This window comes from Saccostrea cucullata, unplaced genomic scaffold (genome assembly GCF_032062105.1).
Source record: "Saccostrea cucullata isolate Sc308-1 unplaced genomic scaffold, CSIRO_AGI_Scuc_v1 ctg1737, whole genome shotgun sequence".
Classification (NCBI taxonomy): domain Eukaryota; kingdom Metazoa; phylum Mollusca; class Bivalvia; order Ostreida; family Ostreidae; genus Saccostrea; species Saccostrea cuccullata.
In genome coordinates, this window is record NW_026923265.1 from 60,773 (window position 1) to 204,951 (window position 144,179).

At 32.1% G+C, this 144,179-nt stretch overlaps 8 protein-coding genes and 2 long non-coding RNA genes across 12 annotated transcripts in view; 8 read left to right on the forward strand and 2 right to left on the reverse strand.

Annotated features, from left to right (window-relative positions):
• The first annotated feature begins 18,484 nt into the window (after positions 1–18,484).
• LOC134263589 (uncharacterized) lies at positions 18,485–22,301 on the forward strand. The gene is made up of 3 exons (XR_009991317.1): positions 18,485–18,579; positions 18,669–18,735; positions 22,225–22,301. It is a non-coding gene; the product is annotated as an uncharacterized LOC134263589 (long non-coding RNA).
• A 35,576-nt stretch (positions 22,302–57,877) lies between these two features.
• On the forward strand, positions 57,878–59,597 carry LOC134263594 (uncharacterized). The gene is made up of 3 exons (XM_062745978.1): positions 57,878–58,127; positions 58,347–58,595; positions 59,254–59,597. The coding sequence occupies exons 1-3, from the start codon at positions 57,878–57,880 to the stop codon at positions 59,595–59,597; spliced, it is 843 nt and encodes a 280-aa protein (XP_062601962.1).
• Positions 59,598–59,855: 258 nt separating this feature from the next.
• LOC134263591 (uncharacterized) lies at positions 59,856–70,259 on the forward strand. Its single transcript, XM_062745976.1, has 2 exons — positions 59,856–59,897; positions 68,583–70,259. The coding sequence occupies exon 2, from the start codon at positions 68,598–68,600 to the stop codon at positions 69,819–69,821; it is 1,224 nt and encodes a 407-aa protein (XP_062601960.1). The 5' UTR covers positions 59,856–59,897; positions 68,583–68,597; the 3' UTR covers positions 69,822–70,259.
• On the forward strand, positions 60,918–63,337 carry LOC134263590 (uncharacterized). 2 transcript variants are annotated; one of them, XR_009991319.1, is made up of 3 exons: positions 60,920–61,388; positions 61,791–61,930; positions 63,031–63,337. It is a non-coding gene; the product is annotated as an uncharacterized LOC134263590 (long non-coding RNA). The 2 variants fall into 2 exon arrangements; XR_009991318.1 differs by having other exon boundaries at positions 60,918–61,930.
• A 7,104-nt stretch (positions 70,260–77,363) lies between the features above and the next one.
• LOC134263595 (uncharacterized) lies at positions 77,364–78,150 on the forward strand. The gene is made up of 2 exons (XM_062745979.1): positions 77,364–77,725; positions 77,880–78,150. The coding sequence occupies exons 1-2, from the start codon at positions 77,460–77,462 to the stop codon at positions 78,148–78,150; spliced, it is 537 nt and encodes a 178-aa protein (XP_062601963.1). The 5' UTR covers positions 77,364–77,459.
• Positions 78,151–83,505: 5,355 nt separating this feature from the next.
• On the forward strand, positions 83,506–88,628 carry LOC134263592 (cerebellin-2-like). 2 transcript variants are annotated; one of them, XM_062745977.1, is made up of 4 exons: positions 83,506–84,279; positions 84,834–84,962; positions 86,409–86,525; positions 88,191–88,628. In XM_062745977.1, exons 2-4 carry the CDS (start codon positions 84,956–84,958, stop codon positions 88,595–88,597), a joined length of 531 nt encoding a protein of 176 aa, XP_062601961.1. In that variant the 5' UTR covers positions 83,506–84,279; positions 84,834–84,955; the 3' UTR covers positions 88,598–88,628. Both variants share the same exon structure in this region; 1 of them encodes a protein (XP_062601961.1).
• Positions 88,629–91,046: 2,418 nt separating this feature from the next.
• On the reverse strand, positions 91,047–95,010 carry LOC134263600 (probable serine/threonine-protein kinase pats1). Its single transcript, XM_062745987.1, has 5 exons — positions 94,789–95,010; positions 93,738–93,986; positions 92,767–93,009; positions 92,572–92,684; positions 91,047–92,469 (listed from the first exon to the last, which is right to left on the reverse strand). The coding sequence occupies exons 1-5, from the start codon at positions 94,880–94,882 to the stop codon at positions 91,255–91,257; spliced, it is 1,914 nt and encodes a 637-aa protein (XP_062601971.1). The 5' UTR covers positions 94,883–95,010; the 3' UTR covers positions 91,047–91,254.
• Positions 94,998–107,141, reverse strand: LOC134263601 (uncharacterized). Its single transcript, XM_062745988.1, has 8 exons — positions 107,085–107,141; positions 106,289–106,324; positions 104,473–104,535; positions 103,205–103,261; positions 102,886–102,942; positions 99,516–100,007; positions 96,918–97,136; positions 94,998–95,283 (listed from the first exon to the last, which is right to left on the reverse strand). Exons 2-8 carry the CDS (start codon positions 106,293–106,295, stop codon positions 95,018–95,020), a joined length of 1,161 nt encoding a protein of 386 aa, XP_062601972.1. The 5' UTR covers positions 106,296–106,324; positions 107,085–107,141; the 3' UTR covers positions 94,998–95,017.
• A 33,750-nt stretch (positions 107,142–140,891) lies between these two features.
• On the forward strand, positions 140,892–143,454 carry LOC134263596 (uncharacterized). Its single transcript, XM_062745980.1, has 2 exons — positions 140,892–141,084; positions 143,198–143,454. Exons 1-2 carry the CDS (start codon positions 140,892–140,894, stop codon positions 143,452–143,454), a joined length of 450 nt encoding a protein of 149 aa, XP_062601964.1.
• A 376-nt stretch (positions 143,455–143,830) lies between these two features.
• The window catches only part of LOC134263597 (baculoviral IAP repeat-containing protein 3-like), a 6,973-nt gene continuing 6,624 nt past the window's right edge, over positions 143,831–144,179 (forward strand). The window contains exon 1 of the mRNA XM_062745982.1: positions 143,831–143,900. Within this exon, the coding sequence (XP_062601966.1) occupies positions 143,831–143,900 (70 nt within the window). The remainder of the gene's footprint in view (positions 143,901–144,179) is intronic.

The window sequence follows — 144,179 nt, forward strand, 5'->3', positions numbered from 1 at the left end:
GTGCTGTTACTTACTTAATTTGACGTTACATGGAAGTCTTCCCAGGATATTACAACTATCCATTTTAAGAAAGCTCGTCTTAACTTATTGGTAAATAAAACGTGGTGTTTTCCAGTATTGTTGCACAATATTGTTCGAAAAGTTCGTAGACGTTGTCAATCTCCGTTATATTACTCACTAGAAATTTAAAATAAGCACAAAATAATTTGTAAAAATATTTGTTTTGTTGATGTGTTAAGTTTCATTCTATTCGATTTAACAGATATCAAATTAATTCATTGTAGAATCAACATGTTTTGCATCTGCAGAGTACACCTAACAGCAATGTAACGCCAAAACATAGCGTCAAGAATTTAAAAAATGCCATCCCTATACATTTCACACAGTATAATTCAATACCCACTCATTAAATCCTTTTCCTAATACTTTACATTTATTTTTGGAAGATTGCTCTCCTTGGATAATGAACTTAAGGTTTAATTTTTTTTATTACTATCTCTATTTGCACAGGATAGGCAACTCTAAAGCGCTTTTGTCTTTCCTTGACGTTCCACCTTTTTAGAATTTTTGGTCAATTTTTTACAGTTAAACCGTTTCTTCACAGATTGTTCTCATCCGATACAGAGTCTCTGTCACTCAAATACTGCCTGTACCATTTGTACACACATGTACAACTCGCTTGTGACATATTTTCTTAATTCCTCCAACCTTGTTTTAGAGTTTGTTTAGGTTTCTTCTGAGTAAAACACAAAATTGCATCTTTATCTGCTGATCCACGACGCTCTAAAACGTCATCATTTTTGTCGTTTTCAATGAGGGTTACCTATCTTCTCGAGTTGATTTCTTTTCAACAAACCAAAATATAAAACCATAATTTGGTATACGAATCGATGTAACAATTCTTCATTTGAATTTTTAGGTTGTTTTTCGTTTTTGCTCCATTTTACAGAGAATATGACTACATACATTATTCAGTGTATTATCTGTAACTTACTAAATTTTGACCTGCTCCACTACCCGATTTTTGAATTTTTTAAATCCGGATACGTTTTGAATTAATCTTAATATTTTGAAAAAAAAAATGAAAACAAATCATTTGTTTTTATTGTTAGAATATTTCTACCAAATTTGGATAACATATGACGTCAAATAAAATAGATATGATAGTTGTCCATGAACTTTTCGAACAACCCTCGTATATTTATTTATAAATATGCATATTGCTAATTTTGATCAAATCACTATAACGTTTTATAAAGGAACTCCACGAACTTTTTGATCAACACTCGTAAGTCGTGATTTTTTTTTTCATGTGCGTTAAGTTTATTCAAAATTTAACATACTTTTTTTTCTAAACATTTTCGAGCGCATTGCAATATTGCCGTTTAATTTGAAATAAATCAAATCTTTTTAAGCTAACGCATTTTGATGAAAGAGATTTTAGAAATTAAAAACCCAATTCACGTTTATCAAAAATATAGATGTCTCTGAATTAACTAATTTCGGGCATTAATAGTAAAATCACACAGAATTTTATATATATTTTAAGAATTTTAAATAGGAAGGCTGTTCAATAAATAATGATCTGAGCTCTATGACATACAACATGGAAATCATGTGACATTAAGGTAGAACCTATGTCGGAAGAGTCTTTGTCACAATATTTTCAAACTTTTCAAATTGATAAATTAGTTCTTGCTTATCAATCAGTTAAAAGCTCATGATATGTTTTTTTTTTTTTGTTTTTAAATTTAGTACAGCCTGTGAAACTTGGTATGGTAATTACATACTGCGACTACACATTTTCAGTTACTTTTAGAGGTACTTGTCAAGAAGAGAATATGAAAAATCACAAAAATATATCTTCAAACATCATCGTTTATAGACTTTATAAACTGAACTATATTAAGCAAAATTTCTCAAGAAGAATTTCTTTTTTATTCAATTGACAAAAAAGATAAGTCCACATTTTAAAAAGAATATAGGCAAATGATCTCTATTTCTTTAGTCTATTTTCCACTCTACGTTTGTAAATATCTTTTAGAAATTTTTGTCACAATATTTTTAATCTTTAATATGTTGAAGAACATAACCAAATGATTACAAAAAGTGATCAAAATATATACCTTTCGCCCCGTACTAATGAGAGGTAGGCTATTTACTGATTCAACTATTTTTGACCTTTTTGCACTTACACGATTTTTTTTTATTAAATGACTGTTTTTGGGTTACTTTCAGATAAAAAATAATTATCAAAAATTTTGCTTTTAATTTGAAAAGATAATATTTGATAGAAAAACTGTAATCAAACACTAAAAATATGAATAAGTGACAAATAATTATGAAAAGGAATGCACATCATTTCATTATAGATATAACAAAAATGTACCCACGATCACACGATCTACAACACATACATCTTTGACTTAGACACATTTCGTTAAGATATTACACTATTTAGTAGGCAACTGAAGATTTATTAGGATTTTTGCATTCCTTCCAAATGGTTACATACCATTCAAATTATTTCAATAAGTTGTATACATTGTAATTTCATTACACAAGATATTCTTGGGTTTGTCAACTTAATTAAGGTCAAGATCAAGTAAATGAAAGGTGCCTTCAGGTTTCTCTTATTTCAGAAATATATTGTCATGAAGCGTTATAAACCAAAAAAATATATAAATTGAATTAAGATTACTTCGACATGATTTTAAATTGAATTATGTGAAGTTCAAAATGCAGTATTCTCTACCATTTCTATTGAAGATGTAAAGTACGGGAAAAAGTGACATTGAATTGATAATGACGTCATAATGGATCTAACACAGACTAAACACATTCACTAGTTATGATGTCATACGACGTAGGTTCTACGTTAAGCTTGACTTTCTTTCATGATTGAATCTTTGATGAATTGGTTAAAATTATGTTACCGTCATTCATCACATTTAGTTTCATTGTGAAACGCTTGTAAACAAGGGCTTTTCGAGGCACTGCATGAAAATGAATGGTAAAGAATCAATACACTAGAGTGATATTAAACGCCCCTTCATTAAAGCCACTGTAAAACTCATTAAAAATCCAATAGAAATATCTATTTACAAATGTGACATTTACAGGAATTCATGTCTGGTTAATAGACACATGAGAAGATGGATTTTAGTGAACAAAAGTGATAAAATTGGATTCAAAAATTAGTACCGTTGGCGACCAGGGCTTACAACAACCAATGTTCGGTTTGTCAAAATTAAACATATCATCACTGGTGATGTTTGATTGACTTTAAGACCCTTGGCAAAATTTATCGGCTTCATTCCGAGGGCTAATTGACATTGTTTAAAATACATTTCACGGTAAAACGGCTGAGCACTCCGTGGTCAACCTTTATTTTGAAATATACGTGAGAAAAGACCGTGTGAAGGAATATCCAAACAATCATTTTTAAAAAATCAGAAATTGTAGTTATTAACATTTGTCTCAAGAGTAACGAAATGCAAAAATATCAAAACAGTTTAATATGGAATTTTATTGATTATTATAGATGTATTATTGTTCAAATTCTTATTCGGGGAGAAAGTTCACGCAGCTGAGTTAAGGGCTCCCAAAGGTAAATCAGTGTATGCAGAGCTTCGGAAAGTCGATTATGATGTCACGGTGAAATTGTTCAAATGTATCTCGGCGAATAAATAATAATTTTCTTTTTCATATACTTTTACATACTGTTATATCTCATTATTATTGTATACATGAACTAGTGTGTAACTTATCTTTTCATCATAACACTTTTTGAATGTAAAATCAAACCCAAATTGGTCTCGCTGTACTGACAGAGATTATAGACTAGACAAGTTTGAAAAGCAATTTCTCTGTATACTTGAGACGCATATCAAGCTATTACTGCAACTGAAAAATATGAAAATTAAAACTAAATAAGCGTTATCTGACTAAGATTGATTCATGTTTTTGAATGCATTAATCAATATTTCACAGTCGTATTTAATCGATAACGAATAGATCTGTTATAAAGTCGCAGTCATGCACTTTTATACAGAAACGTACTACAATCACAGGCACAACCCCTAAAAAATCTCAAAAGTTTAACGACATCAACTTACTTATAAATTATTATATTTTATACACATGTAGCTACCCTCCCTGCTATTTTGTAAAGTGCTGGGAGCAAGTTTTGCACTGTTGATTTTTTCCGTAATTATACATTTTTTCAATGCTTATAATGTAAATGCACAAAGTTAATCAAAAGACAGCTAAATTTTATATATTTCCCGGGCATGAAGAAGTTGCTCCCAGCACTTTTCGGGTTAAGAAATTTATCTTAAAAAAAAACAAAATCAATTTCATAGTGGAAAATTATCCGTATATCGTTGAACTTTTACGATCTTGTATCTGTATATATTTTTTCTAACTTGAACCATGTCACGTGACAAACAGCTGATGTACGTGAAGTCGCTTTGGTCGAACTTTGTTGTGACCACATACATACATATATATTAGTACAATTCCCATGAAATAAAAATTCATGCTTATAAAAAAGATCTGAACATTATATTGATTTTCTTGGAGTATGTGAAGCATATATTTCCTATTGGAGGCCTTAACCTAGCTGCGCAATATCTGGAAAGTTTAGAAACCAAATTTTAGGGTACAAGTCAAAAGATTTATGACAGGATGGAACCTGAATCAGTAATCAACAACATCAACTTTCTCCATGACAGCGTTCAAACCCACAGCAAGGAAGTGTAAAGGAGTGTTGGGGAAAACAGATAGTTAATGTTTTGTCACACCATCAATATTTGCCAGATCGTTCACCCTTTGAATTCTTTCTTTTCCAAACTTGAAAAAAAACCTTTCAGAAAGAAGAAAGCAGTCAAGAAAACCATAGGATCTGCAATAATTTGGTATACGAAGGGTCAAAATCAAAAATGTTTTCTAAAACAATTGGATAAAATTGTAATGGACATATATTTTAATTAAAAGAGATCATTTAAGTTAACAAGATGTTTTTTGAATTGAACAACCCTCAGTATGTCTACAGAATTCAATTTTGTCTTTATAAAATAAAAACTGTAACCTTAAAGATAGTTGTAATCCTTCATAAAAGACGCCATCTGCTTTCATCATGGTTCCTTTTGGTTTCTGGTGGAACATAGGACCTCGATTACAGTTCTCCACCGCACTCTATTCTGGGCAGCCCTTTTCACTCGTTCCCAGGTGTCCACATTGCATGCCTGATCTCCCTTCACATGACCTTCGCGAAGTTTTCCTGGGACGCCCAACTCGCCGTTTGCCTTGTGGGTTCCTTGTGGGTTCCACTTAAGTGAGTGACGTGTAATGTCTCCTGGTGGTTTTCGGAGGGTATGTCTAATCCATCGCCACTTTCTGCATAAATAGTGATTGGGTCTTGGTTTGTTTTTTTCCCCACAGGTTCTTGTTGCTTATAGTTTCTGGCCATCTGATGTACAATATATGGCACAAACATCTGTTAGCGAAGGTTTGTAGTTTGTTGGAGGTGGTTTTGGTGACTCTCCATGTTTCAGACCCATAGAGGAGCACAGACTTAACATTGGTGTTGTAGATGCGGAGTTTTATGTATGTGGATAGTGCTCCACACAGGCTTGAGGGTGGTGAAGATGTATCTGGCTTTATCAATTCTAGCTTTATGTCTTCATCTGTTCCACCAGTGGCTGTGACGATACTGCCTTAGTATGTAAAGGAGTCTACATCTTTAAGGTTGTGCTCTCCAAATGTCAATGGCATTTGCTGTTTGTTGTGGAGACGCATCACCTGTCTTTTCGATGTTCACCTTTAGACCTGTCTTTGCTGCTTCTTTTGCAAGCCTATTTGTCTTGAGCTGCATATGCTCATACTTTTGGGACATTGGGCATAGATCATCTGCAAAGTCAAGGTCTTCCAAACACTGATTGAAAGTCCACTGGACTCCTGTCTTACTATCTTTCGTTGTCCAGTCCACTACCACTAGAAAAATTATTGGTGACAGCAGACAGCCTTGTCTAACACACGTCTGTACCTCAAACGCTTCAGTAAGCTTTCCATTGTGGATGACTTGGCATGTTGCCTCGTCATACAATTGTTGTATCAGGTTGATAAAGGTTGGAGACGTTCCATAATGCTGTAGTAGTTTCCAGATTACTTTTCTATCAACACTATCAAAGGTCTTTTTAAAGTCTATGAAGTAAAGATAAAGTGTTGACAGCCACTCCAGTGACTGTTTGATTATTATACCTAGAGTGGCGATCTGGTCTGTACAGGACTAGTCCTTTCTAAAGCCTGCCTGTTTTGGACGACGTCGTTCTTCTAAAGCATCTCTGAGCCTTTCCAGTATTATTTTTGTTAGGATCTTTGCAGCTAGGATAAGGCTGCCAGTAAAATATCAAACTGTTCAAACTGTACTAACTTCTCTGAACTATCTAGATATGACGTTATAATAGAATATGACATCAAGTCACTGCACACTTGAGCTGTCAGGACGGAAAAAGTGTCATAATTTTTACATGGCTTGTATATTTATTTTGGGGACTTGTTTAATTCAAGTGTTAGGATTGTTTTTTCAAGCTCGAGTGTGCTATTAGTATTATGACGCTTAACATTTGAAATTTGAATATTCCTATTCTTTTCGCTTGTCCGATATGCACATATTCAAACAATAGCGAAAAATTATTTGTGAAACGCCCCCCTGACATGTCACTAGACAGGGTTAGAATTCATGAATCGTGTTTATATTGGACTGGCACAAGTGATAAACAAGGAAAAATTGAAGATATTCTGAGTGAATCTACAAGAGAAGTATGTCCCCTAACTGACTTTTGCTGGAGGATTGTGTGTGTGTAGTTTACCCATTTTTGTATAAATCGCGATAAAGAGGAGAAAATACCTCTTCTTATGTTGGCAAGTTGAATTTTTCGTAAAATATTTCTTAACGAGAAAAATTAAACCTGCCCCCAGCACTTTCTATGTACGAAAGATCATGTTGAATTAATAATGTTACAAACTTTGCATAATATTTTTGTTTTGCACTTGTGCCGAAGCGAGTTTTGTGCAACAATTAGGAATATCATAAATGTCCATCACGTGATTAACACAGTCATGCGACATCACAAAAATGCTTCAAAATAAATCCTGATTAAACTATTATCTCAAGTTGACTGCAATTTCAAACAAGGATTACATATTAAAATTAAAATCTAGGATAAAAAATAAATGTATATTTTGAAGGCATGTTAAGCCTTCGGACCGCCTTATCATAACTGCGTTGCTTGGGACAGAGAGGAACATGATGTCACGCCAGTTCTTGCATTGTCCCAGGTCTCCCTTCTTTGGTAGCTTCACTAGATGTCTTTTTTTCCAATCAGCTGGTACCTTTCCCTCTGACCATATCTTCTGCAGGAGGGGTAGTAACATGTCTGCTGAAGTCTTTGTGTCTGCTTTAAGGGCTTCTGGAGGGATTCCATCAGGCCCAGCTGCTTTCCCACTCTTTAGTTTCTTCAGAGCCTTGATGGTCTCAGCCCTTGTTGGAGGGGCGGTGATCACTTAGTTCAGAGTCTCCTGGTGGTATGTTTGGTGTTGTTTCTGCAGCTGGTGCAGGGTGATTTAGGAGTTCTCTGAAATGTTCTGCCCAGCGCTTTCTCTGGTCTTCTTCCTTTGTTAGAGCATTGCCTTCCTTGTCTTTCACTGGCTTGGTCTGTGGTGGTCTTTTCCGAGCCAGGGTTCTTGTGATTTTGTACATGGTACAGGTCTCTTTTCTCTGCCGCTTCCTCAGCTTCTGTAGCTAGTACATTATAAAAGTGCCTTTTATCTCTCCTTGCACTTTTCTTTGCTTCATTGTTTAGAATAGTCTGTCTTTCTTTTAATTCTTGTTTCTTTTGTTCCTCCTCGCAACGGTTAATTTGCTGTTTCAGAAGTTTCCTTTCATCGACCAGTTTCCATGTATCTCCTAAAAGCCATCTGCTTTGCCGGACTCATATTATGAATATTTCTCAATTTTTCAATCCTGATATGTCCTGTGAAACTAAAAACAAAATTTATGTTAGAACATACCTTGGGTGAAGGGAATTAATCATCGGTAAAACTAGCACCACACCGAGAGCTCGGATAAGAGGCGGCCACAGACAGCACATAAATATAACACGGAATATTCAAATTAAACTTAGTGAACATTTAGTTATAAATGTATGCGGAAAAAGACAATCTACCGTTTTTCCCATTAATAATATCATGTTAGGAGAGCAAATCCAAATTAAGGAAAAAGAAAAAAAAACACTTCATCACTACATGTACACTGTACTTTTAAATCAAAGCTTAACCTCAGCATCAATTGATTTTCTCGTAATTACACCTTTGAGAATAACAACATAGTAAAATTATTAATTGAAAAAAAATCTCTGACTGCTTTCATAAATTATTTTAATACGTGATTACGCAGTAATGATTTATAGATTTTTGTTGTAGTGAAGAATTGCTCCGCTTTTCAGTGAATTTGTTATAATTTTGTGCAGATTCATCTTGTTAAAAATACATTCATGCATGTATTAGATTATATGTTAAACTGATAAAAATTCAAAGTATTGAATCTATTTTTTTTTTCTTCAAAATTGCTTTTATGATATTTACCGTAGCTAAACGAGACAAAGACAATTTTTTTTTTGTATGTTTTATTTTATTTTTTTATATAATAAACATGCAGAAAGTAATTGTTTTTTTTCTAAATCTACATTCTTTGGATGCTATGAGCAGAATAGGAGAAAATTATTCATATAGGTGTACTAGACATTGTATTTATCAATGGTCTACACTGCTTACAAACACAACCTTTGGGTATGTTAACACCATTCCCCGCAGTCACACATTTTAATGCATATACCATTTCCTATTTCTAACGCAAAATCACGCATTTACCGTTTCCCCGCAATCACGCATTTTCACGCACTTTAAAAATTTTATTTAATCTTCAATTCATTGCCAAATTCCAGCTATTTTATACTTGCTTGAATCTCATCAAATAAGAAACGTTATTTTTTAATTTAAATCTTATTTCAGAATATTAATTACGCTAAACTTTATAGAAATTTGTACCACGCTTTAAAGTGCTTGTGGGGAAATGGTAAAGTAATATTGCTATGACGCGAGGATTCAATGTATGTTGCATAGCAATTCTGTAAGTCGTAAAGAGTTAATAGAACAAAAAAAAAATAATTTTAACATTAATATTCTAGAAATGCCTTATCGAGACTTTGGCAACGTTGTGGATTCCTGCCCTGTTAACAAGGCAGAGTTTGTTACAGCAGCTACAAGACTGAACTGTGGACAGGACGAGTATGGACGTAATCAATATACCTGTGTCCCTAATGAAGACACATCAGCGCTTGTAGAATTCTGCTACATGAAAACCGTCGGGTTATATCAAAAGGGTAAAGCAAAATATAATCAATGTAAAATAACAGAATGATCAACTATTGCACAAAGTCTTGTGCTTTTATGTTGGGAACACGTCTTTTTTCTGTAATTTTCAAAAACACGAGTTGAAACAACATGAAATTCCTTTTTTTTCTATATTAGAAACTTATCGGTATATGAGATGTTTTTAAAATCCGGCAATGTACATCCGAAGCAAAATTGTAGTATTTACATTTTCAATCACTGTAAATATTGTCTACTGTAAATATTATCGTCGGCAACAGTTCTTACTCTCACTGCAAATGTCCTCTTTCATCGTTTTATAATGGTCACCGCGTGGCGCAGTGGTTATATAGTAGCGTCTACTCTAGAGTCGAATCCCATTGTGGGTTGTGGAGACCGGTCCTTCGGATGAGACCGTATAAACTGAGGTCTATTGTCGCAGAAGATACTGTCATAAAAATATCCCTCCTTGCTCAATGGCCGAGTATAAAACAAAATTTGCAGCTCTACGCCGGCAGGTGATGGCGTCCCCATAAGAGTGGAACATTCTCTAGAGGGCATTAAACAATAAACAATTAATCATTTCATACTGTCGCCACGGACAATATGTGCTGAGACGAACCATTTTAACCTCCTACTTAAGCTACGACAAATTGGATTTTGATATAGGCACAATCTGTCGTCTGTGACTATATGTATTGTGGACATTTGCACATTTTGTAGCCTATATATTGTTTTGAACAGAGAAAAAGACCGTGAGACAGATAGTAAGACAAACAAAAAATAGAAAAGTTTATGACAGAACAATAAGTAAACATGTTGTATTTATTAAACATCACTCGCAATATTGTTAGGAGAAAATGTTTTGGTCAAAAAATTGTGTCCAGGATTAATGTCTACCGCTGTACACTACAATACTACAGTATACCGAGAAAGATATGGAGATAACGGAAAGTATTCAATATCAAAGTCCATAAAACAATACAAAACAAGAGCAGAGCAATCACGGACCTCCAAAGCATCAGAAGTGGAATCAGGTGCCATGGAGGAGTGAGCATCCCCTGCCAACCGGTCACACACTCTTTGTGCTCCTTGTCATGTTCGGGAAACAACGGATTTATCCGTCTTCAATTCAGTGTATAAATAATGGACTTACAATAAGTATGAACTAGATGCTGTCATGAGACAGTAATACCCACACTAAGGTGTTTGCCTCTAAATACACACTCGTACATATTAGGCTTAAAGCCTTCCAAGGAAAAGTCAAAATAATTCTGTAATTTACACAGTACATGTATTCGTCACATTGAGTATAACATTCTGTAACTTGTGACCTATGACTAAGTGCCTCTTACATGTATTTTATATGCTTCATAGGCGTCGGAAGGAAATTGAAAGTGGGGACGAGGGGGTGGGGGTGGGGGGGTCTAAACCAACAAAATAGGTAAACCCCAATTTTCAATACATAGAAAATGTCCATCTTTGCAAAAAAGGGGGGGGTTAAGCCCCCCGGTTCAGACGCCTATGTGTAAATTAGATTTTAAAAAAATGTTTTGTTCATAATTGGTACCTCTTTAAATTTAATAATGCCACTCCCCCCCCCCTAAAAAAAAACACACACACACCCTCACGAACCGGATTTTTTATTTTGATAGGATACACATGAAGATGGAAAAGTTGTGTTAAAACACAGTTTATTATGAATTAATTTTAAAATTTGTTCTTGAACTACGGTAAATCTGGAAATTTTTGCTGTAGATAAATTTTTAGCAAATTTGCAAATTCATTGCATAAAATTCGCAAAAATATTTGTCTTAAACAAAATTCAACAATACGAAAATGTAAACAAAGTAGTGGTCATTCGCAAAATTTTGAAACGTAAAAAATATAATAAGCATTTTGACCCAGATTCGCAAAATAAAATCAACTTAAAAATTCCCAGATTTACGGTATGCATGTTTACATGTAAACACCTTTTGGAAAATTTCTACATTACATGGGTTGCGTCACCCATTATTATATTTTTAGATTAAGCCACTCGGCACACTTCGGCCGATTCGTGCTTCATCTGCATTAAGCCAAGGTTTGTCAAATAGAATAGCATGCACATGCTGCAGTGTGATGTGTATTGAAAAAATCATTTAATGTTATAATTGGATTATATTTCATGAAGTTCACAGGACCTATGACAGTCGGTAAGTACAAGTTTAAGTATAAATTGCGGTAAAATGAACCGAAATGCAAAATTTAGATTAGGTTAAAGTTCAAAGATCATTGCATGCCACAGTATAGTCGGATTTCACATTGTGAAGTTATCTCCCGTTGTCGATGTGACATTCAGTTACAGGTGCAGGTCCAGATTTTTTTCAGGAGGGGGGAGGGGGGTTCACACCTCAGTCATAAAAATGTCAGCCCAGAATTTTCTCACAAGCAAAGACAAAAAACTGAAAACAAAATAAAAATAATGATAGTGGGGTCGTGGGGTCAATGATTTCTAAGGGGGATGATGTCCAAAGTAATTTTTTATTTGCTTCAGTATGTAGTTTTATTTAAATAAGAAAGCAAACTCGGGGGGGGGGGGGGGGGGTTTCAATCTCCCTAGCCACTCCCTGTTCGGGAAATTGCAATGGATCTTGTGACTGCAAAATAGAATTTTTTTTCCATTTGACTATATATACTCAACAAAAAAAAGAAATGCATAAAAGAAATAAAAAGAAATAATATGAAAATCTAAGTTTTCAGTTTAATCCTTATTTTATTTAAGTGAATTTAGAGTGTGTTGTGATAAAAATCAACCATGTCTTATGTTGCAAATTGAAAAGTCAAGTTGATGTCATTTTCATCGCCCCCAAATTCAAGGGGCATAACAATATGTACTGTGCGACGTCTCAATTATAGTGGGTTTCCAATGTACAGATATCGTGGAGGAATACCATCTCTTTTCAGTCTCTTGCGAACAATTTATGCACTTTTATGCTGATTTTTTCATCCAGCAATTGTAGCAGCAGTTTTTCCAGCAAGTTCTGAATAGCATGAGGTGTTGATGGAGGGGGGGGGGTGTCTGACGGTCCCGCCTGGTTGTGGTTACCTGCAGAAGGCCAGAAAATGGTCTTCAGACGTTAGTTTAACGGTTGCAAAGCCCATTGATTTATTCTAAATACAGATGCAACTTCCTGTTGCAAAGCTCCGTTTAGTATCATCATTAGCCTGGTTGTGTTCATCTTTGTTTCGGCGTGGCATTGCACATCAACACTGCAATCAAATCTTTAATATGGGTTTAATAGTAGTGTTAATAGTTTCTCTAAATCCAAAATATCAGCGAGAATAGACATCCCATTTAGAAGAAATCATGAAAAACATTACTTTCATAAACATGTTTAATCAAGGGAGATAATTCAACATTTGGGTTTTAAAATCCCATGTTGTCCTTTAAATAGGTCACAGGTATCCAATGATATAAAAAATAGTTGTTCCATGTACATTTTAAAAATTTATTTGACGAGTAAAACAATATGCGTTTCTTTTTTGTTGAGTATATATACATATTTTGTTTCTTGTGTTCATAAATAATGTCTGACTGTTTGTCTGCAGAAATTTGATCAGTAATTTGGCTTAAGGTCTTCAATCCCTAATAGGAAGAAATTCAATGAAATTGAAGACATAACAGATATGTAGGCATTGAATACTCAGTTTATTTAGACATACTTCCCGTTTATTACTATAAGTATGTTTAGTGGGATGTGTCCTAATTAATGACCTTGAATTTTGGTTAGAGTTATCTCCCCTTTTTTAATTAAATTTAAAAAAGTCAATTAAAAAAAATTAGCTGGTAAAAAAATTGTTTTCAATTATCTTTCTATTTATAATATTTCAATGCATCTTTCCACCACAGGATTTATTGATATTTAAATTATTTGAATTTTTATTTTGAAAAAACGCTTTTCCCCACAGACTTCAATGCAATCTTTGTTAATTAACTACTGCTTAATTAATGAACTTTTTGAAAATTTCTCCTGGGCAATCCCTTTCCACTATAAAATGCTTTGATATAATATCAGAGTATTGTGTACTTGACGGACATTTAAGGGTAGAGAATTTGGTACAATTAGGGATTGAAATCCTTAAATTTTTTATCAGTACATGTAGGTGCTAGGTTTTCATGCTTAATATGTGTATATATTCATTGTAAACTTTCTACAGGTATAAATATGTTTGACCTTAGCCCTGGAGTTAGACCCACTTAAAAAAAGAAATTAACCTTGGCAATTAACTTTTGAACAGGAAGTACTAGGGATTTCTTTATATTTCACGTGTGTATTCCTTGTGACAATACTTTCTTTTGATACCAACAATTTTTACCCTTTGACCTTGACCTTTGAGTTTGACATACATTTCAGAAATTTCAACCTTCGCCATAAGCTGCCATACATGGGCATCAGTGTTTAACAAACACATCTTATCTTCATTACATTTAAGTGGCTGTGTCTCCATATGAGGGAAAAATTCCGGAGAGAGATGTTTTCACAACAAACAATCAAATTACTAAAAATAACATAAAACATGAGCATGTTGGTTGTATCTCTTGTTCTCCCTTGAATCAGAAATGATAAAATAAATATTTTCAAAAATAATTAAATGTATTGCAAGATTTGAAAAGGTTGAGCATCTTAAAATCGACTAAGTTCTGTGATTGAATTAGCTATAAAAGTTTACTAGCTTAATTTTGCTACTCGAAACACCTTGATTAACCCTTTTCAATGATACTGTTTTCTGAAATGTTCAGTTTTTTCAACAATGGATACATATGTCATACATTTTCAGTTTCTCAAAAAAATTGCATGAAAAAAAAGCTTTTCAAATACTGTAACCATGGAAACCTTTACAAAATGCATGTGAATCCTAAGTTTTTAGCTCATTTGAGCTTTTCAGGTTTTTTTAATCACATTACATCTGTCGTCCATTTGTTTACATTTTTAACTCCTCTACAACCAGTGGGCCAATTTTAACCAATTCACATTGAAATCAGTATATGTACATCTGTATGTCAGTCTGTCAATTTAACCTTGGTCATCACAGTCATAACTATTGAATGGGAAGAGGCAAGGCATTTTAATTAAACATACGTATAATTAGTGTTTACCTGTCACAATGCCATGATTTTTTTACCCATGACCTTGAAGTTTGACCTACTTGCAAAAAAATTACATTGTTTAAATTCATCATTTTGAAAGAATTCATATTATACATGCATGTATATTATTACGTATTATAAGACCTTTCTAAATAAATCATGAATCTGTGACCTTGACCTTGAAGCTTAACGTACTTTTCAAAATGTTGCATTTGCTTATAACTTTGGATTGAGAAAAAATATGACTTTCACATTTGACATGTACCAGTACAATTCTCGTAAAAATTCAAGATGCTATGATTTTTTACCCTATGATGTTGATGTTTGCCTAATTTTCAAAATATTTAACTCTCCTAAAAGAATATCAGGCTACTGATTTGACCCCCCCTCCCCCGGGGCAAAATCAAAATTCTGAAACCTTATTGCACATCTAGATGACACCACCAACCATCTCCCAAAAGATGATTAAGCTGCTGAGTAAAATGTAGAAGGAGTTCAGGGAAGAAGGGGCTTTTAGCATAAAAAACGTCATTTTTCGACCCCCATTTGACCCCCCGGGGCAAAATCAAAATTCTGAAACCTTACCGCATATTTCCATGACACCACTAACCCTCTCCCAAAAGATGATTAGGCTGCTGATTAAAGTTTAGAAGGAGTTCAGGGAAGACGGGGCTTTTAGCATAAAAACGTCATTTTTCGATTCCCATTTGATCCCCCGGAACAAAATCAAAATTCCAAAACTTTACTGCATATCTACATGACACCACCAACCATCTCCAAAAAGATGATTAAGCTACTGTGTAAAATGTAGGACGAGTTCAGAGAAGAAAAGTGTGACAGACGGACGGACGTACGGACATGAGTAACAACAATATACCAGAACTTTCTTTAGAAAGTGCGGGTATAAAAACGTCAGTCAGCATTTGTATTAACGAGGCTGGGGGGTGGCAGCCATTTTCAGACTATTTCTATCTCCTTTAAAAGAAGAGCTCCCTATAAAGATAAAGAAAATAGTCAAATTTTAAAAATATTTTTTTTTTAAATATTTCTTTGCCAAATGATAGTTGACAGCTTAAGATATCATATTTAAAAAAATAAGTTAAATCTGGTGGTTAATTTGTGATTAATTTGTTGACCCCCCAGCCTCCTTAATAATAAATTGTATTTGCTGAAAACGTCATTGTATCGACCATAAAATTTACGAAATGATGACTTTAAACGAGATTCTTGATATTCTTGTTTCATCAACTTGCTTGTCAATAATTTACCTCGTGTCCTTGTGTATCGAGTCAACTCAGAAATATACACACCGTATGCAGGTGATAAAGGTATATTGTATATAGCTGAATAAGTAAGGGAAGTTGACGATTGAAAAGTTAAAGTCATCACGTTTATCATATAGCTTAGCTGTTAGATTACCATGAAATTCCTCTTCAAGTAAAATATCCAGGTATGTAACAAATGTGTCAGACTCTATGGTATCTCTTATTTCAAGCTCACCAGGATATATCGTATCGACGTAGGAATGGAAATTACCATTGTTAATTGACAATACGTCGTCGATGTATCTAAACGTCGAGTTGAAGGCCACAGCAATTGTTTTCTTCTTTTCATGCATAAGATTTTGCACAAATTCTGCTTCATATGAATATAAAATAGGTCGACTAATAACGGAGCGCAATTTGTATCCATGGGAATTCCAATATATTGTTCGGATACCTAGTCTCCAAAAACCACAGTAAATAAATAAACAAGAGGCCCAGGGGCCACATCGCTCACCTGAGCACACCGGCTAGGTAAAAGCACAGGTCAGGTCAGAACTGAAAAGTTTACTAAGGGGGGGGGGGGGATGGTGTCCTACCCTCCAAATCCCATAAGGACATAATTTGAACAAATTTAAATCTTCAATACATGAGGATGCTTACATGTCAATGTGACTAGACATAGCTTTTCTGTTTTTGTGTTCTTTGGATCTTTCCTTTATTTTTCTATGTAAAACATTGAACAAACTAAACTCTACACTAAGGAGGATGATTCCATATAGATATCACTAATCATGGCTTTGAAGTACTTGAGAAGAAGATTTAAAAAGATTTCCCTATATATTCCTATGTAAAACTTTCATCGGCCATTGTGGCCCCGCCCTACCCCCGGATGTCATGATTCGAACAAAATTGCATCTACACTACCTTAGGATGATTACACATGAGTTTCATCTATCCTGGCACAGTGGTGTTTGAGAAGATTTTTAAAGATTTTTCCTATGTACTCCTATGTAAAACTTTGATCGGCCATTGTGGCCCTGCTCTACCCCCGGGGATCATGATTTGAACAAATTTGAATCAACACTACCTGAGAATGTTTCCACATGAGTTTCATCTATCCAGGCCTAGTGGTTTTTTAATTCCATTAATTTTTCTCTAATTCGAAATTATCTCCCCTTGGATGAGAGCTTGGCCCTTCGTTTGAACAAACTTGAATCCCCTTACTCCAAGGATGTTTTAAATATCATAAGTTACATACGTCACAATGATTTACGTCAAAAAGGCATTACCCTACTTGACGCTAATTTTGAATTATGCTCAGTATTACGCTAAATTAGTTAAAATTTACATTATATACCCCCACATTTGATGTTCTTTTTAAAATATTTAGGATATCTTCGAACTATCTGCTTAAATTCAGCAACAGTTTAAGAATTTTAAATAATTTTCTTGATTATTAAATTTTCAATGGCAGTAAAATATCAAACATTATGTGAGTGCAGTAATGTCAATTAATTAAATATGCGAAGCAATTTTAAACTTTTTCTATGTCACGATTTTAAAATGACTAATTTAAAAAAAAAAGAACAAAAAAAACTTATACCCCGGGAGTTTATCTGGTTCCTGCTTTTTTGATAAAAATATTGGAGAGGAAATGTCAAAGATGTAATTTGTTATTAAGACATAAATTTCAGTGCAAAATGGTCATATCAAATATACTGTAGCGCCAAAAGAAGCATATTGTCCCAATTTTTGTTAAGCTATGTGTGTAGAAACTAAAACTATACTTGATAAAAGACTTGAAATATTAGAAGCAAACCTCATTAAGCAAATTTTAATACTGTCGTTAGACACATTAAGGTTTTCTTTTTATACTTACTGTTGCATGTTCTTATGTTTTCAGGGATAATGCGATTAGGATTTCGTAATAAAATTACTTTTTAAAATAGTTGGCAAAATATAATCAGGTTTTTAATTCTCCATCCACTATGAGCCAACTTTTGTTCGTGCGCTAAAAATATCTGAGAGTTTCGCGACCTACGTTTACTTAACTCGCGTACTTAATAATTTTGGCTTCTATCTGTAAAGAATTTTTCTTCAGTCGCGAAAATTAATTGATTGTCGCGGAGTTATTTCAATCTTGTTAATAAATTATGAGACGAAAGGAATAAATTAATCAATTGAATTCTCGTCAGTTGTGACAGGTCTACAGGGTATGTTTGCACATCTTTGGCATCTGATCCCACATCTGGAATAACCAGTGTTGAGTTATTTTTGCTCCGTTCACATATTTGTATGGTTTGAAATTTTAGGAAACCAATTATTTTTCGTTATCAGTGTTCTTTTCTTAATTTTTGATATTGATCAAGAGTGGGGTAAAAAGTAGGTAGAATTTCCCAAACCAGTGTTGATTATTTAATTAACAATCTGTCAACAAATTTCATATTTTAACATTAATGTTATTTAAAGAACGTCTTAATCGAGTGTGTGTTAAATATAACCATGACAGTAGATAATCTTTACGCAGAAGTATATTTAAAGAAAAATATTTTTAAATCAATGAAATCAGTTAAAAAGTCTTGATTTATTGCAATATACAAAGGTTAGTTTCTCCTTATTTTCTTCTCTCTTTTTAATAAGGACATTGCTTGAAGGCAATTGGGAATGGATATCTGGATCAAACTAGGTGTTCTCACTTTCAATATGGTTGTCCAACAGAAAATTTCAGAGGAACTGATATCTTCAAATGTTTGTATTTCATATTTTTGAACCAACTTGAAGTTTGAAATAATATAACCTACATCTTAAGAATATCATTCAATTATTATTTTGCTTAGTTTCAGCGTGCACAGAAATAAACACAGAGCAACGGTGTTTCTACGCAGAAACCTCTTGTCGAAGATCGTAAGTTTTTAATTTTTTTATTTCAAAGAATGGCTGGACTTAAGGGCAGATGAGACAAACAAAAAATGGATCCTGGACTTGTAAACATCTTTTTGCCTAATTTCCTTGCAAATGATGCACATACTAAATTTCTAGAATATAAAGAAATTGTTAACCTTCTGTGATGTTCATCAGTCTGCCCTTCTGAAACCATCCTTATAAATCTATGCAAGAAGGATATGGAGATAACGAACAGTATTCAATCTCAAAGTCCATTAAACAATACAAAACAAGAGCAGAGCAAATGCGGACTTCCGAAACATCAGAGGTGGAATCAGGTGCCATGGAATAGTGAGCATTCCCTGCTGACCGGTTACCCCCGCCGTGTGCTCATTGTCATGATTGTAAAATAACGGAAAAATCCGTCGTTAATTCGGTGTATAACTAATGGACTAACAATTAGTATGAAAAACGTCAGTCAGCATTTGACACAATGATAAATTGTATGTGCTGACAAGGTCATTGCATCGACCATAGAATATTTTTCACTTCAAATTTCATTTCTGTGAAAATTTGAATAAAAAATTAAAAACTAGAAAGTGAAAGATTTTCATTTTACTCATTTAAACATGACCCAAGTTGTCTTTTTTTTCAATTTTTTTGACAAAAGTTTGTTTGTATCATCTGTCCTTAAGTATCCAGAAAAAGCTGCTTTATATGGAAATTTTATTAAAAATGTCACTTTTTTTCCATGATATAAATTAACAACTAGTATACGGGAATCTTGACCTTGTATTTTTGCTACAGATATAAATTTAAAGTGCTCCATTTTCACAAAAAACGAATAAAAATCGAAGAAATGGATCCCAGAGATTTCTTGAATATCATGAGATAATCCGGATATTTTTTTTTTATCCCCTTCGTACGAAGTTAGCGCATATTTTTCGGCTGTTTTTATTTTAATTTTTTTAAGCATGCAGAACAAAATAATGTCCTATTATAAGGAAAGGAAGAAGAAATTGTTTGCTTATATTTAATTTTACACAAATGTGCATGTGTTCAATGCAGACTTTTCGCTTTCATTGTTAGGACTGAGTTAAAGATAGTATTAAATTCTTAAAAAAAACGTGACATTTTCATCCTTGTACGACTTGTTTCATACAATTTTTTATAACCGTATTCCGCAACATTTCTTTCGGAGACATTTTATAGATACATATTTACCCAGTAAATTGACTCAGTACATTTGAATGATTTGTTTGCATGATTGTCGAATTGTGTACATATCTGATCGTAAAGCATTTGCAAACAAATGAGTTGATCAAGACATTTCAAATCCACTACAGATAAACAGTCATAATAATATCTATGAATGATCATTGTTTTAAATCACAAATATGATAAAAAAGTGAAAGAAATGCAAGTTTGGAAGAAAAGTTTAGTTTTGCGAGTAGGTATTTTTAAAGTACGTCATTATATGCAGAATAAACTTTAAATTAAAAAAGGCTCAAACTCGTGAACATACTTTGAAATTATTTATCATTGAAATGGAACAAATATTCAACATCTTTTTTCTATGCATATTCAGAAAACCTGTCGAAGGCTGTAAACCTATCCATACCTGGTAATAAGATCACTGCTCCGGTTTGAAGACTTTCAAGTGATATATACACCCTAAATTCCGTGAATTGAAATGTACATGACAAAACAGTGATAATTTTTGAAAAAAATCAATTGTTAATACAATGTAACTACTCCGGAAAGTCTAACACGTCGATACACTAAGCCATTACTAATCAAATTTCGTTCAGTGAAATATCACAATTTAAAATGGAATTTATCTAGATTTTGCGCTGGCCAAAAGGGGGTGGAGGTAGCTAAAGTTACTGTGTTACTGGAATTGAAAAGTGTATAGTTCGTATTAAAATGTTATATATTCTGCGAAAAATCCGAAAATAATACGATGTTAAAATGTTTCAATAAAAGTTTGGATAAAAGATACAAGTTAACATCTGCACGCGCTATCGGTTGTTACTGAAATAAATCAAAATCTCCTATATCGGTCGTAGAAATGGACAAAATATTACTTTTTTCGAAAATGTTGACATCTTTGTATAATGAGTTTATTTGTCAAAAGCCTTCGCACCTTTGAAACAATTAATTGTACTTACATGTAAAATGTTTTGTTTTGTTTTCAATCTCATTGGGGTCAGGAAGCAAATATTTTTGGTAAAACTGGAATATAATATTGTTACAAAAATAAGTGAACATAATGATAGAAAATGTTATATTCAGTATATACAATGTGTAAAGAGAACAAAATACGAGGGTTGTCCCGTAAAATCGTGGACAAAGCGTTTTTCTCGAAAAGTAATGGGCGCACTAAGCTGAAATTTTCAGTAAATGTTTATTCATCATATTTAAGTGTATCATAATGTTTTTGATAATATATATACAAAAATAAAGATTTTATTCTGCTTGAAGGTGCACAGGGTACGGTCCTACGGCGCACGGTAAAAATAACAAGGTTGTATTAGAGAATATACAAGTATTAATTCGTAATAAAAGTTTTCAATACAGAAGATTAGGATGAAAATTATCCTAATTCGATTCCTTAATCAATTCTATTGTCGTTTTGAAAATTTCAAGGCATTTGGTTAAATTTTGGTTGTTTCCCGAGCATTCGAAATGGAAAAGTTGTATACACAATACACGAAAAATGGCGACGTTTCATGACGTTACGGCGCATCGGAGAGCAGTTCAGGTAGATTAGGATGTTTTAATGACACTTTAAAAGACTTTAAATGAATACGGAAGAACGAAAATATGAAAAATATCACCAGATTTTTAGTATACAAATAAAATGGACGTTTTCTTAGCGAAGTCTTCTTGATTGAGTCCCAAGATAGTACAAAACATGCGGACAGACTGCCATTGTAATAGTAAAAGACGCTGTCACTGTCGACCGTCGATATGAGATTCTCATTTACTTGACTGATGGTGAGAATACTGTCCGTAACTTGCTCACAAATCTTCAGAAGATCGCATGAGGGTGCCACATTGGTTCCTTAACTGGTAATAAACTCTCACGTGTGTAAATCAATCAAATTTCTAAATTTAAGTGGGGCATATCCAACTTTATTTTAGCAAACATGAAGCGTGACGCTGTTTTAGACACGTCGACGTTATCATCCGTGCGCTGTAGGGCGCTACAGTACATAACATAAAATATCACAATTTGTTTATTTATGCACATATATATTTGAAATTTGCTATGTATATTTATAATATATGTACTAAAAAGTAGTGAAACTTTCAGAACGCAGTGATGATTATTTTTCAAACTAGACAACTTGTCCACGATTTAACGGGACAACCCTCGTAGATGATATTTTGCTAAAAGTCATTCATACAAACCTTTCAAGAATTTTTCATTTATTGATGAAAAAATAAGATGACAAGAAAAAATTCAAGGACAATGTAATAGATAAAAGTAACAACTTTGAGCAGATTGACAACAGAGACCAGCCATGAAATTGAAGAATCTGGTAAAGTAGAATTGGTAATTGGAGGTACCCTCAGCCAACTATTTATAATGGTTCTAGTTATTGCCTGTTTAATTTGGAAAAGAAGAAAATGGAGGAGAAGATCCAGATCAAATGAGCTAAGAATTGGTAATGTTCAAAACATGAAGTGTTTACAAAATCAATAGTTTCATTATTTTTTGTAAATTTATTCGTTTTTTCTCTGATTTGTTTTCTTGATTGTTGGTGTGTTTTTGTTGCACTATATCAACATGATGTGATTTAACAAAATATTACAAAGCAAAGTTTACATGTATATGTTACCCAAATGAAACTACCAAGAATTGTTTCTTATTTTCAGTTGAGAAGGAGAGATTGAACTGTAAAAAGAGCGACAATGTATTTTATCAGAGCTGCACTGAAAGAGGTACACACACATACACACACAAACAACATACGTATCCTCGCTCTTACATATACAATTCCTAACATTCCCTCACTAAAACTTTCTCTCTGACACACACACACTCTCTCTCTCTCTCTCTCTCACTTACAAAAACCCTCTCCCTCACATACTCACACTAATTCTCACAATATTTAAATTATAAAGACAGTCCTCCTCGGGATAGGCAATTGAAAATGCGTCGTTGAATTTCAAGGGACAATACTAGAAAAACACTTGTTTATTCGGTTTATTTACTAGGTATTTACAGCACAAGTATTGGGTATACTCTAGATTTGACGCCGTTTACTAGTATATGTTGATCTCTTTAAATAATTGATTTTTAAAGCATGTTATGCATCATATAATTATCAATAACCATAATGAGAACAAAAAATATGAATGTCCATATTGATATGTAAACAGAATAGAAATGTTAATAGTGTTGTTTTTTTTTCATAGGTAAACTTGAGAAGAAAAGATTGAAGCCTGAAAGTGGTATTTAGATTTTTAAAGGTGTTTCGAAAATATATTAAGACACGGGGAGAGAAAAAGAGAGAGGTTTCTTATTAAGATATATTTTTTGATATGTTTGCATTCAGCACATCTGTTTCATATTTGTATTTTTTCTAGAAAAAGAAATTGATTGGTAATCTAAAAAACAAAGCCTTATGATAAACAAGATGATTTACTTTTCAATCGTAAACTTCCCTCACTGGAATGAAGCAATATACTTTATCACCTGCTCAAAAGGCTCAAATATATCACTTGATTCGATACGCTAGAGCATTCTCTGATAAACATCTGAAATAAGGCAATTAATTGGCTAAAAGCTTGATGAAAAAGTATACCAATAGTTTCGTTTCAAGTCATCAGTTAACACGTTATATGGTCGGAACAGTTTCTTTTCAGAAAATACAATTATCATGAAGTCTAAACTGACTGCTTTCCTGATCATGACAAGTTTGGTATGACCATTTTGCAGGAGATGTTCACTATTGCATGGCACCTTATCCCATCTTTACTTTTTTAGAGGACCGTGTTGCTATGCCCCAGATTTGCATCGGTTGAATGATCGTTTGAGCTTAAACAATGTTCGTTATCTCCATATCGTAAGGAACAATACCCCAATCTCTCTACTTTGCCTAACTAGTTCTGTTTTCTAAATTTTTAACTTCTTTCCATTGCACATATATGGAATTTATAAGAAGAAAATGTTTTAATAGAAGGGGTAAGGGTTGAAAATAAAAATGACCTTCGACAAAGGGCTACAAACGTTTCCTATGATTAATAATTAAGAAGCCTTGCAATATTTAACTTTTGCGAGAATGTGTTTTCTTTAAGTGGGTTTAAAAACCTCTGCTTTGCTTGCTAGACCCAGTCTCATTAATCAAAATTCTTTCTGAAGATGCAACCATTTTTAGATTTCTTTTATTTGCATTTATTTATGATGAGGTACATCGATTAACTCCATGATTGATAATTATAAGAATAGGAGCAGGAGATAGAAGTTGTTTGCATTGTTCTTGAAAGTTCACCTCAATTCAAAAATTTTATAATCCTGTTTATAATCATGTTTAGTGTCCAGTTCAGGAATTGTCTGTTTATAGTTAAAGAACAATGCTCACAGCTGAGAATAAACTATTTACTATTTAATTCTTTCTTAATATATATGAATTCATTAGCGGTGATATATACTGTTTTATTTAACATAACTCAAAAGGCTATTCAAATACATCATATTCACATCAAAAGATTATTAAAATAATCCCCTGATTAAAATATATCCACATTTTTTTAATCATTTCATCTTTTCATCTTTATTAACTTAAAAAGATTTAAAAAAAAAAAAAACAAGTTGAACTATGACAGAAATATGAAGGCAAAATATCATCTCGCTATTTGATTTGGTCCCACTTTAACCTATTCTCCTTTTCCATTTATGGCGTTGTTTTATTAGAACATATGTATGAGAAATCGTTATTTAAATATGGACATTTCAGTTATTTCTTGATTATGAATGAAATATATTTGATCTGCATAACAAAGAAAGACTCGTTACGTCTTTGAATGCCATGTGACACACACAAATGCTTTGATCATGATCAAAACTTATTGTACATGGTTGAACAACAAATTTATACCAGAAAAAATCAGACTTGATCTATATTTGTCACTATAAATGTAACCAGCAAGTCTCAGTTCACAATAATCTCGTTTAGAACTTATATTCAGATAGTGCATCACGACATAGACATCATAAAACCTATTGTGAACCCAATTATAAAATAAAAAAATAAAAATACCATAATTCTTCCAAACATCAATAAAGCAGAAGAAATGCAAACTTAATCTATAACTTATCGAGAAAAAACATATCCAGCAAATTTCAAATCATGACAATCACGTTTAGAACATGAATTTAGTGCATCACGAACACTATAATGAACCCAATAATAAAAGTAAAAAAAAACAAAAATACCGTATTTCTCAAAAATCAATTAAGCAGAACGAAATGTGAACTTGATCTATAACTAATGATGGTGAAGTATCATACTAAAAATCAGCTAAATATCTGCCAGCATTCAGAAAAAAGTGCAGAAACCAAGTAGGACAGACTGACAGACAGACGGGGACAAACTGACAGACGGACGGATGGACAACTGGACGGACGAACAGACAGACGCAGAGGAAATCTATTGTCCCCTACGCTTTCACCGGTAAGGGGCTAATAACAGGATAAATATGACGAAATATTAGAGAAAAAGTCTTAAAAATTATACAAATGACAAATTATATTTCTTATTAGTTCGCATTGGTTGGAATTTAATATAAACGAAATTAAGATATTTCTCTCTCTTTCTTTCTATGTATCTCACTTTCAGATGGCGAGGGTTTTTACTGTAGATGTATTCATGTGTTTTTTCATTCTTTGTTTGATCTTTAAGGTTACATTTCAAATTTCGTATATGGTTATATATAATAAAAAACACAATATGTGATTCGCATTTAATTTGTTAATTATTTGTTATTCTCTTTTAAATTATAAATTCATCAATATCAGTAAAATTAGAGACATTTAAGCATATCTTTATTCAGGTTAGTGAATCCTAAGTGGATTTTTTTTTAATTTTAACAGATAGTCACGTTTTTGTTGAGAGGAACATACATTGTACTGTTACATGGATATTCAAAAATTAATTATTAATTTTTTTTCTCGCATTTTAGCTCATCTGAGCCAAATTCGAAGTAGCAAGTACATGTAAGCTTTTCTGATAGAAATTTGTCTGTTATCTCTTCTCGTTGTCGATGGCGATGTCGTCACTGTAGTCGTATTCTTTTCACATTTGTATCTTCCACTCAAGAACTACTAGAACAGTCAAATTATCAAATTTTTCATCAAAATAAGAACTTATTGCAACAGTTAAAAATTTAGTTTTAATCAATCTAGACATGATCTGAATATATAACAAAAAGTTCAGAAAATTTCATACATGGGAAAATTGAGAATTTGAGGTCATGATTGGGACGTATTGTGTTCACTCTGATTAAGTGTCAAACGAACAATGTAAAGCAGAAACCTATACTGGTTTTTAAAAAATGTAAGTAGGGAAATAAACTTTACTGAATAAACTGAAGGGGAAAAATATAAAATTTTGGTTGCTATATGTGTTAGTTGCCATGGAAACAGTATAACTTGAGAATTTCACCTACCTTTGAACAAGGAACCTTAACAAACACAAATACAGTCACTACGTAAGTTTACACACATACTCAAAATGCATTTTCTTGCCATAAATTCTTCAAAAAAAATTATTTAGAAGATTTATGTAAATAGGTTGTAACCATGGATACATTATATATTAGTTTAACATGAAGAAAAATCTCCGTATTCAGCAATCGAATGTACTCAATCACCAACAGTTAAGAAACAATAAAAAAAATTACTCAATATGAAAGGTAATTTCCGAAAATAATTAGGAGCTTATTTTGAAGGTCAGGGGACATCCCCCAATAAGATTTTTTTTATGAAAAAGTAGCGCCCCCCCCCAAAAAAAAACACCTGAATCCCTCCTGTAACTAAAAGGATTTCCCCGTATATGGAGAAATTTGTGGGAAGATCTAACAAAGCTCCATCCTCCCCGAAATAGATTTATATGTCTTTATTCTTGATTAGATAGGATGTTAATTTTTTTTGGTGAAAAAAAATTCTTTTCACAAAAAACTTTTGACACCAGTTTTGAGTCCCTGCAATATGATTGGTTGGTAACTTGTATAAAATGCTCAGAAATAAAAAAAAAAATACTCTGTATACATCAGTATCATAAAACGAGTGTACAGTGCAATGAGTTTAATGGTTCTTGCTTGATCAGACTTGAACCGACCCCACATCTTGGACTCTCCAGGGTATTTCTTGTCATTAGTTTAATAAAAGTGCTATCTTACTCATATCAAGTACATGTATATCAATGTATTTTTTTACCTTTTAAATAATGAAACCGCGCCCTCTGGTGTAATTAGAACATAGCAACAGTCAATGTTGCTTCATGGATGGTGATATTCCAAAAAAATATTTCAAGACTTTTTCAGTGTAACCCTCAAGTACATGCAATAATATGAAGATAAGACACGTTTTAGGATAAAATCTGAAATTGTTATCCTTTGAAAATGATCATTGTTGACCCAGATGTACCCGAGTCAACAGTAATAAAATTGCATTGAGAACAAAAAAAATTCTGAAATGTGCGCGGAAAGGTTATGTGAAATTAATAATTATTATTTTGTTACCCTTCTGAAATCTTAATGTATTTCAAACCGTTGCTATGTAATGTTACTTGAAGAGGGTGGGGGCAATTGAAAGCACACAGTAGATTATTTTATTCTTATTGATAAAAAAAAATTAAGTCAAAAGCACTTACACAAAGCATTTGTTTCAAGGAAGAATTAAATGTTCAACTTTCTGTGTAGATACTGGTAGTCAATCTTTACTCGTTCAAATTCATATGTGAAAGTATAATGTTTGTTATATTTTCCCATAATATTTTAATCATAACAGTTGTAGAAATTATAAGATTTTGGCTTTAATCTAGGAATTCAACCGCACGATGCAGTGGTATCTAGCATCTCCTTTGGAGTCGCGAAGTAAGGAGTCGATCAATCCTTACGTCGCGAGTTTGAATCCAACTGTTGGACGTGGATACCGGTCCTTCGGATGAGACCGTATAAACTGAGGTCCCGTGTTGCAGTAGGCACTGGCTCAAGAAAGATCCCTCACTGCGCAATGGCCCTAAGTGCTGAGTATAGAACAAAATTTGCAGCTTTCCACCGGCAAGTGGTGGCATCTCCATGTGCATAAAAAATTCTCGAGAGGGGATGCTATACAAAATACTATAAAAGTAGAAAGATTCACGCCCATCTACTTTTCTTTTTTCAATGTTACTCTTTATATTAAGAAGTGACTTTGAAAGCGTACCAGATTGGTCACATTCTAAAACATGCTCATGGGAACACCTTTATCACCAGTCCCCATAAAATGGAGCTTTAATGAGTGCCGCATCAGGCATTTTACTGTTGCTAAAATGACCACATGATCTACAAGGAGAAGTTATTAAAAATGGGTTTATTATATTTTGTTGTAAGGTATATTAAGAATTTTGTTTTGAAAAAGAGCATTTAAGATTTAATTCCCATTACTATAAGCATCTGCAGCTCTTGTACATGTATGCATAATAGATGGTACAGTCATCATGATGATTGTAAAGAAAAAACTTAATATCAGTTGGCATTTTATATAAGGTTACTATTTACAAAAGCAATCAGCAGGAATCTGGAAGGCAAAAAATTGTTGAAATCACACAGACCTAATTCAAGTTCCGGATATGCCTGAATGGAATTAAATATCTAATTTTTTTTTAACTTAGAGACCTTCGAATCAAATCCTGTTCATGTGATTCCGTCAATTCTGTACTATTTATTTTAAAATGATGGATTTTTATATATTTTCTAGATATTTAATGAAGATATATTCTGTGATGATGCAATTGTTACAACTCTGATTTACATTGTACTTGTCTGATAAGTTTCCTTGCAGATTTCTTTAGATAAGGCTGGTCTTATTTATTTTGTATACAAACTGTGTTCCATACATTTTTTGTTTATATTTATTTATTATGTATGAACCCAAAAATGCTGGTGTATACATGTCCATCAGGTGTTGGCATATAAAATAAAAACATTCACATTTAGGAATTTCACATATATGTATATTATGAATACAAACAGCGTTCCATACTTTTTTGTTAACATGAATTATGAGATTTTGCACAAGTACACGATCCATCCCAAAATACAAAATAATTATTCTTTTTGAAAAAAAAAAAGAATTAAAAAAATTGTACTTTATATTGTTTTATAATTTACAACTTGTGTGCTTAAATAAATGCCCAAATTTACGCCAATAGGCAAGTATATATGGCATGTGTAGATGATATTTGGCCTGTGTGGAAGTCAAAACTTCACATCTTTGAAAATCAGAATATATAATATTTTTGATTTTGTTTTGATTGCATAGCAAACTACAGGTTTAAACAACAACTTTTTAGGATGACGTTTACTAAGGTTTCAGAAGTCAGAGAGGACATTTTATAAAGTATAATATATCAATCAAAAATTGTTATAAATGGATAAAATGATTAAGTTTTATCTCAATATCAATTTAAAAATTTAAAATGTAAGTACTTGCAGAGGAAATTCGGACTAAATTTTTTATTCTTTTTTTTGTTTTTGTCAAAATTTTTATTTCTTGCAATATTTGTCACAAAGAAAAGGTTATATGTATTTTAAGACATCATATTGCAAATTTTGTATGTGTTTAATCTCATAGATTATTCAAATAAATGAATGCTCTGAAATAAAGAAATTGAAAAACATGTTAAAAAAAAACTTCAGTCAACATATCTCAATAATTTGATCATTGACTCCATATAAAATTAATACCATGAGAATGAGTGTAATAAAAGTAACCTGAGGCTATATATAATTAAAAGTTCTTATCAGTCGGATTTTTACAATATTTGATTTAAAAAGGGAAAAAATAGAAATATGACAGAAGAAATTCGGACCGTAGTAATTATCACGTTTATGGCCCAAACTCTACTCATTTCTTTATATGTAGATATTGTTCGACTTTAGTATTTTAGAAAAATTGTCACCCAAAAAATGAAAATATAACAAAATCTTTTTGGGTCGGAGGGTAAATTGTAGGGTAGGTCGGGTGACAGGAAACAAGCGTATTTTTTTTATTTTGGCCTTAGGCTACTGTGTAAAATGTAGGAGTGAGTTCAGGGAAGAAAAGTGTGACAGACAGACGGACGGACGGACGGACGGAAGGACATGAGTAACAACAACATACCCGAACTTTCTTTAGAAAGTGTAGGTATAAATATTTGCAAGGACAGAAAAGCTATGTTAAATTGGGACGTAACCATCCCTATGTAGTGAAGTTGTCAATAATTCATGACAGCAAATTAAAGTTGTATGCTATATTGGTATGGAGCCACCCTTAAGTAGTATAAATTTTAAGCGTCACCACCCGATCGGATAAACTCTTCAAAACTGAAAATGATTGCGCTTTCTCCTAGTTGGTCTTCTCAAGTTAGCGATGTGGTCCATAAACCTTTTTTGTTGATGATTCATAGCGGAATCAACAAAAAGCTCATTTGCCTAAATGAAAATATTAATGACGCATTTATTCTTTTTCTATAGCTGAGATAAGGAAGGAATGGGAAAACCATGAAGAAGGTAACTATGAACTGCCTTGTGTGCGTGAGTGAGTAGTACTAAAATTATAAGTGGCTTCGAACAGTTCATAAAATGTGTGTGATATTTTTACATTGTGTGGAACGAACTTGTCCTATAAATCTTTCTTTTCTTCAGATTCCTAAGTTTTTATTTATTTTTATTTACAAGTTTGAATGTGCCTTTGAATGGTATACACTGTACATATGTATAACTTTAATTACTTCAGGTTTGAGAAAAATTTAAGTAAAACAGTATGAAATGATTCAATATACCGTCACCATTGTCAAAATGCTAGAAAAAGCTTAAAAATCTAAGAAAAATAGTTCAAGCTTAATGACAATATTCTTATGTTAAATACATGTATATAGTTTTTTTTTAAAGAAAAGAGGAAAGTAAGAATGATTAAATACTAGTCGCTGTTGGACACCTTTAATTCCATTTTCAATCTGAAGAAACCCTGTGACAATTTTTTCTGTGACAATATAATCCTTCACTCGCTATACATAGTGAGGTCCATCATTGCATATTTTAGCCGCTCATGAATTTTACAGAAACGTGTTTCACAATGAATGTCCAATATTGATATCATATGTTTTAACATTCGATTGACGAAGTAGTTTCCCACACTTCTTCATTAGTTAACAAGGGTTTAATCGACGGGATAAAATCCGACAGTTTCTTGTATTTTGGAGTTCATTTAAAAATTTTTAAAAGGGCATAGACACAGCTTCATCCAAAATTTTCAATTCCTTTCCACATTTGTCCAAATATTTAATTAAATTCTTTTTAATGATCATCAAAAATTAGAATTTCAGTTGTCGAGATAAAATTGAAAAAGGCATGGCATTTATTGTCCTTTGACCTGAAAGAGGGTTCCTTTATTTGCGACTCAACTTCCATTTGTATACAAATGGCGTGTGTTTCATGATTTTTTTTTAATTTACCGAAATTCAATCTTGTTTCAGTCTAATGTTTATAGAATAAAGTATATGAATGAAAATATTTAGATTGAGATATCTGATTATCTTCACTAAATATAAAATGGGCGAGGGCTCTTCAGAAATATGTTCGACATTTGTCATGATTTTATTTTTTCAACATACAAAATATTCAAAAGAAAACAAGATTTGTTTGCGAAACAATATGCGTCAGGCGGTAACAAAATAATAAAAAAAATCTTTTGTAAGCATATAGATTACAGTCAAGGTCATACGGGCATTGACCTTGGTGTCATTAGTGTCATTTGAAAGTACTTATTTAGTAGGGTATGATATCAAATATAAAGCCTCAATCGTCTATGGTTCAACATTTAGGGTAAATGTTCGAAAAGCGTATTTGAAGCATATGGGTGACAGTCAAGGTCACAAGTCATTAACTCCATGTCATTTAAAAGAGCTTTATTAGTGGAGTAAGCATACCAGAGATGAATAATATTCAAAAGAACACTATGCGCACGGCGGAAACAAAATTAAAAAAAATCTTTTTTTAGAATATAGATTACAGTCAAGGTCAAAGCTATTGACCTTGGTGTCATTGGTGTCATTTGAAAGAACTTATTAAGTTGGGTATACATATCAAATATAAAGTCTCAATCGCCTATTGTTAAAAAAAACTATGGTAAAAGTTCGCACAACCTATTTTAAGCATATGGGTTACAGTCAAGATAATAAGGTCATTAACTTCGTGTCATTTTAAAGAGCTTTATCAATGGAGTAAGGAAACAGGCAATCAAAAAGAGAGGACATATACAATTTACTCCCAGATTTATTGATCCTGGCGCATAAAAAAAATTGTTCAAACCTACATGTACCTACCTTACCATTTTTCTTTCCTTCATTTTGTAAATTTATTTCATCTGTGTACACGTTATCATACTTATTTAATTAAATCTTTAATATGTGAGTTTTTTATATAAAAAGAGAACTTGGTTGCTTTCATGTTATAAATATAAATATTGTCAATTTTATCTCCGTTTTTGTTTATTGATGAATTTTAGAAAAGATATATTTCACGTTAATGATATGCATGAAAAAATGAATGGACTAATTTTTTTTTTTTTTTTTACATTTTCTTTAGCTGACTTTGAGAAGGAAAGATCAAGTCGTAAGAGGGGTAAATATATCAGTGATGTTTTTTTTTTAAAACAACCTAAAAGAGATGTTTTCACGCACAACCCTTACAATTACGCACAAAGAAAGAAAGGTCAGGAAAAGTAAAATTATGGTTGTTCGAAAAAATTTAGATATTTACTTTCATTTGATAAAGGAAACAAATATTATCTAAATATTCGTATATGTTTTTTTCATACATGTCCAAGAACAAATTTGATGTCGATATCGACGATATCGACAATATTATGTCGATATCGTGTCGATATCGATCGTAATCAGCACTATTAATTGGAAATACCTGGTGCCGTATTTGAGACTCTATATTATGTCGATGTCGTCAATATCGACAATATCATGACGATATCGTATTGATATCGATCCTATTTGCACAATTTATTTTCACATTGAGGTACAACAAAATTTTATAAAGTCATAAGTGAAGTCAAAATTGATTCCTTATTGGCATAAATATGTAAATGAAAAATTAATATGATTAAGAAAATTTTAGGGTTGTTATTGTTTTAGATTAGATTTAAAGTAAGATGTTGGATTAGGGTAAAAATTCTTCAAAATGTTTTTAACAATCATGATTTGATATCGATACGATATCGTTGATATCGACGATATCGACAGTAAGGTTAACTTATTAAACACAGAAGTGGTGTAAAAAAAAAGTTTTTGTATTAGGGTGGAGATCGGTAAAGTAATATGCTCTTAACAATCATGATTCGATATCGATACGATATCGTCGATATCGACGATATCGATGGCAAGTGAAATCTTCGTAAAAGTAAAGTATTTAAACATAAACACATTCAAAGAAACAGGCAAGGTATTTACCAAGAACTGAGCAAACAAGATTCGATATCGAAGCGATATCGTCGATATCGACAAAATCAACATATCAGGGAAAGATTTATAAAGAAATTTTTAAAGTAACACTTGTTAAAAACACCATATTCAAACAGTCAAAAAATTATACAAGTACTGTGGTTTCAATCTGGTTTTGTACATATTTTATCAGAGATTATGACGTGATTAAACTGAGTCACGTGACCATACATCCTTCATCCCCTTAATCTAATTGGAATAAAACTTGACACACAAGTAACGAAAGCCCTGAAAGCTCATTCGAGATTCGAGTTTCGAAATACGAGATTCCAATATCGAGTTTTAAGATCCAGACTAATCAATCAAAAGCATGTTCAACTTATAATTACACCCTTTTTTTATGTTTTACTATCTTATAAAACAAATGGGTCATTTCATTCCTAAGGACAGATGATACAAACAAACTTTTGTCAAAGAATTTGAAAATAACAATTTGGGTCATGATTAAATGAGCAAATTGAATACCGTATATACTCGCCTATAAGTCGGATTTTTGGGAGTTAATTTCTGGTCCAAAACTCTATGTCCGACTTATAGGCGAGCTATAAAATGAATGGTTTTATATGGGGTCAGTTCCTATGGTATATAAGCTTTTAAAATACAACCGACTTATAGGCGGACCGACTTATAGGCGAGAAAATACGGTAAGTTTCAACGCGTAGTTTTTCATTTTTTATTCAAAGCTGCACAAAAATGGAATTTGAATTGAAAATATTTTTATATATTAATAGGGATTGTTTCAAAAGGACAGACTTTTGAACATCACAGAAGGTTTATAATTTCTTTATATTCTACCCTGTACAGTTAAGGTGCGCAATGGAAATATCGACTAAATTTTGTATTTAAAAGTGCATTCGTAATCGGGATGGCGATTATTTTAAGCACATTATTTATATCGGATAATTGTAATTATGATTAATAACTACATATCGGGAGCGATTATATTTTATATTTAGACTAGTCACGTGATGCGGCAGTCACGCGATTTTAGCACATTGACTTGAAGTATTGGTGTTACATTTAAATATCACAAGTGCAAAGGCATAACCAAGTTAAATTTCCAAGTTTAGTATATAAATATTTTCAACACGCATTGTAGTTTTTAGAAAGTGCTGCGATCCTGTTTAAATTCTGCAATTTCATTGTTAAAATTATACTTGTATGACCGAATGCTATATTTTTTGTTGGTCAGCGGCATATAATATTGATATAAATAAATTGTTTTTAAAATTTCATCAGGATCGCAGCAATTTTCAGATACATTAAGAGTTCTATAGTTGAAATATAAAAGCTTACATTGATCCATAGAGTGTATGCCCTTGCACTAGATCGATTTATTAAGACCCCCACATAACCCTCCGATGTACTTGCAAACAAATATACGACAGTGTCCATTAAATACGTAATGTACAGAAAATATATCAATAAAACAGTAAAGAAGACATTAAATTCAAGTTATTGGCCCATAGAATATCTGTAAATAATATTTTATTTAATATGAGAATACATATTTTGTTGAGAAAATATTACTTGATCTGTTTCTCACTGCATACATTCTACGTCACGTTGTAAGAAATGACGTCATTTTGATAAGTGTATAGCGATCAGTGACTTGTTTATAACTCATCATGTGGGATTTAACTAACAACAAAACAACACGCTGTAGTACGTTTTTTATGTAGTTTGATGATTTCTAACTAGTTAAATTAGCAAATAAACTCATTTTGTGTTATTTTAAAGAAATGTTGTATGACGTATATTGTGTATGATGTCAAAGTCAAGTTTTCCCGTACAAATTAGGCTCTGCCTCCTTTTTTGTAACCTTAACTGTGCTGCGTAGATATTTATTAGTTGCATCATTTGCAATGAAATTAGGCCCAAAAAAGTATACCAATCTAGGCATCCATTTTTTGTTTGTATCATCTGTCCTTAAATATTAAATAGATTGCTTATAGCAGGAAAATATTTTTTGTGTATCTTCTATTTTGTAAACAGGGTTGATGACATAATTATAAACTTTAAAAAATAGGTAACAAGTGTCAAAAGATTAATAATAACCACATCCTACCTACTCCATTTGCCCAATTTTCAAAACACAATAAAATCGTTATTTGATTAAATTAAAATTAATTAAATTAATTTATGAGCAAAAATTGCTTTCGTTTTCCTATTAGAGGAAACACATTTAATTTAAGTTTTCAATTACTTATCTTGGTCTAGCATTTTGATTTCTTGAATTAATTTAAAAATATATATGTGTTACAGTAAGTATGTGAAATCAGAAATTTCATGTATTTGCTAAACCTTTGAGAAAATACATGTATTTACTTGCAATTTTAGGAAATACATGTAATTACTGAATAACCTGGAAATTCATGTATTTACTGAAAAATTTAGCCAATTTTAAACGTTTTTATTGAACTAAGCTGGGTGACTATGCATATCCTTAAAATTTCAGTAGGTAAACAAAATTGATACCACATGCCATATGATTGTTTCTAAGAATTGTCTCTACAAAGCTGATGTTATGCATTACATTTGAATTTTCTAAAATTCCATTTAAGGACGTTGCTATCCTCTTGTGATGTTATAGGTATTTTACAGAAACTTACATACATTTTAATTCATACCTCATACAAATATATTTTGGAAGAATGTTTTTTTTTTTTCAGGTGTGTGGCTTATAACATCAGACTGATGCATTTAAACTAGTTGTTAACATAATTTTCGTCATAAATTTATCAAGAATGTACGATTTTGAATTGTTACTGTACAATACAGATTGGCAATATGAAATAATATAATGTGGCAGTTTTTTTTATCTGATATCAAATAGTAGATGAGTCTTAATCAGCTAGAGAGCGATAGCGTTATGGTATTATGTTTAAATCTATGTCCATAGCGTTATGGTCTAAATCATGCTAGTCAAACTAGTAACGCTACAGTTCGATTCAGCAGTCAAGTCTAACTGCACAAATTTACCCTTTATAAATGAGATGAAATATATACCGTTGAATTACTAGTACTGTACAGTGTAGAGACGATTCTTAATATTTTATATCTAATCAATATTAAGTTTCTCCATCAACAATGATCAAATTAAAAATCAGTCGACCTACTTATTCCTCAAGTCAAAGATAAGACCATTTAATATTCTATATTATACGTATTCGTATGGTTTGTTTTATTAGAAAAAGATTTGATTTAATTCTTTTTCAAAAATGTAATCCAAATTTTATTTTTATTTCGTTTTGATACATAAAACATTTTTTTCTTGCATTATCATTTTAGCAAATGACCCATTTGTTAAAAATATAGTCAACGATTTCTTGACAGTAAAAACGTAATAAAGGGGAGTAAGCAAATGTTGAACCCGCTTTTGATTGGTTACTTTGGATCTTGAATTTAGAAACTCAAATTTCAAATCTAGAATTTCAAATTTCGAATCTTGAATGAGCCTTCTGGGTTGTCGTACACAAGTAGACTACAGTAAAAATCAAAATTCTACATAAGAGTATAAGGGTATAATTATGTTGTCATCGGCACTAAAAATATAACACGAAATTTCTGTAAAATATGATTAGAATGCAACTCAAAATACAATTAATAGTTTGGTTATAGAATACATTAGTAGCATGTAAATAGTTTAAATTTTCTTCTTCTTTTAAATTTTAATAAAAACTAATCCTTCAATTGTAGACTTATTGCAGTATTGCGACAAAAAGAGACTAAATCAAAGATCATTATTTCATTTATTGCTGTTGTAAAGTCCCAAGTCTTAACTGCTACTTTTCTCTTCTTTTATTTTGAGTACAAATCAGTAGAGCTACAGTATCCACAAAGACTTCACTTTCATTATTGGTCATTCGGAGGTTCAATGCTGAAATATTTTTGAAATCTGCAGATTTTGTGACTACGCCGCTTCTCCCTCCCATTAATACACTATTATACAATTAAAAAGAATAAATAAAATGTTATATTTATTTTTATAAAATATTGATTGTGTTATTTCCTAAGGTTTGACATACGTGTTTGGCAATTTACAATTCAAAAGACGATGATTTAAAAGAAAAAGAAATGTCACAATAATTTATAAAAAAAAAAAAAAAAAAAAAAAAAAAATTCGCATACGTCATGATAAGAACAATTTGAGATATGTGGGATATATATATGTTTTGCACTTTTTTATCTCAATGGATTTTGGATCTGTTTCTGTCTCGAATAGGTTATACCTCTCTCTATAATCTTACTATTTCCCAAACATAGCAGCAATGCAGGATTGAGAGCCAATGCAATTCTTAAACAATCTTTAGATCTTCGACAAAAATAGCGTACAACTTTTTTTTGACGTCAAAGTTTTCTCCATTTCATCAAAAGTTTCAAATTAAGAAATATTAATTCGATTAAATCAAAGGGAATGAAAAAAATCATTTAAATACTGTAGAAGTACTTTTTTCCGCGTGGTATTAATTTACGCTATGTACGCGGTTACAAATTTTCCGCGGAAATTTGTCCAAGCGTACTTAATATAAGTGACAATCTAAGAAATCCGCGTAATTTTCTATCCGCGGATTAAACAGAAATTGCAATTCCGCGGATATATGACCCCGTGGAAAAAAGTACGTTTACAGTATTTGAAAATATGATATTCTGATATTAAAATTGCAATAAAAGACAAAAATTGTGAACAAGATAAAGACGGACTTTTTTAAATCTCTTATTAAATATATTTTAGAAATATAAATCAAAATTAAGTGACAACTAAGTCAACGAAGAAAAAAAATTCTGAACATAATTATAATATAGCAGAACAGGAATCATCAACAAGAAATTGATGTATTGAAAAGTTACAATGTATGACGATGTTCTAGAAATGTTCAATAAATTTTACTTTCTTAGATTTATTATTTTTATAAGAAAGCAGCATGCCAAAAATGTTTGTAAAGCGAATTGATGCACGCATGTAAAGGAAAGGTTTTTCTTATTTTATAGCTAAACTTGAAAAGAAAAGGTTACGTCGTGAGAAGGGTAATTATGTTTTTTTTCTTACTATTTTAATGAGAGAGAGAGAGAGAGAGAGACTTTGATGATGTTTTAGTCGTATTAAATGTGTATTATACATTTGTCCTAAACATATTCCTTTTAAGTCCTTAACTACTAGTTTCAATGAATTTTGCTCGATAGGATATCAGGTTAGAATAAAAATTAGCCAAAGTCGATACCTTTATAGTACACTTGTATAAGAAAAATGTAGAACAATAAATAAATATCAAGGATTTTTTTCATCTTAAATGGACAATGGAAACCACAAAGGACTTAAAGGAAAAGAAATTGACAATGTAAGTCAATTTTAAATCCTTTAAATTTATGAGTAAATATAATTCCAAAACATTATAAGACGACATTTCAAAACGACTTCATTTTTTCAAAACAACTTTTATATTTAATAAACGATATATTATACATTCTATTGAAAACTAAATTAAAAACAACTTTACCAATAAAATCTATTTAGTTTAGATATACATTGCATCTTGTAATATGTTAATGTGGTATTGAAATAGAAAACCGTGTCAACAAAGATGAGATTACTGAGCAAATTCAATTTAAAAAATCAATAAACAATGTACTTCATAATACCTGCATTTAAATTTGTCATAGAGGCTATATAGCTACAGTGTACTTCCTTCATCTCAAATGTTTATCGCACGTGTACATGTACCCAAAAGGTATACATCTTCATATAAAATATCATAAACACACCAAAACGGATGTACGTTTGTTTCATGCAGATCACCTATTTTTTTAAGTCGTCAATTTGGTATAGTTTAAGAGGATTCTATTTTTTTTTTATTTCACAAGTTCATGCACAATAAAGTGCAATAACAAATCAGCAATTATTTTATAACAGCATATACAGTACAATAAGGATAAATCTTATTATTGCTGATTGAGGGGAAAGACGAGAAAAGAGAGAAAGGGAAGAGAAAGGGAAGAGAAGCTACTTATATTTCCATTTCTAATTTTGTTCTCTGTGATAACTCTTTGAAAGTAAGCAGAGTTGATTTCTTGATAATTCTACCGGAATGTAAATTAGGAGGTCGATAGGTCAGGAGCTAAGGAGGCCTAATATGCATGAAAATCTCGTGCGCATCTGTCGCTGTCTCTGACGCCAAGGAGGCCAAATATGCATGTAAATTTCGTGCGACTGCCTTTGTGTTTGAGCGAGGACTGTTGAAATTGGCATGGGATTCCTTCTATAATTTAAATCTATGCCTACATTTTTTCAAAGTCTAAAATCTACAATTTTATTTCACAATGAAATGGAAATATAAGGAATCACTGTCTAGTTAGTATAGTATGCCAGGGACATCAACACTAGTGGGAAACATGGGATAATTTACGCATAACGGGCTTCGCCAGTTATGCAAATTATCCCATGTTTCCCACTAATGTTGATGCCCTGGCATACTATACTAACTAGACAGTGATTCCTTAAATTAACAAATTTGAGGAAAAAAAACCTTGTCTGTATAAACATTCATTTAATCACTGTTGGTGATTCTAAAAATCAAGCAAAATAGTCAGAGCCTTCTAAGTATGAAAAGCCAAATTTCCCAATCTTTATGAAAATCTTCAATATTACAGTTTTTGGTAGATATGTACTTTAAAGTTGAAAGATGAGTTTTGATATCTATAAGTAGTCCATGGATTGATAATTTTTCATTAAGACACCGCTTTTTGTATACGTAGGATTTGTGAATTAGGAATATCTGGTACAAATTCTTACAACTTGATTCAAGATTTAATCCCAAGAAAAAAGAACAAGGATCTCTTGGAATTACAATATCCCTTGTTTGACAAAATAAAAAAAAAAATAGATTGATTGATGAGATCTTGAACAAGGGGACATTCGCACAGTATATGATAAATTGTTTCTTCAGCTGATTACATAATATACACATTTTACTATCTTTCATCATAAATATATATTAGTGGTTAAGATCTGAGGGTTAATTCTATATTGTAACCATTGAGGTTTTGTACTTTTAGTACTGATAAAAGGTAACTGAAAAATTGCTTTCCATTGCAACTTAGATAAAGTGAAATATTTTCCCCATTTTGATTTGTAAAAAGATGTGGCATTTTCTTCTGTATTTAGTGTGTCATACATAGTTTTGATATTTTTTTTGGATGAACAAAATAATGTAAAGTGGTATAATTGGTCTAAGGTTTTGTTTTCTTTGACAATAATCCCACTTTTTAGACTGGTTGTAATAGAATTTTGTATACCATAATATGTAAGAAAATAATTTTAATGTTGAACTTATTCTGGAGATCTCGTAAACTCAAAAATGCTCCATTCTCATCAAGTAAATCGTTAATTTATATAATAATCTTATTATACCATTCAGTAAAAAAATGGTCTTTTTTCCAATTAATTTTTTTTTTAACCTGATTGGTTGAGTTATAAATTCTTGCCACGGTTTTATTCTTATTTAATCTTGAATATCTCGAAAAGCAATTAATGTATCTTTCCAAAAATGATTTCTTAAAAGGTGCAATATATCATTAACAGGTTGGGGGGAAACGTAAGTTCCGCTATAATAGTTGTATCTCACTATTATAGTGAAACTACGCTATATTTCCTGCCGTGGATACCCACAATTTCATCCGATACCATGCAAGGCGTTTGAACCGCAAGTCATGGTGGGTATTAAGAGCCATTCTCTATAAGCACCAAAATTGATGGAAAGCCATAGTCACCGATTTTAATAAAACTTTGGTAAATTAATACATACTACTAGTCAAGTATACTGGTATATGCAAAATGACAGAATACTGCTGTTTCCATGGAAACCAACAAGTCATACTTTTGTCACATTTGCTATTATTTCCTTTATAATGTATGTGGCTGAAACTCATAAACGCAGCAACACAATTCAACAAAACTAATCCTGTAAAAAGATTATAGATATATAAGTTAACCTTCAAAAAATTGGAGTTGTGTTATTTAAAATAAAGAAAATAAAGCCTTGTAAATTTGCTGTTTTTCAAGAGAAAAGTGCTTAATTTTATCAAGAGTTATTTCCCTTCGTGTAACTCTTTTGTGTTTCCTGTGAAAAAAGGAATGCTTTTTTTTGCCAGCAGAAGACTTTCAGATTGGATTCCTGCTTCGTTTTTACTACAAATTCCACTTGTCAGAAGATGTATTTAATTTGAATTCATTTGATATGAATAATAAGGACAAAATACTAACAGAATGTGGTATTTTGCCGTCCAGTTCTGAAAATAGGCAAATTTGTTCCACACATTTTTTTCTGCCGTTGAAACAAAACAGTAACTTAGTGATGTACGAAGAAGAAATTAGGTGTCAAGTGCCATTCCTTATTTTAAAAAATCTGGTGAATCATCATGCATTCAATGAAAAGCAGAAATCCAACAGACCGATCCCAGTTAATGGTCACAGGTGTACTCAAAATACACAGAGGCTAGAGGACTTGTTCTTCCTGGAACCTGTGAGTATTGTACAGACAGTGTATACTAGTATGTGTAATGGAATATTTCTTATTTTAAAATGCACATTTCTGTCTTTGAATAAATAATAGCATAATTAATGTTTAAACAAATGTTGATTGAAATTTTCATTAAAAGATGGGGTAGGGGATGCTTAAATTAAGCATATAATACTTTAATTATAAAAAACTGTATTAAAACAAGATTTATATAAATTATATATCTTTTTGATTATCTGCTCAAATATACTTATTTAAATTTGAACTTTTAGCTCTATGCACCAGCTGCATGTCTGTCTTGTGAAGTTGAATGCTCAAACAATATGAAGAGGAAGAAAATCTAGCTTACAATCAAAATACAGAAAATATTATCAGGTTTGTAGTTTATTATTCATTATGCAAGCTATCATTCATAGTTTAAGTTGTCATTTAGAATTTTCATAATAATTTTCATGCAACTAAGATGAACAATTTTAGTAGTCAGTCATATTTTAAAAAAAAAATAAAATTAATTAGCAAAATAATTATAAATTTTTTTTGTTGTTGATATTTTGACTAATTTTAATCAAATTTAAATAATCACATGGACGATTATCAAATTTAAAAACATAGACATCATTTTCTTGCTTTGTTTAAGTATATTAGCTACTACTAAGAATTTCATTTGGTTGTCAAGGTCATTAACATTTTTACCCACATTACATACTATTTTATTTCAACATTTTTTTGTCTTAAAGATCTATGAAACAAAATTATGATGAGGCATATTTTCTCAATTTAATTTGCACTACACTGTATTAACCAGCACTGGTGAAGTTTAAACAGGAATAACATATTTTATTTTATAAGATATGTGAGCCAATACACAATAGTAATACCCTCGCTCTGATGTGAATATACACTATCATGTTAATATTATTATTACACAAGTTCAGTAACGGGCAGATGCAGGGAAATAGTAATATTACAGAACTGAATTTAATCTTGCCATATTGCATGCCTCAGCAAAGAAAGTGCTCAAGTTTCAATCATCTGCAATGAGTAGTTGCTGAGAAAGTTGTTATAACAATTTCTTTTGCAAGATATGGACAGATGCACAAACAGGAAGTTGACATCAGATGGCATGCCTCAGTAAAGAATGTGCAAAAATTTCAAGCAACCGAGATGAGTAGTAGTTGCTGAAAAACTGCCACCAAATATTTGCTACTGACAGACGCATGGACAGACAGACACACAAGGATAAAACAATATACCACCCTCTCCTTAGAAGCGCATGGGGGGATAATAACTCCATTCATTTATATTATAATACTTTCAGCTTCATGGAATATATTACATGTATTTTTAAATAATTTATTACTTAAGATTTAATTTTTGCATATTTTATTTTTTTGCAGGTTATTGAACAGTCTCTGAAAACTGTCGAGTAAAGAGTCAGAGTGGTTGTAGATGCATGCACAGAAAATGGAGAAAGAACTCTACTGAATTGAAACCATGGCTTAGATATCAACTTAAATTAACTTCTCTTCTCAATTATATCACTTTCCCAATTATTCCAAAATAGGATCTTTTTCAAATTCAAAGTCAAGTATCACAGGGAGCATATGAGATTGTGAAACAGTCTGCCTACAAAAATTAAAGGGAGGAAAACATCTACACATGTACATTATTGTACCAAAGATGGTTGCACACTATTGTTCTCCATATATTTTCCTATGGTTTTTAGCTCACCTGAGCCGAAGGCTCAAGTGAGCTTTTCTGATCACAATTTGTCCGGCGTCCGTCCGTCTGTCTGTCTGACCTTAAACTTTTCACATTTTCGACTTCTTATCAAGAACCACTGGTCCGATTTCAACCAAACTTGCCACAAAGTATACTTGGGTGAAGGGGATTCAAGTTTGTTCAAATGAAGGGCCACGCCCTCATTCAAGGGAAGATAATTGGGAATTAATGAAAATTTAGTGGCATATTTTAAAAATCTTCTTCTCAAGAACCACTGTGCCAGGAAAGATGAAACTTATAGGGAAACATCCGCAGGTAGTGTAGATTCAAGTTTGTTCAAATCATGAGCCCCGGGGGTAGAGCGGGGCCAAAATGGCCGACCAAATTTTTACATAGAAATATATAGGAAAGTTCTTTATAAATCTTCTCAAGAATGAAAAAGCCATAATTCATCATATTTATATGGAAGCATGTTCAGGTAGTGTAGATTCAAGTTTGTTCAAATCATGACCCCCCGGGGTAGGGCGGGGCCAAAATGGCCGAGCAAACTTTTACATAGAAATATATAGGAAAATTCTTTAAAAATCTTCTTCCCAATAATGACAAAGCCATAATTCATCATATTTATCTAGAAGCATGCTCAGGTATTTTAGATTCAAGTTTGTTCAAATCATGACCCCCTGGGGCGGGGCCAAAATGGCCGAACAAAGTTTTTAAAGATATATATAGGAAATTTCTTTAAAAATCATTTTCTTAAAAATAACAAATCCATGACTGGTCATGGGACTACTTTTGGATTTAAACAATAAAAAGACATTTTCTACTTTTTCCTACCCTTAGTGCTCAGGTGAGCGATGTGGCCCATGGGCCTCTTGTCATGTACAGTCTTCTGTGTGGTTGTTAAGTTTGGTGTAGTAGTAGACTTCTCCTAACATTGTGTAGAATTTTACAATTTAATTCTGATGTGAAATACTGTTTTTAGTTTTCATTCAGGTATAGTAATGAGCCACTCTCCTTGTACACAGATTGATGTCAAAATATCCCTCTACATTGAATACTAATCAAATTGTTTTAACAGAATAAAAACATATGTATCATATTTTCAAAACCAAATTTGTTCTTTTATCTTTTCAAAACAACCACTTTTGTTTGAAATGTGTTGCTACTCAAAGAAATGAACTGTCTCAATGAATGTACCTGTGAAATATGAAGCACTGGTACAGTCGTGTCGTGGCTAAGGTTAAATGTGGATCAGACTCCAAGGTCAAGGTGGAAAGGTGAAATAGAAGGTACAAAAGGAAAAGGCCTCACAAGAAACACAGAAGTAAAATATTTAAGTCTTGGCACCAATTGTTATGAATATATCCATGGTTAACGCTTCTCAAAAGTACATAAACATCCAAGATCAAAATACATGTATTTATATTGTTTGTATGTTTGGGGAGGCCATGTTGAATTGAATACACTTATGAAACATGAAGGTTCTTATAGTAACTGCATGCTAATAAGTTATTCCCAAGGTTAAAGTGGGTCAAATTCCAAGATGAAGGTCAAAAGGTAAAATATACATTTATAAATTCATATGTCCATGCAAAGGACTTGTCACAGTAACGTATGAAAGCCCTAGCACAAAATTTCACACGTTGTAGGCAAGGTAAAAATTGGTCAAATTCCTCCGAAACTGGGTCACACTCCAAAGTCAAAATATCAAATATTTTGGTACACAATGAAAAATCTTGAGGGAATACATAAATTATGTTTAATATAAAAGCCATAACCCCATCAATATAAAAGTTATAGACAATGTTAATATTTTTGTGGACAAACAAACAGAATGGTTGAGAGGGCAAAAACTACATGTATATACCCATATTCTTTGATTACTGGGGCATAAAACATATAAAACACGTAATAAACATACCCCATAAAAACATCTTTACCAAAAAAAAAAAAAATATTGAAAACATTTCAATCTAATTTTGTCTTTCCACTGTCAAATGAAAATACAGATGTATCATGCTTTTGTCCATTGTCGAAACAGCTGTTGAAAGACTTGTTGCTAAGGGAAATTCATCAGGGCTATTTCCATGGCAACTACTCAAATATTTTAGTGTAAACTACGATACGAATACCTTTTCTCGATATTGTCTCATATGATATATAGATGGGGTCTTGTTTGACTTACAATGTTTATTTTTACGATGTATCACCCTCTTTCTTATCTTAAAAAGACCAGTATTATTACTATAACTCACACGCATAGAACATTATATACCATATTATATTGAATGAAAGTTTGAAAGGTTTCCATGACAACTGTGCATGTGACAATGATAACATTAACTCATTAAGATTTTTAATGAAAGTATCAAATGAATTGATGTTGAGCTTAAATTGAAATTTTTTATATGAAAATCGAATATGAAGATCATATATAATTAGGTCTCTTTTTACAACAAAAGCATGATATATGGACAACTAGCAAAACTTATTTAAAAAATAAAATTCTGGATTAATATGTGATACGTGAAGATTGATCCAAATTTTAGTTTTTCCAACATTTTTTAATCCATTAAATACAAGTTAATCTATCTTGAAATATTTCTGGTGTTGCCATGGCAACGATTTTAAAAGTCAATTATTTTGGATTTAAGTAAAATGTCATTGCTATAATGTTTCAATTTCATTGTCATTTCTCAGCAAGATATTTGATAATTTTTGAATATATAGAAAGATTTTACAAAAGGTACTATATATATATAAAGGGAAATTATGATTTTCCGATCGAATCATAATGACGTGGTACAAAGAGTGCATGGTTAATTAAAAATCAAAAACTGTTGAACTCGTAAAAATTGTTTTGAATATACTACAGCTGCGAATGATCGCGGATAATTTCGTTTCCACATTTTGCACAGCGCCTTGCAGCATAGCCTATTCTGCAGAAACCATAGGAATTATCACGTGATCAAGATCCAGGATACACGTGGTTCGGTCATTTTTATTTCAGACTGTCTTCAAAGCATTATAAATATTTTTTTAATCAGTATGTACATAGATATTTTAGTGCATTTGCCCATTAGATGAATTCATCGATGTAATAAAGTCCATAGGAGTCTGAAGCAAATTGAAAGTGGGGGGGGGGGGGTAAAACAGAACCAACAGAAAAGGTAAACCCCAATTTTCAATACATAGAAAATGTCTGTCTTTGCTAAAAAGTAGGGGGCTAAGCCCCCCTCCCCCCTCTACCCCCCCCCCCGGTTTTGACGCCTATGAAGTCAATGATAAAAGAATTTATTGAAAATGAAAATACTGTAAATGTATTACATTTGTACATGTGTACATATTTGGCGGAAATTCAATTTTCAACAAGTTAGCGTCCATTTGATTTAGAGCTGTCTGAAGTTGCTAGTTATAAATGTTATTATATAAGACAGTGAGCGATGTACTTGAATTAGAGGACTCAGTTTTCTACCAAAATTGCTCAATAGAAAAAAACAGCTAAGATTCTCAAGACTCAATTGAGTCAAAGATGTTTTAGACACTTTTATGCTGAATATTAAGCAGTGATGATTGTTTATTTGAAGTTTCCTTGTGGGTTAAACAATAATACAATGGCATAAATCTAAAAGTCTGAAAAATTAATACTTTTAGTGTGATTTTTGCTATATACTTTCATTCATACTAATATAATTAGATATAAATATTTTTTTCAAATAACAAGAAAAAAACTATAGCTATTTTCTCTCTGATTTTAAAGTTAAATCTTTCTTGCTTAAGTGCATAACCATAAAATGTTACAGAAGATACATTTGTGTGGAGTTAAAAAGATTATTAAATCATAATTATTTGAACATTTGTTAAAATAAGGTTACAGGCACTCTTGTCAAATATTCCCGACACCAAAATAAATTGAGTCTTTCTTCTGAAATAAACAATTAGCCAACCGAAATTAAAAATTAGATATATTTTCTCGGATCTTTTATATAAGTAATTTTTTTGATTATCTATTATAAATTGATTTTGTTAAACGGATAGAAATCGAGTTTATCTATATACTCTTTTTTATGTTTGCCATAATGTGTCTTTCCATTAACCATAACGGGCCCCCTATACCCGTTACCATGCAGACAAAAATAATCTTTTTCTTGTTTAATTCCATAACCTCTTTTCAGTGCAAGTTGACAATTGTAACAAGCATCAATTTGTGCACATTAATGAGCAATAAGTGAGATTCAAACAAGCTTTAATACCCCCGCAATCATCGGTTGCTATGTTAAAAATGCAACTTCCGTTAAAAAAAGATGCTCGCATTATTAAACGCAACGGTAGAAAATTTATTAAAATTCAAAACATGCAAGCATGATAGTTTTTGTTCATTTTAATACCCACCCTGACTTGCGGTTCAAACGCCTTGCATGGTATCGGATGAAATTGAGGGTATCCACGGCATTAAATGCGTAATTTTACTATAATAGTGAGATACCACTGTTATAGCGGAATTTACATTTTCCCCCAACCTGATTAATGTAATCTGATCCAGTTTTAAACAGTTTGTCAAAATTGACAGTTTCACTTCCTAAAGTTTTCCATTTTGAATTTTGACTGATCAGTAATCTTTTAAACCATGATGATTTCAGACCTTTGATATAGTTATTGATTTCAATCATTTTTAGGCTTCCATTTGGATAATCTTGAGTAATTTGTTTTCTTTTAATATTATCCACCTTAGATTTCCACAGGAAATTAAACAAAATATTGTTCAAATCTTTTACGACTTTGCTTGACGGTGTAGGTAGAGAGATTAAAAGATGGTTCATTTGTGAGATAAGTAGAGATTTTATCAGCATAACCCTGCCAATAGGAGTGGTATGCCTTTTGTTCCACTGAGTATTAATACTTTTGATTTTTACCAGCTTTTTGTCATAATTAAGTTTGGGAATATTCGTCAGGTCAACATCAAAATGAATGCCTAATATTTTAAAGCTAGTTGTTCAATGAAAATTCATTTCACTACATAATTTTTCATATGAGTATTTCTTGCTAGTTGCTACCTATCCAAACTAATTGTGTTTTTAATAGATTGATTTTTAGCCCAGAGAATGTGTTGAAATGATTCAAATTCTTCAATAGTGGCTCTCAGAGATTTTTCAGACCCATCTAGTATTACTGCAGTATCATCAGCATACTGAGACATTAAATATTCTGTTTCGTTAATTTTAATACCTTTTATATCTTTGTTATTTTTTTTGAGATCAATAAACTCTGCAAATATTAAATTATACGTTATAGAGGATTTTCTTCAGGGATTTGATACATGTACTACTACAGGAGGAAGATACCTGTCTTTTCTATGAGATTGTATATTGTACATGATATTGTGTATAAACCGAGGTCCTGTATCGCAGTTGAAGAAGATATGTACCTCTAGAGCAGACATCTTAACCACTGCACGACAAAGCGACACAATTTGTTGAACTTATTATAAGAACTCATGACAAATGAGATTGACCTCAGATACAATGAGTGTAAACTTTGCAAGCATTTTCTCTATCCCTTTCTGTGTTTTCGATCAAAATCAATTAGGGTCTTAAACCACCTATTGACATATAAACTTATGTTCATAATTGAATAATATTGTACACCCTAAGCTTATTTTTTTTCTTCATATATTTCATAGTAATAGCATTACTACTTTTATAACTAATAAGTTTAAGACTCGAGGGCTGATACAGGATGTGATGTGTGGAAAATGGTATTTATTATGTTTATTACAACGTTGGTAATAATAAACAGCACACATCAATTAAAAAAAAAGTAATAATGCATTTTCTGAGCTGTACGTAACTATCAGTTGTAACAAAAGACAACATCTAGAATTCAGGGAATGTGAATCAAAATAGTATTATCAGAAGTGCTTTTTGTAATGTTTAATTTACTACGGGCGTGATATTAGCCCTACCGATCCATATCATCCCTGAATGACTGATATATTATTGTGATGTTGGGCATTTAGCATACGCAAAAATCAATTATTTATTTTGAAACTAATTTTCATATTTAATTTGCTTTTATCACGAATCATGAAATTTATTTTAATTTGTTGCCTTTACAATGGCACACAAAGAATGCTGATTCAGCAAAGGAAAACAATTGTGCTCTCTTTCTGCAACTTTTTTGAAAAACTACACACAATTTATTTTTTCTTCAATGTATTTTTGTGTATTTCAGATAGGTTAAACAAGCTGAAATTAACTGTTGACCAGTTGTCCGTGTTACTTTGTTTTCTTTGTACTGATTCCGGTCCTCCTGACTTCACTGACGAAAATTGGATGGACATTCTAAATAAGATACGGCTGAGAGTTTTTGAAATAAATCATGCTATGACATTTGAAGAAACAGACCGAATCCTGGATAGACTGATGGAACTTGACTTTCTGTGGTCAAATCAAAGAAAGGATAGCCTCAACAAGGATGCAAAGAAAAAAATTATGTGTTGTTATTCAATTCAAAATGTGTATCAAATTGATATATTTTGTTTAAGCAGTTTTGTCATAGCAAAAGAATTTCTGAGATCACACAAGTACACAAAAAAACCTAGAGAGATATGCATCATTGACGAAAGTGAATTCGGTGATCTTTCTGATACACTACTCATACGCCGTCTACAGATGAATGTAATGAATCATGTTACGTTGGAGGACACAGGGATCTTTGATAAAGTGTCTAATATATGTAAGTTTAATACATGAATGATGCTTATGATATCTAATCTACCAAACCTGGTACAGTGGCTGCAACTTTAATTTATTGTTGACAAACAATCGTGTACAATCGTGCGTGATCGTTAGTGTAACGTGCGAGATCGTGGATGTATTAGACTCAATCGTTTGCGGTTTTAATTGTGCGAGATCGTGCGTTTAGAATCGTGTAAATTTCGTTTTGTAAGTTTTTATCGGAATGTTATTTGTAAAATAAGCATTGCCCTTGTTTTTTTATCATTATTTTATTTAAATCCAAATAAAATGAATGAAGCGCAATTTACATAATTGAATGAAGAACGAACTAAATATCGCTCGTAAACACGCAATATAGTAAGTCGATCAATATCAAGTACTCGTCAAAAAGTGCGAACAATATTGTGATTAACCGTACTTAGATCTTTAACGCTTTTTAAAACCAGATTTTCATAATACTATTTACTGCTTATTGTGGTCATGATAATTTTGAAACCAATCCATCAAAGATAAATATTTTTACAAATAAATAAACATTTTTCAATGCTTACATAAATATTTAGTCGACGAATATACATGCACAGGACATAATTTTCGGAGGTTTTGATTACCTGTGTTTATCACTGGAGCTTATTATTTTTTAAATTAATCTTTAAATTTTTGCAAATAAAAAAGTTAAATAATTCATTTTCAGAGGCTCATAAACATTGAATCAATGGAGACTTACAGATATAATTTGTAATTTCAGTCATTCCATACTGCCATTTTTTTTTTCAATCGTCTCTCCCTTTCTGCATATCATGTAATCCAATTCAATCAAATTATACGACCATACATGTACATCTTTTGATAGAACGAAAAAAAAATCCATTAGTTTTCTTAGGTCGGAGATTTGCCTAAATAATGATTTATAGTCTAAAATATTAAGTCTTACAAGTATTTAGATACAGAAATATCCATTTCTGGTTTTTTTTCAAAGTCTATGCAATAATATCGATAATTCTTTGAAATCTGAAATGAGTATTAGGCCGTATTTCTTTTTGAAAATATCGATTCCTAAATATTTTGAACTCTTTTGAGCGAAGAATCGTGCCTTTGTGTTAGCAATCGTGTAAGATCTTGTAACCTGTGAGTGAACTATCGTTCGTGTAACAGGTTTAATCGTGCGTTAATCGTGCGAAATCGTTCGTGTAACGTGATCGTTCGTGTAAGTTGTGAAGAATAACGTTGCAGCCACTGAATCATTAAAAACACATTTCAACTTTTACATCGCCTTACTTTTGTAAAATAAAAATCAAAATACAGAAGATCCCTAACAAAAATACTATAAATAACTGTAGTTTACTATAGTTAAGTACAGTGATACCTTTAACACTATTTAACCTTTGATTTACCTTAGTGATTACTTTAACACTTTGATTTACTATAGAATAGACTTTGATTCACTATAATGATAACATTGAAAACTTTGATTTACTTAATTGATATATATATATATATATATATATATATATATATATATATATATATATATATATATATATATATATATATATATATATATATATATATATATATATATATATATTGACACATAATTTAATACTATGGTGATCATTTTGACACGTTGATTTACTGAAGAGATTATTATAAAAACTTTTATTTACTTTAGTGATAACTTTGAAACTTTGATAAGCTTTAGTAAATAGTTAATTTTATTTTTTGAGGAAATAAGATCATAGAAGTTCTTATTCAATTAGATTGATTGATTGATTGTATATTGTTAAACGTCCCTCTCGAGAATTTTTCACTCATATGGAGACGCCACGATTTGCCACGAGAGGTGCAAATTTTGTCCTATACTCGGCACTTAGGGCCATTGAGCACGAAGGGATCTTTTTCGTGCCAGCACCTACTGCGACACGGGGCCTCGGTTTATAGGGTCTCATCCGAAGGACCGGTCTCCACGTCCCGCAGTGGGATTCGAACCCGCGACGTAAGGATTGACTCCTTACTTCTCGACTCTAGAGCAGACGCTCTAACCACTGCGCCACGCGGGCGACTTATTCAATTAGAAAAAAATGCGTAAAATAATATACATTGTAATCTTAATATTTCTTTTTGATTTTAGTGAATATACCTGTGAATTCTTTAAGAGAAGATATGTATGAAAGGGAAACGTTTTTGAACAATTTGAAACACACAGGAAAGAGGGTAGTATATACAGATAAAACACAGGAGAGTGAGCAAGAAGTAAAATGGCTCTGGAAATGCGGTAAATACGCGAGACCTGTCATCGTGAGATCCTGTATAGGTCTACATCCACACTGGGATATCTACATAATAGATAACATTGCTTACAGAAAGTTCAGTAAGTGAGAATAAAACAGCATTGTTTTAGTTTGAGATGCTTCTTCCCAATTTGTGAATTTCATGACCCCTGGGTCAGGAGTTCAGTATTCGTTTACATAAAAATTCTAAGAATTTTCTGAAGTATATGCTTAAGGACATACGCAACGTACCTTACTTACTGATAATTTTTCTAGATATTCTAAATTTAAACTTATAATTCCATTATATGTTCTTGGACAAAAACTCTGCATGCCTTACCAGGGGTTTTGAAAAGATATCAGAATTTTAAAAACATTTACATTAATAAAAAAAATTATAAAACATGAATTCCAGATTTTTTTTCGTCAAAATTGTTTTAGAAGAGGAATACAAATCCATATATATATATATATATATATATATATATATATATATATATATATATATATACTTTAAAAATATTGCACATATGTCCTTCATTTAGTGAAACTCTTCAACTCCATTGAACAGGTCGAGACCACTAGATTTTCTGACGTCAGAATAAATTTGCATGTAAATTAGCTAAAATGTTTACTTTACCTACTGCTGAATGAGCCGCAATGCATTGTGGGCTACTACAAGTACCTAGCCGTGTTGAAAATTAAAGGCAACTTGAATTGTCCCTTGGAAACTTATTTTCAATTCTTTTTTGAAATTTGTGAAAGAAATATTTAAAATAATGCATAATCTTTCATTTTTATGCTCACATTTACAAAATTTGCTGTATGAAGCCTTATATCAATTTATAATACATCGGTCAGTATACCTTTGTTCAAAGAGACGTATTTACTAGTATAAGTGTTATCGTGTCGATAAAACATTGAGGTTTTTTTTCACGTGATATACGTGTACATAGCTTTCGCAGGTAATATATAGGTCCTTGTTTTAGACAGCAGGAGAAAGTGTGCAATTATTATTTAACCCCTCAATATTATCAGAAAGTGTTTTATGTATATGCAAAAGTCAAAGCGTTTGTACGATATTCGAAGCAACTGTTAATCATCTAAAACAACTCCAATATTAAATGTGAGCATGGAGCAGTGTCTTTAGAATATAATCTTTCAATTTCGGTCTAAAAAAGTTATAAAGATGCTCTAAAGTTTTTCCGGTGACGAGTTAAATTTTGTGCAGTAAACCGATGAAAACCACGTGTAGCCATTGAATCGTAAACACGTGGTAGACTGTTATGCTTTGGGACTCTTTCACTTGATTGGAGATCGGGCGTGACGGAGACATCGTCACGTGTTGAAAATTGCCTTCCATAAAAGGTAGTGGTCTCGACCTGTTGAAGAACCCAATAAAGTAAAAACTACGTTGCGTATGACCTTAAATTCCTTGAGCATATTCTTAGCTGAGTAACAGGCTTAACTGGAGTAACGCCTCATCATAGTTAGAATAATTTTAAATTATTTAAAAGAAAATTTTGAGAATTATTCATTACTTTAGATAACATAAATGATTTTATTTTTAATTTAAAGTAAATATGTCACATCGCGAAACCTCCATTTTCTTTGCGACATAAATAGTTAGATATTATAGTATCAACACCGTGCGCAACGTGTAAGTATGTTACTTAGAATTTTTATGCAATGGAAATTAAGCCTGTTACTCAGCTAAGAATATGCTCAAGGAATTTAAGGTCATATTTAGCATGATCACTAAGATTATTAGCACTACAGATTATATATACATCTACTCGATCGGTTGCACGTGCATATATAGGACTAATTAAAGCTGGATACTATTGACAGCAGTGTGTGAAAGTGAAACTAAACCAAAACATGATAAATAAATGATTTCATTTATGTACGGGAAAATGAAATGATTCTATCGATTCCCCGTTTTCTTTTGTTTCAATATTTGCATTTCCAGTCAATGTGAATGCAAGTAATCGGAAATAAGATTTCAACAATGTATTTCATGTATAAACCTTATGAAATAAAAAGTTTTTGGAGAAAACTTATGATCGAAAAAAATAAAGGCCCATTTTAGCAACATTCTCCTATGCATTGAGAATAGTAAAAACATTTGATTTGACAAAATCTATAAAGGAAGGCTGGATTGAACATGTTTATTACCATAAAACCTTAAAAAATTAAAAGATAACATTCTATGTAGGTCAAGGTTTGCGTTTAAGAAAAAGATCAAACTCAAGGTCAAAAGGTCAAAGTTAATGTTATCCAATGAAGAGTCATCTCACAAGAATTTCATATGTGAATATTTAGAACATGTACATACATCCAGATAAAGGTTAAGCATTGGTAAATCTGTGTTTGATTTGCACTAAGTAAAGTTAAGCATAAGTTTCCTGCAAAGGTAGTCCAAATTTTAATGACCACAGTATATTTCCCGTGCCTGTCGTTGCAATTGAAATCAACGGAAAATACACGTGCGAAAAGGGATTTTTTAAGGAGGAATGTCACACCAACTTTTTATTTTATAGATCTCTGAGTCAACCTTTTTAAACAATGGTTTCAGCATTAAAAGGCCGACATTAGCTATCAATTATTATTTTATATGAATTCTTTTGTATTTTTTCAAAGAAAATGAAGAAAATTATTTACATGCAAATTAGTTGCTTTGTTGTAAAAATTTTTCTGTAAATGAATGCATCACATGAATACCTAATAAAATATGTAAAGAAAAGCCGTAAAGATATTTAAAAATTTTAAATAAAAACATACTTATGAAAATATAACACAAAATTTGTGAATATTTTTCAAACTATTGGTTAAAATCGTCTTAAAAACCAGTCACAACTGGGGAGAACATGTTCATTAATCATAAATATATTTCTTCATTATGAATACATGAAGAGGCAATAAATTAGTATATTTTTCCTTTTGTGTTAATTCTGATCGGGATCAGTCTAATTTTGATCGGGTTAGGTCCAAATGTCAAAAAATTTATTTCTCTAAAATTTCTCAATTTCGTTTCAATTTCTTTTATAAATATGATTGACAAACATGTTGTCCTCAGTTGTGACTAGTTTTATGGTGTTTTTAACCATAGGTTTAAAAAATATTCACAAATAATGTGTTTCATTTTCATAAATTATTTTTTATTAAAAAATTTAAAAAGTCTTACCAGACTTTTATTACATATTTATTAGATATTTATATGGTGCATTCATTTACAGCAAACTTTTAACTCGAAAACAACTTATATGGTTATAAATACTTTTTTTTCATTTTCTTTGAAAAAATAAAAAAAAATCATATAAAATAATTAAGAGCTTATATGGGCCTTTCAATGTTGAAACCATTGTTTAAGAAGGATGACTCAAAGATCTATAAAATAAAAAGTTGGTGTGGCATTCCACCTTAAAACTAAATCTATTTTAATTAAGCTGTGTCATTATCACAGAAGAGAAAAATTTATAGAAAAAGCATAGCATAACCCACTCTGTACTGTGTGAAATTTGGTCCCATCGATGGACAGTCACGTGATAAATTCATAATTCGTGTACTGAATGTAGGTCATGAACAAATTTCAATATCGCAAGGGCATACCCTAGTTGAAATTAAAAATTCAAGTTATTAAATGATTCTGCATAATTTTGTAGTTTCTGAAAAGTGCTGCTGCTTTGAATAAGATTCAAGTTTTGATAGTTAGATTTTAAAGTAAAGAAGCCAATGTCGAAATATGTTTGACTTTTACCAAAACTTTTGTGTACTTATAAAATTACACCACCGATTTAAAGAAAGCAGCAGCACTTTTCAAGATAAGAAAAATATCCATTATTTATATTTAAAAAATGGTTAAGATCTATTAAGTGCATGCCCTTACGATTTCATGAGGCATCTCATTGCAAAATATACGTAACCTGCACATAAAAACACGACATACTTGGTTAAATACATTCTCTTGATAATTAATAAATAATCGCTCTAAACAAAGGAAATACATGTACATAGGTATTAATCGACAATTTAAAACATGTAAATAATGTTCCGTTAAAGAAAAGCATATTTCGTTGGTAAAAATATTCCTCAATCTGCCTCTCACAGCACATGAAATACGTCATTTCTACCTAAATGACGTCATGTTTACAAGTTCATCGCAATCAGTGCTTTGTTTATAACAAGCTACATGCATTGGATTTATCCAGCAAGTTTTTTTAATGCATTGAAAGGTTTTATTGTTGTTTATTTTGCAAATATAGTTAAAAGTTGCAAACTATTTCATTTTACTATGAGAAATACATAAAAGTCATATTTTTGTGTGACGTCACAGTACACTTTTCCCGTATAAATGAGGTCCACCCCTTATTCAAGCCTTAACAAAGCTGCGGACCTTAGCGATTGAATAATATTTGAAGAGAAGAAAGTAAACAGAACTTTTCAACCGCTCATATTAGCTAGATCTAAGCTATTATGTGTTCTTTTTCTTGCCCTAAACACATGACATAATTAAAGGATTGTACAATATCAGAAATGTCGAGGGATTTCATATTCGTTAGTGTCTTAATGGCATCCCTGAACATGAGTATGCTGAGATTTTCTGTTCATAGGTACAAAAAACATTCTCGGAATAAACTCTATCGGAGATATGTACACATCAGTTGAAATGCGTCTTATGTTCCCTATATTTTGATATGTATCAAAAATAAAAATAAATTTCATAACTCAAACAAAAACACAATTACTTCATCATATACTTAGACGGCACAGCAGTTTGTCAGTTCAGTATCATTTGCTGTTATTTCATTTGCAATTCTTTTCTAAAACTTTTGTATCATATCCGTAAAATAAATTGTGAAATATATTTAAGTTTGAAAAGAGTAAATAAAAGAAAATTAATTTCAGGCCAATACCACTCATATCAACCTGAAGTTAGATGTCTTCTCTACTGCCTTCTGTTGCTGGCTGATTACAGACTAGATATCCATGAACAATCCCATATGATTGTTTTGAACACGTTAAGAGACAGATATTTCAAAGAGCTATCATTATTTAACGATATTAATGGGATTGCCTTTCCAGAGGACATCATTAAAAGAGACGGCCATACTCTTACATTTCAGACAGCAAATGCTAAGCATGACATTATGTATGCGTTTGTGACAGAGTGCCTGGTAGAAGAGAGAGATCTGAAATTTTTCCTTACTATAGCCTCTCTTCACGTTATAGCCGAATATTGTTGGCCATGGGAGAAAGAAAAATGTGAGGGAGAAAGATGTCTTTATGTTCCATTGGACTTATACGATTTTGTGATAAATAAGCAACAGACTGCTGTGATCAAATTGCATAGACGAATGCTGTCCGATTCTACATTTAGAGGGAAAATCATAGATATTTGTAAGTTTGTTTCCCATTAATATATATCTGTCTGGGTTCAATCTATCATTTTCAACGGGCAAATTTGGATAAGACAAGCACATTTTAGCCTTTAGATCATGTATGGTATATATGCAACATTAATTAACTCTTTCTTCCTGATTAATCTTTCGAAAAAAATATTTTAGTTGCATGAATTTCTAAACAATCTGAAATATGCAAAATTTATACTTTTAACAGTAAAGGTACCCCAAGAAGTATTAGAATGGGGTCAAAAGGCACGAGAGCGATACACAGAGTACGCCAATAAAGGAACACAAACGATACATCATGCCAGGGGGATGATTGTAGGATGTGCTGCAGCCGGCAAGACCACGCTTCTAAAACGTTTACTCGGACGAAGTGAAGAAGAGATACTGAACGTCACATCAACGGAGGGACTTGAAGTACATGAAGAAACATTTGAAGTTTGTGATAAAACACTGAGAGGTAGATAGTTATTGCCTTTTAGATTTTATTTGGGTGTACCTAATGTTAAATGGTCTAGATAACGATCAATGGTGGATTTCAGAAAACTTAAAACAGTATAAAATTGCACACGGTGGCATTGAAAACAAACACAGTCCTTAAATTCAAATATTGAAATGATCTGTAAGACTTGATATACTGTATGTGTACGGGTTTCATTTTGAAGCCATTTTGTCGCAGACAAGAGTGCGTTAATTCATGTATACCTCAATTACAATCATAATATAAATACAATATACATCGCAGACACGTGTTGTGTTACCTCAGGAATGCATGCACGCAGTTATTCAACATCAAGTAATCGCACTCAATTTTTGAATACGCCAGTTTATATACAAATGTAGTATAAACTCGACGGAAAAAGATGTTGGCCTCGCTTTTCTTGCTCGGTTCGGTCCATGTGCTTCCTGTAATCAGTCAAGTCGACCTCATTATGAAATGCTATGTGTACTCTATATTATTATTATTAATATCTTCATTTTTATTTCAAATGCGTAATGGATTTTTCAACATTATTGAATTATATCATGTTTCCAATATTTATATTGATTATATTTTTATCTCTAACAAGAAAGTGTATGCTACATGTATTTATGGTAAAATCTAATTTATTATTCAGTTAATCCTTTAAGGGAAGTGTGTTACTTGCTACAAAAGAAGAAAAATAAATATGACCATAATGTAAACCAAGATTCTAACAGAAGCAATTTGAGTTTCTTTGACTTCGGGGGACAGTGTGCGTACTACGCCTGTCACCAGATATACCTGACCAGGAGAGCCTTCTATGTTGTGGTGGTGGACGCTTCTAAACCTCTCGACCAGATTGTTGACAAGGAAGTATGTGATCAGGCAGACACAGTTTTTGCTGACTGGACATATAATGGTACACGTTATGGTCCTTCTTTAGAAAAGATTACCGTCATTTGTTTACATATGTCATTTAATATCAATTTCATGCTTTAAAACACTTCTTGTAAATATGAATTAAGACATATACTCCTTAACACATTTGAATTGCGAAGGAAAATAAGAATGTATAGAATGTATATTTTGCTAATAGTTTCATTAGATTTCTAATTAGGACATAAAAAGACTAGATATTGATTTCCACTGAGTTATCGTGTTTCATATTTGTTTTTCTTTTTAGATTATTTCCTCTTCTGGTTAAAATCCATTCATACGTATTGTTTCCATGACAAAGGCAAAGCAAAAATTGTGGATGTTATAATTATTGCATCACATTGGGATAAAAGTATCCATAAGGTAGAGCATGCATACTCTTAGCATTGAATGATTAAGTTGAATAAATGTTTTGTGAGAAAGATATTCCGAATAAAAGGTGTACATCGGAATAATTCAATTGCCAGAAGAAGTACACGAACGTATTACATATTGACTGAATACATTCAGCATAATCCTCATTTGTTGATCAAGTCGACATTATATTCAGTACTGAAAATCTATATTATATATAACAATTGGTATGAGGAAGGTTAGACCAAAATCAGTAAGTGATCGTAATATATTATTTTTCGTTAACAAGAACGCTATAACGATCAAATAATTGATTTCTTGATAAGTCATTAAACGAATTTATTGAATTCCCTGTTACATATTACATGTTTCAGTTAGTCAAAGGCCTTGCTTTCAAAATATGTAATTCTAATATTTATGTAATGACATATAAACAGTAAGGTGAATTTAAGTTCAATCTAACTACAAATATATAGAATGTTGACTTCTTCTTCTTGTCTGTCAAAATAGTTGTTAGATGAGAGTTGTCATATTTGGTCAATAAAACATTTAAATATGAAACAAATATTAAACAGATTCAGAAGATTTTGTGTTGTCACTTATTCTAATTTCAGAGGCATATTAGAGTCCACATACGATAAAGAATTAAAAGGCTAAAAAGGGTTTTTAAAAAACTAAAAGGAAGGTTCAAAAAGAAACAAACGTAGTACCTATTAGAATGTAAATATAGGAGTTCCTGAGGCAAAAAAGTGCAAAACCACCATATCATCACGTGACAACTATATATTGCAAAACGTTTCTTAAAAAAGATAAGATAACAACTGCCTCCCCTCATGAGTTTAATGATGGATGACTGCACTTAAAGATATGAAAAATTCAATTTCTTCCTACTTTTAATTGTGGTGTCATTGATTTCCTTCAAATACTCCAATGACGTTATGACATCATTGATAAGGGCAAACTCCATACAGTGTCGATTCTCCGGACTACTTTCGTGCCCTACGAATAACGCCACTGCCACAGGCTTTCCAAACTTTTTCCAAAATTTGGAAAATTGGCTTGCGCGAGTAATTCGGTTTTCAAAAAATTTAAACTGAATGTTGTGTATAAGTTTAATGATGAAAATAAAGGGAAACAACAATCGATCTATTTATTTTTGATAACGGCAAGTAATGGTTTAATTTTTTCAATCCGATTAAATCCGGATTATTTTTTCAAGCGTAGTTTACACCAAGTTGCAATGGCGGCTTCCATGCGTTATTGGAAACGAGGAGAAATTTCGTGTCTCATGGTTGTAATACAACACATTCTGAATGAATTTGGAAGAAATACGAGACTGTCGATGCAAACGACATGGTATATTTCATAGTTGTGCGAATGACTTCAATAATGATGAGAATATTCGAGAAAACGAAGAGCTTTGTAATTCGAGACTGTGCTCAATTAAAGCTGTGGAATTTCTGTGATGGCAGTGCTGACTGCTGAGGAAACATTGATGTGGTAAATGGTAAAGTTTAAATACTGTATAAGATGACAATTTCTGTAAATGAATAACATGTTTCCATTGTTATGATAACCATTTAGACCATGAGTTCTCCCATTTAATTAGCATAGGCCAGAAGAGTTAGAACACATCATAATAATGAATTCTACAAAAAAATAGGCCTAATGATCTCATTCTAGCATATAAACTCTTAAAATTATAGAAAGTCATTGTTATTATTCAACTAGGTTATACAAGTAGACCATATGTTACATGTACAACACTGTGTACATGCAGATCCCATGTACATGTATCTATACAAGCTACAAATTTTGAAAATCCAAATATTTCATACTGAGGAAGTGAAAATGAAGAATACTATTGTAATAGAGAAGTAAATAAAAGTTTGATTTTAACAGGAAAGGGAGAAAACAATAAGGACAACACTAGGATATGACTTAAATGTCATACTAGGCTTAATTCCTGAAATATAGGACTGTGGTGCTCTATCGATACACTTTTCTGACCACTGTGACAGATCCTGCCTGATTATCACAAGGTAAAAAATTCAAATATCAAATATCATTATCTCTTTCAACACACAAAGCAGTATCAAATTTGGGACAGATCAGGAAGTGCATGATATTTATTTATAAACAGTGTTCTTCTGTTTAGAGAGGAAGGACAAACATTTATTTTGTCGAAGTATGAAGTTTCATTCCATTTGATTAAACAGAACTCACGTAAGCCAAAATTAAAAGCAACATGTTTTGTTACCACAGAGCACGGTTAACCAATATTGTAATGTCAAAAATATCAAAATGTCAAAAGTTCACATTTTTTTATTTAAAACATTTTTCGGTTTGTTCATACTTCTCCATGAAATTCTCAATCTCAAAGATGAAAAAAATATAAAATGTGGTTTATTTCATCAGTTAACAAATAATGATGTAAAGTTCATGATTTCTTAATACAATAAAAACAGCAAAAGTAAATAAAGTGAAAACTCTTTAATTAGGTTAATAGACTAAAAAAGAAATTGCATACTATGCAATATATCCATACACTAGCCACAGTTTTGTTTTTTAGTATATTAAAAGTAAGCTTAAGTAAATCAGGACAATATTACATCATAATCGTATTTGACTTGTTTAATATGCCCACACGTACATGTATTTGTAGATTTGGGAGCATATAGTTTTTGCCCTGTTTGTCCATTTGTCAGTCTATCTGTCTGTATGTCCACAAAATCTTGAACGCTGCTCACATTTGGATGTGTGACTCTATTGCTTTCATATTTCACGTATGTATTCATTCTATAGAGACCTTTCGGCGGGTATAACCAAATTTGACCTTGACCTTTGGATCTTGACTTGCATTTGAAAAACTTCAATATTTGCCATAAGCTGCCATGCAGGGAATCAATGTTTCGCAAACGTCTTGTTTTCTGATACATGTATCATGATGCAGTTATTAACCATGCAACTACATGTGCATGACATTGTGTTTATTGTCTAATTTGTTGGAATGACTTACATTTATCTGTTATTCATAAATTTAGATGCATATTAAAATGACTAAAATTTTTTTTATCTGTGTGTATAAGTAAATAGGCAGTGTGAGAAGTATGCATTTATTACAATTCATTTTATTTTTCAGACTGATTTTTGAAGGACCTTTCTACCTAAACACAAATGGATGAAAGTCAGCATCACTGTTTCAAACACTCAACACCCTACCATCAAAGTGGATATGATATTCAAAGACAAAAACAGTGGATATGATCTTCAGAGACAAAATGAGCCCCCAAAAGAAGTCACTCCTGTTGAACTGGGAAAATTTGTTCACATATATCATTGTTTTACACATGAATATTTTTAAGTACAAGTAAATATTCAACATATTTTTTCTTTTAATTTGAAAAAAAAAATGTAGAGGCAAATGATAAAATGATCACATCAGTGTTTCATTGTGTTGTTATATTTATGTATCATTCATAACAAGTTTGATACCAGAAATCCAGAAAAAGCACCCTAAGTGTGTATTTATTTTGCAAAGTTTTTCATTATTAAACAATTCCATCATGCCTTTGCTGCCATACAGAGATTGTGTATTTTAATGTAAATACTTGAGATACATTTCTGCTCTTTACTGAATCAAATTGAATGTGGAAAAAAATACAAAGATACAGAAAAAAACCCTCACCTTCTTTTAGTTGTGGACAATTTGACATGAGCAAATTTGTGCTGCCCCCTTTTATATTGAGTTTAATTGATTGTACTGTACGTATTGCTTTTAATTACAATAAGCCCTAACTATTTTTAGCTCTCCAGAGCCAAAGGCTCTAGTGAGCTTTTCTGATCACAATTTGCCCATCGTACGTCTGTCTGTCTAGCTAGCTGTACGTCTGTAAATTTTTCACATTTTTGACTTCTTCTCAAGAACTACTGGGCCAATTTTAACCAAACTTGGTACAAAGCATCCTTGGGTGAAGGGAAATTTAAATTCTCAAAATGAGGGCCAGATACTCTTCAATGGGGAGATAATTAAGGAAAGACAAAAATAGGGTGGGGTCATTAAAAATCCTTCTTCTCGAGAACCACTGAGCCAGAAAAGCTGAAACTTATGTGGAACCATCCTGGGGTAGTGTAGATTCTGAGTTATTATAATCATGACCCCCAGGGATTAGATGGGGCCACAATAGGGAATCAAAGTTTTACATAGATACATGTATATATAGGAAAAATTTCTAAAAATCTTCTCGGGAACCACTGGGCCTGAAAAGCTGAAACTTATTTGAAAGCATCCTGGGGTAGTGTAGATTCTAAATTGTTCAAAACATGACCCCTAGGAGCTAGGTAGGGCCACAGTAGGGAATCCAAGTTTTACATAGAAATATATAGGGAAAATCTTTGAAAAACTTCTTTTCAAGAATCAATAGGCCAGAAAAGCTGAAACTTTTTTGGAAACATACTGGGGTAGCGTAGATTCTAATTTGTTCAAATGATGACCCCCAGGGATTGTGTGGGGCCACAGTGGGGAATTAAAGTGTTACATAGAAATATATAGGAAATAAATTTAAAAATCTTTTTCTCAAGAATTTTACTTGGCCAGAAAAGCTGAAACTTACATGGAAGTATCCTTTGGTAATATAGATTTAAAATTGTTCATATCATGACCCCTGGGGGTTGAGTGGTGTCACAATAGGTATTACAAGGGGGAAATCTGGTTTAGAATAGCACATGACGTTCAAAGCTTCTCAGGTGAGCGATGTTACCCATGGGCCTCTTGTTTAAAAATTGCTGGAAATTCTGAGGTTTTTAGAGCAATAATCAGACACAAAGCAGTTTCAAAAGTATCTATGAAAAGGGGGGAGGGCATAGCAAGTAAAAATAAAAAATACCAAAAACTATGACAAGCATAAGACGGATTGGAGAGAGACATTGTGCATGTATTTTCAACAGAATATTCACAAATGAATATAATATCATGGAGTGGTTCGAAGTTACTGCAACGAAAAGTGGATGGGGTGGTGACTGCATTTTAAAACTAATAAGTAAAGAATTATGAATATCATCACTCCCTTCCTTTTTTCTAAAGGTGCACGATAGCATTGTCATTGAAAAAAAAAACAACGAAAAATCATTTTATCCAATCAGGGTCAGAGAAAGATTTTCTACAAATGATACAGACACTAAAAATTGTCCGTACGTTGTATATTTTATTTTCTATCAACACAATGCATGCTACATGGAAACTGCTCTGAGACCGACTTTTTTTAAAAGTTTTGATGAATCAAGATTTATGTAAAATGACGACCGATATAAATGCTGATAGAGAATTTTAATCAAGTGCGTTATAGAGGAAGGGAGGGGGGTTCCGAACATACATGTAACCATTTACTGCTGAAAATGTTCATTGAAAGGGCACCACTTATACATGTATCTTGAAGTATACAGGTATTCATTCAAATTGGCATAGTTACGAAATTTGTTAGTGGGAAAAATTAGAACAACGAAAATGGTATGATTATTTATAATTTATGTTTGTTCTCATGTTTTTAGACGGCTCGCGGAGCGAGCTACTCTCTCTCTCTCTCTCTCTCTCTCTCTCTCTCTCTCTCTCTCTCTCTCTCTCTCTCTCTCTCTCTGTTGAGGGGGTGGGGGATTGTATCGTAAAAAAAAAAATCAGTCTGCCCGCTTATATTTTATAACGATATTACGTTCTTGTTTATCAATGCGGAAAAAATGCAAATTGAATTTTGATTTAATATTTGTTTACTTCCTCAATTATTTCGTTGATATTTCCCCCAATCTAAAATGGGTGTATGAAAAATAATCGTCTTTATTCATATAAGTATCTATTTTTTAAAAAAAAGGATGGAGAGGAGAATAGAAAGATAAAACGGTAAAAAAAAGAAAAATATTCTGAAGCAGTTTAATCATTGTGTATAATGATTCTTGACCAATTTCTATCTTTTACAATATAATCGGCGTCAATATGTAAATTTGAATTTCATACACCGATTCAAACAAATCAGAAAATAAGCAGGCTGTTAGCATAAAGCTTATTAATGTCAGATGGACTTAATGATTTTTTTTTCTGAGATAAAATTATTATATGCTAATTGAATTTTGTACTTAGCACATAGATATCAATTTTTTATAGACATTAGTATCTCGCGTGTACATGGTATAAACCATGATAAACATGACAACTTGAACATTTAAATAAAAAAAGATATTAAAACAGGGTTTCGCTAATGTTTGTATGAATTTTCATGTATCAACAGAATTTTTCTCGCATAATCATATACAATTTTTAGATCTAACTCAGCTGCTGTAAGCACAGAACTTCACCTAGCAGTCTCTAAATTTTACCGCGCCTTATGTAACTGTGACGTCACGCAGTCAACCTCGGTTGAACGAGGTCATATCAAAAGGCCTGGGGCAGCGATGATATGGAGTTGTAGCGTAACGTAATACTGAGCTGTCTGGAGCTTGTGATAAGGGTACGAAGTAAAAACTCGGTTCAAAGCTTATACACCTGAAGACGGATTATAAAAATCTAAATGTATGTTACATGAATTGAGATATCTGGTGTAGGAAGGCGGCACAATACCCAAAAGTTGCAGTTAAAAATTGGTTTATCATATTTAAAATCCTTAGGAAAAGTAATTATTACCCTGTATTTTTCGAATGGTAACCAAATTCTTAAAACTGTTTTATGAACCATATTTTCTCAAATTTTGGTATTGATGCTTTAATAGATATAAATATCATAACGTATTTATATATATACATGTACATAGGGTTGAAATTCGACATTTTGAAAAAAAATGGCGGTTGTTTTGGCACAGGCTGCGCACTGGACTGTGATCAAGTGTTTTGATCCTAAATTCACTCTTACAGAAATGTACCAGTCATAAATGTTTGGTAGACTAGACAACACTTTTCTCGTCCTTAGTATTTATAATGACTAAAACAGTTTCTCTATGTATGTGTGAATATCAGTAACTTAAATAAAAGATAGTGCTAAGAAATGTGCAAGAATTCAAACGTGCAACTCTATTAGAGAAAAAAGACGAAAAGCTCGTAGAAATAGTGTTTTCAAATTTTTATTATTTTATACCTATACATGCGAATACTTTGTTTACATATTTTAATGTTTGATAATAGCATAATAATTAAGATATTTCACAATTATAACCATAACCGTTTCGTTTAATTTATGAATTTGACTCTGGTAATTGATATATTTTCTACAAAAAAATTGAACCGTGGACATTTGTATTTTTTGACATTGCAGATTGCTCCGGGTGTTAGAGAACAATATCTCTGTAAATGATATTACTCGAAAAGTTTTCAAGTAAAGATGATAAAACTTCGTAATTTTTCTGCCAAGAGCACATTTTATCCAACCTTAAAATTGTATTAAAATACATTAATTGTCCCCCGCTTGAAAAGTGGGGATATTAATTTGGGTCTGTCCGTCCGTCCGTCCGTCCTTCTGTCTGTCTTTAACGCTTTCGTTTCCACAAGATATCTCGAGAACCATTTGAGCTTTCGCAATGAAATTTTGCATAGCAACTCCCAAATATGGGCTAAGGAAGACCCTTATTGATTTTGAGGTCCAAAGGTCAAAGGTCAAGGTCATAAATTCGAAAATTCTCTGTGTTATAACACTTTCGTTTCCGCGCGATATCTCGAACACTCTTTGATCTTTTACAATGAAATTTTACATAACAACTCCCTGTGGCCTATGAAAGACCTCTATTGATTCTGAGGTCAAAAGGTCAAAGTTCAAGGTCGTAAATTTATACATTCTGACAGTATGAAACACTATCTTTTCCAGGCGATATTTTAAGAAGATTTTTAGCTTTTGCAAAGAAATTTTATACCAAAACTCCTTAGGACCTCTCTTACCCCTCTCAAAGTGTCCCACCCCCTTGTTTTATTAGTATTTATTGTATTACATGTCGCTATTTTTTAGCATAGGGGCATGAGGCGAGTTATTACGTATAAAACAGGTTCTCGGTGGACTTTATATTCTTATTACATCTAATAACTATTTAATGAAGGTTAAATTAGACACCATGCAGTTTGTAAGCTTTTGACAATATCAAACGTGAATATATATATATATGTATGTGACGTTATCTTTGCATATAATTTAGTTTAGTTTTAAGTGGCGCCGTGGTCTAGTGGTTATGTCTCTCGCTTCACAGGTGAGAGGGCCCAGGTTCGTTTCCCCGTCGAGGCATTATTTTTTTTTTCCAAAATTTTTTTTTACTACATGATAGTATTCAGCATGTGAAATGAAAAGTTTATGAGATCTGGCTTGTGCAAACTCATAAAATCATCATTACAGTGTGATAAATATTCCATATAAAAGACTTCAATACACATAATAGAGAATTAGCAATCAAGCCTTTATATCCATATTGGCATATTTTATTTACTTCAGTATACATGTATACATTTAATAATTCTACAAATTCAGTCAAGAAAAATCCGACCCCCACTGGTTTACTTTTTTCCCTTAGCGGGGGACAAAAATTCTCTGAATTAGTTTGTTTCTTTAAAATTAAAGATATGAGCTCAGTCTACGTAATTTTGGGACAAACCTCGTATATTAACACCAAAACAACTAAAACATCTTGAGCCGTGGATCACAGATTATTTTGAATTAATTCATAGTTTCTTTTTTAGACAAAGCGGATTTTTATGGACCAACTTCATGAAGCTTTACCATCGGAATGTAATCTTGGGCAATACATTAGAGAGGACAGATGTTTCTGCACACAGTTTCCTTTGGAAGCTCTAACTGACCTTGAAGATATTCTAGTAAGAATAGCAAAAGACAAAAAGTGGAAGGAGAACATTCCTCATGAATGGGTATTTTTAAATGATGAGATATCAAACACAAAAAGAGAACAACGTATCATGTCTGTAAATGATATATTGGAGGGAATGCCTGTAAATAATTCTTCTCGCGTTCATGCAGCTAATGATATGTTGCGGTATTACCACGATGCTGGAAAAGTCCTTTTCTTCAATGAGGCAGAGCTGAATAAGTATGCAATTATTGATGTGCAATGGTTTGTTGATGCATTCAAAACCATAATTACAGACGAAAAACACGTCCAGGGAGTCATTGCAAGTGGAAAGGATTGGCAGGAATACTATAGTACAGGTCATATTCAAGATTCTCTTCTCACTGAAATATGGAGAAAAGAAGACGAAAATTTACTCACCTCTTTGAAAGAGGAAAACATCTCAGTAAATGATGAATTAGATAAGGATGCCCGTTTTCTGTTGTATCACAAACAAACATTATTGATGTACATGCAAAGATTAGGTTTGATGTCCATTGGAGAAACGTCTCACTACATTCCTTGTATGAACAAAAAGAATTTTGGTGAAGAACAAAAGCATGTCATTATAACCTCATCATCCAAGTCATCTATCCTTGTCTTCTCCTTCGACTTTCTACCATACTTTCTTTTCTATCGTTTGGTTGTCAAAATTATGGAGATCAAACATTGGAGAGCTCTGAAAAGTAACAATATCAGTTGTTTGTACAAAGATGCTGCCATGTTTACATACAAAAATCATAATATTGCAGTAGCAGTTACAGATACAACGATTCAATTACAAATCTTTCATCCTGAACAGGGAATCGAAATGTCAAAAAATGTAACATTATCTGTGAGAAGTTGCATTGAAAATATAATGAAGGACATATCTAGTACCTTTCATAAGAATCTAGCATATCGAATAGGGTATACCTGTGACAATGAGAGAGAACAAATATTAGGTATGAAAGTAACAGAAAGTTTCATTGAAGAGAAAGATCTCCCCGTTGGAGACAGGATCACATGTCCTCAACATCAGGTTGAAAATCTACATCATATTAATCCAGATTATATAAGTTCCTTTTGGAGATAAACTCATTAAGCTCTATTTATCTACTCTAAATTTCACTTTTCAAAAATCTTCAACCATTGGACTTAATTGTCTTCACAATAGCGACTTTATATACTCTGCGAGATATTGTGTAAGTTGTTAAATTTGTGAAGCAATACTGAGTTGTCAATATATTTTAACACTCTTTACTATCGATGATAAAGATGTTGTGACGAGACAGATATTCACTCCTCAATGGTACTTGCCCCACCTCTGATGTTTTGGAGGTCCATGTTTGATCTGCTTCTATTTTGTAAAGTTTAATGAACTTTCGAGCTCAAATATGTTTCGTTAACTCCACATATTTTATGAACCAAAATTTGGCTTTTAACTCTTTTAAACAGATATATCTGTCTTCACTTAAACTAAAATATCTTATTTTTCTAAGTATTCAAATGTTGACCATTGGTAACTCTTATTTTGCACTCATGAGGACCACTAAATATTTGAATTCGTTCACATTTTTTTACCCAACATTATAAAAAAAAGGCATTACTACTCTTCCTTTCAATCCTTGTTATCCGCTTAAATGTTGTTTAAACATGTAATTTATACATAGTCTGCAATTTAAATCTGATCTTTTCAATAAAGCTCGCGAATCATAATCTCTATAAAATTTTACTGCAATCAAAAATATAAATAGTTTATAATTTAAAATAAAAAGGAAAATTTGATTGATATTCCCGTTGTCTTTATTACTCAAAGCTAACAAAAGATAATTCCTTACATGTACTAACAGGTGATTTATACAATCAAATATTTTTGTAATGTTGCATTACACAAATATCATCGTCTGTTTTTCATTCAATTGTAACTCGGCAAGTTATCCAAAATTCTTGCAGAATTTTGTTGTAATTGTCATGTTGCTCTAATTAAATTAATTTATTATTAATCATTATCTATTCGTATGTATCATGTTATTCAGTAAATAAGCGTTTTTATTATATGTTAACCTTTTGTCATTTTGAATTAAACCTTACACTTGGAAAACTTTTTGAAATATCTTTCATATAATCTTCCAGAGAAATGTACTATATCTATGCACGAATGACTGATAAACAGTAAAAGTGACAAGTGTCATGATTAGTCGGCGTTGAAATGAATTTTTGCATGAATATGTGTTTATTATCGTTCAGTCTGAAATTTTAAAAAGCCTGAGTACCTTGCATATCCTGTTTCTCTGTAATTCGCAAACAATGTATATCGCTGTAATAAAAAAGTAAAGAAAATCACTGTATTTATTTACTATTTAAAAGCTATTTCCTTTATATCACAGATTCAATATTTGTTAAACTAAGAATTTTGCATTCTGAGCATCTTTTAATTAATTTATTGGTGTAAATATTGTGTCCTCCGCTTTCGCGAAAGTGAGGGTGCATTAAATCTCAGTCTGTCAGTCGGTCCGTCCGTCACAAAATCTTGAACCTTGATCATATCCTTTGAAAAAAAAAATAGAACTTTCATATAACACTTGTTTATTTCCTGTCACAAACCTTTCTAAATACACTATGATTTTTTACCCTTGACTTTGACCGAGAAGTTTATCCTGCTTTTGGAAAATTTAAATACGTACATACTTATTTGAATTAGCCATAATTTTTGAATAAGAAATAGGGCTTTCATATGAATAACGTGTATACATGTGACAGGATCTGTCTTAATATAAAACGATTTTTGACCTCGTGATCTTCACCTTGAAGTTTGACATACATTTCAATAACTTTATTTTTGGTCATTTCTTTTGAATTAAAAGAGAAAAGTTTTCATATTATGTATGTATATTACATGTGAAAAGACCTTTCTAATTATTTTATGATTTTTTGACCCTTGACGGTGAGCTTGAAGTTTTTTTATTTTAAAGATAAATTACCTTGAATTGGCCATAACTATTTAGTGAAAAGAGATAGGGCTTTCACATGAAAAATAATTATTATCCAGGAAAAGTCCTTCTTAAATAGACGATAATATTTTGATCTCGTGATCTTGAAGTTTGACTTTCTTTTCCAGATAAATACCTTTCAATTGCTCATTTCTTTTGAATGAGAAAAAAGATTGGGATTTCATATTATAAATGTATATTACCTGAGACGGAACATTTCTTAATACACTATGATTTTTGACGCAACCTTTACCTTGAAGTTTGACCTACTTAAAAAATAAAAATATTAATTTAGATTGACCATTTCTTTCCAATCAGGGTAGACAGTGTTTTCATTTTCTACATGTGTATTACCTCTGACGGGACCTTTTATAATATATACTCATATATATACAATTCAGTTTTTTACCTCATGACATTAGCCTTTGAGGTTAGTCTACTCTTCTATAACTTCAACCTTTGTCATGACTCTTAAATAAGGAAAGATAGAGCTTTCATATTAAACCTGTATTTAACCTGAATATTGCCTTTCACAATTTTTTTTCTTAATACACTATGGTTTTTTATCTTGAGACCTTGAATTAAAGTTTCATATACCCTTCAAACATTTTAATTTTATTTTAGATTGAGATAAGATTTTACTTTCATATTTGAATTGTACTTTATCTGTGACAAGATATTTCCTTTCTTTATTTGATTTTTGAACCCTTACCTTCAGGACTGACCTAATAAAAAAAAAATAAACTTAAAAAAAAATATGTCATAAAATATGACATCTCAATTAAAATGACACCAAAAACTGGAGCCCACAATACTTTGAATTTGCTTGTTTAAATGCTATATTCAAAAACTATTTCCTGATAAGTAGGCCCTGCTCTCGAGAATGAAATCTTTGTCTGTCCGTCTCTCAGTCAGTCTGTCCCTCTTTTAAACTTTTGAAATAACAAGAGATCCATGGGCCCTATAGGTCACCTGAGCATTATGCAACAACTTTCCAGTGATTGAATTTGATTCATGTTTTAAGCCAGATGCTATGGCATTCACAATTTTGAAAGAGGCACCATTGATCATCATAACAATACACTTAGCAGTTGCTGTGTTTGTTTACTTAATACCCATACGCAGGGTAAGGGAACACAAAATGCATTTCAACTAATGAGTAATATTCAGCAATAATCAGTAGTGCCCCTACCATACATGAACCCCTGATCCTAAGGCCTTGATATTTGATTAATACCAAGGAGCAGATTTCAAAACATTAATTCATTTTCAGTATATAAGTACAACCACCCCCCCCCCTCTCTATGGTACCCCTGACCCTGGGGCCTTGAAATTCACGATTGTGGAAGATATGGGCCCATGTCCATCATAACTATATTGGTAGTTCATCTGCTTAATACCCTGGAGCAGAGAAGAAAATTTTCAAAGATTTAATGTATTTTCACTATATAATCAATAGAGCCCCGCCCTAACAGCAGAACCCCTGACCCTGGGGCTATAAAATTCACAATTATGGAAGAGGCATTCTTGCTCATCATAACTATATACTTTGTTAGTTTATTTATTTCCTAGGAGCAGAGGAGAAAATTTTCAAAGAATTCATGTATTTTCACTATATAATCAATACAGTCCCGCCCTAACACCAGAACCCCTGACCCTGCGGCCAAAAAATTCATTATTTTGGTAGAAGCACTCTTGCTCATCATAACTATGCACTTAGTTAGTTTATTTATTTCCTAGGAGCAGAGGAGAAGATTTTCAAAGAATTCATGTATTTTCACTATATAATCAATAGAGCCCCGCCCTAACAGCAGAACCCCTGACCCTGGGGCTATAAAATTCACAATTATGGAAGAGGCATTCTTGCTAATCATAACTATATACTTAGTTAGTTTATTTATTTCCTAGGAGCAGAGGAGAGGATTTTCAAAGAATTCATGTATTTTCACTATATGATCAATAGAGTCCCAACCGAACACCAGAACCCCAGAGAAGATTTTCACAGAATTGAGGTATTTTCACTATATAATCTATAGAGCTCCGTCCTAACACCAGAACCCCTGTCCCTGGGGCCATAAAATTCATAATTTTGGTAGAGGCACTCTTGCTCATCATAACTATGCACTTAGTTACTTTATTTAATACCTAGGAGCAGAAAAGATGATTTTCAAAGAATTCATGTATTTTCACTATATAATCAATAGAGCCCCGCCCTAACACCAGAACCCCTGACCCTGAGGCCATAAAATTCACAATTTTGGTAGAGGCACTCTTGCTCATCATAACTATATACTTAGTTACTTAATTTAATACCCAGGAGCAGAGAAAAAGATTTTCAAAGAAATAATGCATTTTCACTACCTACTTATTTAGCCCCGCCCTAGCACTGGCATGTGACCCTTGGCCATGAATTTCACAATCTTGGTACAGGACTCATTGCTGATTACAATGTTATCATGCAAACAGTTTGACTGCTTGATGTCCAGGAGTAAAGAAGAAAATTTTTAAAGATTGTACTAATTTAAGTGGTTTTGGCCCAACCCAACAGGCCCCCCCGGGGGGGGGGGCAGGGATCATGAAATTCATAATTTTTGTTTCCCTTCAACCATAGATGCTTTATGCCAAATGTGGTTGAAATTTGTTCAGTAGTTGCAGAGAAGAAGCCGGAAATGTTCAAATGTTAACGCACAACGCACGACGCACGACGACGGACGAAAACAGATAGTAATAGGTCACCTGAGTTTACTCAGGTGACCTAAAAATAGATTAACAGCCTTTCACATTTTACAGGTATATTACGTGTGAAAATTTATCTAGTTTTTGACTACTTGACCATAACCTCGAGTGTAGACATACTTGACCTACTAAAAGCACGGGACAACGATTTGTTTAAGATTCAAGGGTATACATGTGTCAATGTTACCCTCTCCCGATGTTAAATTAAAGATACTTAGTGTTTTGAGCTCTCAAAATGTAATCCTAAATTACACACGAGTATCTAGTACAGTAGTTTTCTGTGTATAAAATGGGTTTTGAGATTCTTTGAACTACTTGTTTAATACTATACTAGTCAAAATTTCTAAGTCCCCTGGCAAGTTTGTTCGCTCTTATAATAAATTATTTTAACAGCATAATTTAATAACTAACAGGATAAAAAAAGTTGCAAAACAATTTTTCGCACTTACTTTATTTCATTGAAGCACTTAAACACAAAATGCAGAAAGGTTAAGGCACCCTTCAATTAAAAATCCACATTGTTAAATACTGCACTATACTCAGTTCAAACAGATACACATTAAGACAACCGTTCCTCAAAGAGTTCACACAATTTAAGAAATGTTCTTTTAGGGTTAGAATAGAATCCCGTGGGAATCCGGGTTGGAATAGGTCCTCAGTATCCCCTTGCTTGTCGTAAAAGGCGACTAAATGGGGCGGTCCTTCGGATGAGACCGTATAAACCGAGGCCCTGTGTCACAGCAGGTGTGGCACGATTTAGGTCCCTCCCTGCTCAATGGCCCTGAGTGCCGAGCATAGACCCAAATTTGCAGCCCTTCACCGGCAATGGTGACGACTCCATATCAGTGAAATATTCTGGAGAGGGACGTTAAACAGTATACAATCAATCCATGTGTAGACTAGGTTGTCCTCTAGATTCGCTAGATTCTGCTGCTGCAAAAGCTGTCTCACACTACAGTCTATCTTCTTCCATACATGCAAGTAAGGGATGAAATTAAGATGACAAGGGGACTTACCGAAAGTGTCTGTGCCTTGAATTAAATGTACTCCCAACTCCTCCAGTTTGACATTAAGGGGAGGGAACTTCCGGTTCCATTAATTTTTCCGAATAAACTCTGGGATGAATTTGTCGTGTTTGTTAAAAATCTAGCGATTTCTAGTAATTGAAAGAGATTCAGCTATGCTTTGTAGGTTTTTAGGGCGGTAATTGTAAAGGTTTTAGGTAAAAATAAATTCATACAGTGGAAGGAAACAGAACTCTCGTTAACTTTGACCAGCTCGGGCCATTTCAACTTCAATTTCACACTGCTATGTGGACATACACATCACATTAATCATTTTTTTTCTGTTTTTCGTTATCAATTAAAGAAGGAGAAGAAATGGAAGTAAAAAATATGAAGAATAAACCCGAAAAACACATGAAACTTGAACTTAATGCTTTTTAACCAAAACGGTCACGGTCGAGTAATTACACATTCAATTACAATTTTTTGGCCTGGACAGGTAAGTATTGTAAATTAAAGGCAAAATTATAAGCAACTAGTACATTTATATTAAGGTTTTGAACTTTTAGAAAAAATAAAAGTGCGGACTTAGGAATTTTGACAAGTATATTTGCTCACCTAAAACATCACAGATGGATGTTTGGCGGTGTAACGAACTGATATTTAGACACATACCCTAATCACTTTTTACATAAGGTCTACACAATATCTTTTTTAAGCTGCAGGTATAGAAGTAAATCTATGATTTAGAGTACGAAAGAACTATTTTTGTATTGGCCTACTACATGTATCTCATGGTCCAATACCTTTATCTGTGTAGTTCACCTGAGTTAAAGACCTGCTAAAGTATTTAAAGTCAAGGGTTTAAGAAATCTATTATTCTACTTTTTGGACACGTTTTCTATGATTTCTGTGCTCACATTAACAAAGAATTGAAAGAGGGGGTCTATGTTATAATATCATGAGTAAATATTTTTGTAAGAAATTTGTTTTCAAGTACTTCTATGTCCTGTAATAAGAAAGAGTGATGTGTTAACTTCACTAATAGAATATTACAATATATGATTGATTAATTGTATATTGTTTAACGTCCCTCTCCAGAATATTTCACTGATATGGAGACTCACCATTGCTGGCGAAGGGCTTCAAAGTTAGATCTATGCTCGGCACTCAGGGCCTTTGAGCAGGGAGGGATTTTTATCGTGCCACCCCTGCTGTGACACGGGGTCTCGGTTTATACGATCTCATCCGAAGGACCGCCCCATTTAGTCGCCTTTTACGACAAGCAAGGGGTACTGAGGACCTATTCTAACCCGGATCCCCACGGGGCTATTACAATATAATATTGCAATATAATATAATAATAAAACAAGGTTGCAGATGTTTTATTATCAGGTAAACAATAATCGTGTAAATGTTGTAAGGTGATTAAAGATTTTAGAGCATGTGTCATTTCCGAGTAAACGTGTACAATTCGGCATTGGACTGCTTTGGATGATAGACCAGATCTATTTTTTGGGATGGATAACCATGTTTGATAGAGTTTAGGGAGCAGGTTATTTCTGAAGTAAATATAGTCCTTTGTTGATCAGAGTTTCAGAAAGGATATACCCAATGTACAATGCTTGACTTGCTTAGGATTCTTAATTTGCCTATAATTTCTGGTTGTGTTACCAGGTTAAAATATTTGGAAGAGGTTCATTCTAAGGTGTCTGTAAGACTGACAAGGTTATCTACAATAGCATCCGAACTCAACCTAAGAGAAAAGAGGACTCCAGATTCGCTCTCTGGGTCCGCTTCGGGTTCGCTCAGGATCCATTAGGGCTGACCCCAAGAGAATTTTTTTTTACAAAATATTTTAAACAAGGCCCTACTAAAAATGTTGACTTAATTATAGGCAACGTAGTACTATGATAAACACTTGAAATACAAATGCAAAGTGTTTGTTCATGAAATGTGTCTGAACTATTGTGAGCATAGATTTAGCGTGATTTTAATAAAATGACGATTCTTTTCAGTTTCTTGATTTTAATCAACGCTGATTTTGTCTTTGGACTTTCAAGCCCCGGTTCAACATCTACCACAAAATATGCATCTAATTCCCCCGAGAAAAATTTTCACAGTGATGCAGCATTCTTACATCAGATCCTTCCTCAAGAAACCACACTTAGAATGGAGCTAGAAAGGAATGCTCGAGATCTAATAAAGCAATTTGAACGAATGAAAAAGGACCAAGCTGCAGCTGAAACGGAAATTAGTATTCTGTAGCAAGCCAAAATTTACCAGAACGCATTGAATCAACTACTTTGGTGAGTTTGGTAAACTACTTAGGAACATTACCAAACTCACCAAAGAAAATGACAGCCTAAAGGATAATGCGATATTGTATCACCAACAACATATGAACGTTTCTTCAAATAGTATTCCAATCCCAGGCCAGACTATATGGCAGTGTGATTTTGCAAACATAACAAAAGATTTTCAGAATTTTAAGAGGGAAATTAGGTACATTTCTCTCTCATTTATAGACCTGGAGAGAGAAACAGAAGCTATGAATTCGAATATTTTACAAACTGTTAACAACAGTGCAAATCTGATTAATCATGCAGATTTGAAAGATCAACAACGAAATGTTTCAAATACAATAAAAGGTAATCATTTTCTCCTTATTTTATATCCTCCAAGACCCTGAAACTCTATGATCAGATGAAAACATTGAAACATTAGTTGAACATCTTGAATTTTTCTTTATTCTTCAAAAGCCTTTTTACGTATTTTATTTCATTAATAGAGATATAAAATATTTATCTAAAAGAAATTGTAAATAAATTCAAGGATAGCTTTGAAATGGCAAGATAATTCTATTTCAGCATCCTACAATGTAGCAACCCAGAAAATGTTATTTGCATTGATAAACAACACCTTTATTTTTTGTAAACTTTAATTCTAAGAAATGCATTTTTGAAATGAGATTGTTATTTACGAAAAAAGTTTATTTTAAATATTCCTTTCATTGAAATGCTCAATGTTTTTCCAGCAAAGTTTTTTTAATGTCTAAACATTTAATTACCTTTTTTACAATAAAAATGTATAATGTGTAGGTTTAATATAGAAATGAAAAATTACAATTTGCATATCAATATGAAAAGCATTTTACGAGTGTCATTCAAAAAGTTCATAGACTTTCGCCTAACTTTTTTTATTTAACGTCATATGATATCCAAATTTGGTACAAATATTTTAACAACAGATTCAAATAATTTGTGAAAATAATTGGAATGTATCATTATATTTATTAAAATTACCAAGGATTTAGAAAATCAAAAATGGGGTCACGGAGCACCGTCAAAATTGAGTATTTTTTTTAATTTTCACTTTATAGTATTTACAGCTATACCTCTAATAAATGGAGCTGAAACGAAATAAAATTTACATGTTAAAATAAAGTATTGCTGAATTAATTAAAATAAAATCAGGTTATATAATATCTCGTTCCATTTAAAAGATATCAGCTTCTAAATACATATGGACTTGATTAAAAAAAGGAAAAAAACCATAACGTTGGAGGACGTCACGGAGCAGCAGGTAGCAATAAAATTAGACTTTACATTCGGGAAACTTTTTCTACAAGCTTAAAAAATCCTTATAAATCAGGATCTGAATGGAAAAAAAAATCTGTGTATTTGTATTAAGTTGAAAATACAATTTTTGAGTGGTAGTGATTTTGAATCGGACGATGGATTGTATGCAAAGAAAAAGGTTAAAGTTTAAAATATTGTCAAAAGAGTTAGGAACGTCATTGAACGTGATGTGTGCTTCAATGTTGCAGAAATAATAAAGTTGCATGGTAAATCAAAGAATTTGAAAACAATAACATTCTAATTCAAGCTATATTTGTACAATTGTTAGCAAACCAGGGATCATGAAATTCATAATTTTTGTTTCCCTTCAACCATAGATGCTTTATGCCAAATGTGGTTGAAATTTGTTCAGTGGTTGCAGAGAAGAAGCCGAAAATGTTCAAATGTTAACGCACAACGGACGAAAACAGATAGTAATAGGTCACCTGAGTTTACTCAGGTGACCTAAAAATAGATTAACAGCCTTTCACATTTTACAGGTATATTACGTGTGAAAATTTATCTAGTTTTTGACTACTTGACCATAACCTCGAGTGTAGACATACTTGACCTACTAAAAGCACGGGACAACGATTTGTTTAAGATTCAAGGGTATACATGTGTCAATGTTACCCTCTCCCGATGTTAAATTAAAGATACTTAGTGTTTTGAGCTCTCAAAATGTAATCCCTAAATTACACACGAGTATCTAGTACAGTAGTTTTCTGTGTATAAAATGGGTTTTGAGATTCTTTGAACTACTTGTTTAATACTATACTAGTCAAAATTTTTAAGTCCCCATGCAAGTTTTTTTCTTTACACCGCTCTTATAATGAATTATTTTAACAGTATAATTAAATAAGTATACAGGATAAAAAAAGTAGCAAAACAATTTTTCGCACTTACCGGTAATTTATTTCATTGAAGCACTTAAACACAATATGCAGAGACGTTAAGGCAACCTAGAATTAAAAATTCACAACGTTAAATACTGCACTATACATGTACTCCATTCAAACAAATTCACATTAAGACAACCATTCCTCAAAGAGTTCACACTATTTAAGAAAAGTTCTTTTATTCTATGTTTTTCCATGTGGAGATTAAGTTGTCCTCTAGATCCTCTAGATTCTGCTGCTGGAAAAGCTGTCTCAAACTCCGGTCTATCTTCTTCCATACATGCAAGTACGGGATAAGATTAGGATGACAAGGAGACTTACCAAAAGTGCCTGTGACTTGCTGACAATAGTTACATGTACATGTCTCATTACAATCATGTATTTCCCAACTCCTCCAGTTTGACATTGAGGGGAGGGCACTTCCAGTTCCAGTTCCATTGATTTTTCCGAACAAACTCTGGGATGATTTTGTCGTGTTTGTTTACAAATCTAGAGATTTCTAGTAATTAAAAGAGATTTAGCTGTGCTTTGTAGGTTTCACGGGCGGTAATTTTAAAGGTTTTAAGTAAAAATAAAGTCATACAGTGAAAGGAAACAGAACTTTTGTTAACTTCCACCAGCTCGGGCCATTTCAACTTCAATTTTACACTGTTATGTGGACAAACACCTCATTTTAATCAATTTTTTTTCTGTTTTTCGTTATCAATTTAAGATGGAGAACAAATGGTAGAAAAAAAATTGAAAAATAACCCCGAAAAACACATGGAACTCGAACTTAATGCTTTTTAACAATTACGGTCATGGTCGAGTAATTACACATTCAGTTACAATTTTTTTTGGCCTTGACAGGTAAGTATTGCAAATTATTGGCAAAATTATAAGCAACTAGTACAATGATATTAAGGTTTTGACATTTTAGAAAAAATAAAAGTGTGGACTTAGGAATTTTGACAAGTACATTTGCTCACCTCAAACATCACAGAAGAATGTTTGGCGGTGTAACGAACTGATATTCAGACATATACCCTAATCAATTTTCATATACAGGTCTACATAATCTCTATTTTTAAGCTGCAGGTATAGAAGTAAATCTATGATTTCGAGTACGAAAGAACTATTTATGTATTGGCTTAATACATGTATCTAATTGTCCAATACCTGTTACCTGTGTAGTTCACCTGAACTAAAGACTTGATAAAGAATTTAATGTCAAGGGTTTACGAAATCTATTATTCTACTTTTTGGGGGCATGTTTAATATGAATTTTGTGCTCACATAACAAAGTTTGGAAGAAGGGGGTTTATGTAATAATGTCATGGGTAAATATTTTGTAAGAGATTTGTTTTTAAGTACTTCTTTGGCCTCTGAATAAGAAAGAATGATGCGTTTACTACATTAATAGAATTTTACAATATAATATTAAAATAATAGAAGGTTTCAGATGCTTTATTATCAGGTAAACAATGATCGTGTAAGTTTTTTAAGTTGATTAAAGATTTTAGATAATGTGTCATTTCCGAGTACACGTGTACAGTTCGGCATTGGACTGCTTTGGATAAGAAATCAGATCTTTTTTTTTTTGGATGGATAACCATGTTTGTTCGAGTTTCGGAGCAGGTTAATTCTAAAGTAACTATAGTCCTATGTTGATCAGACTTTCAGAAAGGATATATCCAATGTACAATGCTTGACTTACTTTGGATGCTTAACTTGCCTATAATTTCTAGTTGTGCTACCAGGTTATAATATTTGGAGCAGGTTTATTCTAAGGTGTCTGTAAGACTGACAAGGTTATCTTCAGAAAGCGAACCTGGAGCTAGGGCTGACCCCGAACGAACCCGTAGGGGACCTCGTCTGAACCGGAAGTGGACCCAGAGAGCAAACCCAAATTCAGTAGCGGTTCCAGCTTGCAGGTAGGGGTCGTGCTTTCAGTTTTTCTTTACTGAGCTGTCAATCAGGATTAGCGATTAGCCAATCAGCGTGTCGACCAATCAAAATAACATATTGATCTGTCGATTGGGATAAAAGATAGAATATTAATGTGTGATGTTATTCGATATAAATCCAAACATTGTAAATACACACAAAGAGTGTGAATGTACAGTGTTAATCTACAATGATAAATAAAATGCTATTTTACATTTATTTACCGGTATTTTAATTTTCCGGGCTGTATGTTATATTTATTAGGGCCAAATGCAAGGGGTAGTTGATGGATAAAATTAAAAATACATAGTTTATATGTCAAAAAAAAAAGAATTAATATTTTTCCATTGACTTTATTTGTTATCACATTACAAAGAAAATGAAATAAATAAATATATACAAAAGTTTTAAAATTCCTTTAAAAACATAGTATACCTTATCAAAATCGCAAGCACTAAGCTAATGTGTTGCTTTTAATGCACCCTTCCTAAGCTAACTTCTTGAACAATAAAAATTGAACACTTCATATAAAAAGGCACTTTCAGACGGGATATAAGCTCTTCAATTTCCTTACACCCGATTTCACACTTAAAACTCGTGGTCAACATGAAATACTCCTCTCGTGATCTCAGTTCCTTTTTTTGCGTTAATTCCTTGTGTTTTGAAGTGCTTTGTTTTGTTTGTAAATGGTGTATTCACTTGTATTTTCATTAAAGTTTTCTCCTGTTTTGGACAAAAATGCGTTGAATATAATAATTTCATTGCCTACGAGTAGCACAGCAGTGCGAGATGTACGTCATCACTCGTCGGACATTTATAGCGAAATACAATTATTTTTTTTGAAAATCTGCTCCTTATATAGGGGTTGTAGGGAAAGTGTTGTTGAACGGAAAATATGGCGGAATACCGTATATTCTCGCCTATAAGTCGGTCCGCTTATAAGTCGGTTGAATTTTTTTTAGGATATTTTGAATGAATTTGTCATTGACCCGCTTATAAGTCAGAACCAGATGACAATTTTAAATGAATGATCTGATATTTTAACCAGGTTTCAAATAATATTTTTAACTTTAAATTATTTTTCAAAATAGATAATGTCCTCTCAAGATTAACAAATAAAATTATTAAATACATGTACTATATAAATACATGTATTTAATGTTTAATCTTAGAATGCAAACATGATATGATAAATCCAGACTTTGTTCACCAATAACTGTTAAAAATATTAATAGGATATTACGTTTCGCTGTCCAGAAAAATACCAGTCTTTTATGACTCGCCTAGACTTTTGGACTAAACTTTAACTCCCAAGAAGCCGACTTAATGGCGGGTATATACGGTATGCCTTTTAACGAGTAGTGTTCAGCTTTAATATAAATCAATTAAGAAAGGAACACGCTTCATTTAAATATTTCTTTGTTTAAACTTAGTTACACTGACTTTAATGTACCAGGGTATTTTGAATCACATGACTGACATTATCTTACCAACCTCTTATCAATATTTTTACAAAATACTTTAAACAAGGCCCTACTAAAAATGTTGACTTTATGATAGGCGGCAACACCGTACTATGATAAACAATTGAAACACAATTGCAAAGTGTTTGTTCATGCAAATGTGTCTGAACTATTGTGAACATAGAATTAGCGTGATTTAATAAAATGACGATTCTTTTCATTTTCTTGATTTTAATCAACGCTGATTTTGCCTTTGGACTTTCAAGCCCCGGTTCAACATCCACCACACAATATGTTTCTAATTCCCCCGAGAAAAATTTTCCTAGTGATGCAGCATTGTTACATCAGATCCTTACTCAAGAAACCACACTTAGAATGGAGCTAGAAAGGAATGTTCGAGATCTAATAAAGCAATTTGAACGAATGAAAACGGACCAAGCTGCAGCTGAAACGGAAATTAGTATTTTGAAGCAAGCCAAAATTGACCAGAACGCATTGAATCGACAACTACTTAGAAACATTACCAAACTCACCAAAGAAAATGACAACCTAAAGGATGCGATATCGTATCACCAACAACATGTGAACGTTTCTTCAAATAGTATTCCAAACCCAGGCCAGACTGTATGTCAGTGTGATTTTGCAAACATAACAAAAGAGATTCAGAATTTTAAGAGGGAAATTAGGTACATTTCTCTCTCAATTATGGGCCTTGAGAGAGAAACAGAAGCTATGAATTCAAATATTTTACAAACTGTTAACACCAGTGCAAATCTGATCAATCAAGAATTATTGCAAATAACCGTAAGCTTTCAAAATTTCTCAACAGGATATGAAGAGGATAAGTATCACCAAGCGTACATTTTAGCAGATTTGAAAGATCAGCAGACAAATGTTTCGAATACAATAAAAGGTAATCATTTTCTCCTTATTTAATATCATCCAAGACCCTAAAACTCTATGATCAGATGAAAACATTGAAACATTAGTTAAACATCTTGAATTTTTCTTTATTCTTCAAACGACTTTTTACCTATTTTATGAATAGAGATATAAAATACTAATCTAAACGAAATTGTAAATAAATTCAAGGACAGCTTTAAAATGATAAGATAATTCCATTTCAGCATCCTACATTGTAGCAACCCAGAAAATGTTATTTGCATTGATAAACAAGACCTATATTTTTTGTTTACTTTAATTCTAAGAAATGTATTTTAAAATGGGATTGTTATTTAATTAAAAGTTTATTTTAAATATTCCTTTTATTGAAATGCTCAATGTTTTTCCAGCAATGTGTTTTCATGTCTATTCATTTACTTACCTTTTTACAACAAAAATGTATAATGTGTAGGCTTATTATAGAAGTGAAAAATTACAATTTGCATATCAATATGAAAAGCATTTTATTTTACAAAAATACGTTATCTACTTATAAAAATATTTAATCTTTATTTTTTTTTTCAGATCATATTGACAACGAAGTTCTAAATTTGATGACAAAATATTTTGAGTTAGAAAACAAAAATAACGAATTAACATAATCTATTAAAGGCATTGAATATTTTCTATCAAAAGTGGACGTCTTTATGAATGGTAAGAATAATTGGTATTATTCCTGAATATCCAGCTCAAATATACATGAAGGCATCAGAAAAAAATAATATAGCGACTAAATTACATTTTCTTGATAGAGAAGGTAAAGATAGGGATGTATGGTACCGGGCACATGGGCTCTAACCTAATTTAACTAATTTTGAAATTAAGTTACCGGTCAGACGAGGCGTTCCTCAAAATCTGTTTTGTATATCTTCGTAATGTATGAAAAATATTCAAGTTTTGGTGAGATTTCAGTATAACTTGGTACACATGTAACCTACACTTAGATATATAAATCTGTGTGATTTTTTTTGTAATTTTGATGAATGATGTTGCCATGGCAACTACAATTAAACTTTCTTTAAAATTTTATTAATAGCTACTCCTAGAGTTGTAGTCTTATTGTAATATTGCCACAGAAATTGATTTCAAAAAAGATCATTATTCTATTTATTGCTGTTACATGTGGCAATATATGTAATGTATAAGCCAATAAAGATACTACAAAATAATGTGTATAAATTTTCAAATCCAAACTGCTACTTTTCTCTTCCTTTGTTATAAGTATAAGCCTGTAGAGCTACAGTCTCCTTTTATCTGAGTGTAATTAAGGAAATTTCTTTTGATATGAGCATTTTCGCAAAACCCCCGTTACATGTTATGCAGGCACGTGAGATTACACATTTATTCAGTAAATTTTGCAGTTGCATTGTTAATTTGTAAACTCTATGAATGTTTTTCATAAATTTTATATGAATTTCCTAAAAATTATGAGCTTGAAAAAGGGAAAGGAGTTTTACTTTCAAACATTTTATAAATTTCACTGTTAGCAAACTGGAATAGACCTAGGGAAAAGATAATACGAGCAACAGAGAAATAAAAAGTATCTTTGATATTTTTCTTGAAATGCCGAAAAAAGACTTAGAAATGAGAGGTACATGCATTGATAATGTCGATTTGAAGTCAGGTTGTCAATAGTTAATCACGTAGGAAATTTATGCTGATCATGGGTGGTAACTAACTACTGAACTTCGACTAGCAAATATTACTTTATTAAGTGATCATCTTTCCCCATACTTCCTCTTAAATATTAGAGTTACTTAAACTTGTTCATGCTTAAAGTACTTAATACTAAATTCTTGGAAATCTCCTCAAGATAGGGATATTAAGGCAGAGGGAACTGACCTTGAGAAACAAACTTATGACGTTGTTGGACGCAATAAAACTTAACGTAAACAGCGCCGGGTTATCATATGTAGGTTTTTTTTAAATATTAGAATCGTTTGGCAAACTATCAAAGTATAAAGCTAAACATTTCAATGTTTATTTGGTTTTTTTTATATTTTATAAGCACAAACTACATACTAAGTATTCATTTTATCACATAAGTCCACGACCTTGCTAATAGCACCTTAAATCAAGACAACTGTTTTTGATTTACAGATACAAAAGGACTACAAAGATCATTACTTTGGATGCAGCATGAAGAGATTCAGACTTCAAAAGAGATATCTGAAATCATAAGAAATGTCACAGCTATACAAGACTTACATGTAGTAGGTTTGTAAAACTTTACAACAATTTCATGAACTAAAAGATAGTTATAAAACTTCTTTTTTTTTCAATTTGTCATTTTCCGAATTTTGTAATTGAAGAACTCTATATATACTAGCAAAAAGAGTGCAAAAATTTATTAATATGAGTTTATAAATCTTTTATTACATATTTGAAACATCTGCCATGATTAATGTCATCAAAGTTCAGTTAAATTACTTAAATTTGATTTTCTATTACATTTCTGGTATTGAAATTAAAAGCTGTTCTTTGAGTGTTGATAATTATGTCATTCCAATGGCCTTACCAAGCCTTATGATTTGTTTATTGAGGTATAATTGAGGATAACATCTACTTAAAAAATTATCATATAATTGTTGAATTTTTGCTTCAAAAACAAATCTTGTTTATTTGCCGCTAACTATCATAAATATGCCTTTGTCCTATGATTATCACAAGTTGATAAAACAAGAAAATCAAAATTCTCGTCATAATTTCTTACGTCTTATGGTCGAAACAATGACCATGTTATCGAACACAGCATATCATGTCGAGCACATGGCGGATGTGAACCGTCGGCCTGATTAACTTTTTCAATCATGGCACCTGATCCCACCTCTGATGTTTTTGAGGTCCGTGTTTGCTAAGATCCCGATTGTTATAATTGTTTAATTGGACTTTGAGCTTAAACGCTGTTTATCTCTTTACTTCATCAATATGAAATATCATGCAACGTTTTTTTCATTGATATATTTGTTTTAAAAAGCGTAGCAGTTTAATAAATCAAAACTATAATTGGTTTACTTACGCTCCTTATTTATCTTTTTTTTTTTGGTATCAGATAAGTTTGAGAACCGATCAAAAATTTGCGGACCAGTCTCACAGAAAACAAAATTGACGGCATAATCAAGATCGAAAGAAGGAAATATTGCTCGAAATATAAAAAAAGATATTTTACTTAATATTTTATTAAAAATTTATATCAAAGGGTTGTAAATTGAGGTAATTTTGGGTAATTTAGCAGGCTTTATCATGAAGTCACGGTGAGATAAATCTTCAACGTAATGGACATTTCTTAAAGTTGCAAGCTTTCATTTTCTCAACATTTAGGTCAGAATTGGATAATGTACAGTAACTGTTTGGGCAATAAAACTTAAGTATAATCCAAATAAAGACGAAGATTCAACTAATTTTCTCAACGTTTCTTCCTCGCTTCAAATGTACTTTATATTTACTTTCGGAACTCTTCGTTTGTTCATAGTGAATGCACTGAGTAGGAGTTATCGTCCGTGTTTAGTTTGCTACATTGTGAAAACACCGAAGGAATTCTACTGTTAAACCGGGTCCGTAGGACATTTGTTATTTTAACGATAACACATTCTATCTATGATTTCGTGGCCACAAATTTTATTTCATGGCCACGAATTTTTATTTCGTTCCCACGAATTTTATTTCGTGGCCACGAATTGATAAAAAAAAATCTTTTACCATGTCCTATACAAGCCACCGTACTTTTTTGATGAACTAATTAAAAAAAATTATTCCGGCATATTAACTTTTATTTCACCTTCAATTAAACGCAAATAATTGCAAAAATAGCAAATCAAGTAAAATTTTTAAACATGCAATAACATGTACTGCAGATGGATAATTTATTTTCATTGGTTTCAGGTCCATCTGATGCTGTAGCGTTTAGTGCTACTATAACGTCAGAAATCACCTCTTCTAGTGGTCAAACTCTGGTATTTCCTCACGTTCTTTGTAATGTCGGTGGTGGATATAACAACAAAAACGGCATCTTTACAGCGCCTGTTGATGGAACCTATGTGTTCTTTGTTCGAATCACACCATCGTCAAACCCTACCGATATGTACTTTAGCATTGTTTTGAATGGTATTGAAGAGGCTAAACACCTGGTATATGGAAGAGATAGTATTCCCTTTAGAATTTCGACAAACACAATAGCATTGCAACTGAACCACAGCGACAGAGTATGGGTAAAAATCAATACAGGAGGAAGAATGTGGTCCAGTGGCACACATAGCGGGGACCAAACATTTACAGGATATAAAGTTTAATCGCTGAATTGCAGAATTAAAAAAATCAATTTGATATAAAGTGTTATTTATCATGTTCTGATTATATATTAAAAAAGATTAAATAATATTATCTTCTTATATTTTACACTGTAAGGCCTTCAGCTTTTCCAGTTAAAGCAATTTTAAAGTTGGTGTTTTGTGACCCTGAAATAGGTCGGTGAACACAATTATTATCTCTTCTGACTATGTACTATGTACTCGAATTTTTTTTTTGCCTAAAGGTAGGAAGAGAACAAAAATTTGCTTTGAAAATTTATGACGTCTTTTATGTGCTGTGAGAGACAGGTTGAGGCATTTTTTAGCTATGAGTATCATGTAGAAGTTTTACATGTAAATATGCTATTTATACCAATGCTCATCCTTTGTTAAGTGCGATTATTCATAAACTATCAAGAGAAAGTACTCAAAGAATTTTGTCGTGTTTTTATGTACAGGTTAGGTATAATTAAAATCGAGGTGACTCATTAAATCGTTCTTTCGCAATAACATACACTAAATTAATTTTTTTTAAATATAAATAAATCATATATTCTTTTACTTGAAAAGTGCTGCTGCTTTCTTTAAAAAAGAAGCGTGACTTTATAAGTACACAAAATATTTGGTAAAAGTCAAACATATTTCGACATGGGCTTTTTTATATGAAATTTTAACTATTAAAACGCGAATTCTATTCAAAGCAGCAGCACTTTCCAGAAAGTACAAAGTATACAGAAACAATTAATAGCCTGATTTTTTTAAAATTCAAATAGGGTATGCCCTTGCGATATTGAAATTTGTTTAAAAAACATACATTCAGTACACTTACTATGCAATCATCACGTAAATGTCCATCGATGGGACCAAACTTCATACAGTACAGAGTAGGTTTAATATGCTTATTCCATAAGTATTTACGTTCTGTGGTTCTAATACAGCTGAATAAAAATAAATTCATTTTAAAAACAATTCCCGTTTTTGCACTTCTATTTCCCGTTGATTTCTCATATTTAGCCTTAACAGTGCTGCAAAGGCCCCAACAAGTGTTTTCTTCTTTTCATGCGTCAGATTTTGCACAAAGTCTGCTTCATGTGGATACAAAAATAAGTCTGCTATTAATGGGGCGTTATTGTTTCCAATATGAATTCAAAAAAAAAAATTAGAAGACCTGGTCTCTACAAACAACATATATAGATATATTCAAGCAGAAACTCAAGTATTATTTTTATTTCAATTTAGAGTACTTGTGTGTATTAGAATGTTTTTAACAAAATTTTGCAAATGACCAATGACAAGGAAAGTGAATTTACGAGTTACATTTTTTATTGAAAAAGCAGCTGCCGATGATATCAAAAAGCCTGTACTTTAGTTTATCATGGGGAATGGTTGTGTATAAAATTGAATAGCCATAAGTTTTTAAGCTTTTGATTTTGGTAAAATCTTGTGATTTCAAATTGTCAAAATATTCCTTTGAAATTTTATGTATCCACATCTGATTTACAACAGTTCTTGAATATATTTGTTGCACAGTACTCTTTAAGTTTCTCCTTCACTACTGAAATGGCTAGGGTTTTCATCAAGCATCTAATAGATTATATTTTTCTACTATATCGATTGAAAGTTGTGTTTCCCGCAAATCATTATCACAAAACTAAAATTGATATGTTGTTGAATGTGCTAGTGAAAAAAAATAAACATGCAAACAAATATGCTTTAAAATAATTTCATTGATAAAAAAGGAGATTGTTTAGAAGAACAAATGCATTCAGTATCAAAAGGATAAACAGTTTATGATAAAAGTGGATGAAAATACTTATTGTATAATTATTAAACTATTTTCCCTCCACCTCTGAAAATCACTCGTGATTCCATGCAAGGCTATACACTTCGTTACAAACACAATAAAAATGTTAATTTTAAATAACTCCTTTGGCCTAGTTTACACTACAAATAGTGAAAATATCTAATTCCTATATAAATCTACCGGTTCATCGACAAGCATGGCTAAAAAATATCCTGTTTTTGACGGCACAATTAAAGACAAAAGCTGGGGCTGTAGCACGTATAGGTATATTTGGGGAATCAAGAGTATTTCTAATACATGCATTTATGCATGTGAAAAAAAAAACTGTCACATTTTTTAAAAATAACTTTATGCAAAAACACAATCAGCATTTATGCATTTTACCTACCCCGCAAGCCAATTGATTGATCACATCAGGAAAGTAAAAAAATAGGCAATCAAATTATATTTCTTAAATAAAGCACTTACATATAAATCTTCATCAACAAAATTACCCTTTTATTGAATAACATTCTTATTGTATAATTATCAAAAAATATACACACAACATTTAATCTAACACTATTCCACTCAACTGATTTATTAATGGGAATGATATATAAAAGAAATCTAAATGTGCACTGTTTCTTTAAGAAATTTCATCACCTTGAACAAATCAACATAAGTTATGCTAAATATCGTTACAGAGTGCTTTCTTGAATCAACAGTTAGATCTAGATAAGTCCCAGTATTTTGTTAAATTGTTGGTATCAAGGAAATGACGATCCTTGCCTTGGTGTAATGGGCACATAATTTTATCCCCTATTTTTAAGGTATCCGCTTGAATAAAGTGGCCTTCAATCGCCATTGCTATCGATTACTTATTTCCAGATTTACAGCTAAATCCTTTAGTAAACTTATTTTCTCTATGGAATGTACTTGTTACTTCCATCAAGCTTTTTTCCACATCGGTTTGAATAAGCTTGGTTTCACGAACGTCCAAAGACTCCCAATGTACTGGCTGGTAAACTTGAAGTTGGATTGACGTTGTATTGACAGCAATTGCAACATGATGATCTCTGGATAAAAATAAAGCTACATTTCTGTACAGACATAACCTATCATGACTTTTAAGCACTTTCCAATTTTGTTTCTGCATACAAGCAACGACAAGACGAAAGAAGTAAAAGTAAGGCAACAGTTCAAATTTAAAAATTAGAATGGACGATTTTACATGTGCTTCACGAACTTCGTTTTGCATCTCCTCATCAAAATCCTTTCGATTCATGCATGGTATGTAAAACATGTCCCCACAACTGGCTACTAAACCAAGTCTTTGCATGAATTTCAAAATTTTCGTTTTATGACATGAGAAGTCCTGATGCTTGTGTTTTTTGTTTATCTCTACATGCTCAAAGGCCCCGGGCTTGTAAAAAGCATGATCGGGAAAATCCAAGTTAGTGTCACTTAATGCATCATCTTCATTGTCCAAATTTATAATTGTATCGTGTGTTCTTTCTTCATGCAGTTTTTTATCAACATATTTCCAGATTTCCATTAGATCTCTGTCTTTCAGATGTCCAGTTTCATAGTATTCTTTCCAATCCTCCAGTGCAACTTTAATGCCTGCTGAGATAAGATTGTCTGTAATAATGTGTTTGAAAGCATCAACAAACCACTGCACATCAATAATGACGGATCTGTTTAAAACTTCGTCGTTAAAGTACAAAATTTTCCCAGCGTCGTGAAAATATCGTAACATTTCTTGTTTTCTAATATGTTGCCTTTGAGTATGATGGTGTGAAAAAGCTTTTTCATACTCATGGACATGCATAACTATTTCTGCTGTATTCATAATTTTAATTTCATTTTTCCTCTGATGTATGTCTATTTCAAAGCAAACCCACTCCTTTGGAATACGTTCCGTCCATTTTCTGTGGGTTCCAATTTCAACGATCCGCTTTTCTAAATCTTGAATGGGTTCTACAGGCAGTCGTAAGAAAAAACAAAAATCCTCTCTAATGTATTGCGATAAAATGCGAGAATGACGTGGAATCGTCTTTTGAAGATTCATTATGAATTCCTTCTTGCTCTAAAAAAGTATATGTAAATGTTAAACTTACAGTTTATAATAAACATACATTCATAAAATTCTAATACGAGACAGAGCGAGGGCGAGAGAGAGAGATGGAACCTTATACTGTTTGGCATTCTCCCAATGTGTGGCTACTATCAGAATAGTTGGTGCTTCCCCACTCTCTGTGTCACAAAATGTATGAATGGAATTTATCCAGAACAGAAAATATTCTGAAAAATTAAAGGCATATTTTTAGAGAAATTGATATGAAACAAATATAAGGAGAGATGTGCAGTTTTCCCAGAGTTATACCTCCATATGTCCATCCAGAGAAAACGCTCCCATCTTGATCACATACTTTTTTATCCACCTTCTGGTCAAGACGTTTAGAGGCGTCCACCACCACAACATAGAAAGCTCTTCTGGTTAGGTAAATCTGGTGACAGGCGTAGTAGACACATTGACCCGCAAAGTCAAAGAAAGTCAGAGTCTTTTTAGAAGATCCTTTCCGATGCTTAATTTCTGTTGTGTTCAATGTAGTAGCTTTGGGAAAATCTAAAATATTGTTTTTCAGATTGGATTGTTTATGATAAAAGAACACTTAAATTTTCCCAAAATGAAGGCTTTTTTAAACTTTATTTTATCTTATATATTTGCTAGATTCTCAAAAAACTCAAAGTTTTTAAAAAAATAATTGACACTCAAATGATAAAGTAATCGTTCTGAGTTTATCTTTTTATATAAGAATATAATTACAATGTACAAGTATATATTTTTTCAAACTGTAGGATTATCCTGAAAGAAATATTAACAATAGCAAAAGTTTCTTCATTTTTATATGAGATCAAGAGAAATATAAAATAATAGCATGTTGATGCATATAACTCTAAAGAATTTATACGTTCATTTATAACTAGGCCTATTTTGATATGTCACTAGGTATTTTCAATATGAGAAATATAAGAACTAGAATTTCTTATAATATGTCAGTACGTCAGTTATTTAAGATAAAAATCAAATGAAATGTTCTCAGGTTTGTAAGGTATATCAATTATAAAAGCAAATTGTCTTTGTATTCTCCATTTTTTGATTTAATTTGTATTGTTTGAATAGATTATGATCTTAAATATTATTCGTTATCTCCATATATTTCAGGACAAATCTCGCAACATTCTAATTTTAAAATTTGTTTTTAAAATACGCTTCTGTTTCATTTCTTCTGAAAGATCTAAATCAATCAAAAATCTAATAAAATTCAAAATGTTATAAATTATAAAAATAACCTTGTAATGACTGTGTTTTATCATTTATCTCAAACATTTCTTCATGAACCTCAAGACCTCTTGTTTGCTCAACGTCTTTGATATCCTTTTTCTGCAGACGTTTGAGTAGCGTAGTCTTGCCTGCTTCAGCACATCCAACTATCATGCCTCTAGCGTGGTGTACAAATTGAGTTTCGCCTTTCTTGTCTAACTCCAAGAATTGCATTCTGGCCTCAAGATCCCATCTTAGAATTTCTAAAGGGACATGAACTGCAAAGGTACAATAAAATATCATCTAATGGCAGTCAGAACGTAATGACACTATATCCAAGTTAATAAAAAAAAATAATCAGTCAATTTCATATTAATACAACTTGGACAAAATTTTATAAATCAGAAATCTAGAATAAGGTTTTATTTTTTTTTTTTTGATTTTGCAAGATGAAGTCATTGGCGATTTTAAAATGCAAGTCATAGATTTTCCTTTTTTTGTCTACGAGAAGTAAATTATTGACATAAGCTATTGGCGTATTATACATCAAAAGCACCCGCATTCAAGCCAAAAAAAATGTGGACAAATGCCAAACTGGCAATCCTGAGCAATTACATTTTAAAGAGACCATAAATTTACAAGCATTCCGAGAAGTACATTAGCAATACTAGTGCCTCAACGGCAGGTGTAATCTTGTCCGCAATTAAAGAAATTATAATGTCTAAATTCCGTAAAAAAAATTGAAGCGTAATGTAAACTTGCTATGTATGATTTGTGTGTGTTGGTGGGTTTCATTAGGGGGTTAAATAAATATTTTACAAGTAAAAAATCCCATTTTTAATATACACATACACTTCTTTAAGTTCGTCACCGTCAATTTTTTTATTGAAATAACTCTATCTTTAAATTTAATACCACTTGTTTTCAAAACAAATGTTTCAGACCCCCCCTCCCCAATTTATTCAGTAAATTACACTATACTTTGGGAATTCAATCGCTAAAAGATCGCCACTATTTAATTCGCGTGCAATTTGCGCCACAATTGATTTTAAAATGAAAGGGTACTTCACATGTACTTACAGTGTTCATTTATTGTAGGATGAAAGTCTCTGTCTGATATCGTACAGTGTGTAATGATATCTAGTTGTAGTTTCTCCATGAAGAGCTCGTACATCTTCTTTGGTCTCTCTGGTAGATAAATGCACCTCTCTTTTTCGATTCTCTTATACTTCCAGGACCTACAGTATTCTGATATCACATCACGTGACGCTTTGTTCAAGAAAAAATCTAAATCACTGTCGTCTACTAGTCATTCCGTTACAAATGCATACATGACGTCATGTCTGATGTCATCGGATGCAAATGTAATTCGACCGTCTTCTGTTAGCATGATCTCCTCTGTGAGAAAGTTTTCATCAAAAACCTCAGGAATTGAAAGTTTGGAAAAGTATCTGTCTCCAATCTCCTTCAGCATCATTTGGAATGAGCCATGATTGAAACTAGCTGTATACGTGTCCATGAGTAGTAAGGAGTACAGGAGACATCTGATTTTAGATTCATACAGATGATATTTACCTAAATATAGAAGTCAAGGGAAGTATAATGTTGATGATTTTTTCTGGTTTAAGGGATAGAATATAAGGAAGGAATTGCGAACCCTACATATATCAAAATTAAATAAGTATATCTCTGAAAATAAATCTAACTTAATTAACCGCAAAAATGTTATATTATGGTACTTGTACTCAAATATTTACCAAGATATTGATGTAGTTATTATTTTCACTGAACTAATAATGCAGAAAACATTTAATACTTAAAAAGACAAAAGAATAGAAGGACAAATTCTACATTATCGGCCACAGCAGCGGCCGATCTATTTGTGGTTGTGTTAGAAAGTGAACATGGGGAAATGAGACGTTATTTTTTATTAGTTGGGTAAAATAAATCTTAAATGATAACATATATAAAATCATGAATAAAATATTTTTAAAACTTGCTTTAAACTTTGTATAAATTGTTGTTATTATATCTATATTTCATTATCATTTCTCATCAGATAATTGATTATATTTGGTTAGATAAAAAAAGTTTACAATGAATATTCTCCAACCTGGGAGTGTGTAAGATATGAAAAGAAATCGTCATGACTTTCCGGATAATATTGACCTTGTAAATTTCTTTTTTAAAATTAAAAAGTTGTTCATCACCTTGTAAAAATTGTTTTGAATATGCTACAGCTGCGAATGACACAAAGATATTTTTTTCTAAATTTTGCACCGCGTCTTGCAGCATAGCCTACTTTGCAGTAACTATGGGCATTATCACGTGACAAAGATCCAGGGTCTCAGCACGTGGTTCATCTTGAGATGCCTTCATCTTCATTTTGAGTATGATAAAACCTTACCATTAATCATTGTTATTACATCGAAGAATCCATTTAATGAGCAAGTGCACTAAAATTTCTGTTTAATTTTTAAAAATTATTTATTTATTTTACTTTGAAGACAGCCTGAAATAAAAGCAATCATTATTTTTGTGATATTTCAGCTTTGAATATTTCGTTTGCATTACTTGTTTGGATGATTTAAATTGTGAAAGTATTTTTGAAATGCTAAATCTTGTTTGCGGCCGATTGGATGCTTTGCATCAATTTTACTTGATATGAATGTATCTGTATAATATACTTCCTTTAGGAACATATCTAACATACATGAAATCAAGATGTCAGCAGACTTAGATTTTAGGAAGAACGCAAAGAAAGATTGTTTTTGCTGTGGGACAATTAAGGTTTTACGAAATTATTTCAATGCACATTCTTCAAGTTCATGATTATGTAAAATTCAAGATAACCGAAATCAACATTTTGTTTTATCGTTTCAAATGTGTAAACTTTCTACAACAAGAAACGAATTCTTTGGAGGTATATGTGTACTGACAGCATATATGAAATCAAGGTATCAATAGACTAATATTTTGGAAGAACGCATAGAAAAATTGCGTTGGACCATTAATTAAGGTTTCAAGAAATCCTTTTAATACACATTCATCATGTTCATGTGTGCCCCATTGAAATATTTACTGATGTTGATAAAATTTCTTTGTTTTAACAAATACCTAAAAACCAAGTTCAAGTACATGTATATTTGAAATCTTTAGATGAATTTTGAAAAAAAAACAAATTCATATTATTTGATCATTCAACTTACTTGGTTCTCTATAAGCCTTATTATTCATGATATAAATGTCACTATGGGGATAAAGGCCAATGCAAGATCTCACTATGTTGTGTCTCCAATATCTAGACAGCCATTTCACATGGTTCATTGATCCTCTTCTGCATTGAACAGCCTGTCCTTTCTGTTGTAAATCATTTGCAAATGACTTTCTCACCCTTTGGTCTTTTAAAATATGATCAGGAATATTCACTAAAATGAGAAAAATATATGTAACATATATTTGCAAAAGGCTTTCATACAGCTGTACAAAAGCCCAGAATGCTCATTCGGGATTCGAATTTCGAAATGCGAGATTCGATATTCGAAATACAAGATTCGAAATTCGAGATTCAAAATTCGAGTTTCGAGATTCAAGATCCAGACTAACCAATCAAAAGCGGGTTCAACATTTGATTACTCCCCTTAAATATGTTTTTACTATCAAGAAATCATTTAATATGTTTATAACAAATGGCTCATTTGATTAAATTATAATGCAAGAAGGAGTATTATATAATTTAGAAGGAAATTTAAATAATTATTGGATTTTTAATAAACAAGATATACTTAGATTTAAAGTATAGCTTCTTAAATATTAAGCAGATTACTTATTTCAGGAGTATATATATTTTGTATTGTCTACTTTGTTTACAGGGATGATGACAAAATAATAAACTTATAACTGAGTGACAAGTGTCTAAAGATTAACAATAACACCACACTTACCCACCCCATCTGCCCAATTTTCCAAACACAATGAAAACGTTACTTTGTTAAACTTGAAAGGCAATGTAAGATTGATTTTAAAGAAATCGCGTTCATTTTCCTTATAGAGGAAATACTTAAAGAAATAAGTAATTATCTTGGTCCAATACTTTGATTTTTGAGTTATTTAAAAATTAGATATACAATACAGATTGGCAATATGAAATACAATAAGTATTTTATTTGATATCAAATAGTAGATGAGTCTAAATTAGCTGGAGAACAATAGCATTATGGTTTTATATTCTAGTCTCTGACCATAGCGTAATGGTCAAGACTTAAGTTTACTAGTAAAACCTTATAAAACTACATTATTTCAATTCAGCAATCAAATCTGACTACGCAAATGTACGCTTTATGAATGTAATAAAATATATATCATTGTTTAACTGTGCATTGTAGATTGATTGATTGTATATTGTTTAAAATCCCTCTTGAGAATTTTTCACTAATATGGAGACGTCACCGTATGCAGGTGAAGGTTTTCAAATTTTGACCTTTACTCGGCACTCAGGGCCATTGAGCAGTGAGGGATCTTTATCTTGCCAGTGCCTGCCGCTGACACGGGGCCTCGGTTTTTAAGGTTTCATCCGAAGGACCCGCACCTTTCACTTCAAAGTGCCGAGCGTACGGCGAAGGAACATTTGCTACCTATTGTAACGACTAGGTCAGTCAAGGCCGAGATACGAACTCATGATCTCCCGATCACGGAGCGAGCGATCTACCGACTGAGCTACCATGAACGGTCTGTGCAGTGTAGAGACGATTCTTTATATTTCATATCCAATCAATAATTATTTTCTCCCCCCCCCCCCCTCTTTGATCTATTACAAAATTAGTCGGCATAACTTTATTCCGCAAGTCAACGATAAGACCATATAATATTCTATATCATACGTATTTACTGTTTTATTTGAATATAAAAAATTAGATTATTTATATATTTTTCAAAATTTAATCCAAATTTTGTTTTTATTTCGTTTTGATGCATAAAACATTATTTTAGCAAATGACCCATTTTTTTTATAAATATATTCATCGATTTCTTGATAGTAAAATCGTAATTAAGGGGAGTTATCAAATATTGAACCCGCTTTTGATTGGTTAATTTGGATATTGAATTTCGAATCTCGTATTTCGAATCTTGAATCTCAAATGAGCCTTAAGGGCTTTCGAACAAATGTAAACCATATGAGTTAAGTACATGATTAAGAGAGGATGATAATTGTATTATTAAAAGAAAAGTATGCTTGCTTTGTTATAAATTTTCGGTTCTGTCTTGTTGTGAAAGATGCAAATAATGATTTTCATATCACAGTGTATATTTAGATATTGTAGACTTTTTTTTGATGTTCCAAACTTTTGCGATTCATCCACCATCCCTATTTATCTATATTAATTTTGTCACTTCAAATCCCACTGTTGTACAACTTGAAATAAAAAATAAAATCCTTTGCAGTCATTTTTTAACTTATATAAACTCGACTCGGTTTATTATTTTCAATTTTACGATAAAGTTTGTTTGTATCATCATTTTCATAATATTCAAATGCGTTGAACTTAAAAACTTCATTTCAATGGCTCTTTTGATTTAAAAAGGTCGAAAGGGAAGTACGCTACTTAGTGAATGAAGCATATGGAGATAACGAATAGTATTCAAGATCATAAGTCTACAAAACAATGCAAAATAGGAGCAGAGCAAACATGGACCTCCAAAACAGATGTGGAATCAAGTACCATGAATCTAAGCAGATACTTTAATTAATATTGAGTCTCTAGAATTAAAAGAAAACCTGTTTAAAAATTTGAAATACATTTACATACATATCTGAGAAATCTCATGGAAAATATGTTCGTCCTTCATCGTAACATGTGTCAATATATCCATCTGCAAACGGCGTATGATTAGGGAATCCATGACAGCCACTGGGCTAATGAGACATTTTTCTCCACGTTTTCTATTATATTCTCTTGTCCTAAAGTATGTACATGTTGCAGAGAAACTGAAAAGAAATAATTTGTAATCATTGTGTGCTGGAGAACGGTCCACTATGCAATACAGGATTTCGGCCTCTGCATCCGCAGTTAGGAGAATTCTGTCCCCATCTACATGAATAAATTTACTTTTCTTCAACCTTTCTAGCGTCTGCTGAGCTTCTTCACAAGTTTTGCACGTCTGTTCATCAAACGTTTTCCATCGTGTCACATTATACATCAAAAGGATGTCTTTGTCGTTGAAGTCAAGGATCGCATTGTCGGAGCATAGACGGCAGAACAATACTGATTTCTCATCTGAAGATAGAGTTTTGAATTCATCTGAAAATATACAAGATCCAATCTATTCAAATATAACAATATTGCTGACCTTAGCACATGGGCTAGGTAAAATCACGAAAAATCTCAGTAGTTAAAAGTTAAGTGGAGAGGGGGTGACTTGAATTTAATGCTATTTGAGAATGACACCATATCAATATAGCATGCCTGTATAATTTTGACTTTCTTAAGTGGAGATTTTTAAAGTTTTTCCCCTAAATATCAATTAGCAAATAAATTGATCTTCTAACTATGACCCCTCCCTTACAACCCCACCCCCTGATCAAGTTTTGAAAAAAAAAATCTTCACTACATGCAAATGCTTAGACGTCGTTATGAATAAACATAATTTTTGTCTGTGCACAATATTTTTTTTCAACTTTTCTTAACTTAAACTTTGTGATCATACCATAAGTTCGAGATGCTTTTATATGTTCAATGAAAAAAAATCACTAATCATATATCTATGTGAATTTTGATCCCACATTGTGTCCCAACTCTACTCCCACGAGATCTGCTTTGAACAATCTTGAATCTACAATACCTGTGCAAATTTGCAAATACATATCATCTATCATATTTTTGCTGTTCTTGAGAAGAATATTTTTCCTCTTTATTTCCATTAAAAACTTTGATTGCCCATTTTGGTCCCATCCGAGGGTCATGATATAAACAAACTTGAATTCACTAAGTAAGCCTTATCTCTCTCGTGGAAGTGGGCGTTGTCTTTCATTTGAACAAAATAGAATTCTCTTAATCCAAGGGTACTTTAGGGCAAGTTTCGATGAAGTCGGTCCAGTAGATCTTGAGAAGAAAGAAAATTAGATAAGTTTACGACAGACAACGCCGACAGACAACAGACAAATTTTGAAAAGAAAAGCTCACTGGATTCTTTTCTCAGATGAGCTTTAAACATTGCAGACATTAAGTTGTACTCTATTTTTAACTGTCATAAAACAAACAAGAGGCCCATGGGCCACATCGCTCACCTGAGTAGAAATTGGTTTATTTATTGAAAAGTTTAAATCCAAAAGTAGTACCTTGAGCAATCATGGCTATTCTTGAGAAGATTTTTAAAGAATTTTCCTATATATTTCTATGTAAAACTTTGGTCAGCCATTTTGGCCCCGCCCTACCCCCAGGGGTCATGATTTGAACAAACTTGAATCTACACTACCGCAGGATGCTTCCATATACATATGATCAATTATGGCTTTGTTATTCTTGAGAAGAAGATTTTTAAAGAATTTTCGTATATATTTCTATGTAAAATTTTGGTCGGCCATTGTGGCCCCACCCTACCCCCGGGGGTCATGATTTGAACAAACCTGAATCTACACTACCTGAGGATGCTTCCATATGTTTCATCCTTCCTGGCACAGTGGTTCTTGAAAAGAAGATTTTAAATTTATTTTCATATGTGTTTCTATGTTAAACTTTGGTCGGCCATTTTGGCCCCGCCCTACCCCCCGGCGTCATGATTTGAACAAACCTGAATCTACACTACTAGAGGATGCTTCCATATAAGTTTCATCTTTCCTGGCACAGTGGTTCTTGAGAAGAAAATTTTTAAAGAATTTTCCTATATATTTCTATGTAAAACTTTGGTCGGCCATTGTGGTCCCGCCCTACCCCCGGGGGTCATGATTTGAACAAACTTGAATTTACACTGCCTGAGGATACTTCCATATAAGTTTCATCTTTCCTGGCACAGTGGTTCTTGAGGAGAAGATTTTTAAAGAATTTTCCTATATATTTCTATGCTAAACTTTGGTCGGCCATTTTGGCCCCGCCCTACCCCCGGGGGTCATGATTTGAACAAACTTGAATCTACACTACTAGAGGATGCTTCCATATAAGTTTCATCTTTCCTGGCACAGTGGTTCTTGAGAAGAAGAATTTTAAAGAATTTTCCTATATATTTCTATGTAAAACTTTGGTCGGCCATTGTGGCCCCGCCCTACCCCCCGGGGGTCATGATTTGAACAAACTTGAATCTACACTACCTGAGGATGCTTCCATATAAATATGATCAATTATGGCTTTGTTTTTCTTGAGAAGAAGATTTTTAAAGAATTTTTCCTATATATTTCTATGTAAAACTTTGGTCGGCCATTGTGGCCCCGCCCTACCCCCGGGGGTCATGATTTGAACAAACTTGAATCTACACTACCTGAGGATGTTTCAGTGTAAGTTTCATCTTTCCTGGCACTGTGGTTCTTGAGAAGATTTTTAAAACATGCCACCAAATTTTTATTAATTCCCAATTATCTCCCCTTAAATTAGGGCGTGGCCCTTCATTTGAACAAAATTAAATTCCCTTCATTCAAGGATGCTTTGTGGCAAGTTTGGTTGAAATTGGCCCAGCGGTTCTTGAGAAGAAGTCGAAAATGTGAAAAGTTTACAGACAGACGGACGGACAGACGGACGGACGGACGGACGGACGGACAGACGGACTACAGACAAAATGTGATCAGAAAAGCTCACTTTAGCCTTCGGCTCAGGTGAGCTAACAAACGTCTAGATTTTGTTAAAACCGTGCATAATTTTTGTGAGCCCAACGACGTCTTACATATATGCAAGCTGTGGAGCAATCTTTAAAACAAAAAGAATGGTTCTAGAGGTACATAAATGTATATCTACATTAATTATGGACGAGTAGATCACCGTTTGACATCGATCTCGAAGATAAGTATGTCAACTCCGTAAACGACAAACTAACACATATGCACACACCCTCACACACCCTTACTAACACACACGATTACGTTACTATATCCTCTATAATTCTGTGGCAAAGGATGATAAATGACCAGCTAAATTTCCTAAAATATTAAAGAAATTTGCCTATTTAGAGTGAAATATTACAGACATATTTTACCTGATAAAGGTGTTTTCCATACTCTGTAGTCTCCAACGGTGTTAAGGATATCCTGATCTAAATTTAATAAAAAGCACTTACATTGAGGTAAATATATATAATATCAAATATGTTTTTCTCCCGAATAACACATGTACACTGTTAGGAGTATGATATATCGATATATCTGAGATCTTCTGCATCTACATATACGTATATATCTACATATATATAAACATATACTTGTATATATGATATTTTGATAATTTAAATTTAAACTTCAAAACATGTTGGTCTAATGTTGGTCTAAATATTCAGAAAAGCTTTCAAAGTTTCTTACTAAAAGTGTTTTCTCTAGGCTTTTCATTTTCAAAGGAATGTTGTTCAAGTCCTCTATCTGAAAAATAGAAATAGGATGACAAAAAAAAAAATGGAAGCAAAGATAGTTTGTTGTCACTTAACAAATCAATGAATACAGGAACATTTTATATGCATACTGATAATGATGTATTTTCCTATTCTGCACTGCTTGCTAAAACTGATTAATCAAGATCTGAAGAAATAAAAAATAAGAACATGTAGGTTATATTCTAAGCAATGAGGAGAGGTCAATAATAAATAGTAGCCACACTGTAATTATAAATCGAAAATACCAGAAAGATTTGGGTAGTTTTATATTCATTCCTTAAAATATGATTTTCCATCAATGATAATAGAAAAGAGGACAATTTCCCTTCAAAACTGCATTTTAATGAATCGTTTTCTAAAAATAAGGTCATTAGGATTGACACATTTCTCACGTGAGTTTATATTCAATATAAATTGATTTTCCTATTCAATCAGATGGCATATTACAACAAGAAGTATACTATTATTTTTAAGTATACTATTATTTTTAACACATTTATACATGTAAAATATATATTTTATTTGATTATGTAAATCTCACAGAAAAAACAAACGTCAGGAGAAACGGAGTCTTGGTCACACATATATCTATTTGATTAAGAACAAATTGTATGACTGTACTTTTTTAATAAAAGTTATTAGTGTTATAATATCTTAATCATTATTGTTTGATAGTATTGCACAAAGTATCATGCTTTGAAAGATTTTAATTTTTTAGTGAGAAAAGTGGGAGGGGGGGGGCATACTTTCTTTATATAATCTTTTCTAAATAGTTTCACATATTTTTTTTTAACTAGTCTGCAAAGGACTTTAATCGTACAACGCAAAAAGCACTTTGTACATCATTATCATGTACATGTACACACTATTAAAAAAAAACAAACATTGGGCTCTTCTTTAACCTATACTTTAAAGGTAGTCTTTCCCCAATCCTCTTCTAATGGGTACATGTATTACATAGAAATCCTCAATAAATCTGAATATAATGGGTTTTTTTTGTTACGGGGTTTTAAAAGCAATTCGCGTTCTCCCGATTTGATGCATGGGCGTTTTATCTTTAGAAAAAGTTTACAGTACTTCTTGAGTGACGAATATCTATACCTCGTTCAATACATGTATTAGTGTGACAGATGGGATATAATATTTTTTATATCAGTTACACTTAATAATAGTCAATCGAATTTGTGTCAAAAAGTATACCTTTTTCATCCATGTCAAGCACGCTGTAGTCTCCATCATGATCACGAACTCTCTTCAACACAGCTGAAATGTGTTTGTAAACCGTTTTTCAATTTGAAATGATTTAAATATCTTACATTTTCAACATAATCGAATAGTCAGAAACAAAAGAACATAATTGCTGTAAAATGTTTGACTTTTTTGGATTACATTTCTTTGGCTTAATAATAACATAAGTGATTAAAAGCAAATTTACAAAAATAAGAAAAGACCAAAATATGAATTAAGGAAAGTGTAAAATAACAGATAACACGTGTTTGGTTTTGAAATTCATTTCAACAACTGCAATATATTGAAATAAACAATTCAAATTTTGGGGTCGTTATTTCATTAGTTGAAGCATCAATATATAACTGTACTTTAAGGATAGACGATACATATTTTAAAACAATTCGTGAACATACAGATAATTAAGGAGTGACTCTAATTCTTGGCCAAATTATTGAGTATGATCTGGTTTGGGTCAGTTAACGCTTAATAATCCGTGAAGTGGATTATAAAAAAGCGTTAATTGACCCAAACGAGATTATACTCGATAATTTGGCCAAAAATCAGTTATTCCTTATAATTTAATTTCAAAATAATCAAACAACTTTGGATGTAAAATTGTGTTGCTTTTTACGAGTTGAAATTTACCGCGCAATAATACAACCTTAGTAACGGAAGTGATGTGAAGCGAGGGGAGGTAATAACTGATACATAGATCTAGCAGCCATGATGTGTGTTTACATGAGGTAAGATCGAGTTAGTATTTGAAGTTAAAAATACAGTCATTAAATCTTGAATTTTCCATTGATACCGATGACTGGAAATGAGGGGATTGCATGGATAAGATGATTAAGCTGGTCGTCAAGGGGATGTGTCCCCATACCAAACCAGATTATACAAAATATTTTGCGTTCCTTTTTGGAAATCAACCAATGAGAGGCGAGAATGTAAACAAAATTGAATTATAAAGTTGTAGATTATTATATGATGGTTAACAAAAAAGTGCAACTCTGAACATCATACTTTACAATTTCGGACAAAATAGAGTTTTACCATTTCAATTACAATCAAAATTGATCTTAAAGTATAAATTGATACAGGCATCTATTTTTTCATTCATACCATCTGTCCTCAAATAAAAAGATTACTCATGTACACGTCAAAAGCAAAACAAAAAAAAAAAACCAAATATAAAAATAAATATTTTAGGTTAATTTTAACATAGATAAATACATGAACATGTTTGGACCGAAAAGCGAACTATCTTGTGGAACGACGTATAGCTGTAAGATTATGGGTATATTTTAACTTGAAATCACTGAAAAATTTATCCAAAGGAAACTTTTTTTTCTCTAAAACAAAATTAAACATGGATATCTTTAAGAAGATAAAACACTTAGTCTGCTTTTCGGTTTCTTGATATAAAGAATATCAGAGAGAGGCTCAAGTTTAACATTTTTATTTACGCAGATCTTAACATTTTTATTTACGCAGATCTCACCTTTGTTTTCTTTGAAACCTAATATAATCTTAGAAAAGTATGAAAGCAATTTATTTATTGTTATCTATATAAAAATATACTTGCTAGAAGATTAAAAATAATTCTCAAAGACGTTTAAAGACTTGGTTGTTTTAATTGAAACCAAATCCAAAACATGGCTCGAACAACAACGTATATTAAACTTGGTAAAAAAAAACAATTATCTTGGATATTTCTCTTAACCCACAATGTCAAACTTTAATTATTGCTAGAGAACATTTTTTTTTCATAAAATATAAAATTATATACCTGACATGTCGCCAAAAACAAAACGAACTATATCTTCTGCAATGAAAATAGAAAAGAAAAATGGAATTTATACAAGTTAAACAATGAAAAAATATGATTGAATTTTCTGTGAATTTGTTTTTATGAAAAAATCTCCTACTATCAATTGTTGAAGACTTCTTTCGTTTCTCATTTACATTTGAAAATTAGAAAGATATCTAGTTAATAATAAAAACATTTCAAACTACAAACCCTTTGTTTACCTTGTTTAGTACCCTTTTATGAATATTAAAGTCTTTAAAGAAAAAAAATTAAAATAACATTTTTAAGTTCTTGCGAATCGCATCTATATTTTATGTTACTTCTTTTCTTTCAAAAATTAAAGACCCATCGTCCTCTGTCAAACGGCCACTCTCTACCTCTGAGCCCTGTGTATTGATCATGTAAACAGTGCGGAGAAACTATTGAGAGATATATTTTTTTCTAAAGGTCATTTGTGTAGTTTATGACTATGATAAATTGAAAATCCGAAATCTAGAATTTTGAACACATTTAAAACTCTGATTTTCATATGATATATTATTGCAAAGAGTTCTCCAGATAATCCACAATAAGTACATTGACTGCTAATTCGATTATACTCAGTATATGTAGAGATCAATAGAAAAACATTCTTGTCAGATTTCTTGAAAAGGTTCTTTGTCAATAATGAAAGGAAGCTTTGGATGTCTCAAATTTTATGACATATAACCAAAGGAAACTATTTGATTTCTTTTTTTTAATTCATCTTGTTTTAGAATAAACAAACACTATTTACCTGTAGTAAGCTTTGGTTTATCTTTTTCTGCAGGGATTAAAATGATTAATTCTTCGGCATCAGCTACACATTAGTGAAAGAAAAAAAGAAATAGATTTTAAACATGATAAATCATCAAGGAGTTTAAACAGCCTTTTTTACAATGTGCATTTCACAAATGTGAAAGCATCCATGTATCAATATATAGCATCAAAATTAGGCAAGAATTATGTTTAGTAAAATAAGGAAAGTTCCCATATGGTTAACCTTGTGGAATCTGTGTAACAGAAAGATAATATACAAATATAGCCCTTTCATGAAGTTGGTCTATTGATGAAAAGTATATCGAAATACCACAAAAAGCGAGGTAGATAATATGTTTTTCTATGAAATCTATGTATCTATGGATTGGTCAAATGAAAGAGCTACATTTGTTATAGTTAATTTTTTTGGATGAACAAAACAAATTTGATTTGAAACAGACTATATATATATATATATATATATATATATATATATATATATATATATATATATATATATATATATATGAAAATTATTTTAAATAAATAAAAACACGGAGAACGAGTAAAACATAAGCGCTTTCATTTCTTCTTCATGATGTTTTACAATACTCATGGTAACGTCTATTATGACGTCATAATAACTTAACGTTAACAAGTCTTTGATTGACGTCATATTTTTCCCGTACTTTCACAGAACAATGCATTAACAAAGCATACAATAACAAAGCAATAAATGTGACTCAGTAACATAATTTACATGTAAAGAAACAATTCTTTTACATTAAACTATTTAATTTAGGTTTGAAAGTCCTTATAAAATGTCTTTCTTTATCACGTCTTTCGATTGTGTTAGAGTTGTGCAGTTTATAAAATGGAAAGACAGTAAAAGTTCTATTTCCGCACACGTCTAAGTGTTCACTGACTTTGAGTTTGCGATATTGCGGTACGTTTATTTGTTGTTTGTGTACTCTGATCTTCTCCCGTAAGGTACTTCCCGTCTCGCCGATATATAGTTCCCCGCAACCGGAACATGTTATAACGTATATAACATTTCTAGTTTGACATGACATGTTATTATTAACAGTAAACTGTTTCCCGTTAAAGTTGAAACTTTGTCCTTGTCGTATGTATGGGCAGGTACCACAACGCGAATCCTGGCACTTGGTCACATGAAATTCTGTCGTTTCTTTAAAAGAGAACTGAGGTTCTTCGGCTGCCTCCTACTGTTTATGAATTTCCGATTTTTGAATATTTTAGACATAGTTTCGTCGGTTTTCAAAACGTCGTTGAGTTGGTAAACAATCGGTGCAACGTTTGTATTCTGGGGATTATGGGTCGTTACTAAAGGCAAGATCCTGGAATCCGTCTTGTTTTGTTGCACAGGGTTGAGGAGGTCCTCTCTGTCTATATCCATGGCTTTTTTAATAGCATTATCAATAATTTTTTCGGGATAACTTTGTTTCCGTAGATACTCTTTCAGCTCTTGTAGTCTTTGTATTTTGGTTGTTTCCTTATCTACGATGGTGCATATTCTCCTTGCTAAATTATAAGGGATGGCTCTTTTCGTATGCCGTGGATGGCACGAATTAAAATGAAGATACTGATGCGTGTCTGTTGGCTTGTAATAGATATCTGTCAAAATGACATCGTTTTCCTTAATCACCATGATATCCAGAAATGGAATTCTATCGATCTGTACTTTCCTCCGCTGTAAATCTTATGTCAGGATTAAGTTCATTCACTAATGTTGTAAATACAGTAACAACGAATTGTCTACCTTTAAAACATTAGTGAATGAACTTAATCCTGACATAAGATTTACAGCGGAGGAAAGTACAGATAGAATTCCATTTCTGGAAACAGTTTACTGTTAATAATAACATGTCATGTCAAACTAGAAATGTTATATACGTTATAACATGTTCCGGTTGCGGGGAACTATATATCGGCGAGACGGGAAGTACCTTACGGGAGAAGATCAGAGTACACAAACAACAAATAAACGTACCGCAATATCGCAAACTCAAAGTCAGTGAACACTTAGACGTGTGCGGAAATAGAACTTTTACTGTCTTTCCATTTTATAAACTGCACAAATCTAACACAATCGAAAGACCTGATAAAGAAAAACATTTTAGAAGGACTTTCAAACCTAATTTAAATAGTTTAATGTAAAAGAATTGTTTCTTTACATGTAAATTATGTTACTGAGTCACATTTATTGCTTTGTTATTGTATGCTTTGTTAATGCATTGTTCTGTGAAAGTACGGGAAAAATATGACGTCAATCAAAGACTTGTTAACGTTAAGTTATTATGACGTCATAATAGACGTTACCATGAGTATTGTAAAACATCATGAAGAAGAAATGAAAGCGCTTATGTTTTACTCGTTCTCCGTGTTTTTATTTATTTAAAATAATTTTCATATTTATCATCGACCACTGTGATTTTTCTTGGATTATATATATATATATATATATATATATATATATATATATATATATATATATATATATATATATATATATATTGTTGTGAGATGTGTATTGTTTTATTATGTATATAATTAGTAACATTAAGTTTCTTGAACATTCCAGAGTGGTCAACATGTTTGGTCATTTTATCTAGAACATTCTTAAATTTTGTGTATGTCCAGATTGTTCCAGTGATATCATGTTTTAACATTTTCTAGAATATTCTAGATTTATAATACTGTATAAATACCCTGTCAATTCAATGCATAGATATACAATAATTGTGGATACTTTCGTCGTATAAGCACTATTGAGATATAACTGGGATATATTTTCACTGGGACATTATTGTGTGCAGCAACGGACACTCTGATGTATGTATTCTTAGATTCTTGCCAAGTTTGTACTTTATGTTTCATATACTTATTATATATTACTGTAAATAAATTATTGTTAAGTTTAAATTGTGTTATTGATCTTTGCTGGCATTTCGGGTAATTCTGACCCATAACAGAATTGGGGGCTCGTCTGGGATAAAGAATTTTTGCACTTTTGCAGTTTATTGTCACAATTTAGTTAATTGAAACTTTAAATTTGATTATAAGCCAGCAGAAATCAACATGGTATTTTCGGTCACAGACTTTCTTAGTTCACCAAGTGTTCAGGTTTTTGATACGTTAAAAAAGGATGACTTGATCGCATTAGGTTTGCATTTTGGGTTAGATGTTAAATCCTCTCAGAGAAAGCAAGACATTAGAATTAAGGTTGCAAACAAACTAGTAGAAGAAAACGTCTTTGAAAAATACGATCTTCCAGAATATACAGTTAAATCAGAGTTAGGCTCTTATAAAATGGCAGAATATCAGTTTCAAGTAGAGTTAGAGAAAATGCGATTAGAAAGAGAAAAATTAGAAAGAGAAGATCGAGAAAAAGAAAGAGAAGAGCGAGAAAGAGAAAGAGAAGAACGAGAGCGTGAACGAAAATTTGAATTAGACAAATTAGCAGCAGAAAGAGAAGAGCGTGCAATGAACTTTGAATTAGAGAAATTAAAATTACAAAACCAACCAGAACCGTCAGTTGTCAAAACTGAATTTGACGCAGCAAAAAACATTAGGTTAGTTCCGAAATTTCAAGAAAAATCTGTAGACAAATATTTTCCCCAATTCGAAAAAGTTGCAGAGAATCTTAAATGGCCACAACACGTTTGGTCAACAATGTTACAAAGTGTACTGGTTGGAAAAGCGGCTGAGGTATACTCTGCACTAGGGGTAGTTGAGAGTTTAGATTATGAGAAGGTCAAAGCAGCAATATTAAAAGCATATGAATTAGTACCTGAAGCATATAGACAAAAATTCAGAAAGTATAGGAAGTTTGATAATCAAACATTTGTTGAATTTTCACGAGAGAAAGAAGATTTATTTGATCACTGGTTTAGATCTAAGAAACTTGATAAAACTTTTGCTAATTTGCGCCAAGTCATCCTGGTAGAAGAGTTTAAGGAATGTGTTCCTCAAGATTTGAAAACACATTTAGAAGATAAGAATGTGAAAACTCTTGAAGAGGCAGCAGTCATATCTGATACTTATGCTCTGTCTCATAAAAAGAATTTTGTATCAAGATCTCAGACTAGCAGTAATTCTACCAATTCAGACACATATAAAAAGAGTGGTTCAGGGTCTCAGTTTTTCACAAGTTCCCAGTCTCCATCCCAAGGTGGTTCTAAGTCCGGTCCAGGACGTATTGAAGGATCTTCTGGAATAGGGTCGCTTCCTACTTGTAGTTATTGTAAGAAAAAAGGTCATCTGATCAGTGAATGCTTTAAACTTAAGAGAAAAAATGACTTTGATAAAACTCAACCACATGCTTGTGCGGCAGTTAGAGGAGAAAGAGAAGCCTTAGTTTCGATTTGTTCTGACACTCCTGATGTCCAGGGTTCACAGTCCAGTTCTATTGATTCTATGGAGGATTATAAGCCCTTTATGTCTCAGGGATTTGTTTCACTCGGTGACTCTAGCGAAATAAAACCTGTCCAGATTTTGAGAGATACTGGTGCTGCACAGACGTTATTGTTAGAGGGCGTGCTTCCTTTGTCTGAGCAGACTTCTACTGGTGGGTCAGTTTTATTACAGGGTGTGGAGCTAGGCGTCATTGATGTTCCCCTGCATAGAATTAGTTTGAAGTCAGATTTAGTTACTGGACCTGTTATCGTAGGTGTTCGACCTACTCTTCCTGTTCCAGGCATTTCTTTGTTTCTAGGCAACGATTTAGCTGGTGGAAAAGTTGTACCAGATCCTATAGTTTGTGAGAAAATCACTCCAGATGTCATGTGCGATGATGAAGATGATGACATTTATCCAGCCTGTGCTGTTACTAGAGCGATGGCCAAAAGACGAGAAATGGAGGCAGACCATACTCAAGCCTTTGACGAGATGAATTCCTCTACTGATATTGATTTGAATGACACTTTCTTGTCTGACCTTGATGGCACTCAAACAAGCATGGAACCACAAAATATCAAGATGTCGGTGACGAATGAACCTTTACCAAAATTTAGTGGTGATGAAGATGAGTCAAACCTACCAGAAAGCCAAGACAAGGATATCATAAGCCGAGAGCAGTTACTTTCAGCACAACATAAAGACCCAGATATCATTCAACTTAGTAAGAGGGCACTTCCACCAGAAGAGGCTACTAAAGTTGGAGAATGCTTCTATATGAAAGATGGCATCCTTATGCGAAAATGGCGACCACCTGATGCTTCTCCAGATGAAGTGTGGCGTGTTGTTCACCAGATAGTGGTCCCAGCTGCTTATCGTCGAGATGTCATGAGTTTAGCTCATGATACACCTATGGCTGGTCATTTAGGTATCAATAAGACTTATAATAGGATTTTGAGTCATTTTTATTGGCCTAAGCTAAGAAAGGATGTTTCGAAGTTTTGCAAGTCATGCCATGTCTGTCAGATGGTAGGTAAACCAAATCAGAAGATACCATCTGCTCCTCTCCAACCCATTCCAGCTTTTGAAGAACCGTTTAGTCGAGTATTAGTGGATTGTGTAGGACCTTTGCCTAGGACCAGATCTGGAAACCAGTATTTACTTACCATTATGTGTACATCCACTCGATTTCCTGAAGCCATACCTCTTAGGAATATAAAGGCAAAGAGCATAGTTAAGGCCCTAACCAAGTTTTTCAGTTTTGTACGAGCACCCAAGGCAATTCAGTCGGATCAAGGCTCAAATTTTATGTCGGGGTTGTTCCAGCAAGTCATGCATGAGTTGGGTATAAGGCAATATAGATCAACTGCTTATCATCCTGAATCCCAGGGGGCGCTAGAACGTTTTCACCAGACCTTAAAAACAATGCTGAAGACCTATTGTTACCAGTATGAGAAAGACTGGGATGAAGGGGTTCATCTTGTACTATTTGCTGCACGAGAGGCAGTCCAGGAGTCTCTTGGGTTTAGTCCTTTTGAATTGGTGTTCGGTCATACAGTTAGAGGTCCTTTGAAATTGCTGAAGGAAAAGTGGCTGACTGAGACTAGTGATCTTAATCTTTTAGATTATGTGTCTGATTTCAAAGAAAAACTTTACAATGCTTGTAAATTAGTACAAGAAAATTTGAAGAGTTCTCAGTTGAAAATGAAAATGTGGTATGACAAAGATGCCAGAAATAGGGTGTTTAAGCCAGGTGATAAGGTTCTTGTATTTTTACCTATTCCTGGTCATCCTTTACAGGCCAGATTTTATGGCCCTTATGAAATTGAAAGCAAGATTAGTGATGTAAACTATGTAGTTAAGACACCAGGTCGACGTAAAGAGAAACGGGTTTGTCACATTAACATGTTAAAAGAGTATTTTGAAAGGTGTGACCGAAATTCTGTAAAACCAGTTTCCATTTTAGCCAATGCTAAGACTGTTCAAAATTGTATTGAAAGTGATACGAGTGTAGAAATGAATGAGAAAGATTGTAATCAGAGTGTTCGTTTGAAAAACTCAGAAATTTTGGCTGATTTTGATGCCAAACTTGGACATTTGAACATTCATCAAAAAGAACAAGTTAAAAACTTGATGAATGAGTATCATCAGATCTTTTCGGATGTTCCAAAGAAAACTAATGCAGCTTGTCATGATGTCATAGTGAGTGACGTTCTGCCTATCAAACAACATCCGTACCGTCTCAATCCAATAAAATTGCAGTACCTAAGAAGGGAAGTGCAGTACATGTTGGACAATGACATTGTTGAATCTAGTAAAAGTGATTGGAGCTCACCGTGTATTCTTGTACCAAAACAGGACGGTTCGTACCGATTATGTACAGACTTTAGAAAGGTGAATTCTGTTACCAAAACTGATTCATATCCAATACCTAGAATCGATGACTGTATTGACAACATTGGAAACGCGAAATTTGTCAGTAAATTTGACCTGTTGAAAGGCTACTGGCAAGTACCGTTAACAGAAAGAGCAAAAGAAATATCTGCTTTTGCTACACCAGATGGACTTTACCAGTATAAAGTAATGCCTTTTGGCATGAAAAACGCACCGGCTACATTCCAAAGGATGATTCACTCCCTTCTTCAAGACCTTGAGGGATGCGAGGCCTACATTGATGATGTCGTCATATACAGCAACACATGGGACGAACATCTCCGAATCATGCGTGCTTTATTTGACATTTTAGCTAAAGCAAACTTAACTGTGAATCTTAAGAAGAGCGAATTTTGTCATGCTTATGTAGAGTATTTAGGTCATAAAGTAGGTCAAGGTTATGTTATACCCATAATGGCTAAAGTGGAAGCTATTGCAAAGTTCCCGATTCCTACAAACAAGAAAGAATTAATGAGGTTTTTGGGCATGGCTGGGTTTTACAGAAAATTTTGTCCAAATTTTTCCTCAGTTGTTAGTCCACTTACAAATCTTTTACAAAAGAGGGTTAAATTTGAATGGACAAAGGACTGTGAAAAATCCTTCCATAAAATCAAATCTGTCCTTATGAGCAACCCAGTTCTGTCAACTCCAGATTTTTCTAAGCAATTTAAGCTTACTGTTGATGCTAGTGATGTTGGAATCGGGGCAGCTTTGTTTCAAGAACATAGTGATAATGTAGATAGAGTTGTTTCTTATTTTTCAAAGAAACTTACAAAATGTCAACAAAACTATTCCACCATTGAAAAGGAATGCCTTGCTTTGTTGTTAGCTTTACAGCATTTTGATGTTTATTTGAATGTTACTTTGCATCCAATTCTTGTATATACGGATCACAACCCCCTGACATTTTTGCATAAATTGTCAAACAAGAATCAAAGACTGACTAGATGGAGTTTGTTGTTACAAGAATACAACATAACAATTAAGCATATCAAAGGCAAAGACAATGTTATTGCAGACGCTTTGTCAAGAGTATCGTAAACATACTAGATTTTGTATTAATGTACAAAACTTTTATTTTAATAATATAAGTTTTCATTGACATTCAAACTTTTTTAAGGGGGGGGAGGTGTTGTGAGATGTGTATTGTTTTATTATGTATATAATTAGTAACATTAAGTTTCTTGAACATTCCAGAGTGGTCAACATGTTTGGTCATTTTATCTAGAACATTCTTAAATTTTGTGTATGTCCAGATTGTTCCAGTAATATCATGTTTTAGCATTTTCTAGAATATTCTAGATTTATAATACTGTATAAATACCCTGTCAATTCAATGCATAGATATACAATAATTGTGGATACTTTCGTCGTATAAGCACTATTGAGATATAACTGGGATATATTTTCACTGGGACATTATTGTGTGCAGCAACGGACACTCTGATGTATGTATTCTTAGATTCTTTCTAAGTTTGTACTTTATGTTTCATATACTTATTATATATTACTGTAAATAAATTATTGTTAAGTTTAAATTGTGTTATTGATCTTTGCTGGCATTTCGGGTAATTCTGACCCATAACAATATATATATATATATATATATATATATATATATATATATATATATATATATATATATATATATATATATATATATATATATATATATATATATAAGTTTTCGTCTCTCTTATCATATAGACACTGAACATCAAATTTAATGATACTGCTGTATTAATGATATTATGTATCTTTTATAGGTAATAAATAATTTTTGAATGTTCCAAACTGAATTGCTTAACTTGCTTACGAACAATTTCGTAAAAATTTATACTTAATATATTTGACAAATTTGTTATAAATTTGACACGTGATGCCATATGAACCAATGTCAAATTTCGTTACAATGAAAATAATATTCGTGCTCGGTCGATATGCTTTTCTGTAGGGATGGCAATCGAATACAGAATTGCTAATCCGTAAATCGCAAGACGTTCCGACCGATTACCGGTTAACCGTATCAAAATATACATTTTCTTGATGTACATAACTCTTTTTTACTAAGTACATGTAGATCTGTTTATATATACAAGAAGATTTATAAAGTCTAGATGTTATTTGGCTTGATTCTTGCTTTTAAAAAAATACAAGGTTATATATTTCATTTTAGTTTTAATAAAGACTGTGGACAAATTAAGAAAACCATGAATCATGTTTTAGAGACATTGAACTTTTTCCAATGCAGATTTCACATACGTTCATAATTAAAACTAAGTCTAAAATACATCACTTCGTTTACAAAGTTTGTTTAGTGATTCATTCGACAGAATAACTGCAAAAAAATCCAAACATACTAATTCGCAGTTCCTAACGGTGATTTAATTATCATAAAAGAAATACGGGACATTCAGGATATTGACTTGGTGTTTTAACAGTTACTGTAATTAACACAAACGGAAAATGACCAATTACCCTTCAATCTCGATCTGGAGAACCATAATTACACCCAAGTAAGCTTGGATATATGAAAACACTAAATTATCAACGTTTATGCAAAGATTTATTTTTTTCAAAAATGAATTTTCTAACAAAATAAGGTTGAAATTTATAAAAATTTTATTTTTTCCAACTAACCGATTGCAGATTTTCTAACCGATTGCCATCGTTCCGTCCGAGTAATCGGTTAACCGGTTACAAATTGCCATCCCTACTTTTATGTGAAGTCGATATATCTATGGATCGACCTCAGAAAAGGGCTACATTTGTGTAATAAAAAAAAATTCTTAAATGGTGTGTAGAAACTTTCTCTAGGGTCCTTCCGAAAGCTTTTTATCCTTTTCTATATTCCACCGATCATAGAATCGGGTCATATACGTGGGATCATTTGCCAAGGAGGAGTAAGCATATCCTGTCGACCGGTCACATCAGATCAAATCAGATGAATCATCAAATTTAGTATAGGACCAAAGGCCTAAAAAATCGGCATGAAACAAGTCAGCCAAAAACGACACAATGACAGATAATATTTGTTAACGTGGTAGCTATAACAAAAATAGTATTTGCAAAATACTTCAAATGAGTACGGTAAAATCCCTTTAACATCAGCTTATTTATCAGTAACCCGCTTCGGTTTAAAAACTGATCGTACTCGAAGTATGCTCTTGAAGATCAAATACTTTTGGATACGTTAACTTAATACATGTTTTGAGTTGATAGTGGGATTTAACTACAAGGGGTTATCAAAAAGTTTGTGGACTGAGGCTATAAAATTAGCACTATGTAGCCTGTGAAATATTGAAAATACATGTAAAGATTAAAGCTTATTATACAAGTCAGTTGCTCTTTGGCGCTTATCATTTACATTCAGTAAAACATCCAAACATGAAACAGTTGTGCCAGACTCTGTTGTGTCTTTAATTTCAAGTTCATTGTAAGAAAAAATGATTCAACATAACGCATCCTCGATATATCGAAATATCCAGGACAGCTTTTTCTCTCCTTTGAATCAAAATGATGGATTTAAGAAAAGAAAAAAACAAGTCATTCTTTTATATTTTTACGTTAAACCTTGATACAGAATGTACATTTCATTCTTGAATGTTGAGGTCTTGTCAAGAACCTATTAAACACGGCTTTATGGTTCGGGTACATTGCAAATTTTGTTACCTACATGAAGTAGTATTAACATCAGAAAAATACTAAAATGGTAATATGTATCAGCAGAAGGTTCCTCTCACATTTAATAAATATATAATAGATTAGATCAAATATTACATGAACAATTTAAACAAAGATTCTTATAACTGATCAGTTTTAATTCGACTGTTATACCAGACCAACTAACATAATTGAGGATACTAAAACAGACAGACTTAAGTTTAACCAGTATATTAAGAGCACAATTTGTAAATATCTAAAGACTTTAACTTACTAAAGATACTGAAGTGAAAACGTAATTATTATTGTAACTATACAATATACCTCCTTTATGATGTGCTTTTCTTCTTTTCACCTTCCAAATGAAGACAAGTGCTATTACAATGCATGCAAAAATCCCAACTACAAGTCCTACAATAGCTCCAGACGATAAAGATACAGGAGTGGTGACATTGTTTGCTGATGACACAGTCCTTGGAGTTGTGTAATTGGTCACTACAGAAACGGGTTCAGGAGAGGTGAATTTGTCGTCAAACTCTTTCTCACTACAGAATAAAAGAAGTTTTATTGGTGCAATGTTAACTATTACAATGTTACATTTAACTTTTTTAAATAGAAGCAAATGTTAATAGAAAAACTGTTGATTCTGGATAAAATTTAATTATATTTTATTTGATAGTTTATATAAATATTTTCCGCGATGAATATTCTCTGTTCAAATCTTTCTATAACTCACGGTTTTTTGCAGTCTGGTTGTGCAACATAACACTTTTCTTGCCTATTTATTTCAAGACATGCTGGATCTAAATAAATTATATATTCATGAGTAAAAAAATATTTAAGTACTTCTAATAAAGAGAGGAATGAAAATCGTATACACTATAACCTTAGATTAAAACAAATGCAGAACTATGCTTATTATTCGTGCAAATATACCAATACATTGTAGTTGGATATAATGCTTAGCATAAAGAAGATGAAATTTAAATATTTAAAGTCCAAAAAGTCAGTAATTAAAAATCAATTTTAGGAATTTTTCCCTCAAATACTAGTATATCATCGCATTAATATGTTTATGCAGAGAACAAAATTTTGAATGAGCAACACTTAATTTAAACCATTGTAATTTTGTAAAGTCGCAGATTCTTTATCTTAAACAAAAGCAGGTTTTCTTGGGGCCCTCTTCTTTAAAAACTTTTTCAAAGGTATTCACTTTACATATTCGAATTTCACTGATATTATTTAATTTTTCAAAAATTCACATTTCAAAATTCCTTTGCCAATCTTTTTTATATATTTTAATTTTGTCATTAATTTATATACGTACAGAATAAAAACTTCTGGCTTTATAATCTAGATCTAGGACATAATTATTCAAGAGTATATTTTAGACACCCCTTCTGTTCTAAAGAATTCAAACTACATTATTTTCAACTTTTCAAAATTCTCAACAATTTCAGAAAAGTTAATTGTTGAGCGTTAAACTTCATTGTATTATTTCATTCAATATTACTTTGAATTTTTATTTATTTATTTATTTATTTTGCAATTACAATTTTATGATAAACCGTTGAACTATCTAAATTTGCTTTTCAAGTGTTAATATAAGAAATACAAAAATGAAGATACATTTATGCAAATCACTAAGTGAAAAGTGCTTTCCAGGACATCCTTCTTTGAAATCAGTACAGTTGACTTGGTCTAAATTTCCATCCTCCTTCACATAATAACAATATCCTGTATATAAATAAAATAATTGTGAGTGTATAAATAAATGAAATAAATATTAAAAAATTGATGAAATGATTGATTGATTGTATATTGTTTATCGTTTCTCCAGAGTATTTAACTAATATGGAGATGTCATCATTGCCGGTGAAGGGCTGCAAATTTAGGCCTATGCTTGGCACTCAAGGCCATTCAGCAGGGAGGGATCTTTATCGTGCCACACCTGCTGTGACACGGGGCCTTGGTTTATATGGTCTCATCCGAAGGACCGCCCCATTTAGCCGCCTTTTACGACAAGCAAGGGGGTACTGAGGACATATTCTAACCCGGATCCCCACGGGGTTGATGAATGAGAGCAGTTGCTAACTGTAATAACTGCATTATACAGGAGTTTCACTTTTTCACGTGATGATTAAAAAAATTATCCGGATGCACGAGATGTAATCAGAAAGTGCATAGGCTAGTATCAATAAATTTAAACTTTCTAATGTACATTACTGCATTGCTGTGCATTTAGTATCATCATATGCACAAACATTAATCGAAACTCGTAGTTTGCAATGTTTTCAAATTAAAAGCATGATCACACGTCGCCATCTAACTATATACGATCCATCAGAGTATATCTGAGAACAATTTCTTTAATAGACCATTTGTGACTATTTTTATTCATTCGAATGATGCGACACAATGTCTTAAAAAATTCTTTGTCTTCCCTATGTCGGTTTTGTGAGATTTTATCGTAGCTTCTATGTACAGGCAATTATAGTTGCAAGTATCTTATTTTCGTATGAAATGTCAGAGATTCTTAATTTTTTGTTCGTATAAATTTTTTTGGCAAAGAAAATAAGTCCATAGCTGCAGTAAATGAAAACTTTTATTAACCTTTCTTCATATATTTAAAGGCACTTAAAAAGGTTCGATTAAATGTGCATAAAAATTATTGAAAATACAAACTCACCCTTTTCTGCCAAACCAATTGTGCGATTATAACAGAACTCCTTTAATGCTGTTTTTGCTTGGTTTGGAAGACACATGTACTGATTTCTTCCGTTTTCATCTACTCCGCATTTCAGTCTTGTTGCCGACTTAATAATTTCTGTCTCATTACTAGGACATGACTCCACGACGTAACGATGTGTTTTGTCGCTCATCGCCCTTCTGTCTGTAGTAGAAAATTAAAGTATTCATCAAGTAAACTTAAAGTAAAACATTTAGCGTTTAATTTATTCGGAAATTAAACTAACTATTAAAAATAAGAGGCAAAAGGGGAAGAATTAATTCAGCATGACATTTAAATCTAAAACACTATTTAAGGTCAAGATCTAGTAAATGACTTTAGAATAACTTTTCAGTGCTAAATCCATTATGACGTCATAATCACTTTCAACTTTCTTTTTCCCGTACTATACGGCTCTAATAGAATAATGTAGAAAATAAAGTATTTCCATGGAATTCAATTTGAAATCACATGAAAAGAAGCCCCGATACCTATCTTAAATTTGACATTATTATAAAGTAGAGACTAAGAACATACAAATAACCGTTTTCTGAAAAACTGTAGGCAATCTGGATACATTTTCTTTGCCTGATATAGAAAAAAATCCCATTTTCAATACTGGTTTTCTTAATTTTTCATTGAAAATGACAGTTTAAAATAGGATTTTTCATCTTGTTTTTTCTACAAATTATGCCCGAAACATCTATTTTGACCAAGCTAATATTATAAAGCATCATTAAAGGTATTAATTTCTTAAATTTGAAAAATCTGTAGGCACCTTCCATTTACTAGATCTTGACCTTAATGTATGACGCGCCCTTCTTGTAAGGAAAAATTGAAAGCACAGAAGATGGTGTCAACCAATAAATAATGGAAGGGATAGAACTTAAAAACATGCAACACAATACAGGGGGTGGAGTATTTCTTCAGCATAATAAAACAGCAAATGTCCCCATGAGGTCTCTCTTGTCCCTGTTTTTAACAAAATCCTTGAATCAGTTAAATAACAATACACAGCTGAACATAGGTATCTGCTTCGCTTCTCTCTATATGCCCATTAAAGTACTGTATTCACTTATACTGAGTCTCCACCAGGTGCCAGGGAAGGGCAGGGTAGCAAATAGCAGTGAGGGATCTTTTACATGTTCGCATTTTTAGCAAAAGGGAACCTTGGTTTATACCACCACAGTCAAACTATGAACAAGTATAAACATATCAAATTTTCAGCAACAATCAATATTTATCTATAATAGATGAGGTACAAAAATAGATACTGTTGACGAAGATTTTAACATGGAAAAATATGAAATACATACTAATTATTTTGCAAAATGTTTGAATGGAATAATTATGAGCAAACATGTGAAATAAATGTTAAATGTGTAACTTCTCTATGTCAGCAGAATATTATTGAATGAAGGATACGGAGATAAAGAACAGTATTCTATACCAACCTCCATAAAACAGTCGTTATTCTTTTTATTCGCAAAGTACGGTCCAATAACATTAAAAATATAACTATTTGTGCTGCTAATTATAAAAGAATTAACTAATGGTCGGGATTTTGTGGACAGAGTATCGATCTTAACTAAAACTGATACTTGGAACTCTTTTGTATGCTTTTTAGTCTTTACAAAGTTGCAATAACACTATTTGAGATACCAAATTTTAATTTGAAAAGCAAACTTCCCAGAACATTTCTTGACAATCTAACCTTCGTGTTTCGGGGTGATGGAACAGATATTACTAAGACATCGAAGTCTATGCCACTTATACCAGTAGGTATTTCAATATCGTCATCGGATATTCTCATTTCATCAAAATTAAAATGATGTTTTTTTATTTGGATTCGAGAGCACTTTTTCTTAGAATGTATAGCAACTCAAGAAGGATATGGAGATAACGAACAGTATTCAATCTCAACGTCCATTAAACAATATACAAAATAAGAGCAGAGCTAACACGGACCTCTGAAACATCAGAGGTGGGATCAGGTGCCATGGAGAAGTGAGCAACCCCTGCCGACCGGTCACACCCGCCGTGTGCTCGTTGTCATGATCAGGAAATAACGGAAAAAATCCGTCGTCAATTCAGTGTATAAATAATGGACTAACAATTGGTATGAAAAACGTCAGTCAGCATATGACTCAATGATAAATTGTATTTGCTGACAAGGTCATTGTATCGACCAAAGAATTTACGAAATGATGACTTTAAACGATATTCTTGTTTCATCAACTTGCTTGTCAATAATTTACCTCGTTTAAGAAATTGTTCATACGTAGAGCACGCTCTTGCGTATCGAATCAACTATTTCATCAGATGTAAAGGCAGCATTGGACGTCTTCAGTGTTTGGGCGTCAATAATTAGAATCTCTCATATGGCATTGCCATTCAATGCACAACACCGACTACAAGCTGGAGAAACGATACCAAATTATTTTACGAAAAGTTCTAATAAATATGTCTTGAATGATTTATCGAAAACTGACCTTTACACTAATTTAAGAAGAGAGAGGTCAAAAAATGTTTATTTGGTTAAGAAGTTCTCATAAGTATATTTTATCAATGTATGAAGTTTAATGGAATATCAAGAATTATTTATTCAAAACTGATATAAACACTAATTTCAAAATAATGACGTCAAAGTAAAAAAAATTGTTGATCCAGTTGAAAGTTCACATTAGAAAGTATCAACCTATGCAGTTTGATTAAACGTTTTTGAGTGGCATCCTTAAAACTTAGCTTTTCACTAATTTAAGAAAAGTAAGGACAAGCTCAAAGGAACGGTCGAGGTTAGAAAATGTTGATAGTGCTGAATAGTTCTTATTACACTATCTTTAATGGTATCTTAAAAACTGAGCTAATCATTACTTTAATAAAAGTGAAATCGAGGTCAATAGAAAAGAGGAGGTGAAAAAAATTGGATGCAGTTGCACGGCTCTCATCAATGTAAAATTGGATGCAGTTGCACGGCTCTGATCAATATCTATCAGCGGATTGATGAAAATATCTTGAATAGTTCATTTTGCATCTGACAATCTTCACATCGGAGTACTTTTCCCTTAATGTCTTAAGCAACTTCAAGTACCTCCCTAATAGGTTTTTCATTCGGAATATTCCAGGAGGTCCCTAATATATAAGGTCTAATAATTTTACCTTTCTTGTTTCTGGAATCACCACACGAAGTCCACAAAAATAACAGTTTTCATTTTCTGACGTAAGAAACTGTTTTCCTTACCATTCATTTTGAATAAAATATATCACCTAAAGAAGGAGTGGATCCAACTATGTCCATTCTCAATTGTGTAGCATGTACTGGTGGTATACTATCTCAATTAGTGCAATGGTCTAACCGAGTAAGGTTACATTCTTGTTTGGCCCTTTAATGGCATACGATTCAAAGAATCTACATTATTATTCCTCTCACCCTCCTTGTACAATATTTCGTACTCGTATCCTACATGTACAAGGAAAAAATGCCCATTACTGTAATGGAGTTGCAATTATTGTTTGAATGGCTCGGTTTGGTTTAAATAGTGGTTTATGGTACATGTATGTATATAAATGGCAGAGCGATATAGGTGAAGTTTGATCAATCTACTTATAATTGCACGTTGCAATTTTCCCGATTGAGAGTTGTTTTAAGAGCATATGTCATAGTGCAAACACATCAAATCAATTGGGTAAGTAACAACCATAGTAGCTAAATATTCCCACGAAGGCCTGCAGTTCTTTAATATTATAATGTTCAGAAAAATGCTAGATTAGTTGCACTTTGTCTTCATTTGGTTGTCTTTTATGCTTCTTTATATGATGCCCAATGTACGTAATTTCATCGGCCATGAACACAGCTTCTGTAACACTTGTTCAAGATTCTGAAAATGCTTATAATGAATCTTCCGAGTCACGAGTATATTATATAAGCGAACAAAACCAAAGTAAATGCCCTAAAGCAGGATTTTAATAATTCTCTGAGATATACCAGGAGTAGCCCAAATTCCAAAAAAGTAATTGTTAATTGTAGTGTATTTCTTGGACACTTCATCCAAATCTAACTGGTGATAGGCCTGACTTTAAAGAGCTTGAAGTACTATCCACTGGTCCACTCCATTCAAGTTCAAGGACACATGGTATGGCTTGCCCGGTTCACAATATAATACAATGTAAATGTATATATACTCAGCGCGCTTTCTTCATCATCATCATGTATAACAAAAACATTATGCACATTTTGTATTCTGAATTGATCAGTCGAGCTGTACATGCATTGCCCAAAAATAGCCTCTTGAGTTTCTTCTCATTTTCCTACGTGCTGTATGAGCTGTGTGTGTTGAGATTCCTTCCAACTGGTCTTCTTTCCTTTTTCTACAATCTGTGACAAAATGTTTAAAAATGTGACAATTAAACACTTCACATTACACTTGTCTTACAATGAGTTGTCACCAAGACTCACTTTGTTGCTATCTCTCTGTTTGCTGCGCAACTCTGCAAGTGTTCTAGTCCCTTTGCTCCAGTTTCCATTCATATGGAGATATCATATGCTTTCTTGGAAGTCTAATAATTTTCTGCCAACAAACGTCTCTTGCTTTTATCATTCATGATACATTTACCACAAACAAGACGTTCACAAATCAAGAGCTCCATTGATTGACCAAAATTTCTATTTTCTGCTAAATGACATAGTTTGGCCAAATAGTTTGGCCATAGATTTATTCTGTCTATGGAAATGGCTATGAAATTTGTATCTTTGAAATACTAAAGTATATCTGAGTTTTTAAGTGCATAATGATCTTGCAGAAGTATTGAAAGTTCTGCAAAAGTATTAGTTCCTGGTTTATTTCAAGCTAACAGATCACTGATCAGATTGTATATTCTACTGCAACACACGGTAAGTAGAAAAGACCGGCCCTTTTCTAGATCCGCTTACTCGGTGTTACCGACACAATTTGCCTTCAAATAATACCTATTTTGCAGGCAATAATGCTCCCAGGTTTCTTTTTTCAACTTTTCAAAAGAATCTATCTTTCTGAATATCGTTTGCCATTTTGGTACTTAAAAATTACAGTCCGTGTCGCACAGTGGTTAGAGCGTCTGCTATATCCAGAGTCGTGAAGTCGATACTTACGTCGTGAGTTCGAATCCCACTGTTAGAGATGCACACTGGTCCTTCGGATGAGACCGTTTAAATCGCGGTTCCGTGCTGGCACGAGAAAGATCTCTCCCTGCTCAATGACGCTGAGTACCGAGTACAGGACAAAATTTGCAGCTCTCCACCAGCAAATGGTGGTGTCTCCATATTTTTAACCAACCAACGAATACTATATCAACATACAATATTGTACGTAAAATCATGTTTCCTATTTAGGTTATTGCCTATTTTACAACATCAAGATCAACAATTACATGTTATGTAAAGTCAAGCTACTTTTTTTCAGTTAAATGATAACCAACATTCCTTCATGATGAAATATAATACATAGCTTTCAAATAAAGATTCAATATATATATATATATATATATATATATATATATATATATATATATATATATATATATATATATATATATATATATTAATAGAATTGTTAAATTCATCCTAAAGTTTTAAATTCTGTGAGAAACACAGGCACAAAGACCTCGATTTTGTTTCAATATAATATAATTCTGCTTGTAACTCTGTATTTGATTGGATAATAAATTACTTTATATCGTATAAAATGGGTTGCCTACGTCACAATGACCTGCATCAAAAACGTATCAATCCGCCTGACGTTACATTCAAATTTTGTACAAATTGAAGTTATTTTGTTAGAACATTCATCTTTTTTTTCTTATATCGAATGAATGAAAATTAAATTATAAGCAATGAATTGAATGAAATGTATTTAAGTGGAAAATATTGACCTTTTTCAAAACGAAAGTACATAGAATTTTCTTGGATTTTTAATACAATATACTAGCAACAATATGAAATTAGTTGATCTTGCATTCATTTTATAAATCATATTCCATCATTCATGTTTCTAAACTTATCCTTAAATAAAGTACATGTAATTAAGATGCAAAAGAAAAATAAATACCTGACGTGGTCCCTATGAAAATAGTTGAAAATACCGATTCGTTTGTTGTTACTGTACTGTTTTGAAATCGATACGGTGGCAATAAACCGTGAAGAACTGCAATTTAAAATCAATACTAAAGGATAGAGACACATTGTTCAGATTTTTTTTTTTATCATACTGCGTAATTTAAGAGTGAAATAAAATGTCAACTCTTACGACGTTGTTTTCCCCCGGTTAATCTAGTTTTGTGGACATTTACTGATTAAGCAAAGTAGAAGTCGTTTTTATTTATCCCTTAAATTTAGTAAAAACAGAAGGATTTTTGTAATTTGGTAACTTTTGAAAACCCTTTGTCATGTAATTTGAATTCTTGGTCTAAACTATTTCATGGTTATAACTGATATTGCATTGTAACTTGAAAATAGTTGATAAGAATATCATCAAGTATGTCTCATTTTAAGTTCCGTTTACCTCAAATGAGTAATCCCGCTTTTGCTATATGGGCAAACTTCAGTCTGATTTCGAGATGATATTTCCTGTCCGTTAAATATTTAAAATCGTTCCAAAAATTCAGGGAAACATAAGATCAATTGAACTACATGTATTTTCTGGCGTAAAGCATATACATCTACAGTAAATGTGCTTTTAATGTTGTGCTGAGTAAGGACCAGTACAATTGGTTTATACCTTCCAAAAATTATTTTGACTAAGACTTATGATATAACGCAGAAGCCTGTTCTTCCCCCGTTTGGATAAAGAAGGAGGTTGCAGTGGACCTTTTGATTAATTGATTCCCGCCTGAAAATTTTTCTTGCATATGGTGACGCCACACTTGCCGGTGGAGAGGAACATAGTTTGGCTATTCTCGGCACTTAGGGCTATTGAACAGTAAAGGATCTTTTCGTGCCAGCAAATACTGCGAAAAGGGACCTCTGTTTATACGGTCTCCTCCGAACGATGACGTCTTATATGTTACACCGTGGGATTCAAACTCGCGACGTAATTATCAAATCCTTACTCCGCAACACTAAAGCAGATCCTCTAGCCACTGCGCCACGTGGGCAACTAAACCTTTTGAAGCAAGAAGTCTTGTCCTAACCCTATGTCTATAATGAGCAAAAATAGAAGGTAATTTTCAAAGTGACAGTGGTGAGAAAAGTCAGAAAGGCTGTGGTTGATAAATAGTAGCCCCATAATGAATGCTAAACAATGAGACTGAGATATACATGTACGAGGTACATTAATCCTGAATAAGGGTGAGACAACAAGGACTCTCAGAACTCACACCTTACACCTTGCCCAGCCAGATTTTCGTAATGTCATAAGAAATAACCTAGGCTTTTGTGATTGAAAAAGAGGAGTGGAAAACTAGTAAATCAACACTGATCATTGTAAGTAAGATTAATTACATTTACAAGCATAAATGATAGGCTCACATAGAGCAATAGGAAAGGTGTAAATTAAAACCGAAAACTTTAAATAGAGCCTTTAGTTTACATTTTACAGTAGTACAATTAAAGTTTCTACCCGCTGCACTGAATGATAACTGCACTTCACCAAGATGAAACAAAGATAGAAAATGTCATAAAAAAGAAAGTACAAAAAGAATAACAGTTCATGCACAATATAAGTGCTTATATACATGTCCATCGAATCTTGACGTTCATCTTGTTTCGTTTCAGACTGATGAACACCCGATTTTCGATCAAAGCTGATCTAAGTATGGTTTTCTGTGGTATTTTTCATTATGGATCTAAACATTTTTTGGGCAGTTTTTTTTTTTAGGGTAAATGAACTGAAGTACATGTATAATAAAATTTTTGCCTTGACTCGACTTATACTGACACTAACTGAATTGAATTTCGTTGCACAGAGGCGGATGGGTGGTTGGGGTAAGTGGGTTATAATTCCTTTATTTATATAGTTAGCAAATTAATATATAGCGGTCTTTACCTTCTTGCCTACTATGAGACTTTGAAATATGAATCCAAAAGACTGACATCATGTCAAATCAATATTTGTGCAATAAAGTTTACTTAATGATTAAGAAAGGTATGCCACATTAAATTGCAAAAATTAAAGTGAATTATATATTACGGTAGCTTTAAATTTTTAAAGTATGTGTTTAGGGGAGGGAAAAATGATCTGCATCAGCTAAAATAATGTCATTAGATTTTTTCACTTTGTATGTTTAACATATCTTTAAGAAATTATATCAGGTTATGTACCTTATTTCATAGAAATTGATTAAAAACATACATGTCGCTACGGCGGAATTCAGAGTCTACATGTTTATATATATTTATAAAAGTTATGGTAAAACACGTGTATTTGTTATGTATGCATCGGTAAAGGAGATCGATTGGTTGTTCATTTGTTTACGGGTGAATAGGTTGAATCTGTGCTACGCATGATTCAGTCACGTATAAGGTAGATTTTTTTTCCGGTGTTTAAAGTCATTCGAAGTTCGCTGCTACATTCCAACAGACTTATCCCCCGCACAAACCCATTCCTTCCAGTATCGTTATTTCCTACATGTTATTCGTATCAACGTTGACTTGTCGCTTTATTTGAATCTTATTCGTTTGTAAAATGATTAGGATTTCAGAAGATAAACTAAAGACTGTGCTTTGTATACTGTATACACTTCATTGAAGTCTGTTGCACTCGCGCATGCGATCTCATCATATATAAAGTGTTTTTGAGTTTTATTTATGAATAATTTATGTTCGTTTGAACTGGTGAATTTAGAACATAAAGGACCTTTATTTTTCCCTATCTGGGTTTTCAAGAAAAAAAAATAGAAATGTAAGTGAACATACATCCTTATATATGAGTTTCAAATTGTTTTTGGAATATGGTTTAAAGTGATAAAAAGCCGAAAAAAGGGTGCAGTTGCATACATAAAACAATATAAAGTTTGGAAATTAACATTTACGTTCATTTTGTTGGATTAGCTATTGTTAACATTTTGGCGATTAGGGAAAACCAACAATGTGATATAATTATGTAAGCGAAATAAGGTAAGAAAAGGATAAACGTTCATTCGAACATCCATGAAACAAGATCTGCTTGCAAAACTCTATGTCCGTGATTGTAAGTAAATTGTGAATTGGACGTAGACTAAAGATGTATACACTTATTAGATATATTTAAGGTGCGAAGACATAGATTTGAACTTAATATTAATTTTCAAAATAACATCACGACTCATACATGTATATTGCAATAGCATTTCACACGAAAAAGTGGCAAATCTGTTGTGTAATAATGAAAAATATTAAAGCTTTCATCCCGGAAAATAATTATACCCAGAGGAGAAATGTTCGAGAGTAAAACCCCATCACAAGTACCGTCATTCCGCACTTAGTGTTGTGAACAGAGTTTAGCAGATTGAACACACCCAGCAGGGCACGAGCTCTGTTAATATTAAGACTTACGATTCACTTAGTGTGTTCAATTGTTAAAGTCTGCTCACCACAACTGCATGGACTGACAATATACAGTGTGGATGTTTTGCTTTCGAACATTTTTACACTGAATTTTCTGGATTATAGTTTTAATATTTTTCATTAATACACAACAAGATTTTTTTCCTAAGTATTAAGAATAAAATTAAAGAGCGATATATGGTAAGTGTCTCAATTGGCCCCTTAAAATGAATATCTTAATTGTACTTTTTATATAGCTTTAATTTGTACAGCTATATATGCAACCTTTATTAGTCATTTTCATTTTGATCAGAATGCCGTTATTTTAGAAATGTGACATCATCAAAATAACGTTTTCCCACCATTTAAGCATATTTTGTATAAAACTGCTTATTTTCAAGCAGTTTTTCTTCCAGAAAATATAGAGCGCAGCCTAGAACAAGATTTATATTTTTACCAAAGATGTATCTATCCAATACTATTTAGTGACAGAAAAATTATGTATGTTCTACATTGCGCTCTATGTTTCCCATAAGAAAAAAACATCAAGAAAAAGGCATATTTTTGGCTTTTTTGTTAGATAGCAAAAATAGCATTATTTCTCATGTCATTTACAGCTAGTGAGTGCATATAAATGTGAATAATATTTTGGAAATATTTCTAATATCATCTCTTCTACAAAATAAATATCAATTATACATATTTGAATGTCATTCTAAAATGTTGATTTTTAGGGGGCCCAATTGGCTCTTATCATATATACTCCTTTTGTGAAAATGCAAGGATGTGTCAATCAAATCCATCCAAAAATTTGAAGTTTTGTTAACTTTAAGATGAAATAAGACATATATTCTCGTGAAATAGTGAAATGCTATTATAATATAAAAGTCGTAATATTATCAGAAAATATGAGCCTCAAATCTGTGTCTATGCACACTGGCGGAGATAACTCATACGATTGCAATTAAACGCTTGACGTGACGTCAAATCTAACGTTAATAATAAAGCGTCAGAATTAGAAGTAATACGATCCCAATGTATCAGTTATAAAAGAATTTTAAGGTTCCTTAAAATAATTTATGTATATTGATAATGTATTTCTTTCTCAAATGCTGGAGTTATCGCTCTTCCAATATACTCCAGCTTAATTTCAATGGATTTTCTTATATGGTTCGTTTCGCGGGAAACTGAAGGTGCGTCTCTTAAGAAATAAAGTGGGTCGTCACTTTCTTTCAGGACGCCGGAGACAGAACCCACTAAATTTTTTCTACGATTGTTATTCGATTTTAAGCGGTAAGATCATTTTAACTATGTATTTATTCCCGGATTCTAACAAAAAAATTATTTTGGGGCATTCTATTGTTCGTTGCGTCCATCAATTCCTCAAAACCGACGATGATGATTAGATAAAATGAAGACCTCGGCTCCAAGCGATACATAAAATATTTTTAGAGGTGTTGGAGGCTGCATAATATCAGGCATTCTCCGTGAGGATGCGAATTTCATTGAACGGGTGAACCTGATAAAAATAAACCCTTCTGGTTGGAAGGCGTCAGTTCCCCGAAGAAATAGCGGGGAATTTAGAATCCATTGTCTAGGTACTCCATGGTAGGTTTGGAGTTTCCCAAATTCACGTGTGCAAATTATTGCCACGTTTTAACATTTAATTACAACGGTATAGTAGACGAAGAAAATGTGCTGCTGAAGTCCTCTCTTCAAGACCTCAAATTTGCTTCTTTCTGGGATCATAATTACATTTTCCCATTGCCGAATCATAAGCGATTTTTGCTGATTTGTTGTACCAATTGTATGGACTTTGTTGTTGCAGTTGATATAACAATGGGATGTTCCCTCAATTTGATCATTACACATGGGGATCATTGAGAGTTTGACTGGTCCACAAGGGATGTTTATCCGTCCTAAGACACCTGATCTCACCTCTGGAGTTTCTAGGGGTCCGTGTGTATACCCTGTTCATTCATTGTTTATAGTTTTAATGTCATTGATCACTATTCGCTTGACACTTTTTTGTCAATTTAACACAATACAATTTCAAAAAATAGAAAAAAAAACGAATTGCAAGATTAGCTAAAATTATTCTAAAAACATATTTACACTAGTTTCTTTTTGAAGTTGGTTGAAAATGGGAATATATTTTTTAAGAAAAAAATGAAAAATGAAATTTCACAAATAAGTTCCTGCGAAATTCAATTACAACATATTTTAACATCAAGCAGTTAAGCACTTAACCTCCACAAAAATTAAAATGTTAAGTACATGTATATTATGTATATATTCATTCAATCATATTTTCCCAAACTCAGAAGCAACATGTTTTTGCAGTTGTTGAAGTAAACAATTTTTAATTATTCATTTGCTTTTCTTTTTCGGGGCGCATTTTAAGTAACGCCATATTTAAAAATACCTGTACGTGAAGGTCAATTAACGTGTTATAGAGTGAAGTAAGTAATGTTCCTTTACTAACTCATCAGAAATATTGGTGATTTTGGGAAAATGACGACACTTTCTACAAAAAAGAAAAGGACGCATATTGCATAAATGAATAAAGCAGTAAGAAGAGATACATGTATTGCTAATGAATTTTTGATTTAAAATATTAACGCTTCAGTTATTTAAGATATACTAAAAAGTGCGTTGCTTTTTACCGGGTACAAAATGGCCGATTAAGAGCCTCTATAAATGATACAATCATACAATTACACATAGTTATTGTATGTTACATTTCTTTGATTGCTATAGTTACATGTATTGTAAATAAACTTTACTATTCTGAATCTTATTATAATCGAGGAACACTTTTTCCGCTCTGTAACCTATAAAATAAATTTACATATGTGTAATGTAGAACAGAGCGAATAAAAATGGCCCCATAATATAAGTAATATCAGTTAATATATTTCATAGTCATATTAACTTTAGAGAGAGTCTTCATGTTGATTTTAAAATTCAATAATATGTATTATATTGTAATTCACATGGAATGAGAAACTTCACACATCAAGAAACTAAATATTTTGATTTAAATCTCTTAAAAGTAGTATAATGAAGATTGACATCGTCCGCGATCTTTCCAAGCAATAAAAATTGATTTATGTAGTTAAAATAATATGGGTTTTATTTGTTTTTTTTATTTGAGTATTTCACTGAAAACCAATAATACAAAAAAAGGAATACTGTTTGAACTTGCATTCATAATATTAACATTGAACAACAACAATGGAAGTCTGTCTTTAAAAGACATATCGAAAAAAAAAATAAAACAACAACAGTTTTAATTCTCAGCTTAACAAATGAAGATATAGATGGAAGATTTGATTACGATGCACTATCAATTAAACAACATAGAAAAATGACAAATTTGCTTCTTCTCCAAAATAGTACTTTTTATATAGACACATTATACATGTAATAACACACATTAAAATATGGTCAAAATGATTTTTAAAGTAATATAAAATAAACAGATTATTACATGTTACATATTAACTATCAGCAATACATACTAAAATTATCATCGTTTTGTTAAGGAATGGTGTTTGATAATTCCTGTAAAAACTATTATTAATGGATTTTTCCTCTTTTTCCGGGCCGCATTTTTAAGCAATGCGTAATTTAAATTTACCTGTAAATGTGAAGGTTAAGTAAGGTGTTATAGAGTAAAGTTAATTGTGTTCTTATACTTCCTCAACTATTGGTGACGTTGTAAAAATGACGGCTCTTACTAAAAAAGAAAAGGATACATAATGAATAAGTGAATAAAACGGTAAGTAGAGATATTAGAAATTAACTTTTGCTTTGAAATGTTAACACTTCAGCTATTTTTAGATATAACAAAGAAGACTTTGCGTTTTACCTGTTACAAAATGGCACATATAAGGCCTCTTTTAAATTGTGCAGTTAAACAAATACAGATAGTAATTGCATGTTACCTTTCTTTTATCTGCTCTATTTATTGTAAATAAACTTCAATATTCATATTCTTATTGTAATCGAGGAACACGTTTACGCTCTGTAACACATATTGTAATGTAGCAGTATACGTAATGTCTATTTAAAGAAATGTGGATAGAACGAGCAGTTAACATTTTATTATCATATTAATTAACTTTGATGAAAATCTTCAATTATACTTAGTCCTCAAATGTTATACAATGTGAAAGACATGTCATTGAGCTTTTTTTGGATTTACTTATATATTCATTGCATGTTTAAAATTTCATTTCTACTTTCGTTTTATTATGAACCAGGGTTGTCCATGAGCTGTTTTACTGTGTTGCTCCCGACACAGCAACGATTCAAATTTTATGCGTGCGACACAGTAAAAAGTTTGCCGACACAGTAAGATCTGTGATAATTAGAACATCTAAACACACAAATTCCTCTTACTGAAACTTGAATCAAACAATTATGCCTATATCGTCTTTCAATTCTAAAAGTTAGAGGACTTAATTACAAGGGCTTCACCTTGCAGTAACAATTATCTCCTAGACCATCGCCGGACTTCACGCATAACGGAACAAAGACAAAGAATTTGTTTTCACACTTCCATATAACGGTTAATTGGTAGTTGCAATTATTCAAAAAAATATTTAAAGATGTCTTTTCTAAAGATCCATGGCTCTAGAATTATTTTACCTACCTAAATCAGACATAATATCGTACCTAAGTCTTTTAATTGACATAAATAAATTGATTAGAATTTGAATATGTTCAGGAACTCTTGAAATATTCTACTGTTCTGAAGTTTTTTATTTTGTAATGCGATAATTCGATCAAGAAAACTGATAAATGATCTCAACAAATTTACTCTCAAAAATGTTAAGGTTTCGTCAAAGGTCAACATGTCTAAAAAATCATTTTTACAATAGCTCAAAAACTATGTGTGGTATAAAGTTAAAACCTTTACAGTTTTTAAATATATCAATGATTAATAGATAGAAAGTATTACTTGATGACAAAAATTTTTAAAAAGATATTTTTTGAGAAAAATTGTATCAGGAAATGTGCATATTTTAAGAAAAATGCACCTGCTTTATTCTGTCTTTTTTTGTGAAAACCATCATTGAAAAAATAATATGTGTTTATCATTGAAGGGCAAGTTGGACTTGAATGGTCTCTGAAAGGCTGTTATTGAAAGCATGACAAGTATAAATACAAGACCCCTATAAAATCTGCCATTTGCATTGTACTTTCACTTTCAAGTCTTAACATTTGGACAAAATAAACAGGGAAAACAACTTTCCAGAGGCTATCCTAGTCCAACTTGCCCTTCATTGATAAACATATTTTGTTTCTGCAATAATGGTTTTCACCAAGATCTATGAATTAATTAGGTGTATTTTTTTGAAAACATATGCATTTTAAGAAGAATTTTTCTTAATTAATATTTTTTCCAAGTATTTTTTTTATCAAGTGATACTTTGTATCTGTTAATCAATGAAAAATTTATAAACTGTAAAAGTTTTATAGTTTTGGGGCTATTGTAAAAATAAATTTTTGGACATGTTGGCCTTTGACGAAACCTTAAGTAGTTCGACTGTATCGGTCAGCATTTCCTCTGCTTTTCATAACGTGTTTTTACTTTTATCAATGTGTACGACCATACCATGTGTAACAATTTAGCGATTTTTGAATAAGTGTGTGAATTCTTATGTATTTTAATATTTTAATATTTTGATGAATAAATATCTTAATGAATTAATATTTTAATATTTTAATGAATAAATAAGTGATTCACTTGCAAATTTGATCGCGAAAATACCGCGAAATTTTAGTTCTTCTCGTAAACTCTGCAACACAGTAACATTTCAAATGATGGAGAACCCTGATGAACATTATGAAAAGAAAAATAGAAAACACGGTGGTGATGTAGTAGACATACCTGGGTAAATAACACAAAATGTTTAACAAAACTTATAAAGTATTTTAGTAAATCAAAACAGTATATGCATGATATAAAATAGATAATAAAAAATACACTTTTGTTGAATGAAATATACAGAGCTTCGTACATGTCATCTCATAGTTAGATTTTAAAAAATGAAGTTGAACTAAATGCTTAATACAGATTTTTGGTAAACAGAGAAGTCAATGATAATTTCATATTTTCAGTAAAGAAATTTTATAGTGGAGGGGAAAAGGCTTGCGATGGGAAAAAGTATCCAAGAGGAGTAAAAAATCGAATCCCGCGTAGATCAGTCATATTGCAGTAATCTCTGCTCTGATAAGATTAATGGAGTTATCTATAATTAGAATTAGTATATAAACGATACCTTAGCTGTTGGTATAAACCATGTCAGACGTAAAATGACTTATTGATAGTCTGCAATCGCAATCAACATTATGAAACAATATAAGGTACATATACAACAAACGACTGTGAACGAGACTGATGAACCTCGGTAACATTGGTAACGTCACTTGCCTGTAAACTGTCTTGATTAATAGATCATTTATACTTAGAGCAATTTCTAGAAAGTAGGAATGGCAATTTTATGTATAAAAATTTATTTGTGAATTTAATTGTATACTAATGGCACCTGATCCCACCTCTGATGTTTCCGAGGTCCGTGCTCTGCTCGATCCTATTCTGTGTTGTTAAACAGGTCTGGACGATTTCTAAATAAGGAAGTCAAGAACGATAACCGTGAATTGCTATAAATACACAGAATAAACAAAACACTAATCCTTCTGACCAATCAGATAACAGCATTTAGACAAACCCACGAGAGAATAAATACGTGGTTTTAAAGTTTTTTTGCTCAAAAGATTTTTTTAGAACAAACTTTTTGTAAATTTTAGGCGCATTTGGGAAAAATATAATATTTATGACAATTCTACCGTGAACAAACACGACTTGAAAGCTTGGAATACGTTTTAAGTGGGATAAAAAAAATCTGTCTCTACGAGTTTACAATCCTAAAAGTTTACGTAAGTTAAAAAATGATATAAATACGGTAAATTTTCAGTTTTTAGAGCCTGCCATAAAAATCTTATCGAAAAGAAAACAGTCTTTATTATTTTTGAGTGTTTATTACAGAATACTAGTAGTCCATGCAGTTTCTGATATGCGAGGTAAGATATTGGGATAAAACGCATTGATGTATGATTACAGGATTCTCTTTTCTCCACGTTAAACGCCTTTCCTTATGCCCATTTAAAGTCTGCATAGCTATAGTATTCGGCGCTCATGAAACCCGTGATAATGCAAAACTGTATGAGTGTATTCGATTAAGACAACCCGTGTCGCACTAGTGTTAAATATGCGCATGCTCACTGATTGAACTCTAGTGATCTAAATAAAACATCTCGAGTTGTTTAGTGTTTTTATAAATATGGCGGGGAAAACAGTATATTCCCAGTATTTTTGGTCTAAACAGGAGAAACAACTGATTAACAAACAATATCCAACTATCAAATAAAGAATAGCAGATAATTTAATACAAGACCTCAAAGCTGAATTGATTGTTCAACAAAATGTATTTTCAAAGGATACAACGTGTATTTTATAGATTATTTATCCTTGCAATATTATTTAACAAGTCAATACCTCCTCTTGTTAAATTAAAAAAAGTAGAATAAGAATGTCTTCACATACATACATGTCAATAGTATTAAATATAATTGTGACGTGCCATCGTGTTTAAAAGGGGGGGGGGGGGGGCAAGCCAGAGAAAAAAAACCGAAACACCAATTTACTTGGAGGAAGGGGATGTAGGTCCCACTTCCTTCAGTACCAAATGTTATTCATACAAGACGACTTGACCCTTGATTGGCTTTATTGTAACAAACAGAGGGAGGAAGCTATCGGTGGTCCTTCAATGAAGATTTTTTACACGTAAAGAGATGTTTGGAAAAAGAAGTGTGGGGAGCGCTTCCACCAGCTGCTACGTGCTTGTATTCTCTATCTTTCTCACCCCCACCCCCCGGTAACATTTTGCACGGGGTATAATAATTGGTCAGAAAAGTACCATAGCTGACATTTTTCATTTATATAGTGCAAGTCATAGGATGTGAGAGACAAATACTTTTACAAAAAATGTGACGTCGGTTGGAAAGAAAACTTGAGTTAATGTGTTTTTCATCGTCTTACATGGCTGTGGATTCTAATTTTGAGTCTGTAAAAATAATGTTCAATATTTCAACTAAACGCGTGAAAATGTTCGATAGTAATTAAAGGCTGAAAATGTATTTCTATATACTTATAGCATTTATTGTAAACAAAGAACCAGTTGGTTCTGGGGACCCGGCCTCCATATTTCTAAGATTTCATTGTAAAACATTCTATATCTTTACAAGAAGAATAAAATCGCAGAATTAATTTTGGTCTTAGGTGTAAGTTCTTTTGTAAAACGGGCCCCCTGATTTTAAAATTGTCTATTAGATGCAAATTGATTCACTAAAATTATTTTTATAGATTTAACAATCGCAACATAGATATGTCGTGTTAATTACCCTATGAACTTAAATGATTATTATTAATAATTCAGTTTTAAGATAATTACAGGATCAAATGTGAGAGCAACTCAAAAACACCCAAACTTCAAACAAATTGCAACAGATATGATTCCAGTGGAATTTTGTTATTTATAATGTGCCTTTTGATATATCAAAACTCTAGAAAAATATATTTGTCCAAACATCTTTTTTTTTTCGATTACCAAAAAACCCCATATTTGTTCGAAAATGCGAATAAATCTCCTTTTGATCAGACATTCTATTTATGCATAAAAATAGTTTTGCCAGGAATATGATCTTAAAATTTTTTGACAGTCATGCAGGAATGCGTCTGCAAACTGAAACCGGTGATTATTTCATTAGTTGTTATGGACCCCTGTTCCCATGGCAACAGAAATAATAAAAAAAATCAAACCTTTCCAATTCCTTAGGACGGCTTTGTGCAGGGACAAAAATATATAGCTATGGTAGGAATGAATTAGTAAAGTATTAATTTGTTAGTGGGGACCTAAATTAATTTTTAAAAAGTTATAGGGGATAATGTAAGCGCAGACATCCAATATTTTTTTTCAAAAGGGGGGGGGGGGGGCATCAAATCTCACAGATGTTGAGTCTCAGAATTTTTTGACAAGCAAAAATAAATAAACAAAAAAGTAATAAGAATTCAAAATAGATAATAAATAAAAATAAATTTATTACAAGGGATATGCGATTTCATCGAATTACCCCGAGCAGTACTAGTATATCACAATTTTTTTCTTTTCTTTCTTTTTTTTTGGGGGGGGGTAATATGTTTTGTGATTCGGAGGCCTTAAGACCGGTATTTAGGTGCATATCACAAAGTCCAGAAATTATTTGCGATTTTATTCTTCTTGAAAAGAATTTAAAATGTTTAATGGTAACAATTTCCGAAACAGTTAATTTTCAAAAATTTATAATCAACATAAGTTTTTGGTTTTAGTCTAAGTTCATTTGTAAAAGGGGATCTAGAGGTTCGGGCAATAATTATAAGCAGACAAAAAAAAGCTGGATTAACTTCTTTATTTAAAAAAAAGTGTTAAAAAAACGGTCAATGATAAAACAACAGTAATTAAAGAGGTTGACCTAAAAACTAAAAAAAATAAAAAGGGGGTGTCAAAATTATATTGCAGACTTTTTTCATTGACGTTGTAAATTTCTAATACAAACACTGACATATTTATGCAGAAACAGTTTTAGCATTAACAATGCGACTTCACTTCCCGCCATTTCTTTCACCTGTTACTCCAGGTAAACTGAGGAGTATACTCGCGTAACACGGGTTGATCACCCGTGTCGAAGATAGGTTGTTTTATTTACAACTCTAGTGACTCGTGTAACTCGTGTCGCTTAATCGAATATACCCTATGTGTATACTCCATACGATAAACACTTGTGTGAGTTGATCTATACACATGGAATTTAAGTATTATCGATGAAAATCGGACGGCTAAGCAAAATTATATTTCCCATCATTTAATACATTCTGGTAAATGTTATAACTGACCTAGATAAAAACTTGCTGTTGCAATCTATACCTCTGTAAACGAATACATTTTATCGTACATTATTTTTTCTTTACCGAGATAAAAATGTCAAGGTTGTTCACGGTAAAAATATGGGGAATACCTTATTCTTCAAAAGTTTCCATCTTACTTCTACAAATTTTTTGTTAAAAAAATCTTTTTGAGGAAAAAAAAACCAAAAGCACGTGTTATCTTTTTGTTCTTTTAAAATAAGTTTTGGGGTGTGTAAAAATGCGGATTTCTGATTGGACAGAAAAATAATTACGTGTACTTGATGTACATTTATAGCAACTTTCGGTAATCGTTCTTGACTTCCATATTTAGAAATCGTCCAGACCTGTTAAATGAACTTTGAAATTGAAAACCGTTTGTTCTTTCTATATCCATCTTTTAATAATTTTACAAGTACATGCATATTTGCATCTTCAATCCATATATGTAAATTTATGCATGTACATGAACAGAGCATCAAGGAATACTTTGTAGAAATATATGACTAAATAATAAATTTGCCTACATGTAAAGAGAAGATTCATCAGTGAAAAAAGAGGTTTCTTAATTCTAAAATATTCGAACTAAAAGTTTGTTTTTTTTAATTTTCAATTAACTAAAGATGCCTGATTTAGTTTTTTTATACTGTGTAACTTTTAGTGGTATGCTAATTACACACAGACTTGTCGCGTAGAAAAGTATACCAACGAACACCATTCATACTCAAAAACTATTTAAAGAAATCCTCATTACTTCAAGATTGTATCAAAGTATTTTAAAAAGAGATATATTAATCTGAATTTTTGATTCACAATAGTTGAATATTGTAATAGGTCCTTCGTCTATTCACACCTTTTAAAAGTTGTTTATCAAAACGCCAAAACAAACAAACAATACTCAACATTTGAATTTGTTGTTGCCCCACATCTTTTTACGCTTTAATATTTTATTTTCTACTATAATGTATTAATAACACGTGCTCTCTCCATGTTTATTTCCTCGTATTAATATACATGAACGCAAAGACGGAACTCATGTTCTCATATTATTCCAGATATGACGTATCGAGGGTTTGGTTACGTTGTGGATTCCTGTCCTACCAATGAGACAGAGTTTATCTCAGCTGCCACCAGACTGAACTGTAGTGAGGACCAGTATGGACGTAATCAGTATACCTGTGTCCCTAACGAAGACAGATCAGCTCTTGTAGAATTCTGTTACAGCAAAATTGTCGGGTTTTATCAAAAGGGTAAAGAAAAAATTATTTGGAAATTACACAATTACGTAATATTGTAATATATATATAGTAATGGCCTGTCAAACGTCCCATAATTCGATTTTCTCCATTTGTATTGTATATATTTTTTTTATTTTTACAGTATAATTTTTCATTTGCATTGCAATGAAAATCATACGAATAAAATAAAAAAAAATACAATGCAGATGAAAAACTATACAAATGAATACAAATGTTACACAATACAAATGAAAACTTATACAATACAAATGGTAAAATATCTGATAAAACATAATATAATACAGACGGAAAAGATCGAATATTGCAGAGTTTGATCTGCCATAGAAATCATTAATTATTCAGATCTATGTGGGTTGTCAGATGAATTTCATTTTTATTGATTTTACTTTATTTTTTTTGTAAAAATCAGGTTCTTCAAATGTCGCAGATAGTGGGAGAGGACCAAGGTTCAAATGCATAACAATTCAAAGTTATTATAATATACTTAATTTATCAATTTGAGATAGGTATATACGATTTTTCAAGTGTGCATGTAAATTCGAAGACACTACGAGGATTTGAAAACAGCTATTGTTTAACGTCCCTCTCAAGAATTTTTCACTCATATGGAAACGTCTCATGGCGTTGTTATAAATCTAGCGCAAATCAGACTTGAATGTGCAACATGTGTTTACAAGTTGTTTATGTTGACACTTTTAAATAATCGTGTGCTGTTTTGAATTTTAAAAATGTGATGAATTATTATCTATACTTAAAAGTATTTCTAGCACTTTGCAGTATGACATAATAATGAAAATGTAGTGTGTGTTCAAATCCAAATGTTGGACGTTATACTGAAATTAGCCTAACGTCAGATTGGTCCATGAGCACAGCTAGTCCGCGACATTTAAAGACCCCTTATTTTACAAGAATATAAGTTCCATCAATAAAATTTTAATCTTTCTGACTTCGTTTTGCAAAATAAATATTTTGATATATATATACTCAACCAAAAAAGCATAATTTTAACTCATCAAAGAAATTTTGTAAAAGTATATGGAACAACTATCTTTTCTAACATGAAATACATGTGATCTATCTAAAGTACATCATGGGCCTTTTAACCCCAATTGTTGAATTATTCCCTGGATTTATAATGTTTATGAAAATAGTGTTTTGCATGATTTCTTGTAAATTTGGGGTCTATTTTCATATTTTTGCGTTGATTGCAAAATTGATGCTGCAATGCCACGCCTAAACAAAGATGAACGCAATAAGGCTCTAACAATGATTCTAACCGGAACTACGTACAGTAACTGCAAGTTGCAACTGCATTTGGTGTACATCAATCGGCTGTGCAGCAATTATATGTAAACGTACGTCTCCACCAGCTAGGAATAGAAATGACAGATCTAGAACTCGCCCCCCAAAAAGGCCGTCAGATCCTCCATCAGTACCTGCGCAATCGACTCGAAACTACTGTACAAACTGCTGAAATCAGCATAAAATGTACAAATTCTTCGCAAAAGTCTGAAAAGAGCTGGTTCTCATGCATGGCGTCCGTACATTGCGTACAATCCACTAGCGCTGAGGGGTCACAAAGTACATATGGATTGGTAAAGACGTATGCATCTAGAATTTAGAGGCGACGAAAATGACATCAACTTCACTTGTCAATTTGGAACATAGAACTTATTTAATTTTTATCACAAAACACTCTAACATCACTTAAAATTAAGGTTTAAACTGAAAACTTAGATTATCATTTTAAATCTGAATATGCGTTTCTTTTTTTGTTGAGTATAGAACCAATTATTTTAACAAAAACGTCCTTATCCACGAATATTTTGGACAACTCCCATATAAAATTCAGAAAAAAGATGTTTCTTTGAATTTTAAAAATTTTTGAAATCGTTTAAGTTAAAGTTAAGCAGTTTAGCACTTAAGGACTCATGTGATAAAGGCGTAATATATATTTGAAATTTCTTAAATTTATATAAAACATATTCAGTATGTTTGGAGCTTCATATTTAAGAAAACTGTATCTTAAATTAAGAAGATCGCTTAACAGAATCTTCACTCCTTAAAATGATCGACATTGATTACTTTTGGTTTTTTTTTTTAGGATATTGCTTGGAAACTTTTGGAGATGGACTCTTGGATCAGATTAGCTGTAATCATTTTCAAGCCGGTTGTCCAGAAGAAAACTTCAGAGGAACCGACTTATACAAATGTATGTATTACATGAATCAGAAACCAAATATATTGTTTACAAAGAATATTAATTTTATCTCATGTCTAGTTCCAGCCTGCAGCAGAATCAACACTGAAAATCAATGTTTTTATGCAGATTCCTCTTGTTCGAACAGACCTCTCACTTGATGTTCTGATAAATCTATAATACTTAGGTTTTGGTTTTTCGTTTTATTCGAAGCATATTTCTTTTCGGCTCCAACAATGAAAATACATGTATCATCTTGATTATGACGATTTGATCGAATTATCAAAATTAATAAATAAATATAATTAACAAACAAATGTCATTTACAAGACATGAATTTTATATATTAACATATAAACAAGTATTTACAGACTATTTTTCGTAACAATAAAACCACTACAAATATAAATGAAATAATAGAACTGTCTTTACCAAATTATAGAATATGAAAATCATCTATATCTTTTTCCAATTTGCAGAACAGAAATTAATCCTAACAACCCAAGTACACCGGTTGGTGGCATAATCAATTATACAATGAGCATGTTGACCACAGAGACCGGTATTGTAGATGAAGAATCAAGCGATGTAGGAGTGATCATAGGAAGTACACTTTGTCTAATATTGATACTGCTCTTAGTCCTTGCCATTATTTTCTGGAAAAGGAGGATGTCGGAAAAGAGAAAATACAAAGAAATTCCGCTAAAAATAAGTATGTGGCTAATACATGTATGTATTTACAAAAGAATTAAACTAAAGTACTGTGTATTCGTTCTTTTTTTCTGATTCTTTCTTTACAATTACTTTTACTAAACAATTAAGGGCTGTTGCAACTACTATTGAAATAACGACCACTATTGAAATAATTATATCAATAGTGGTTGAG

What these genes read in the sequence shown, in the direction of transcription:
- LOC134263594 (XM_062745978.1), top strand. Translation starts at nt 57,878, where the DNA reads ATGTATGCGTTTGTGACAGAGTGCCTGGTAGAAGAGAGAGATCTGAAA. An exon ending in AGGGAAAATCATAGATATTT is followed by an intron (nt 58,128 to 58,346) that starts GTAAGTTTGTTT and finishes TACTTTTAACAG; the next exon opens with TAAAGGTACCCCAAGAAGTA. An exon ending in TTGTGATAAAACACTGAGAG is followed by an intron (nt 58,596 to 59,253) that starts GTAGATAGTTAT and finishes TTTATTATTCAG; the next exon opens with TTAATCCTTTAAGGGAAGTG.
- LOC134263591 (XM_062745976.1), top strand. Translation starts at nt 68,598, where the DNA reads ATGGACCAACTTCATGAAGCTTTACCATCGGAATGTAATCTTGGGCAA.
- LOC134263595 (XM_062745979.1), top strand. Translation starts at nt 77,460, where the DNA reads ATGACGATTCTTTTCAGTTTCTTGATTTTAATCAACGCTGATTTTGTC. An exon ending in ACGGAAATTAGTATTCTGTA is followed by an intron (nt 77,726 to 77,879) that starts GCAAGCCAAAAT and finishes TTCTTCAAATAG; the next exon opens with TATTCCAATCCCAGGCCAGA.
- LOC134263592 (XM_062745977.1), top strand. An exon ending in ACAAGACTTACATGTAGTAG is followed by an intron (nt 86,526 to 88,190) that starts GTTTGTAAAACT and finishes CATTGGTTTCAG; the next exon opens with GTCCATCTGATGCTGTAGCG.
- LOC134263600 (XM_062745987.1), bottom strand. Translation starts at nt 94,882, where the DNA reads ATGTACGAGCTCTTCATGGAGAAACTACAACTAGATATCATTACACAC. An exon ending in TCCTACAATAAATGAACACT is followed by an intron (nt 93,987 to 94,788) that starts GTAAGTACATGT and finishes GTACCTTTGCAG; the next exon opens with TTCATGTCCCTTTAGAAATT. An exon ending in CTCTGGATGGACATATGGAG is followed by an intron (nt 92,685 to 92,766) that starts GTATAACTCTGG and finishes TTAATTTTTCAG; the next exon opens with AATATTTTCTGTTCTGGATA.
- LOC134263601 (XM_062745988.1), bottom strand. An exon ending in GCTTGACATGGATGAAAAAG is followed by an intron (nt 103,262 to 104,472) that starts GTATACTTTTTG and finishes TCTATTTTTCAG; the next exon opens with ATAGAGGACTTGAACAACAT. An exon ending in GCCTAGAGAAAACACTTTTA is followed by an intron (nt 102,943 to 103,204) that starts GTAAGAAACTTT and finishes TATTAAATTTAG; the next exon opens with ATCAGGATATCCTTAACACC.
- LOC134263596 (XM_062745980.1), top strand. Translation starts at nt 140,892, where the DNA reads ATGACGTATCGAGGGTTTGGTTACGTTGTGGATTCCTGTCCTACCAAT. An exon ending in TGTCGGGTTTTATCAAAAGG is followed by an intron (nt 141,085 to 143,197) that starts GTAAAGAAAAAA and finishes TTTTTTTTTTAG; the next exon opens with GATATTGCTTGGAAACTTTT.